The sequence below is a fragment of the Leiobunum rupestre genome, chromosome 4 (genome assembly GCF_980474605.1).
Source record: "Leiobunum rupestre chromosome 4, qqLeiRupe1.1.hap1, whole genome shotgun sequence".
Lineage (NCBI taxonomy): Eukaryota > Metazoa > Arthropoda > Arachnida > Opiliones > Sclerosomatidae > Leiobunum > Leiobunum rupestre.
The window spans coordinates 11619798-11763976 of NC_143387.1; the positions used below are offsets into that span (position 1 = coordinate 11619798).

At 39.5% G+C, this 144179-nt stretch overlaps 3 protein-coding genes and 1 long non-coding RNA gene across 5 annotated transcripts; all 4 read right to left on the bottom strand.

The window, feature by feature from the left end:
* Positions 1 to 16373: 16373 nt before the first annotated feature.
* Positions 16374 to 20322, bottom strand: LOC149946402 (uncharacterized). Its single transcript, XR_016480679.1, has 2 exons — positions 20207 to 20322; positions 16374 to 16622 (listed from the first exon to the last, which is right to left on the bottom strand). It is a non-coding gene; the product is annotated as an uncharacterized LOC149946402 (long non-coding RNA).
* A 7405-nt stretch (positions 20323 to 27727) lies between these two features.
* Positions 27728 to 54526, bottom strand: LOC149946403 (cell cycle control protein 50A-like). Its single transcript, XM_090172827.1, has 10 exons — positions 54493 to 54526; positions 40289 to 40364; positions 39446 to 39579; positions 38321 to 38464; positions 37401 to 37602; positions 32086 to 32208; positions 31218 to 31421; positions 29918 to 30086; positions 29224 to 29331; positions 27728 to 28307 (listed from the first exon to the last, which is right to left on the bottom strand). The coding sequence occupies exons 2-9, from the start codon at positions 40362 to 40364 to the stop codon at positions 29247 to 29249; spliced, it is 1137 nt and encodes a 378-aa protein (XP_090028953.1). The 5' UTR covers positions 54493 to 54526; the 3' UTR covers positions 27728 to 28307; positions 29224 to 29246.
* Positions 54527 to 57643: 3117 nt separating this feature from the next.
* On the bottom strand, positions 57644 to 61808 carry LOC149946404 (uncharacterized). 2 transcript variants are annotated; one of them, XM_090172566.1, is made up of 5 exons: positions 61734 to 61808; positions 61579 to 61655; positions 59566 to 61441; positions 58061 to 58092; positions 57644 to 57858 (listed from the first exon to the last, which is right to left on the bottom strand). In XM_090172566.1, exons 2-5 carry the CDS (start codon positions 61643 to 61645, stop codon positions 57659 to 57661), a joined length of 2175 nt encoding a protein of 724 aa, XP_090028692.1. In that variant the 5' UTR covers positions 61646 to 61655; positions 61734 to 61808; the 3' UTR covers positions 57644 to 57658. The 2 variants fall into 2 exon arrangements, with proteins under 2 accessions (XP_090028692.1, XP_090028691.1); XM_090172565.1 differs by lacking the exon at positions 57644 to 57858 and having other exon boundaries at positions 57992 to 61441.
* A 13784-nt stretch (positions 61809 to 75592) lies between these two features.
* LOC149946405 (uncharacterized) lies at positions 75593 to 76372 on the bottom strand. The gene has a single exon (XM_090170731.1). The coding sequence runs from the start codon at positions 76370 to 76372 to the stop codon at positions 75593 to 75595; it is 780 nt and encodes a 259-aa protein (XP_090026857.1).
* Positions 76373 to 144179: the final 67807 nt, after the last annotated feature.

A 144179-nucleotide genomic window follows, 5' to 3' on the forward strand; every position in this document is an offset into this window, starting at 1 on the left:
CAATAGTTTGATAGGGAGATGATTCTTCTCTATTAACCGATATTTTACTTTAGCGAGAACACACTTACGCCTCGCAGCCAGAGGAGCCGTAGTCGATCACAGCTTGTGGTACTCGATGATGAGTTTACCAGTAGTCTCCCCACTGGTTAAAGGAGTTTTCGCCTGAGTTCTTCGGTTTCCTCTCCCATAAAAACTTGTTGAGGTTAACGGTAATAGTTGGTGAAGGGAGCTGTTGGCTCGTTGGCATAAAGGGTGTGTCACCACCCTCCCACGCGGTATTACCCAGCGGCCTGAATTAATGGCATTAAAAGTCGCTAGATGACTTGGAAAATGACTTTGTGTGTCCGTTCCAGAAGTCAGGGCGTGTCTGCTTCATAGATATAGGAAACGTATATAAAGGTATAGATAAAATATTTCTAAGGGAGTGAATACGGAGGTGACAGCTAGCAGAAACGCGTAATTTCTGCAGGCTATCCTTATAAGGCGCTATCTATCGGTAAGAAAGCTCATGCTATCGTCGCGAGAGATATTGTCTCCTGCTTAAAAATTATACTAAAAGTAACCAACAGATGGTGTCTAAAGACTACGACCTGCGGAAAGGTCAAGCACTTAGTACTAAAATGCTAATTGAGCTCGCGCTCTTGGTCACGTGCCTTCCTCGGTGTCTGCTAGGTGTCAATTCCGTATTTTATGTTAGGCTTAGACGCCCCGAAATTGATCTCTAGACCTTTATATACATTTCTTAAATCTATGGGTCTGCTCAGTGACGATGCAGCCATGATCAACGCAGTCACACTTGCCATTGACGACGGCGTGCTGCTCTCTTAAACCAAAGCTACGACGCTCTTCACATTTATTCCTTTCAAGGTGGCGGTTTATAAGAACGAACTCTTTTTTTTTATCGTAACCGGGCGACACGCTAAAGTAATTTTTCTCGAAATAACTGTTACACACGCCCACTACCAATCGGGTGGATTTTTCAGCCTTCGACTAATATATAGTTCGTTAGATAAGGGGATCGCTGTTAAGAAATATTATTTAACTACCGGTTAATATTGATTCTGACATACACGTGGAAAAATTTATAAGTTTAATAAAACGTAATTTAATTGATAATTTTTTAATTTATACTTTAAAACTGTAAGAATCATAGCGAAGAAATTACTTCGAACCCGTGTCATTTATTAGGACTTCAGCTCGTACGCTAACAAGCACTCTGTTTCAAAGGAATATGTGAGCAAGAACGCATTTATTTACACTCCACGTAAAGAAAACCAAATAAACCCCGTAACTCATTGTTTGCCTAGGTATAAATCAATTCAGGCATGATGTAACCAAAAACTAAACATTTATGTAATATAACATGGAGAAAATTAGTTGTGAGATTATATGTAAATGAAAAGTCCGTTAATTGTGATATCATTTCTGCTGCTACAACCAGGGCCAAATCTAGGATCTGTAGACCCGTAGGCTGACCTGTGGTGCGGGCCCTTCTGGGGGAATCCTGAAATCGTATTTTAAAGAAATTTTTATGACTAAAAACCTCATAAGACTTTTTATGAAATTTTTATCATTTTCCTTTAGTGGTGCGGGCCCATTTGTGGTGCGGGCCCCTAGGCTGCAGCCTAGATAGCCTGTGCGTGAAAACGGCCCTGGCTACAACCACAGACGATTAACGCCATCTTTTCACTACTTAATGAAGCTCCGCGGATGTTTATTTATAAATGAAGACCACTTCTGTAGTCTCAGGAAAAACTTATTTCTAGTATAAGTTTGAAACATTTTAAATAAAATTGCTTTACTTAAGCCGTCTGCAATTGTTATTTATTTCCTGTAGGCCTAAGTCTGAAAAAGTGTCGATCCGCTAATAAGACTCACACGCAGATAGTTGAATTTGACCTATGAACTACCAAGGTTTACTTTCAGTTGTAAGTCTTAAAGGAAGTTCCAGAAGGGGGGAACCCAAATTAAAACCAGATGTCACGGACATTTACGTACACACAATCCACCCGATGTTATATATATATTTTAAATATTAAATTTTTACAAATTTTCAATCACCTTGTACATTAACCTAAAAGGAATTGTATTGATCATGCATTTTTCGAGTTCCCCGATTTAGAAAATAAGGTAGCGAAACACGAATGCGTTGAACGCGTTAATTTAAATTAATTTTCATTCAAGCCGATTGTTTTTGGCGCCTGTATCAATTGGTACGAAATTCAAATATCACAATAGTGCGTAATGTCGCCAAAAATCACTCAAATGGTCTTTACTAATATGGGCAAACAACCATCATGTTGGGCTCTGATTTAAAAATTATTGTTCTATAAATTTATGTCGATTGATGTATTTTGCGGCCAACGGTGTGAGAGTTATGGCCCGAACGGCGGCGGCAACAGCTGCAACGACTGATAATATTAATTGCAAAATAACCAAAATCATTAGAATACAAATAAGCGTTCTAAATGCATTTCAAAATTTTCAACTCCTAAAGCCCGCCGCACACTGGACGGTTGCTGGGCCATGCAACCGTTGCTGGCACCGCCAACGTTGCTCGTATCGCCGACAATACATCGCACATTACAATAGCCTAAACTCGCGCTGACGCTGGCGACCTGCTGTTCGGACGAACGTTCGTTTCGTACCGACTTCAACTTGCCTGAACATTTTGACGTTCCTCTCAGCTTCGGTCTCTGACGTCACTGCATTCCTACTCTTTTTATCCAATAAGCATACGGGAAAAGGGGAACACTAGATTTTTCCGCCAAAAAGAGAGATTGCACCACGCCACGAAACACGTGGATATGTTTTATTTTTGTTGAATTTAATTATAATCAGCCGGCTTATATTGTGGCAGATGATATAATGTCAATTATTTTAGAAAATAATAAGGGGCGGGAAAATGCAATGAACGATGAAAAATTGAAAATGGCTGTGATAGTTTAAATTGGGATGAAAAATTTGTTTATTTCCATTACAAAGGCCTAAAACATTTTCGTAAAATATATTTAACCCTTTCATAACCCGGATTTTTTTTTAATATTTATAATATACTCACATCTACTTTAAAATTCTAAAATATCACAAAATTATTATAATATTTAAAGATAATAATGATAAATGAAACTATACTTATTCCCGCGCGACAAACACGACGGATATCAAAACAAACGACTGCGCGCGCATCCGATGGTGTTCCTGTTTTCTATAGTAGCGCCATGGTAGCGACCTGCTAGTGGGCGATCCGCCGAAAATGAAGCCAACGTCAGCGCCAACGTTTTTTCGCGCTCACGACAAAAACGTGTTTTGAAAACAATATATATCCGGCGCCAGCGTCAACTTGAAGAAATTTTTTTCCAGTGTGCGGGGGCTTTAGAACACAAAAAACTCTCTTTCGAATAAGTTAGACAAGGGGTATTGAGTTGATAAACATTTTATTATTAGTTACATTAATTTACGTATAAATCCTAATATACTAGCAGCAAGCTAAAACCAAAGAAGGAATCATTAGGTATTTGTTCTTAATTACATTTAAAAGCAAGTGGATATAACTGGTGTGTGCTAAATCTAAATGGCCCACAGTACCCGTTTGGGTTAAAAACAATAATAATTTAAATCAAGTATCCTATATGTTAGAAGGATATGAGGCGAGGGTCGAAAAAATGGCAGCGCCGTCGGTGGGTCATGCGCGATAGAGAATTCGTCTTTAGATTCCGTCAAGGACAAAACATGGAGGAAGCAAAGCCCAAATTTGTCCTTGAGGGAATAGAAACAAGACGTCCCACGTATAGAGGCTCTCTTAATATCGACGGCGCTGTCGGCTTTTTGAAAACGCGGGCTGGCCGGAGGGCTACCTATCCTTCTAACATATAGGATCCTTGGTTCCACGGGCGAAAAAACACACAAGTGCCCTGTCACGTCGCCACCTAGCGGCGCAAGTCCGAAAAACCGGAAATTTATTTTTCTCTCCGCTCTATCCAGGGGAAAACAAACCCACGTGCTTTTAAATAAATAATGGTATCGAAAAAATAGGAGACGAATTCTAAAAATCATGGTATAAAAGAAAAACAAAAAATAACACCTAGCTAACGAGGACTTTGCCTTAGGAAGCTAGCCCGTGGAACATCCTTTTGTGTTTAATCCATGGTTTTCCGAACCAGTGAAGAAGTGTTTCCCGCTAATATTCTTTATGCGGACCCTTTCAAACCACCTTGCCCTCCAAAAAATGAACTGATAGCACTGTGAGAAAGGAAAAATAAATTCTCAACTATAGCAGCAGCTATATTATTAAAATCCTAGAAAAATACAATAAAAAAACGCGAATTCAAATGAGGCAGTGAAAATAAAATTTATTCAATTTTTGTATGCAATTGTTTTTTGTCCATAAATTCAATGACTCTCAGTTTGACCTTCGGGTTTTGTAGTCTGTGTAGACAGCCGTGGAATTTTTATATTTTTGGCTAGTCTTGTTTAAGAGGTAGGAAGTTACCACTTTCATATTTCCAAGTGGCGCAATATTTCAATAAATGAATTGTATGCCGTATTGCGAAAGCATCTATTGTAGTCAGGGCGGAAAACTACCACTGTCGTTTTTACCTCTCCGAGGGGCCAAAGTAATATTTATAATTAAAATAAAAAATGATCTACTGGTTGGGATAGCACCGGGATAAAAATTTTTTGGAGGACGCTTTTGATAGCGAAATATCATTGGGTACCGTGTCCAGTAGTTAATACACCCAAGGGCAAATTCTTCCGAGGAGACGTATATTTTGGCAAGCTTGCCAACTTATTTGATGTTAATTAGATTAGGGCAGTCGCTAGCCGCCGAAAAGCTCGCAAAAAATGGCTGATTATTTCCCCTTAGGTAAGGAAAGAGCTCATGTAATAAACTGAGAAGTAAACGCCTTTTAACTACTTTAAAAAGATAAATAATTTAACACGATAGGTCAAATTCTTTTCAATTTTTGAAATGTAAGTTTCTGGCTCATTATCCCTATCCAAATATGTTTTGGTGAAGCTCGTGTCAGAGCCAAGGCCCAATCACGAACATGATCACGATTTATGAAACAGTAAAATAAGCCTGCTGGCTGCTCTCTGCAAAATTACAGGTAAGAATAAATTGTAATAGGCGAAACTATAAAGTCCAAGGGGGCTGAAAAATTGTAGTTACGTGACTTTGTGAAGAATTGCAGCGCCATCTATCCTAAGAAATACGAACTATTATTTATTTTATTTTGCTAATGGTAGTTTAAATTTTTATGGATTCGTCTAAATTATCTATTTATTATTTTATTTAAAACATTTTGTAATAGAAAAGTGTAAGTTAATTAGCTCTCTGCAATATCTTTAATTAATTTTTTTTTCTTTAACGTCGCACGGCCAACTATTTACAGGTGCATGGACTAATTAACACAGGGATACTCCGTTCCCCAATATTTGCTTCGGGCGATTGTTAAATGTGCGCTCTGGCGGTATAGTTAATAACTACTGGAAAACTAGGGTTAAACGGGGATGAGAAAAGGGGGAAAGGAACATAAGTTCCCGGCTCAGTGGAAAATATCTACTGTAGTCCCTGTCTTTAAAAAGGGTTGTAGGGCCCTGATTGAGAGACCCAATAGACGAATATCTTTAATACCAATTTTTTCGAAAATTTTCGAAACAATTATGCATAATTATATTAGTTGGTGGTTTAAACTACTATTAGCGCTTAATCAGCATGATTTCTGTAAACAAAGGTTGACGCAAACTAATCTAATGACATTTATAAATGAGGTAGTACTGAAAGTGCTAAATAGGGGGCAGGTCGATAGAATATTTCTGGATTACAGTAAGGCATTCTATCGAATGGATCATAAAATTCTTCTTTTAAAATTAGAAAGCTATAGAGTAAATATTATCAAAATAAATGGTACCACAACTGAAATAACAGAAATTGCGGTCCATATTGTTTTACATCGATGATCGAACCAATGACAAACAGGTAAATTCTAACAGCGAATTTCGATACATATATTCAATTGTTTCTGGCATTTTTGATGGGGGATTGTGGCCAGTAAGCTAGACTTCCCTTTGATACCCTTAAATAACACAATTTTGGATATCATAAAATAATATTTTATTTCTCCGGAAAATTAACAACTCTATAATTAAATGTCTATTGAATACTAGTGGTATGAATTCATAAGGCAAAAATAAATAAAAATTAAACTTTCCAGCCATTTCAATTATTAATTTATAACTTTTGACCTTCTTTGTGAATGAGGTCAAGTTAGCAATTGGTTTTGCTTATTTTAATAGCTTATTTTTCCAAAATAGTAAATAGTTAAATATTGATTCTGTCTTTGATATTTTATTATTATCCTTTGATTTATTTAACAAAATTCCAAAAATTAAGAAATAAGTGCAAAATTAAAAATTACAATTCATTACGATTGCCAAATGATGCAAGATGGCATTTTCTTGTCATAACTAGGTTTAAATTAAATAAACTATGGACTTACAACTTAACATATTACAGTGATGCCCTTCATGTTTTGTTTAAAACAACAGTACCAATTCTCAAAAGGGTTAATTAGGCTCGTGTGAAAATTATTGAGAGCGTGGCCTTCTTGTTTTTATCTGAAACTTTTGGTAGAAATCGTTATGGGATGATTTGTAAATTTAATTTTTTTCCTTGGTGGGCCGAAACATAAGGTCCAGTGAACTGTGAAAGTCTGAAATACGTATCATTTATAATTCATAGTGGTCATCCAGTTTCCTCATGTATTTTAATAGTGAACCTTTACTGATATGTTGCGAAATATTCACCGACAATAAGCATACGCCCGAGATCGTTAAGATTAATATTTTAGTAGCACGCAACCAAATTTGAAGTAAATTTATTTATAAGCAGTTTTTAAAAATAATATCCGACCTCAAATAAAGACGCTGAGAAAGAAACACATGCGCTATGATTTTGTACAAATACGAACGGAAAAGCTTACCTTGAAACAGGTACTTCAACCTGTAAGCTTCGAATTAAATCAAGTAAGTTCTTTGTTTCCCGGACATCTATATCGATGACTTTTTATTGATTAATACAAAGCTTTATACATGTTCTGATTCCCAATTGACTGATCTCTCGTTTTCCATAAACGATTACTTACAGAGGGCTAAAAGCATTAGTTAGCGAGGGGACGCTAGTGGTTATCTTTTTCAGGGGTAGCTCTTAAATGAGGAATTTGGTAAATTAATCGCTCGTTGCAGCTGCTATCAACGTATGTCTCAGTATGGCTTTATTAAAAAATTCAAATTGTCGATTTTACAAAAAGATTATATTGTCTTTGTTTAGACTGGTTTATCGATACTGTCCAAGAAGAACGGCTTTGTATCTATGGAAAAAGAATGTTTCTTTTGTGAAATCAACAAGCTTCTATGTCGACACTTGGATTTAAGTAAAACTTCATCTTATGGTTGCATAAATAATCAAATTAATATTTTACGCGTCGTTAACAAAAAGTGATATATTTTCAAGACCATAAGCCTCTTCAGTTTACATAAAGCCACGAAGTGGCCAAAGCGATAAACTAATAAACTGCTGGATTTGCTTACGCTAAGCAGACACTGTTATATAAAAGCTTGGCAGACAAAAATCCAGTAGTACGTAAACTGCTAGCGTTGGAAGCTACACTATAGGAAATAGGGGTGTTTAAAAGGTGTTAAAAAATTGTTACACCTCGTTCACACCGTTTTAACACTTCCAAAAAGGAGCAACTTTTTAAAGGTGTAAAAAGAGTGTGACAACACTATACAAATGTTTAAATAAGATAAACATTACAAGAAATTGGGATTCATTTCACACCGTTCTAACACCATTTCCAATCAATTTGATAAGGTTGAAATCACACCTTTAAAAGTGTTAATACGCCCTTTTGTTAGAGTGAAATCACACCTTTAAAAGTGTTAATACGCCCTTTCGTTAGAGTGAAATCACACCTTTAAAAGTGTCAATACGCCCTTTTGTTAGAGTCAACCAATTTGGATCGTTACTCTCAAATGGTTCGTGGACAGGACTGATGGGAGCCGTGATGAAGTAAATTGAAAAAATATTTACAGATTCGCTAAAAGAACCACGTAATCGGTTGAATTTTTAAAATGGGGCTAAATATGAACGTGTTTGGGATGATTATATGGAGAAGAGTCACGTGACGGAGGGGGAGGAGCTCTCTGAAATTCGTCACGAATATTTCAGACGTTTCTGAGCACATTTAAACGCTTACTAATATTGAATTTCAACAACTTGTTAATCTGTCATTCTTATCATATTCAGAGTACAAATGAATTCACCAGTTTAAATAATGTAAAGGTATTTTAAAATACCACAAATACGACGTAAAAAATTCTGTAGAGATTTTATGAAATTGTTTAGAATTCTACAGGCTCCAAGTGGGACTATATAGAACTTTTATATTTTATAGAAAACGTTCGAGATATTTCTACTGAGTTTTTCAACAAAATTCACAAGTTTTTTTTATCTAAGTTATCTAAATTTACGACTATAAGTGATCACTTTTCATTCGAATATAATGATAAATGGAAAGTCGGCCCGACGCCCTTTGGAAGTCGGTAACGCTACTTTTAATAGTCGGTTTAGGGTCAGACTTCGAAGGTTGACCGACCAGTTTACCTTAGGACATTTCCACCCTAAATTACCTTATTGGCCGACCGTCGGCTAACCTTGCCATTAGACGGATATTATCGACGTCAGGCTCGTGCTACAGGGGTATGTTTGGCGAGTTATTCATGTGTTGTTTAACTAAAAAAATTCCATGCAATTTTGTCATAATTTCTACAGCAATCTCATATAATTTCTACAGCAATCCATTTGTATTTCTACAGAAACCTTCTTTTTACCCTATAAAAAATTTGTAGAAATTACACAGAAAATGTGAAAACATTTTAGAAATTGTGTGAAAATAAACCCAAATTTAAACAGAAAATATATGAAATTTCTATAACATTTCTATTTAAGAATCATTTTTATACATAATGAACGAATCAAACGTTTTGAAATAACATAAATTAAAATTAAAATTAAATTACAATAAATCGCTCGGAAATCTTTTCAAAAAATTAAGTTCTGTTCTTTTTTAGTTGTGGACTTTGGCCCCTCATCCTCGTTCCAGCGAGCGAATTAAGAAAAAAGCTGCAAAGTCTGTTGTATAAATAAGAATTATGTTGCTACCAGGAAAGACTCGATATATTGTAGAAATAAGGCTATACTTCGATTTTGGACCACTGCCACCAGCACTTTCAAGGAGTTTCAATAACCTCTATTCATTGAATTCTGAAGTATATTTTTCCCGTAAGGGCACCGGATATTACCAATACGAAGAGCTCTCTGATAGCACCCGTAGAGTTGATAGCATTTGGGAAGCAGCTAAACAAATTGTCGAGAAGGAAGCCATTTTCATACACAATATTCGGTTATTCATGCTCGACGTGCTAAATTGCGAAGAAGGCTCTGAATAATTTCCATATTGCCTCTAATGCCGGCCAAATCCATTAAGACGTATTATACTTTTCAAAATCGTTTCGATGGATAAACGAGTTTAACGAAATGTTAGTGTAACTTAAGCGTAAATTGGAATTATTTCTGCAAAGAAATGTTAAAATTTGTTCGCTATTGCTATAAGAAAAGTTTCATTGAAACTGTGCTATTCTAAATTGTGCTATGCTAAATTGTGCTATAGTGTTAGAAACCCACGTTATCCACCTTTAAAGCAGTGGCCCCAAGACTTAAGGTTTAATAGGGCCCTCTGACCTTGCTCCCTCAATCATCTTCTCGAGCGCCTTTTAGAGAAATTTCCTCTATGGCTAAGCCTTTAAAAGCCTTCTAGGAAAATTTGACATATTAAATCATTATATGCTAGAATTTAACTGGTACATAATTTACGATAATCAAATTGAGTCAAATTGCACTTGGTAGGGTCCTACTGACAGGGCTCTTCCCTCGTCTATGTCCCCCAATTTAAGGTAAAGCCGCTGGACTTAAGCTCACTAAGCCTATTGGTTAATCCGCCATTGGCAATTTATTGAACCAGGGTAATTTGATCTAATTTGATGTTGAATGCGAAAACTGGATTTCTTTGAATATAGTTAAATTTGACCATCTTCTTTGATATATGGGAATCTTGGAGAGGAGAGTGATTTTCCAAAGCACCATAACCTCCCCTTTTTATTGGGGTAAAAGCCAAATATAAAGAGAAAATGTACTATGTTTCGGCCCTTTCGGGTTACTTATGAGAATGAGAAACGTTTTGAAGATGGGAAAACCTGGCAATTTTGCATAAATTAATAGGTTAAAAACCCGTTCAAGCTTTTCCCGGCCACGGATCCCAACCAATGGCGTTGCTTTTTAAATTAAATATTTTTTTGAAATGCGCTTTCAGTTTAAGGTGACTATTCCACCACGGAATTACGCAGCATTGGAAGAAAGTTAATAAACAAACGCCATCGGATGATTAAACAAGCCGTAAACAAACTGGTTATTTGTCATTGATCGACATGGAATACATTTTTCTTGGTTATTTAACAATTCTCGTCTTGATTTTGATATTATTCTTAGCGTCTCTTATAAAAGTAAAAATTTTATCGCTTAGAAATTAAATATATCATCAGCTAGGCTAATACCCAAGGCACCACCTTAGGCCTAAGTCATCAAGCGACTTTTTGAAGCCTTTTAATCCAGGTGGCCGGGTTACAATGCGTAGGAGCCAACAGCTCCCTACACTAACTATTACCGTTAACCTCAACAACATTTTATGGAAGGGGAAACCAGTTTGGAGAGAACTTGCAAACTCAACGCAGAAGGAGTTGTTCCGAGTTTTCACCCAGTGCCACAAGCTGGGATCGACCCCGGCTCCTCTTGCTGCGAGGCGAAAGTGCTAACCGCTCCGCCACCCCAGTACCTACCACGCATTAATTCACTGTAATGTTAACTTAAATTTATCATTGTATATTTAAAATTTAATTCATTGAACCTAGTTTTTTAAATATATATGTAAGAGTGTTTATGTGACAAATAGTAGTATCAGTGCTTTTTCCCTTGAAGAAAAAAACAGCCAAAATAGTAGCCATAGCCCAAGTTACGGTACGTTTTTACTCTATAGAAAAAGTTCAACGTGTCACATCATTCGGAGTCTATATATAGTCATCCCAATTTGAGATATTTTCCAACCATTTTTAGGAGTGGTGCTAAACTCAATTGCTTATCGTGTCCTAATTATATCAATAGATTTTAAATCAGAGTACCCTCTGTCCATGCTCACGTAGTAATAAACTTTTGTATATTTATTATTTAATTAGAATTTATAGTTTAAATATGAGCTCCTCTTACAAGGGTTTAGAAAAAAAATTCAAATAAGGCATAACAAATAAAAAAGGTTATATAAAAATTCTTTATTAAAAGTAGCTGATTTGTTAATATAAAAACAAGGCGATGAGCTTTGGTCGCGAATGCAATCCACGGTCCCTGCCTGAATCCCAATTTCTGAACTTCTAAGGGCTTGAATTTTGTCACTGCAGTATTTCTTACGTTCATTAAGGAAACTGGTTGAGTAAGTCGTCTAATTTCCAGGAATCAGAAATAGTATAGCAGACAGCGATGAAGGTAGCAAATCCAAACAAGATTAATAATTATATTTAAAAATGTCAGCGATAAATATGCCGAGCCACCAATTTTGAATAATACAACCATTTTTGCGTGTATCACCACATTATGAATATTTATATTAAAGCAAATGTAGCATTGTATTGTAATGAGTTTGTACGTCACCTTCGATAGGGAATATTATAGAAATAAAATAATCTGTCATGCGCAAAACAATAACTACCTAAAATATATCGCTTTTCTGTTTCAATTCAACGCACTTTGGAAGGCTAGAAAGAAATTAGCTGACCCGAATTTTTTTTCCACTTTTAAAATTCCGAAAATTTTGAAGCACTTTTCGTCGCTAACATTCAGCATTAGGGAAGCTAACGACATTATTGTTACTTCTAACGATAATCAATTTAAACGATGACAGTGGGAAAATACCCACCTGGCTTGGTTCCTACGGTCAACCTCAATACGAATCATGCCAAAATTGCATTACTTAACTAGAGTAAGTGGACGGTACTAAAATGTTTGGCATAGCAAGCTATAGCCGCCCTGTTGCAAATGTCCCTATCAAATTTTTGTACGAGTACCGCGACTCCAGCCTTAACTCGTTTTAAATCTGTACACTAAAATAAACGTTTTTTTAATAAGACTTTTGGTTGAAATTCGATTATTTATACGAAATTAACTATATGAGTAAAATAAACAATTAGCCTAAATAAATTTCACGTAATAACTTTTATTAAATTTAAGCCACGGCTATTCCACTTACGATACATGATACCCGAAAGTCAAGTTGTGTAAGCCGTTCTATGGGGGTGAAATTTTCGTGTATAATATTCACCCAAGAATGTATTTATTTATACTCAGGGAGAATGAATATGTCGAGTTAAAAATTACGTTTTTCGACGCGATTAACGCTGCTGCGAGGACGCAAAAAATAAGACCGCCTCCTGCCCCCCCCCCTTAGTGTGACGGGGTTAGGGCCTTAACGTGTCCGTCGAGAGTCTCGACATATTCATTCTACCTGAGTATAAATAAATACATTCTAATAAAATGGTAATTTGATTGAATTTGAGCTTTGAATGGTTTTAACGCATACACTTTACACGGATAATCCATTTAATGAAATTTCTCACAAAAAATATTTTACCATGAGAAGCTAGCTGATATATTGATTTCAGTTGATATCTTCATTGTGTTTCGAAAATATGTGATTGTGTTCCGATAGTTAGTTACATAAGAAGTTACTGGTAATTTAATTGGTTATTTACTTGTTCACTGAAGACCAAAACAAGTTTCCTTTTTCAAGTCAGTAGAAAATATTCAAACTTGAGTGCCTCTCAATTGCGATATTAATGTTACTGTAATGTAATGTCCATTTTTACTGTACATAGAACAATAATATGGTTATAGAAATTCAAGCGTGAACGAAAAATAAAACATAGCATTAGTAGCCCTTTTAAGGTCTGATTTTAATTGGTATTTAAGTATAATTGATATTAATAATTAACTCGTGGTCATAAAATGTTTATCTGAGAGTTCATTGTTGCTTCAAAGATTTTTATATACGAGTTTTTTATACAATCTATTCAAATCTTTACCCATCTCACTTGAAAGAACACGTAGGTCTTTTAATCTAGGCACCGGTTTCAATGGTTAGAATTAAGAAAAATACTTGAAAATGTATACAGTTCCAAGGTCCAACTGATTAATATGCATATCAGTTTTCAAATGGAGAGAAAACCCAATGGCCATATTTTCGAACATTTATAAAATATATTTGTTGTTTGGAAATTATTACCAAAATTGCTATTAACTATATCTTAATATCTGTTCCTTACGAGAGTCCAACCTCTAAATACTACCTTTCACACTGATTAGTAAAGAATCATGTTTTATTAAATTATTTATGGGTTTACTAATCCTCGGCTAATATTTCGATTCGTGACTTGTGAAAATTTATGAAGTAAACTAATTTCACCTAGCCGTAACATGAACTTAACCTAAACTTTACGCAACTTAAATCAAACCTGAATTACGAAAAACTACGTCTACCCATTGATTCGCGAATTCATAGACCCAGGTAAAGAAATGACTGACATTTGGAACTGTTCCTACGTTTAGTCACTTCTGAAGAAAGGTAGTAGTTAAATATAAACTGACAAAGCTTATTTTGTTATTGTGTTTTTTTTGCTTTAAGAAATAAGCTATACGTGTTTAATAGTTAAAACCACGAATTGAAAATTTAAAATATAATTTAACTAAAATACATCACAAACCGCTAACCCTAACCAATTTAAACACTTTACAAGGACTATATTTTACATCGCATTCAAAAAAGCCCTAAGCCGTGCTTTTAACGTAACTAGCGCCAGTAACCTCTAGTTAATGTAACTAATGGTGGAAAAATTATAAGACGATCCACCATATGAATAATGTAACTTAATATACTCCTTTTAAAGGACGCGGTAATTTTTAGTTCATCAGAAAGAACCCGCCATCAACCACGAACGAAGCCCCCGTGATTAGGGATTGCAATCCAGCATGGTTTTCAATCCAGATGGATTTTTGCTGGACCGACATCAATACAGCTGGATCCGACGCGAATCCAGCAATTTATAAATATAACAAAAAAAAAACAATTTTATCAAAAATGCCCAACAAGTTGGAAAGCCAAAATATACCTCTCCTCGGAAGTTTTCCATGGAGAACTCACAGGAGTTTTTTTGAGAGGCGATGCTAGCGTGGTGCTGGATCCAGCAGACCGAAAAATGCACTGGATCCAGCTGGATTGCTGGATGGGGGATCCAGCAATTGCAATCCCTACCCGTGATGAAGGAGGCGTCGTCCGAACACAGAAAGGCAATTGGTTGGGCGATTTCTGCCGGAAGAGCCACTCTACTCAAGGCGTGTCTCGTCTTCATGTACTGACAGAACTTTAGCGCCGTTGTTTTGGTGAAATTGTTCAACGCCGCTTTCGAAGCTCCGTAGGCCGCCCCATTTCGGTTGGGACACGAACTGGTGACGCTCGAAACGTTGACTACGTTACCTTGACTTACTTTCAAGTAAGGCGTTGCCAGTGCTGCCATTCGGAAAACACGGATAAAATTAATATTCATTGTTTTTTCAACGTCTGCTGTCTCTTCGAACTCGCCAGCGGAGGATGGTAATGCGATTCCGGCGTTGTTTATTAAAACGTCCAATTTACCAAAATGGTCGATGACGCTTGTAGCCTAACGATATTTGCAGCTTCATCTTCCTTCGTGACGCCTAATGATGTCAATAACCGATTCATTTTCCCTACACCTGAGAATAGTCGACTGCGAGGCATCACGGTTGATGTCGTTTAGGGCCAGGCCATCCAAGAGTTGATAAATGAACAGCTATGGCGGCGCCAATACCAGAACCAGCCAAGGGCGTATCCAGGATTTTATTTCAGGGGGGGGGGTTGAGGGAAAATTTTAAGGGAGGGTGCTGACGGAAGTTTAACTGATTTTTATTAGGCACCTCCCCCCTTAAATACGCCCTTGGAACCCGCGCCCTTTATTGAAACTACTTTTCTGTTGAAAGCGATCCGCTATTAAAAAGAAATGTTTGTTCCATCAACCTGTTGAATGTCAATGACCCACTTTTTACTAAAATATTCATGATCATTGAGTATTCAAATATTAATAAAATATGTTTTGATAATTTACGATATGCTATTTTTTCAATAATTGTTTTTACACCGTTCATTGTTTGAAATGGTGTGTAAAAGCTTAAAGGATCACAGAATTGTTTGATTTTTAAGGGTGGGGCTAGAAAATGACGTGATTTGGGAAGCGGAAAGGTATGTCTGATTGAAAGAATGTAAGAACTGGAGGAACTACCTGAAATTCGGCCCGACCTTTGGAAACGATTCAAACATCTAACGCATTCTTTACGAAAGAGGCCAACAATTGAAGGGATTACATCCGCAATGAACGCCACAAGTAGCGCCAGAAACGTCAATAGTATAAAATTTCTGTGTTGAATCTTTCAATTGTAGTTTGTTGAAATTTTTTTTTGATTTATATGGAATAGTGTTCACACAATGCAAATTTTGGAATGCACTTAAAGGGGAAAGGTACTCAATCCTTGTTTAATTATTTAATTAAAAACGACCTAAGAGATAAAGTTCTCTTATGAAACTTTCGATAGCGGTTTTTTGCCTTTCTATATGGAACCCACAAGCCAGCCAATTTTAACGAAAATAGTTTCGAAGGTATAGTTCGTAAATTTTCTGGCAGTGTTAGTTAAAGCAGAAGAAAAACGTAATTGTTGGAAATATTTTTCATTCAAAATTCTGGACTTAAAACAATTTTGAAAAATGTTTACTTAAAAGAAATGAAAGATTAAAACAAATAATATCTACGCTTAATATTGGTTTATCATCTACAACGACCCTTATATCTTAAAAAGACTTAGAGATCTTAAACAGTTTTCAGTTTTAAAGGGTTGCCATCAATTGACTACTAGAATTGAAAGTGCAATTTTCACACATCGCTGTGAAAAGTAGTATTTAATTCTGGAAAATTGGGAACATTAAGTTTCAATTCAATGTCTCTTCAGCATTTAATATATCAATTTGGTATAAGACTTTTTCTTGAGCTTTAACTCGAAAAGTTTTTTCTATAGCTTCAGCTCTATTGGCCTAATAATTACACGGCAGATTCAATGAAATCGTACTTTTTATAATGAGCATAAATAATGACTATTTATAATTGAGGACTTTATTAGTGTTTTGCTATCATCCGTACAAATAAGAAACAAATGACAAGAAGCACGTGAGATTAGCACGGCTTACAAGCGCTGCCGCCGCAACATTTTTCACAACATTGCGTTCCAGCTGGGCAACCGGAATCTTTGCTTATGAGATCGCATTCGTAATTGGCGTTCGGGTTAATTAAGCAACCGCACGCTTGAAATTTGCATCGGCCACACTCTCCGGCCTGGACAACTGTTAACGGAATAAAAAAACGGCCAATACATAAACGACGTCGAACTTAATTGTATTCGATAAGGTAGGTTCTCAAAAGCACTGTCCGTCACTCTGCTCAGCACGTACGAACAAAGCAGTGGCGTAATGGGGAGAGGAACAGGACCACGTTCCTTCCCCCGAAATTTGCGAAACCAAAATCCCAGCGATGCCAATTATAGAACAACCACAAATACAATTATTTGTTCATGATATAGAAAAGAGATAATATTATATAGAATAGATCATTGTATTTATTATAGCCCTGTTAAAACTATTTTTAAAGGTAGTTTTTCAAAATTAACACTTGAATAAAAAATTATTTTAAAATTATATTACATTATAGCTAGTTGAGTAAATTGGGGTTTTAGAATAGTAAATAGGCATTTTTAAATTGCAAACGTTTAATAGTGCCAAATATCATATCTTGTAATATTAACATGTATTTGTTTTCTTTGATTAGTTTACGATGTAATTATGATAAAGCGTTTTTGTATATTTTAAGTTTCTCCATTTGAATTACACTCGGTTTTCACTGGGCGATTTTCTTTGCGTATATAATTTCGCCAAAAGAGCGGAAAACGTAAAATCCGTTTTCCAAAATTAGTTTTTCACTTGTGAGTTTTCAATAGGCGAAACGAATTTTTTTTAAAATTTCGAATACGGAACCGGAACAGAACTGACTCGTGTTAAAATAAAAATAAAAAGGATGTTGTCTGTAAACAAACATGGAGGACAACGTAGTTGTCGAAGTTATTAATACCCTTAAAGTTTACTTATTGTATCGAAGTTGGAAAAAAAACAATACACTAGACATTTTAACATTGTTGCGATAGATTTCATCCTATTGTCTTTCATGATTACATCTTTGTAGCTCGAGTTTTCTTATCCCAAAGATATGGGTATTTTCTAATCTCTTCTACAATAGCTTCAGAATTCATTTTTGTCATTTTAACTTATATACATTGCAGAGTGCAGACCGCTGATGATATACTATATCAGGTCGAAGAGCTAGGCCTATAGGTCTTATCTCGAAATTTCATAATAGCGACTTGAAAATGGTAAACACACGCGCTCCCTCGGTTTCCTAAATCACGTGACTAAAAGACTGGCTATGATTGGTCTACGTCTAAGGGGAAAAAACGCACCAAAATATATATCGCAAAATTAGAAATAGGACCCACGACGCAAAAACACGAATTTCGCAAAAATAACAGGAAATGTTTTTCCTTTTCCGAAAAAAAATACGAAAATCGCACAAAAATCGCCCAGTGAAAACCGGCAGTAAGCAGATTGGCGAGTAACGAACGCAGCCGAAATAACTCTGTGGCACTGGCCCGGGCAAAGGTGTCTGCGTGACACAGATAGAGATGGAGGGGGGGCTGAAAAGAGAACGAACGCAAGTGAAAAGGGTCGAATGTCGTGTCATGCAGCAGCTAAGTGCGGCAAACAGAGAGAGATAACTCCCGTGTCTCTTTCTTGTCAGCGCCTGAATGCCAGCGTCTCTTGACAGTGCGAGGTCAGGGGTTTCGGTCTTGCGGTCACCGGTTATTGGTCCCGTGGTCAAAAACTACTCTCTCAAGACGCCCCTAAAACCTGGCGGCAGGGGCCACATTGCCACAGGCCAAATTTCGTGCAAATCGGACAATTACCTTGGGCTTAGATGGTAACAAGTATATATACAAACACCAGTTTTTAGTTTTACACGAGCCTAGTATAGGCTAGAGTAAAACTCCCGTAGCCGCTACAGTCCCCGCCGCCGCCGCCGTTCGCAAACACGCCGTTTTCGAACGCCACGGTAGGATTCTCACCGTCCGCAATAAGGTCGTTCTCTTACGCCACGGTAGAATCCTCCTACGGTCGCGTTTTAAACCAGAGAGGGAAAGGCCGTAGAAAGCTAGTCATATTCTCCTATAGTTATACCAGATTTCAATCCCTAAAATTAACGCGAGTTCGACAACTAACAACCTAGCAAGCTGGGTAATCGGGATTCGGCGATCTTCTGCCGTTTCCGTCAATGGCGGCGTTTTGGCAAACATATTTCGAGCGGTTCCCATATTTTCCGCAAAAATATTTAGAGCGGTTTTTCTCGACCGTTTATTTTATCTGTCCATGTTTCCGTTACCGGTTCTACTACTATTCGTTGTGTTCGTAAAGCTTGGCTAGTGTGAAACTATTATTTGGGACTGCCGGGCCCACTTGTTATATATATATATAGATAATAATCGAGGGGCAGGTCACTTCCTTGATTAACGACGCACCCCTCGAAAAATTAAATCCGATTTAATCGTGATTATTTTGATTAAATTAAATTTAATCACGATTATGTTGATTAAATCATGTTTAATCAATTAATATAATGATTAAATATGATTTAAATGATTAAATCTGATTTAAATGATTAAATCTGATTTAAATGATTAAATCTGATTTAAATGATTAAATCTGATTTAAATGATTAAATCTGATTTAAATGATTAAATCTGATTTAAATGATTAAATCTGATTTAAATGATTAAATCTGATTTAAATGATTAAATCTGATTTAAATGATTAAATCTGATTTAAATGATTAAATCTGATTTAAATGATTGAGTCTGATTTAAATGATTGAGTCTGATTTAAATGATTAAATCTGATTTAAATGATTAAATCTGATTTAAATGATTAAATCTGATTTAAATGATTAAATCTGATTTAAATGATTAAATCTGATTTAAATGATTAAATCTGATTTAAATGATTAAATCTGATTTAAATGATTAAATCTGATTTAAATGATTAAATCTGATTTAAATGATTAAATCTGATTTAAATGATTAAATCTGATTTAAATGATTAAATCCTGATTGAAACGATTAAATCTGATTTAAATGATTAAATCCTGATTGAAACGATTAAATCTGATTTAAATGATTAAATCCTGATTGAAACGATTAAATCATGATTAGAATGATTAAATCGCTATTAGAAATTAGAACGAGAATCAGATGGATTATAATTGTGCGAGATTAGAACTAGCTGATTAGAATAATTTAATATGTGATTAAAATTATTATTTCGTATTTACCGCACTCGATTAAATTGATTAAATCGTGATTAAAATGATTAAATCTAATTAAAATGTTTGAATCTGATTAAAATGATTAAATCCTGCTCCTATGATTAAGACGCACCCAAAATGGAAGTGACCTGCCCCTCGATAATAATAAATAGAAACATTGGCGTCTTTCATTTACAGGGAATAATAACAAACATTAATTTGTAAAAATATGAACAGTTTTTATTAACTTGAATCACCTTGTTAAAATCCATAATATCCCAATTAATCACTACACTACACTCTTACATGTAAAAGCAACTTAAGTAAGGCCAAGTCTCCCCATTATCCACATCTGGTTTAACTAATATAACTTTTATGCTAATCCAAAATCCGTTCTCAGCTAATACAAAGTTGGTTATTAATTTATATACTTCTATAATATATTGGCTGAGCCGAATACATTTGTTATATCGAAATAGCTTCAACCGCTTATTAATCTCTTTAATTTCGAATTATAATTTACCTTTTATACTCGCCAAGATGAGACCCAAAGCGCAAATAATGACGAGAAACTTCATGGTGTACTCTTACTACAAAGATGGCTTTACGAAATGGTAAAACCAGACTTAGACAATAGTAGTTCCTAAAACGCGCAACGAAAATAAACAACTGGCTTAAAATACAGCTACTTATATTTCAATATGTTGTGTAATGTGATTAACCATATCACGTAGTCGGCAACATTGGAGGTCATTATTTACGAACTTTTACCTGAAGTTGTAAAGGTTTATTTCGTTTCGAAACGTCACGTAGAATTATATCGTTGACTACGAATATCAAAGTGATGTAAAGTGACTAATCAATTCAATTCAAAAACTGTTTGTTCTGCACTCCAACATTCGTTGTACAGCACTTTCTTCGGGTATACAGAAATTTTTCTTTGTATTATATTTCTAAAAAACACAAATAAATAATTTTTACCTAGTTCCCTAGGAAGGGTTTTACAATCAGCTTATCTGTTGAGGTGTGTTTGTTTCTGTGGATGTGTGTCTGTCTGTGAGTGTGTATGGAGGGGGGAGGGTGTATCTGGCTGTTGTTCGCTGCGGCACGCGTTCGCAGTTTTGGGATTTTGTAGAATGTTTTCTAAAAGGCATTTATTTCCAAAACCACGTATCTCATTTTTCTGTGGTTTCTGTTGCAAGATACGCGATTACGCGGTTCTTTCACTGCGTACGATACCCATTCGTGCGTATTGTGCTGTGTCGTGTGGTTTCTCGTATCATGTCGTGTTGAGTCGTGTGTTTGTTCGTATCATGTTACTGGGTAACTACTTTCCAACTTCTACAGGTTGTTCCACCAAATGTTCACGGTATACGTCTTATGGTCATTATGAGGTAGTATCGAGCGAGATTCGAACCTGAGCCCTCCTGCATGACAGCGTTCTACCACAGAACCAACGATATATATTACGCTTCACTGAAAATTAAAAACTCAGCTTAAGCGGAAGAGTATATTAATAGTTAATAATAATAACATTTTTTTCGGATGAAATTAGGCCTATAAAGGTACAATCTTGTTTTAGCGCGGTCTATCGGTATTTACTTTTCAAGTGAAGTGGTTCATTTACGAAAACAATTTCAAGTTGTTTACAAAGTGCTCTTATGCCTTTTTGTTTTCCTTACCTTACTCGTAAGTTATTTTACGTGTTTTCTTATCGGCTTTAAATGTGTGATACATTTTCATTAATGTGGTTACGTTGGTCCATTGCCCCCTGGATAGAGAAGGCCAGGATATCAAATTTCCAACATGGGTGGAAAATAAATTAAAATGAAGAGAGCCAGAATGTCCGATACGTAGCGCTTATTGGAGTAAAAGAAAAGGCGCTTGATTAGAAAATGAAATTTTAAAGAGATGATAAATTAAAGCAGATAAAATGGGTTATTTAAAATGAATAAATGTACCAATTTTATATGTACGTTTAAATATAATATTTGCAAACCAAAATGTTGAACTATTTTACAATTTTAAATAGTTCCTGGATAAAGGTTTCTGGTTAAAAAAATTACCATTTCTTTAACATCAGTAACATCATGTGCAAAATTCACAAGAAGTGGTTTTGTGAATTTTTCGAGCATAAGTTTAGCTGTATTTGCATAGCTATCACAAGAGCATGTTAATGCTTTTGTAAATGGAGGAAGTAACAAATTGTTGATGATAAGAAATGTTTTTTGTCGAGGAAGATAAGGGAGAACTTGTTTTACAAAATCAACCACTATACTTAGTAAGTTAAAAGGAACCACCTATGGACTGCATTGTAAAGGATGATAAAATTAATGAATAAGTAGATTAGTCCATTAAGAAAAGGGAAAATAAAGCTAAACCTTAAGCAAATTTGAAGAAATTTAAAAACTTACTACTAGCATGGATTAAACACTAAAGGATGTTCCACGATCGAAAAAACGCAAAAATACTCTGTAACCTTGCCACCTAGCGGTGTGAGCCCGCAAACCGGAAATTGTTTTCTCTCCAGGGGCAAACAAACGGGCGTGCAATTCCATGCTTGATTATCTTAATATTTACATTCATTTTAATATGTATTCGGCTTTATTTTAGGATTTGAAGCTTGGCAGATTCAGCCTTTTCACTATTTACTATTTGTAATTTTAAACGAAATTGAAGATTGATAAAAGAAGCGTGTTGTGATCCATGTGGTTATAATCTTCAACTAAAAGAGCAGACGAAAATCACGAAATTCCAAAAACCCGCGAAATTATTTAAAAAAATATGAGATGGCGCTACAAAATCATATCCGGTGCCCCTAGGGGAGTTAAGCGCGGGGGGAGGAAACACGTTACGACCGAGCCAACGCGAACTTGGCATTGAAATCTTAGCTCGTGGAACATCCTTTAGTGTTTAATCCATGCTAATAGCTCGTACCGATAGGTCTTCGAGCAAACAAGAAGGCGCGAAACTCGGACCAAATAGATCTTCGAGTGAAAAACTAAATTAAATTAAATTGAATAGCCAGAAATTCCAACGGTAGACCTGTTTCGTCCTATTTGGGACTCGTCACTACCGTGCGGGAAATCTGGCTTGCGACTATAACACCGAAAAGAGAAACTAAGCTTAAACATTAAAAATTTCAATACGAGTTACATAGCAACGGAAAGCCGAATAGGGAGAGAGTGGTGGAGATAAGTATATACGCAATGTTAAGTTAAAAGGAACCACCTATGGACTGCATTGTAAAGGATGATAAAATTAGCGAATAAGTAGATAAGTCCATTAAGAAAAGGGATAATAAAGCTAAACCTTAAACAAATTTGAAGAAATTTAAAAACTTACTAATAGCTCGCACCGATTGGTCTTCGAGTGAACAAAAGGCTAATCTTCTTATTCGCTAATTTTATCATCCTTTACTTATTCACTAATTTTACTTAGTAAGTTGACTAGATAGTGACTGGGATATTTTAGACCCCCATTGTCATGGAAGAAAATTAGTCTGAACAATGGAGCATTTGACTTGGGTTGGTAAAGCTTCTCGAGACAATTCTTACAATTCTTCCGCTATTTTAAAAATGTATCCACCTACTACGGCTACAGATACCGTGTGTTTAGAAACTCTACAAGGGTTATTAATTTGTAGTGAATTAATTTCTTCTATAATTTTCATAACATGCGAAGGAATTTTCTTTTTCAAGTCTTCTAAAAGTACATTTAGAGGAACCTCTTCCGCCCTTAATTCCACCAAATTCTCAACTATTTTTTTTGGATTTGTCTTTCTTTGCACAATTAAATATATCTGTTTCAGTTGTAGACCCACTTTTATTGTATTTTCAATTGCTGTCAAGCAGGCTCGAATATCCATGGTATCATTGTAGCCTCCAAGTTGTTGGGTATGACTAAACACATTTCCACACTATCGCTTGATAGTTTGTTCGTTAGGACATAATGAAATCCAGATTCTATTAAGTATTTGACTAGAAGAATTGTTGATTGTGTGGTTAGTGTCAAAGCATTGTATGTTTCATCACTAATCTTCTCCATCTTGAGAGTTGCGTTGTCTTGAATCATTTTGATCATACGAAGAAATTCTTCTAGAAGCCATTCAAATCTTTCATCTTCAATATCAGTAAAAGGCATTTTATTTGGATTTCGGTAGAAAATACCATATTTGTTGTGACTTATGTTATGGATTTCATACCACTTCCTTAATTGTTCCATTCGAAAAATTGTAGTTTCAACGTGTTTAATATTATCACGATGAAATTCTCCTAAACTGATCAGAGTTTTAAGACCTGCAGTTACGGGTTGTAAAAAATAATCCACAGCTCTTCGGACATTCATCTTTTCGATATTGTTTGGATATACATGTTTCCTTGTGAGGTACCTCACGGGTTAAATGACATTATTCTTCTGTAGCTGATACAGACGTCGAACATATTTTTAAGTTATTACAAGCGCAATAAAAACAAGATCCCTTTCAAGAACCTGGCTGCGTAAAATATTTTAAATATGACTTTGGTCAAAAGTCAGAAACAGCTTTCTAGTGGAATCATTTGGGTGTGGTACTTCTGGTTGTAGTTCTCCATTTCCAAGTTGTTTAAAAGCTGAAAAATTTGTTCTTGCCTTGTTTGAAACCATTCGTACCACCACAAACCCAGCTGCTTCAACCACCTTTATAACATTTAAAGAAAGTGTATATAAAGATTCACCATCCAATTTTGCAGTAAACAAATATGCTACTGGTAATCGATAATTGGTTGACAGACCTTGGAAGAGAAAACAGAGCAAATGTGTGGCTAGTTGGTCCGACACCCCAATTTTTTCGGCACTAATATCATTATTCCCAAGAAACATATCTAGCTGTTTATCATATATCAACTTAGCTCTAATTTTCATCTCATCAACTATGATTGATCCGAGTCTCTCTTGGCTGTTACGAGTTTTCAAAAAATCTGCTCTTAGTCTAGCTTTAACTAATGATGAAACTCCAGTTGCTCCTGTAACATGGCCTAGAAATTTCTTTTAAGTTTTCGTATGAGGCAATTGTAGCACTTTAAGTTCTCGGAAATATCGGTTTGCTCTTGGTGACTTTTGATGCCATATGGAACAGATTTTCAACGTAGATTCTAAATTTGAAATTTTCTTCTTGCCAAAAGCATATATTTGTTTTAATAGAAAATTAGCTTTTATAATTCCTGTGTCACTAGTTTCTTGGATTTTAAAAGCCTAAAGTGACATTTTATTTTTCATCAAAGCTTTTAATTTTTTTTTTTCAAATTGGAGAGTTATAACTTTTTCCCTGGCTTGATCTAATTGTTTCTTTAGTTTAGATATTTTTCGGATTTGCTTTCGAGTGGTTTCATACAATTTTAAATTTCGGTTACATATTTTCGCTTTAACCTTCTTCGTATTTTGGATTGACAATTTAGCCTCATCGAAGGATATACATTGTTCTTGAACGGAGATACTTGATTCTTCAATAGAGGTAGATTGATTTTGAATTGAGGTAGATTTCTCTTCATCAGTAGTCTTATTTGGTGCTTGGATAGTTCTTAGAATTGGAGAAAGGCTTAGTTCTAAAATTTGTTCAGAGTGAGATTCACGAATATTTTTCATATCATCAGTTGAGGTGCCTCTAAATAATTCTGGAGAATAAAAGTCCTTATTTACTTTGATTTTCTTCTGCGCGAATGGACTTAAATTAATGTCTTTGTTGTTAATGCTATTTTCAAGAAAAAGTCGTTTGCGGTGTAATATTTTCATGACATTTCCAACATTTGACGTAACAACTTGAAGTGTTGAGGCACTTAAAGCTTTTTTATAACATTGTTTTTCCAACGCCATTTAATTTGAGGATCTAAGACCAGGAAGTGATGCAACAAAATCATTCGAATTTTGAACTAGAGGCTCCGCCATTACAAAGTTGGTTGATAGGGGACTCCAAGGCTTTTTGACAGTTTCAGTTTTTGATCATTATCACAGATCAATTGTGATGTTTCAACTACAGAGCTCTCTTTTGATATTTTGATTGTAGACGAGTAAATGACAAAGAAACTTGAAAAGATCCAATTAAGAATTTTTAATTTAGTAGTATGATGATAGCTTTCCACCATTCTATTATTATAATACGCAACTTATAATGATGATGGTGTCCTAAAAGAAAGTTAAATATTATTGTAATGTCTGCGTTAATGTTATAATTGCCTGACAAGGCTAAAGCAAAGTTATATACGATAATTTTTTCTATAATTATAAACGTAAACATGATAAATTTAAAATCCTGACCATTTATAATTCTTGAATTTTCTTAGTTTTAAATAGAACGAATTTTACAAAAATATTTCAACTTCATTGCAAATAAATATAAAAAGTATCAAGCAGTCAAAACAAATTAAATCCTACTCTACCATGACCTCTGACCAGAAAAATTACTGGGACAAATAGCGCCTTCTAGCGGATAAAACCAGATTGAAATTCTCGAAAACTCCGGAAGATTTTAAGATGAAAAATAGTTCGATATCCTGGCCTTCTCTATCCAGGGGGCAATGGTTGGTCGTTTAGCCTTCACTACTCAGTTGAGGGTTTTTTTGTGTGCGTTATAAGCCGCGGATTGTTAATGGTAAGGTGTTTTTGGTTTTTTCTATTACAATTTTTATCCCATGGATATAGATTCTTTTACGTAGAATATTCGTGGGGGAATCCATAGCTTGACTAGCTGGGGAGTTGATCCGTTTGGGGAAAGAAATTTCAATAGTGGAGGCATATGTAGTACGGCCGTGGCGGCCGCCACATGGGAGATTTAAAGGGGCGGGGGATACAGTCGTAAAATAATATATTGACTTTATCTGGATTTCTAAGAATTTGAATTACTTTGTTGTTTGATAGGGTTATTAATATAGATCTTTTCCTTGCTTATTTCGGCTATTACAATTTTTATTACCTTTGGTATTTGGATTGCCTGTTTCTTGATTCCTAATTAACTTGTTGCTTAGTTGGGTTATTATTATCTATTTTTCTATTGGTTATTTTTCTGGTTTTATTTAGTTTATCGAAAGTGTTAATAATGTGAGGGATAATTTATGTCAATTTTTTGCATTGATTTTTACCGGCTTCGTTGGGTTGTCGTGGTGAGTCAACACAGTTTTTATCAGTGCTTTTGCTTAGTTTTTAGTTTCACTTTAACGTTGGTTTTCCGTATATATTTGATTGTTTAAGACCTATAATAAACACAGTTGAAGAGGTAAAAAAGACTACACAACGTTTGGGGAAACTAAAATATATTTATTTATTAAGTTAAAAGACCTATAATACATTGGGTTGGTTTTTGTCTTTAAAATAGTTTCTCGCACGTGTATATATTTAAGTTTCGTGAGCCATCTTATACATGTTAGTTTTGTATTTTATTTCTCATTTTTGTTGCTTTGTTAATTTAATAACGTTTTTGGTCTAAAGTTGGTTTTTTGTTCTATTGATATTTTAAATTTGTTTAAGGCAATAACATTTGTAATATTTGTTTTAATTATATAAAAACTATTCTACCGGTCGGGCTAGGACCGGGATTACGTTTTTAGGAGGAAGCTCTGAACATGGCGGTATAACGTTAAGTGCCGTTTTCATTAGTTAATACGCCCAATGGCAAACTCTTCCGAGGAGAGGTATATTTTGACTTGCCAACTTGTTAAATTTAATTTAAAATCTTTTTTACTTGTTCTTACAGTTTTTATATAAACAAAAAGTCTGTATTTTTAGGAAGTGTTTCTAGTTATATTTAATATTTTTATACAAATAAGATTTTACTATTGATAACATTTTTTAGTTATTTTTGGAAATTATATTTTGAAGTGTTAAAAATTTCTAGTTTGCTAACTATTTCATAATATTCAATTAGTGGCCTTTTAATGTACTTACATTGTTAGTTTTGACTTAGATTTTGTTTTTAAAATAAGGCTTATAAGCTCTTATTTCTTTTGTTTAGTGAATTGGTTTTAAAATTTATTTTGTTATGAATTAAGCTATACAAAAGTAACGATTGCTAGAATTATATTTTTACTGAGCATTTATTCGTAGTAATATTCTGCGGCGGTGGAAAGTTTTCTCTTTAAAATCATAATTTACAAAAATTAGATCGCCAAAATATTCGCAACCCATTTTCCATGAGTGCCCTACTGCTAGCGCCAGGGATGGATATGGGGAAGGAGTAAAGTACCATTCAAGTTTTGTAACGTTCAACTTTCCTCTTAATTTAAAGCTATTTTTGACCCGTCCTTATTAATCAGAATTAAACCTATTATAGCCTCTAATATTTATGTCGATTCCAAATAAATGATTATAATATTGGCCGCTCCCTTATGTGGCATTTGAAATTTTCTGCGCTGCTTATTGTTTTTTTGATGAGGTAATTCATAAAATTGTTGCAGTCGTCCGTTAATAAAAAATAATTTGTTAAAAAAGATTTTCTCGATCTTATGCATTTCTTATCAAAAAAATTCACAAAAATTTTAAAATACATTTATATTCCTTCAATTTTGAAAACCTGTGATTTTTTAGTTAAATTCATTTACATAAAATTAATAAAATATTAATCAGACGTTGGTTTGTTAATCGCTAAGAGTTCATTTCTGAAAAAAAAAGTTACTTTTAAAAATAGTATCATAAATATATCATAATACTGTCTAAATCTGAATCAAAGTCATTCAAATTGAGCTTTAATTCCAAAGAGGAAAATATATTCAATGTTGGTTCCAAATGAATTGTATGACGCAAAATATTAAGCCTAACTATTAGACCTAAAGGCTAACGAAGATTTTAGGCGTTGATCGCTCACCATCACTCATACTAGCCCTTAGCAGAGCATATTTTTAAACGGTTTTAGTAACTTGAGCCTAGTTTAATTCTTGATCAGAACGAAATTACGGCAAACACATTTTTTGGCTTGCGACTTCGTCGTAAATATCCAATTTAATGGTTTTCTTTATAAACTAAAAACGGATTTTCATCTTGGGGGCCCCATACAGGGCCCCTGGAGGTAAATCCGCATAATGTATTGCTTTGCCCAGAGGAATCTATTTCTCTAAAGACGGCCCTACCAAACAGCGCAAAATCCTTTTAAAGTCCTGACCAAAACGCTTTAAGATAGCAGTCGAAACGTATAACGTTAATATGGGTCAATGCTAACAATTATGGAGTCTGACTTATGATAGCAATACATTTTACTAAAATAAATTGACCTCTGAGAAATACTTTAAATTACCATTAATTTTTGTTCCACTTGACCTATTGTTAACTCTAGTTCGTCAGAAAAATACTACCATGTTAATTTAAATTTCTTTTTGGATCCAGTTTCAAGAGCTGTTGCAACTGAAAATCACGATTCCCAAAATAAATTCTAAGTGTATGACCTTCTTGTAAATGAAAGGTTGAACCGTGACCGGAGGTCAAGGTCAAACCCAACGGAACCCTCTTCTCCATTTTACACTGATACGATAGAGCGTTACTTGCCAATCTCTCTAAATAGATGACACTAAAAATACCCACAAATAGGAATAGCCATCATGTTCTCATTCTGTACCAGTGGTTCTCAACCTGGACCTTTCGTCGTTAGAGCTGATTGAAGTACTGGGACTGGATTGCCAGCCATAACTCCTTTAAATATAAATGAAAATGTCATTTTTGAAACGAATAATTGCACTTGTTGTTGTATTCCTTAACGTTATAACGTTATTACTTTTTGCAAAAAATATTCAAACAAATTAACAACACACACTCTAAAGTATAATGTATGTAAGCCGTCAATACTATGTTTGCAATTTAAAATTCTAAATTTTATAGTTGAAAGCGTTGAAAACGTTTAAACAGCTAAGCTTTTCAACCATGATCAATGCAACACTATTACAGTGCTAAAGCCTAAATGGTTTTCAGTCTTTTTATTTCCAAGCGATTATTGCATGACATGTTTGATTTGACTTTAAAATAAGTTGAGAACCACTGTACGTACTCAAACGTGTTATTTACATTTTGTCACAAACGTAAAGCGAATTAACATACTAACTTACTAAGTTTCAAACAATCATACCCCTACTTTACCAACCACCATGCTCTAAGGCGCTGTACGATTAAAGCTAATTGAAATGCAGAATCATAAAAAAACGAATTTCTGTAAACAGAAGACAACTACGATAATTTGTTTATTGCACCACACCTTATGCGAATATTCTACACGAAATCTTACTTTCTTCCGAACTTGTTGTGAACAACCAAAAGCACGATGGCCAACAGCAGGACAACGGAGCCAACGACGATATAAGCGATCCCCAAAAATGGGTTTCGCCCTCCTAACCACGATATGTTTCCGACTAAAATGGCACGCTTCTTTCCTTGAAACGTTGTCACGTGGTATCCTGATAATTTCATAAAGTTAGGGAACACAAACTTAATTTCAGTAGTAATTTTGGAAAGATATGTACGGTTTATTAAACCCTAAGAAGATTACTTAGTTCAAATTTGTTAAACACTCATAAATATAAATAGAATAAGAACACAATAACAATTTCCAAATCGAATATTTTTTTGTGTATTTCACGGAGTAACAAGTCCCTCTTCATCAACTATTGATTTAATTACCACAGGATTCGACCATTTTTTTAAATATTTTAGAAAACATTATATCATACGTTTGTAATTATCTTCACTATCCTCCGTAGTCCGTATGTTACTTTTTTACTGAGAGCAATTTATTGAATGACCACAAATGTTTGGTTTACTTATCAGACTAACAAGAAGAGTACCCGAGGTGTGTATTGCCGATTTTGTTCAAAGTCGGGCGTAATGTAGACCTATATGAGATATAAAATTTCCCAAACCGAAAATGTTTCTGACCACTTAAACAAAACTTTTTCCTTATTTTATCCAAAACGTCTTACAATTTTACCCCCAAAAATTTCCAATTTACCCAAACTTGATGAAATTTACCTAAATGTTGTCCAAATTACCAATTTCGTGATTTAAAATTTTCGTAGGTACCCTGTGAAACCAAGATTTTGGTCAAAAACATTTTCGGTTGCCATGACAAATCTAATATGTAGTGCAACGTTTCCTTTTGGGAAATTTCATGTATCATATACGTCTACATTACGCCCGACTTTGAACAAAATCGGCAATAAACACCTCGGGTACTCTCCTTGTAAGTCATTAGGCCTAATACGAGCTCTTTTGCCTCGTCGTCATAGTGAGCGCGTTCAGGAAGCCATGCCGAGGAGTAGAACCGGCGCCTGATAAAGAATTAATGGAAAAGGTAATGGAATGGAATGAAAAAGTTAGAAAAAAATATTTTGAGTGGGATGGGAATGGTAACGTTTCTGCTTCAAAAGCAGATCTCTACTCCAGAGTCCATACTACATATAACTTTGAAAGGGGTAGCTCTGAAGTTCCTACATTAAACGTATTTTTGTAGGATCTCAGAGTCTAACCATTTTTGAGATATCTTAATCAACATCTGATTAATAATATCTCCCTTTAAGACAAAAGGATACGATAGTCCACCATGAGTAAGTAGTTTCCTATCGGTAACGTATTTCGGAAGACGTCCTCTCTGTTGTCGGCGTGGTTCACTCTTCGGTAGAGTTTCCTGAAATTGGGGAAAGCGGCGCTTCGCATCCATACGATGAAGTCTTCGTCGGTAAAGTCTTGTTTCATATCATCACCCCAGGACGGTGGCTTGGCAGTACCATTGAAACCTACAATCAATTATTTATTTTAGCTCATGGTAAAGCTATACAATTTATTTAGCACGTAAAAACCCATCACAAGATTATCTCGATTTCGAATAGCAAAATTTACGTTTGTAAATGTCAGAGAAATACATAGATATAAGAAATGTATATAAAAGTCTAGATAAATTTCGGAGCGTCTAAGCCTAACATAAAATACGGAATTGACACCTAGCAGACACCGAGGAACTTAGGAAGGCACGTGACCAAGACCGCGAGCTCTCTTAGCATTTTAGTACTAAGTGCTTGACCTTTCCGCAGGCCGTAGTCTTTAGACACCATCTGTTGGTGACCTTTAGTATAATTTTTAAGCCGGAGACAATGACTCTCGCGACGATAGCACGAGCTTTCGTACCGATAGATAGCGCCTTATAACAACCTCACAATTGACGTATTGTTCGCCCAAGCTCCTGATGATAAAATACCATGTTAATTAACAGTGATAAATAAAGCGTTTTCCGTCCAGTTTTAAAGGTGATTGCAGCTGATTATCCTAAATTTGCCAATGAAAATTCTACATCATCCAACGTTAACGACGACTTATAGAAACTGACGAGAGATGTCGCATCACTCGACTTTATAAAACTCGCGTTTCTGAACGGATAATGTATCTATGTCATTTTTTACTTACTTAGTGGGTTTTGAAATTTCTTGTTATCCGTTTTCCACGTTATGCCTTTTTTTAACAAAGGCACGTCCACGAGTTCACTTTTCTTGTTACTCATTTCTTTGTAGTATTTCAAACTCAGTGTATCTATCAAAAGACATTTATTAAACAGAAAATCATGTAACAGTTGACCGTTTTCGACCATTTGCTGTTCATAAGTACTATATAAGATTTCTAGCTTTGTTCGGAATAGCGATATTTAATAAATTATAACTAAATTAATATCCTTTGATTTCCTCCATTCTCGCTCAGCTGGCCGTGATTTTAGGATATGATTTTATTATCATTTTATTTTGTACTATTGTTCAAATATGTTATTTCATTGAATAAATGTAATGTTATTTAGAAAAGAGATTTTGGAAAATCCCTCTCAAGTTCCTATCTTCATTTTACAGGCTAATGTTATGAGGGGAAAACCCTACAAATTGATCGGTTAACTTCTCTAAAACAAACCATTGAATGCAGTGAAATATATCAATGGTTTATTATTATTTCATTGATTATATTCAGATATTTTGAAAAATATTATATAAACTATGGTAACCATAACTATACAGGGTGTCTTAATTTGATCAGCCCAGGCGTTTTTCTCAAAAACTATAGTTGCTAGAAATGTAAAATTATCAGGAAATACTCTCTCGGGGAGGACCCTTTTCTTTTGGAATATTCAGAAAAATAGTGAAATTTTTCACCGTTTTCAAATTTTGTTTTTTTTTGTACGATAGGTGGTAGACAAAAATTTTCAATCAACAAGTTGTAGAGCTTACTCGAAAACCTCTAATGAAATTGGTTTGGTCAAAAACGGACAATTGTTCATTGAAATAATACGCCATGGAAAAAACAAGTTGGTGCTACCCAAAAAGGTTTACGTTTCATGAAAAAGAAAGTTAGAGAAACCTATCTAATTTGAAATGATCGTATGTTTGTAAAGATAAAAAGGGACTGTTATTTAAGCCAAATCATTTTAAATCATTTTTTAGAGAAAATACAGTTTACATAGTAGAATTCCAGAATTCAGGCGTCTTATTTGGGGCAAGAAGTCCACGAAACCGTCTAATTTATGCCAACTGAATTTCCCACGTGTTTTTTTATTTTGCACTACTCTGTTGCTTAAAGTGTGGCTCCATTTTAGTATTTAAAGAGACACAGCTTTGTTTTTAAATCATTCTCTGAACGTACTCCAGTAAAATAAAAAGATGCCTCGTTGTACCTGTGATCAGCGACTTCGGCTGGATTTCTGTAACTGGTTTTGTACTATGGCCGACGGAGACGAAGATTTCCTCCGTTTGATTCTTGTGTCCGACGAGTGCTTCTTGGGGAGAGACGGCCCGTTTAACAACCAAAATCCGCACTGGGGATTTCCTCGCCACATTCAGGTACAATTCCGTTTAAACGTCTGGGCTGGTCTTCTGGTAGATCGTGTTATTGGGCCATTTTTTCTTCCGCGTCGACTCAATGGGCAGAACTACCTGGCCTTTCTACAAAATGAAGTCGCAGACGAGTTGGAAGATGTGCCATTAGTCGACGTCACACGCCTTTGGTTCCAGCATGACGGTGCACCTGCCGACCAAGAAAGACACGTCGTGCAGTACCTTAACAACGAGTTCCGTGGGCGATGGATAGGCAAGAACGGTCCAGTACGAGGGCCTCCGAGGTCCCCAGATTTCGCAACGCCGGACTTTTTCCTGTAGGGATTCGTCAAGGAGGAAGTGTATAAAACGACTGTCACTAAAGAAGAAGATCTACGGCAGAGAATCATCGCAGCGTTCCAACTCGTAACTCCCGAGATGGTCCGTGTTTCAATTCGAAATATGCTTTATCGCGCACGGATTTGTATTGCAGCAGACGGTGGAATTATTGAACCTCATTTGAAATGTAAATTGTATTTTCTCTAAAAAATTATTTAAATGATTTGGCTTAAAAGATAGGTCTATCTTTCTTTTTCATGAGACGTAAACATTTTTGGGTAGTACCAACTTGTTTTTTTTTTCATGACGTATTATTTCAATGAGCAATTGTCCGTTTTTGACCAAACCAATTTCATAGAGGTTTTCGAGTACGTTCTACAACATTTTGGTAGAAAATTTTCGTCAAAAAATAATAATTTCAAAACGGTGTAAAATTTCACGATTTTTCTGAAAATTCCAAGAGAAAAGGGTCCTCCCCGAGAGAGTACTTCCTGATAATTTCATATTTCTAGCAACTATAGTTTTAGAGAAAACGCCTGGGCCGATCAAATTAAGACACCCTGTATACAAAAAATCGACCTTCTGGGGTAGGATTTAGAAAATACCAATTTCAATGATACTTTCTCTTATTGTATCATTTATACTAATAGATCGAGTAATTAAAAACCACTTTAATAACACAGTAAAAACTGTTTTTATTTAAAAGTTAAATAAAAATATTAAAAAGTACTAATTACAGTATGAGCACGACTAGTTGCAGAGGCTTCATCATGCAGGTCTGGTTAAAACGAGTGAATACAAAATTAATTTCGAGTTTGCGAATGACACGTGATAATCTATGGTTATCTACAAAAAGTTCACCAAAGTTCAGATAAAAAACTAGCAGGACCATTATCTCTTTTCGACTGATATTTGGTTTTTGTTTTTTAATAATTTGGAGAGACTCTCTTATATTTAATTTCAAAAAGTTATCTACACAAGCAAGATGTTTAGGTTTTTCAAATAAAATCGTATGTGTGGGGTTATTAATTATATGTTCAGCTAATGCTGAGTTATAAGTCTTTATTTTTGACATCATTTTTATGTTCATTAAATCTTTTATAGAAGTTTCGGACAGATCGACCCGTATAGGTCTTACCACACACCATATTTGTCTAATAACGGAATTTTATCTTTAAGTTATATTTTGTATTTTATTCATAGGTTTAAAATGATGTAGTGTTTTTTTAAATTTTGCTCAAAGTTGGTATTGTTTTTATTTTCTCTCGGTTTAAAATACGGTCAAAAGCTCTATTTCATTCGATAAATCAATCTCGTCTGAACAGATATTAATTCATCTGGTAAAAATGAATAATACGCTGTTAATGGTTGGCTACGTGGGTGATGTGAGTCATGGTGTGGGGGCCTAGAAACTGCAAATGGCTTACGGTAAACAAAGGTTGTAATTGAATTAGAATTTTTATTGATTAGAACGTCTAAAAAGGGGATGGAATTATTGTATTCTATTTCCAGGGTAAACTTAATATTAGGGTCAAAGTCGTTCAAAAATTAAAGAAAATATCAAGATTTTCTATACCATTGGACCATAGTTGCTCCGTTTGTTAATAATATTGGCCAACTTATTGGGAATGTATTTAGCCAGGGGCGTAGGAACCAGGGGGGGCAAGGGGGCAATGACCCTTTCTAGAATTTTGCTGGGAGGGGCAACTTAAGTTATTACCCCCTCCAACCTGTTGGTCAGTTGAAATCTTCAAAAGGCTCAAATTCTCATTTTAAAAGCATAAAAAGATTATAGAACCTCAACTGTGTTTAAATTTCAGTCTTTTCCCGCCAATGTACATAGTAGTAAAATGTACACATGCATTTTGAGAAGCTACACTCCATTAAAAATTCAAAACCATTCTCCAGACCCCTTTTGGTTTCTCTTTGCCCCCTCCAACTTCTAGAGCGTTCCTACGCCCCTGTATTTAGCAATAATAAAATTAAACCAGTTTTTAAACCTAAGAAAAAAATATCAATTATATGTGGCTCACTTAAAGATAAAATTCAGTCTCTCCAAATTATTAAAAAATGTAAAACAAATATCAGTAGAAAAGAGATAATGGTCCTGCTAGTTTTTTATCTGAACTTTGGTGAACGTTTTTGTAGATAACCATAGATTATCGCGTGTCATTCGCAAACTTGAAATTAATTTTGTAATAACTCACTTTAACGAGACCTGATGAAGCCTCTGAAGATAAGGCGAAACTAGTCGTGCTCGTACTGTAATTAGTACTTTTTAATATTTTTATTTAACTTGTAAATAAAAATAGTTTTTACAGTGTTATTAAAGTTATGTTTAATTACTCGATCTATTAAGTTATACACAGGATTCTTATTTATTGCTATATCCTTTATACTACCTACTGTCGTTGGTCATAATTTGTACAAAATTGCAGTGTCCACATTTTATTATTAAAAAGCCTTAATACCCAAAACATTATTCAGAATAATGCTTATAGATGTCACTCAAGATTCCTATAAGCGCGCTCAAACCATGCTCAAACGCACTATTAGGTTGGCGTATAGAGGCCCCACTTGATCCGGAGAGCCCGAGAGAATTCGGGGGGGGGGGAAGGGAGTGAGAGTATATCCCCCGTTTTGACGTCAGTGGTTATCGGACTTTCGGAAACTAGCCATGGCATATTCACCGCGATAACCATACATATACCCCTTTTAAAAGGGGTTTTTCATAGAATCCTGTCCTCTCTCTTTCTTCACAATGGGGCCCCACCCAAATTTGGGAAATTATAACAATATTCTCGATTTACAACTTAAAGTTTGTCCTTTTATTTATATATTTATTTGTATGTCATTTTCCAAAAAACTCGAGACGGTTAGCTCTAGAGCTTTGAAATACCTAACATGGTTATTAATCTAATTAATTTTATTTTTATTTCACTCGGGACATCGTAGAAGGGGAGGTTTAGTTGGGATTTTTAAGTAGTTCAGAACTTTTTGTAACGCGTGTTACACCTGTTGCGTTTTTGCTACGCCTGTTGAGTTTTTGCTAGAGCGTTTATCTTTCTTGCGTACATATCAGATCTAATTCATTAAAACTAAGACCCCGGGCGAAGCCGGGTATTAAAGCTAATCTAATTATTAAAAAATATATAGCACCTTTTTAAGATCATACTTTATATATTTATATATTTATTATATTTAAATTTTCTTTAGAGTATGTTTGTTCCTAAATTTTACTTATAAAATTATAAAAACGTCGCCATAAAGAACTGGGTGTAAGACGGACGTCGATAGCGCTAGTGTAAGACTACCCACTAAATCTCTCTCCGCCGGCTCCTGGGAAACCCGAAACCGACAACCACTGAAGTCAGAAACGTTCCGAGAATGAGCCGCCGTTGTATGTCACTAGCGTATTAATACATTGTATGGATCTGCCAAAATACTTGTTTCTCGCTGTAAGACGTTGCAATTTCACCAAAATAAATTGATAAATCGGAATAAGAACTTTTAATTGATTTTAAGATTGAATTTGGACTAGTGAAATTGGGGGTTGGCTCTGCGAGGAAACAACTTTTGGAGCTCACGCACCATTAAACATGCTGTTGGCAATGGCGCCACAAGGCGCAATCTTCCTAGTGACATTGTCTTTTCCTTGAAGTTGGTCAAATGGTACGCACTCTTTGACAGTGTAGTCGTCTTCCCCCAAGAGCTGCTGGTCGTTCCTCGACTTAACGTAGCGACGGTGATTCTGGTAGAAATTCGTCAATCCGTAATACAGGAAAACATCTTTCTGTTCAGATATTCCACTTTTTTATATTTATTAACTGAAAATTTCATTGTCATGGTTTGAGTGAATATAATTGTTTAGTTATTAAAAGACAGATACCACATGGCATGAAAATAGTAATATACTTTGTTATTTATCGGGAGCTTTCGAACAGTGTTTCTCCTCAATGCTATGCTGTATCTCTTTTAAAAACCCGTGCCGTAGCTAAGATCTCGTGAATCTCTTTCGGGGCACTTATAATAAGTGGCGTTTATAGAGATAAGAGTGGATTTATGACCACTAGATCGATTGCGGGGTCTGCGATCCCCCAATTAACGCCATTGTTAATAAATAAACAATTATAGAAAATTTTGTTCCAAAGCCTATCAAAAACGATTTATTCGGCACAGGATTTTCGCAAATATTTTCAAAATATAAAACTTCTAGTTTTAAACTATGTGTGCTGTTGCACAATATTTTTACGCTTAATGACGGTCAGTTCAAAAATGAACTAAATAATGAATGGGTAGCCACCTGAATTAAAAGCGATTAACGTCACTAAATGACTTGGGTATTAGTTCAGCTGATTATTGTTATAAATATATTAAATACTTAATTAATCAATTTTATTTCCGAAACTAAAAATGTATGGAAATGGTTTGGTACCCTCTAAAAGTTACAATATCACTCAAATCCAAAACCTTTTCTGTCCAAAATGGCGAAAAATTCAATTTTTATCTACTTTAAAATCAACTGAAAGTCTGAAGGGCACTTCACACTGGCACTTCTCTCTGGGGTTTCCTTTGATGATTTCGTCGCATGTCCTGTTGCCATGATTTTTATTCATACTATTGCAAAGAGTGTAGTCTATTTCCCTCTCTTCAACCTGGAAAACAAAATTATGGATTGTAACCGCTTAAAGGGTGATGGCAAGTCCTTTTTGCCAACGGTTCCGTTCACTAAACTATTAACGTTAACCTCAGGGGAAAACCTCTTTAGCTAGTGAAATTCTACGTAAAAGGATTTTTTCTACTAATGCCCCAAGCTGGGATCTAATTGCTGCGAGCCCAAAGTGCGAAGTACTTCACCTGCAAGCACACTCAACAGCTTAACGTAATTAGAACCAAATGCCCCTAGATTCAGTTGAACCTAGGGCCAAAAACGTCGAATTCGTTGAACGACCATAAATATGGAAAGCCCATAGTCCCTTTAAGATGAAACCCTACGAATGTTTAGTAAAAGCGTCTGATACTAGATGCCCCAATAAAATTACCCTCTGTATCGCGCTCTATCAGGCAGTTAAAGTTCATTACATCTTGATGAGAAAAACTACATTTCCGTTTCGAAATAAGTCTTTTATATCTTAGTTGATAAATAATTCAAATGAAATAAAAGTTTTTATGTTAGAAAAGTTAGAAATTTAACAGATCAATGAGATCATATATAAAATTCATTGATTAAACAATAATGATATTGAAAAAAATAAAAAAACCTGTTACGTAAAATTCTATTTCACAAAATAAAATAACCGTAACCATCCATATTACGGCATTCTCTTAATGATTGTCCAAAAGATTTTAGGTAGTCCATCATTAATATTAAACATTTGAAAGTTCAGATAATAAAAAAAGGTTCTTTAAAAGAAGAAGCACATGAATTATCAAATTAAAAAATACAGCTCATTTTATACCGTAAGCGATATACTTCGGGTACTTATACTTTCACGGCTTAGAAACAACATGAGGTCAAAAAATGTAAATGGGATCTCGAGCTTCAAATAATTTTTGGGTTTATTTAAATACACAAATGATTACTTTGAGCTAAAACGTTTTCGGTATGACTATAAAACGACCATAGTGCTATTTACCTCTAAGGACGAAACAAGAAGACCAATTCCAACTGGCACGAAAACGAAACCAATGACGAAGAAAATTGGAAGAGTTGATCCCGCTGTTAGGATTGGCTGCCAAGCAGGCAACCTCTGTTGACGAAATGCGCTATCTAGAATATCAGACCATCTTTTGAATGTGCATGGTAATAATAATTATCAGCTAGCGACTTTTAACAAGGTTAATATCATTTATTAACTATAGGAATTGGGAAATGAAACTTAAGTGTGGATTACATTTCATCAAAATTATTATTAAATATTATTTTTATAAAATAAGTTTAAGGAAAAGAAACCTTGTCATCGCCATAGACATAGTAAATTTTAACCAATTTGTAATTACTAACTACCAAATAACCGTGCCGTCAAATAGCCCAAATTTTAAATCCCCCCCCCCCTATGATATTAGATAGTCCAGGGTTATAATGCAAGAGTATGGAAACCTATGAAAACTTTTACCCGATAGATTTTACATTTTCAATGTTTAAAAAAATGTGGAGATATTCATTATTTAAAGATTCACGTAAAACACAGATTTCTTAAAGGGCCATTGATTCATTTCCAAAATTTGGCCGGATTTTTTAGGTAGCTTCTCCCATCCTAACACGTAACTCAGACATACCTTCCTCCATCCCAATATGATTATGTAGCCTCAACGCTTCCGTGGAACTTTAAATGATTCGACTGATATTAATAATTTTATATGACAAGTAACTGTTACTGGGATTACAGGCTACAAAAGTGCTACTAAGCAAGGCTTAATATAATTTCAACTCCTTTTCCCATGTGAAAAATCAAAATTTCTTTGGAAAATTAACTCACTAAATGGTTTCTTGGTTGCAACCTTCGCAGGCTCTTCAGGTACCAACGTCGAGGTCGACGCCGATACGGTTGCCATCTATTAGGGGAACAAATTAAATTAGTTTCTTTCGGTATCAGTAGTCCCTTTATTACATTTATATTTATTGTTATAACGCGGTGACTTTATAAATTACAGAAAGCATTCCGGTGACAGAGATTACGTGGACAGCTCCTTGTTCGCCTCGTGATTCCCGGAATTAAAACCACGCCCCCTCTGAATTTCGTCCTGTAATTTGTAATGAAGACACTCCGGTATTGATTGCGCGCTTTCTCTCTCTCCGTGTAGGCGGAGAATATCTTCCGGGAATCATGAAAACAGGGGCTATAGCTGCAGCTTCATATTATATGCGAACCTTCAAAAGCTTTCCTATAAAGTAACATTGGCCATTTTGTTTTGATGTTGAATAAAGTTATTTCCGTTTTATGGAATTATTAAGTACGCTTATTAATAAATAATTTTATTTTAAACTTGTAAAGACTAATTCTTTGAAATAAATTTCAAACACCCCCTGTAGCACATGAAGTCGTTTTAGGGTCGGGGTACGGTCGAAAAGTCGCTTTATAGTCGACGACCAAATGCCGACCTAAAAACGTCCGAACGTTTTTCGACCCTAAAACCGTAAATCATTTTTTGGGACTATTTATGGTCGGTATGCCGACCATTATCCGACTTAAAATAGACCTTACATTTAATTATTACCCTTTTGCACAAAGGGTCGATTTAAGGTCGCGCTTTACCAATTAATCGCTCAAAACTGTGAAACTTTGGCGATTTAATAAAACAAATTGAAATATTTTAAAATAACTTCCTTTCTGTATTATATTTTTTCAAAAAAGATTATATATTCAATCTGGGAATGTTTCCTTATTAAAAATATCTCATCTCAAGTAGGTTACATTCGTATAGCTAAATATGTTAGGCTAAGAAATTATTAATGAAGATTTATTCGTTACTTTTACTAAGCCCCGAGAAACTCTAGAACTCTGTACTCTAGATTCAAGAGCTTTCCGATTGACCGAAATCAACTCATTGTTTCACTCCCTTTCATGGGACTTGACCAAATACATTCATGTATATAGCTATTTATATAGCTATATTTACGGTTATATTTGGTCATTTTCAGTCACTTAAAATATCGAAAGGTAAGTCGTTTCGACGTAATTATACAATACATTCTAAGTCGGGATGATGTCGTTTCGGAGTCGGTTCTTAGGTCTATTAAAAGGCGGTAAAGAGTCGACGTTTTGTAGTCGGCCGACCCTTTTACCCCTAGGACAATTGGATCCTAAATCCAAAGGTCGGCCGACAGTTGGCCGACTTTAGTGTTTTGTACCTTTTGCCGACGTCGGCCCGACTCTAATTTGTTACAAGGGACGCTTTCCCATTGGTATAAATAACTTAACTTCCCTAATACCATAAGTTAATGAGGTATCATTAAGTTATGCTAATACTTACAGGAAACTATCAGAGGTATTTATCTCCGATTTGGTTCAAACTCGGACCGTTAGTAGACCTTCATTTAACTCGCTAAAGGGAAAAGATACAATGGGCTTTCGTTTTGCCATGGCAACCGATGTTTTTGACAACTAAGAATTATTATTTTTCCATTTAAAAAAAATGGAAATTTCACGGATTTTAAGGGTCCCTCCCCCCCCCCCCCTAAAATTTTGGAGAAAGATCTAAACTCCAAATTTATAAATATTTGAGTAAATTTGGGTAACATTAGATAAATTGAACCATTTAAGGAAAAATTCCGTAATATCTGATAAATGTTTATAAATAAAAATACAGTTTAATGAGGAATATTGATATATTTTGGATACAGGTAAAAGACATGAAATTGAGTGAACTGAATAAGATTCGGAAAACTAAGTAAAAATTTAGCGTGAGAATCCAAAAGAAGACCGGTTTCATCTTTTTGGGGGTCATAAGTACTGGGTAGGAAAAGTTTAATGAACAGATTTTAATGAACATATGTCCGGAAAAACTGTCCATATTTAAATGAACATATGTCCGGAAAAACTGTCCATATTTAAATGAACAGACCTCAGCAAAACTGTCCATATTCTAATGAATAGATCGCAGGAAAATCTGTCCATATTCTAATGAACAGATCTCAGGAAAATCTGTCCATATTTTAATGAACAGATCTCAGGAAAATATTTCCATATTTAAATGAACAGATATCAGGAAAATCTGTCCATATTTTAATGAACAGATCTCAGGAAAATCTGTCCATATTTTAATGAACAGATGTCAGGAAAAACTGTCCATATTTTAATGAACAGATCTCAGGAAAAAACTATCCATATTATCATGAACAGGTCTCAGGAAAAAACTGTCCATATTTAAATGAACAGATCTCAGCCAAAACTGTCCATATTTTAATCAACAGATCACAGCAAAAACTGTCCATATTCTAATGAACAGATCGCAGGAAAATCTGTCCATATTCTAATGAACAGATCGCAGGAAAATCTGTCCATATTCTAATGAACAGATCTCAGGAAAATCTGTCCATATTTTAATGAACAGATCTCAGGAAAAACGATCCATATTTTAATAAACAGATCTCAGGAAAAACGGTCCATATTTTAATGAACAGATCTCAGGAAAAACTGTCCATATTTTAATGAACAGATCTCAGGAAAAACTGTCCATATTTTAATGAACAGATCTCAGGAAAATCTGTCCACATTTTAATGAACAGATCTCAGGAAAAACTGTCCATATTTTAATGAACAGATCTCAGTAAAATCTGTCCATATTTTAATGAACAGATCTCAGGAAAATCTGTCCATATTTTAATGAATAGATCTCAGGAAAATCTGTCCATATTTTAATGAACAGATGTCAGGAAAAACTGTCCACATTTTAATGAACAGATCTCAGGAAAAACTGTCCATATTTTAATGAACAGATCTCAGGAAAAAACTGTCCATATTATTATGAACAGGTCTCAGGAAAAAACTCCATATTTTAATGAACAGATCTCAGGAAAATATTTCCATATTTTAATGAACATATGTCCGGAAAAACTATCCATATTTAGATGAACAGATCTCAGGAAATTATTTCCATATTTTAATGAATAGATCTCAGAAAAAAACTGTCCATATTTTAGTGAACAGATCTCAGAAAAAAACTGTCCATATTTTAATGAACAGATCTCAGGAAAACTGTCCATATTTTAATCAACAGATCTCAGCCAAAACTGTCCATTTTTTAATCAACAGATCACAGCAAAAACTGTCCATATTCTAATGAACAGGTCTCAGGAAAAAACTGTCCATATTTTAATGAACAGATCTCAGGAAAATATTTCCATATTTAAATGAACAGATATCAGGAAAATCTGTCCATATTTTAATGAACAGATCTCAGGAAAATCTGTCCATATTTTAATGAACAGATGTCAGGATAAACTGTCCATATTTTAATGAACAGATCTCAGGAAAAAACTATCCATATTATCATGAACAGGTCTCAGGAAAAAACTGTCCATATTTAAATGAACAGATCTCAGCCAAAACTGTCCATATTTTAATCAACAGATCACAGCAAAAACTGTCCATATTCTAATGAACAGATCGCAGGAAAATCTGTCCATATTCTAATGAACAGATCGCAGGAAAATCTGTCCATATTCTAATGAACAGATCTCAGGAAAATCTGTCCATATTTTAATGAACAGATCTCAGGAAAAACGATCCATATTTTAATAAACAGATCTCAGGAAAAACGGTCCATATTTTAATGAACAGATCTCAGGAAAAACTGTCCATATTTTAATGAACAGATCTCAGTAAAATCTGTCCATATTTTAATGAACAGATCTCAGGAAAATCTGTCCATATTTTAATGAATAGATCTCAGGAAAATCTGTCCATATTTTAATGAACAGATGTCAGGAAAAACTGTCCACATTTTAATGAACAGATCTCAGGAAAAACTGTCCATATTTTAATGAACAGATCTCAGAAAAAACTGTCCATATTTTAATGAACAGATCTCAGGAAAAAACTGTCCATATTATTATGAACAGGTCTCAGGAAAAAACTCCATATTTTAATGAACAGATCTCAGGAAAATATTTCCATATTTTAATGAACATATGTCCGGAAAAACTATCCATATTTAGATGAACAGATCTCAGGAAATTATTTCCATATTTTAATGAATAGATCTCAGAAAAAAACTGTCCATATTTTAGTGAACAGATCTCAGAAAAAAACTGTCCATATTTTAATGAACAGATCTCAGGAAAAAACTGTCCATATTTTTATGAACAGGTCTCAGGAAAAAACTGTCCATATTTTAATGAACAGATCTCAGGAAATTATTTCCATATTTTAATGAATAGATCTCAGGAAAACCTGTCCATATTTTAATGAACAGACCTCTGGAAAATATTTCCATATTTAAATGAACAGATATCAGGAAAATATGTCCATATTTTAATGAACAGATCTCAGGAAAATCTGTCCATATTTTAATGAACAGATGTCAGGAAAAACTGTCCATATTTTAATGAACAGATCTCAGGAAAAAACTATCCATATTATCATGAACAGGTCTCAGGAAAAAACTGTCCATATTTTAATGAACAGATCTCAGGAAAATATTTCCATGTTTTAATGAACAGATCTCTGGAAAAAACTATCCATATTATCATGAACAGGTCTCAGGAAAAAACTGTCCATATTTTAATGAACAGATCTCAGGAAAATCTGTCCATATTTTAATGAACAGATGTCAGGAAAAACTGTCCATATTTTAATGAACAGATCTCAGGAAAAAACTATCCATATTATCATGAACAGGTCTCAGGAAAATATTTCCATATTTAAATGAACAGATATCAGGAAAATATGTCCATATTTTAATGAACAGATCTCAGGAAAATCTGTCCATATTTTAATGAACAGATGTCAGGAAAAACTAACCATATTTTAATGAACAGATCTCAGGAAAAAACTATCCATATTATCATGAATAGGTCTCAGGAAAAAACTGTCCATATTTAAATGAACAGACCTCAGCAAAACTGTCCATATTTTAATCAACAGATCTCAGCCAAAACTGTCCATATTTTAATCAACAGATCACAGCAAAAACTGTCCATATTCTAATGAACAGATCGCAGGAAAATCTGTCCATATTCTAATGAACAGATCTCAGGAAAATCTGTCCATATTTTAATGAACAGATCTCAGGAAAAACGATCCATATTTTAATAAACAGAGCTCAGGAAAAACGGTCCATATTTTAATGAACAGATCTCAGGAAAAACTGTCCATATTTTAATGAACAGATCTCAGTAAAAACGGTCCATATTTTAATGAACAGATCTCAGGAAAATCTGTCCATATTTTAATGAACAGATCTCAGGAAAATCTGTCCATATTTTAATGAACAGATGTCAGGAAAATCTGTCCATATTTTAATGAACAGATCTCAGGAAAATCTGTCCATATTTTAATGAACAGATGTCAGGAAAAACTGTCCACATTTTAATGAACAGATCTCAGGAAAAACTGTCCATATTTTAATGAACAGATCTCAGAAAAAACTGTCCATATTTTAATGAACAGATCTCAGGAAAAAACTGTCCATATTATTATGAACAGGTCTCAGGAAAAAACTCCATATTTTAATGAACAGATCTCAGGAAAATATTTCCATATTTTAATGAACATATGTCCGGAAAAACTATCCATATTTAGATGAACAGATCTCAGGAAATTATTTCCATATTTTAATGAATAGATCTCAGAAAAAAACTGTCCATATTTTAGTGAACAGATCTCAGAAAAAAACTGTCCATATTTTAATGAACAGATCTCAGGAAAAAACTGTCCATATTTTTATGAACAGGTCTCAGGAAAAAACTGTCCATATTTTAATGAACAGATCTCAGGAAATTATTTCCATATTTTAATGAATAGATCTCAGGAAAACCTGTCCATATTTTAATGAACAGACCTCAGGAAAACCTGTCCATATTTTAATGAACAGACCTCAGGAAAATCTGTCCATATTTTAATGAACAGATGTCAGGAAAAACTGTCCATATTTTAATGAACAGATCTCAGGAAAAAACTATCCATATTATCATGAACAGGTCTCAGGAAAAAACTGTCCATATTTAAATGAACAGACCTCAGCAAAACTGTCCATATTTTAATCAACAGATCTCAGCCAAAACTGTCCATATTTTAATCAACAGATCACAGCAAAAACTGTCCATATTCTAATGAACAGATCTCAGGAAAATCTGTCCATATTTTAATGAACAGATCTCAGGAAAAACGATCCATATTTTAATAAACAGATCTCAGGAAAAACGGTCCATATTTTAATGAACAGATCCCAGGAAAAACTGTCCATATTTTAATGAACAGATCTCAGTAAAATCTGTCCATATTTTAATGAACAGATCTCAGGAAAATCTGTCTATATTTTAATGAACAGATCTCAGGAAAATCTGTCCATATTTTAATGAACAGATGTCAGGAAAAACTGTCCACATTTTAATGAACAGATCTCAGGAGAAACTGTCCATATTTTAATGAACAGATCTCAGAAAAAACTGTCCATATTTTAATGAACAGATCTCAGGAAAAAACTGTCCATATTATTATGAACAGGTCTCAGGAAAAAACTCCATATTTTAATGAACAGATCTCAGGAAAATATTTCCATATTTTAATGAACATATGTCCGGAAAAACTATCCATATTTAGATGAACAGATCTCAGGAAATCATTTCCATATTTTAATGAATAGATCTCAGAAAAAAACTGTCCATATTTTAGTGAACAGATCTCAGAAAAAAACTGTCCATATTTTTATGAACAGATCTCAGGAAAAAACTGTCCATATTTTTATGAACAGGTCTCAGGAAAAAACTGTCCATATTTTAATGAACAGATCTCAGGAAATTATTTCCATATTTTAATGAATAGATCTCAGGAAAACCTGTCCATATTTTAATGAACAGACCTCAGGAAAACCTGTCCATATTTTAATGAACAGACCTCAGGAAAATATTTCCATATTTAAATGAACAGATATCAGGAAAATATGTCCATATTTTAATGAACAGATCTCAGGAAAATCTGTCCATATTTTAATGAACAGATGTCAGGAAAAACTGTCCATATTTTAATGAACAGATCTCAGGAAAAAACTATCCATATTATCATGAACAGGTCTCAGGAAAAAACTGTCCATATTTTAATGAACAAATCTCAGGAAAATATTTCCATGTTTTAATGAACAGATCTCTGGAAAAAACTATCCATATTATCATGAACAGGTCTCAGGAAAAAACTGTCCATATTTTAATGAACAGATCTCAGGAAAATATTTCCATGTTTTAATGAACAGATCTCTGGAAAAAACTGTCCATATTTTAATGAACAGATCTCAGGAAATTATTTCCATATTTTAATGAATAGATCTCAGAAAAATAAATTCCATATTTTAGTGAACAGATCTCAGGAAAAACTGTCCATATTTTAATGAACAGATCTCAGGAAAAAACTATCCATATTATCATGAACAGGTCTCAGGAAAAAACTGTCCATATTTAAATGAACAGATCTCAGCCAAAACTGTCCATATTTTAATCAACAGATCACAGCAAAAACTGTCCATATTCTAATGAACAGATCGCAGGAAAATCTGTCCATATTCTAATGAACAGATCGCAGGAAAATCTGTCCATATTCTAATGAACAGATCTCAGGAAAATCTGTCCATATTTTAATGAACAGATCTCAGGAAAATCTGTCCATATTTTAATGAACAGATCTCAGGAAAAACGATCCATATTTTAATAAACAGATCTCAGGAAAAACTGTCCATATTTTAATGAACAGATCTCAGGAAAATCTGTCCACATTTTAATGAACAGATCTCAGGAAAAACTGTCCATATTTTAATGAACAGATCTCAGTAAAATCTGTCCATATTTTAATGAACAGATCTCAGGAAAATCTGTCCATATTTTAATGAATAGATCTCAGGAAAATCTGTCCATATTTTAATGAACAGATGTCAGGAAAAACTGTCCACATTTTAATGAACAGATCTCAGGAAAAACTGTCCATATTTTAATGAACAGATCTCAGGAAAAAACTGTCCATATTATTATGAACAGGTCTCAGGAAAAAACTCCATATTTTAATGAACAGATCTCAGGAAAATATTTCCATATTTTAATGAACATATGTCCGGAAAAACTATCCATATTTAGATGAACAGATCTCAGGAAATTATTTCCATATTTTAATGAATAGATCTCAGAAAAAAACTGTCCATATTTTAGTGAACAGATCTCAGAAAAAAACTGTCCATATTTTAATGAACAGATCTCAGGAAAACTGTCCATATTTTAATCAACAGATCTCAGCCAAAACTGTCCATTTTTTAATCAACAGATCACAGCAAAAACTGTCCATATTCTAATGAACAGGTCTCAGGAAAAAACTGTCCATATTTTAATGAACAGATCTCAGGAAAATATTTCCATATTTAAATGAACAGATATCAGGAAAATCTGTCCATATTTTAATGAACAGATCTCAGGAAAATCTGTCCATATTTTAATGAACAGATGTCAGGATAAACTGTCCATATTTTAATGAACAGATCTCAGGAAAAAACTATCCATATTATCATGAACAGGTCTCAGGAAAAAACTGTCCATATTTAAATGAACAGATCTCAGCCAAAACTGTCCATATTTTAATCAACAGATCACAGCAAAAACTGTCCATATTCTAATGAACAGATCGCAGGAAAATCTGTCCATATTCTAATGAACAGATCGCAGGAAAATCTGTCCATATTCTAATGAACAGATCTCAGGAAAATCTGTCCATATTTTAATGAACAGATCTCAGGAAAAACGATCCATATTTTAATAAACAGATCTCAGGAAAAACGGTCCATATTTTAATGAACAGATCTCAGGAAAAACTGTCCATATTTTAATGAACAGATCTCAGTAAAATCTGTCCATATTTTAATGAACAGATCTCAGGAAAATCTGTCCATATTTTAATGAATAGATCTCAGGAAAATCTGTCCATATTTTAATGAACAGATGTCAGGAAAAACTGTCCACATTTTAATGAACAGATCTCAGGAAAAACTGTCCATATTTTAATGAACAGATCTCAGAAAAAACTGTCCATATTTTAATGAACAGATCTCAGGAAAAAACTGTCCATATTATTATGAACAGGTCTCAGGAAAAAACTCCATATTTTAATGAACAGATCTCAGGAAAATATTTCCATATTTTAATGAACATATGTCCGGAAAAACTATCCATATTTAGATGAACAGATCTCAGGAAATTATTTCCATATTTTAATGAATAGATCTCAGAAAAAAACTGTCCATATTTTAGTGAACAGATCTCAGAAAAAAACTGTCCATATTTTAATGAACAGATCTCAGGAAAAAACTGTCCATATTTTTATGAACAGGTCTCAGGAAAAAACTGTCCATATTTTAATGAACAGATCTCAGGAAATTATTTCCATATTTTAATGAATAGATCTCAGGAAAACCTGTCCATATTTTAATGAACAGACCTCTGGAAAATATTTCCATATTTAAATGAACAGATATCAGGAAAATATGTCCATATTTTAATGAACAGATCTCAGGAAAATCTGTCCATATTTTAATGAACAGATGTCAGGAAAAACTGTCCATATTTTAATGAACAGATCTCAGGAAAAAACTATCCATATTATCATGAACAGGTCTCAGGAAAAAACTGTCCATATTTTAATGAACAGATCTCAGGAAAATATTTCCATGTTTTAATGAACAGATCTCTGGAAAAAACTATCCATATTATCATGAACAGGTCTCAGGAAAAAACTGTCCATATTTTAATGAACAGATCTCAGGAAAATCTGTCCATATTTTAATGAACAGATGTCAGGAAAAACTGTCCATATTTTAATGAACAGATCTCAGGAAAAAACTATCCATATTATCATGAACAGGTCTCAGGAAAATATTTCCATATTTAAATGAACAGATATCAGGAAAATATGTCCATATTTTAATGAACAGATCTCAGGAAAATCTGTCCATATTTTAATGAACAGATGTCAGGAAAAACTAACCATATTTTAATGAACAGATCTCAGGAAAAAACTATCCATATTATCATGAATAGGTCTCAGGAAAAAACTGTCCATATTTAAATGAACAGACCTCAGCAAAACTGTCCATATTTTAATCAACAGATCTCAGCCAAAACTGTCCATATTTTAATCAACAGATCACAGCAAAAACTGTCCATATTCTAATGAACAGATCGCAGGAAAATCTGTCCATATTCTAATGAACAGATCTCAGGAAAATCTGTCCATATTTTAATGAACAGATCTCAGGAAAAACGATCCATATTTTAATAAACAGAGCTCAGGAAAAACGGTCCATATTTTAATGAACAGATCTCAGGAAAAACTGTCCATATTTTAATGAACAGATCTCAGTAAAAACGGTCCATATTTTAATGAACAGATCTCAGGAAAATCTGTCCATATTTTAATGAACAGATCTCAGGAAAATCTGTCCATATTTTAATGAACAGATGTCAGGAAAATCTGTCCATATTTTAATGAACAGATCTCAGGAAAATCTGTCCATATTTTAATGAACAGATGTCAGGAAAAACTGTCCACATTTTAATGAACAGATCTCAGGAAAAACTGTCCATATTTTAATGAACAGATCTCAGAAAAAACTGTCCATATTTTAATGAACAGATCTCAGGAAAAAACTGTCCATATTATTATGAACAGGTCTCAGGAAAAAACTCCATATTTTAATGAACAGATCTCAGGAAAATATTTCCATATTTTAATGAACATATGTCCGGAAAAACTATCCATATTTAGATGAACAGATCTCAGGAAATTATTTCCATATTTTAATGAATAGATCTCAGAAAAAAACTGTCCATATTTTAGTGAACAGATCTCAGAAAAAAACTGTCCATATTTTAATGAACAGATCTCAGGAAAAAACTGTCCATATTTTTATGAACAGGTCTCAGGAAAAAACTGTCCATATTTTAATGAACAGATCTCAGGAAATTATTTCCATATTTTAATGAATAGATCTCAGGAAAACCTGTCCATATTTTAATGAACAGACCTCAGGAAAACCTGTCCATATTTTAATGAACAGACCTCAGGAAAATCTGTCCATATTTTAATGAACAGATGTCAGGAAAAACTGTCCATATTTTAATGAACAGATCTCAGGAAAAAACTATCCATATTATCATGAACAGGTCTCAGGAAAAAACTGTCCATATTTAAATGAACAGACCTCAGCAAAACTGTCCATATTTTAATCAACAGATCTCAGCCAAAACTGTCCATATTTTAATCAACAGATCACAGCAAAAACTGTCCATATTCTAATGAACAGATCTCAGGAAAATCTGTCCATATTTTAATGAACAGATCTCAGGAAAAACGATCCATATTTTAATAAACAGATCTCAGGAAAAACGGTCCATATTTTAATGAACAGATCCCAGGAAAAACTGTCCATATTTTAATGAACAGATCTCAGTAAAATCTGTCCATATTTTAATGAACAGATCTCAGGAAAATCTGTCTATATTTTAATGAACAGATCTCAGGAAAATCTGTCCATATTTTAATGAACAGATGTCAGGAAAAACTGTCCACATTTTAATGAACAGATCTCAGGAGAAACTGTCCATATTTTAATGAACAGATCTCAGAAAAAACTGTCCATATTTTAATGAACAGATCTCAGGAAAAAACTGTCCATATTATTATGAACAGGTCTCAGGAAAAAACTCCATATTTTAATGAACAGATCTCAGGAAAATATTTCCATATTTTAATGAACATATGTCCGGAAAAACTATCCATATTTAGATGAACAGATCTCAGGAAATCATTTCCATATTTTAATGAATAGATCTCAGAAAAAAACTGTCCATATTTTAGTGAACAGATCTCAGAAAAAAACTGTCCATATTTTTATGAACAGATCTCAGGAAAAAACTGTCCATATTTTTATGAACAGGTCTCAGGAAAAAACTGTCCATATTTTAATGAACAGATCTCAGGAAATTATTTCCATATTTTAATGAATAGATCTCAGGAAAACCTGTCCATATTTTAATGAACAGACCTCAGGAAAACCTGTCCATATTTTAATGAACAGACCTCAGGAAAATATTTCCATATTTAAATGAACAGATATCAGGAAAATATGTCCATATTTTAATGAACAGATCTCAGGAAAATCTGTCCATATTTTAATGAACAGATGTCAGGAAAAACTGTCCATATTTTAATGAACAGATCTCAGGAAAAAACTATCCATATTATCATGAACAGGTCTCAGGAAAAAACTGTCCATATTTTAATGAACAAATCTCAGGAAAATATTTCCATGTTTTAATGAACAGATCTCTGGAAAAAACTATCCATATTATCATGAACAGGTCTCAGGAAAAAACTGTCCATATTTTAATGAACAGATCTCAGGAAAATATTTCCATGTTTTAATGAACAGATCTCTGGAAAAAACTGTCCATATTTTAATGAACAGATCTCAGGAAATTATTTCCATATTTTAATGAATAGATCTCAGAAAAATAAATTCCATATTTTAGTGAACAGATCTCAGGAAAACCTGTCCATATTTTAATGAACAGACCTCAGGAAAACCTGTCCATATTTTAATGAACAGACCTCAGGAAAATATTTCCATATTTTAATGAGCAGATTTCAGAAAAAAAAACTTTTTGTAACTTAATAAACAGGTTTCGGGAAAAAACTGCCCACAAAATTTACATTCAGCCCTGAACATTTGGACATAGAGGTCGGGGATGGTTAACTTTTATTCAATAGATAAAGCTCTCAAAATTATTCGTAAAATGTTTTGATCAAGTAATTTATATTTCTGTATTATCCGATTAATTTTTTGATAAAATTTGTAAAATTAATCGGAAAAACGACGTTTTTTCGATAAAAAGCTCAAATTTTACGAATAATACATGTTTTTTAATCATTTTCCGAAATATTAACCGGTAAATTTCTTTGTTTACATTTTTTCCCCAAAAAAATCTATTTAATCATGGATAATGATTAACCGTTACCGACCTCTATTTGGACGCAACCACGCACACATTCGTAGGCGGAAGGTGATAAAGTACAGTACGCTCTCCCCCATATGTCACTAATCAGGGTCGAAATCTTTGTGAACAGATGTTTGATTTTTGAAAAACTGACAACCAAATAATCATGAGGCGATGTCAGATTTAGGTAAAGAAAATTAAATATTAAAATAAAATGTCCGACCAAACAATAGATACGAACAGATGTCAGATTTTTGGAAAATCTAGAATTTGTTCATAATTAAATACTTATGAACAAATGCTAGAGTTTTATAAGAACTGACCTCAAAATAATTACGAACAGATGTAAATCTTGAACAAAATCACTGTCCCAAAATTATGAACATATTTCAATAAGAACTGTACCAAAAATATGAATACATTTTGTAAATAACTGTCATAAAATTAAGGACATATTTCGTTAAGAACTGTCCCAAAAGTATGAACTAATTTCGGGAAATACTTCGCGAAATAGTTATATGTTTGGGAAAGCAAAACTGCTCAATAACGTCGTGACCAGCGAAATATGTATACAATGCTTTTATAAAACGTTCGTTTCAAGATGGATGTTATAATGTTTAAAAATAAGCGTTCCGTATTCACTTCCTCACACAGGTTCACTTGCCTGTATAAGGGCGTATGCGTCATTTAATTTCGGGTGGGTTTTAAGTTGTGTACCTCCCATTTATTAACAAAAAAGTCACTTACGTTTTACGCCTCCCTGTTAAATACGCCCTTGAGTGTCTGAGTTAATCATCCCCCAATTGCTTACTCTTCCCAAATTTTTTAGCCCAACACTATCCCCACAATGTATTAAAGTTTTCTGTATTTTTAAAGATTACTTTTAATAAAGTGCATTAAAATGAATTATCTTACCGTGAGTGTCTCAACTTAAGTTTCCTTGTTGTAAGAAATCAGTCGTGAAGAATGAAAGAAAAAATGTTTTTATACACTCACATAATTTCCACGTAAATTAAGTTGCTCTCTTTTCGGTAATAGATACTAAACTAAAACGGGAAAAAGCAATTTCCCATAAATAGTTTTTTTTCTCTACCTGTACTACGACTAGGATATCAGTGGGCAAACACCGATTCTCGTTTATCAGTTCTTATCACTTACTATTGCGTAAAGCAGGAACAATACGGGTAATTTTTTTTGCCATATGTATATAAAATATAATTTAGAGATAAATTTTCATGTTAGTAGTCTGCTAATGTTACTCGCTAAAAACGTGTTCTTTCGCAGACTTCTGATGATGTTTTCATTAACGTTTTGAATGAATTTGGTTCTTCCGTTTCATCAGGAAAATATGTTTAATTAGTAAATATTTCTAGGCAGTGATATTTGTACATTTTATATCTTGAAAGAGATTAATAAATGTGGACATTTTTGAACCATGATGCGGTGTGCTTGGACTTGGTGCCATTTTACTTACTCTCTCTCCCCAGTCACCCATTCTCCCATTCGAAATCGCTTTTGCAAAAGATACATCAAAAGCGACATAAGACGTCCTATCTTTGGGTCTTTTGACATATCTACTGAGACGCAGCGTTGCCAGGTCCCGAAAGTAAAATTTTCGTACTAGGACGATGAAATTATCGATTTGCCATTAAAATTATCGTAAATTCACAACGCAACGAGAGTTCGCGCTAAATTTTGATTTTATACTGATTATTAGCGCGTAGTTGGGTTGAGTACTTTTTTATACGAGATACCTTGATTTTTAATACCATAAAAGCTTAAAAGTAAATTTCGGCCTATTGAAATAAATAAGTTTGCATGAAACAAGAAATTAATAATGAAATATTTATTTATTTGTTATTTTTGAATAAGGAACTGTGAACCAAAAATCTTACTTGGTTTAAATATCACTTTTAAACTAGCTGACATAAAAATCTCACTGAATTAAATAACAAATGTCACCTCGAAGACGTCAGTGTCACCATTTTTGAAAATTATAGTACAATCATGGCGGAATTATCGAAAATGGAGTACTATATAGTGTGCAGTTAAAATTATAGTACGCTCATTGAGTTGGGAATATTAATCTAGAGGTCCAATCAAAACGTCGGATTTCAGTATTTCGCGAAACAAGTTTTTTAAAAATAAGAATACTGCCGTCTGCTCCTAAGTGACGAGAAAACTTTATCATTCTACCAGTGGCGCCGTCTATCTCTCAACGGTTCGTTCAAATAAGACACGTTTTCCGGCCAAAAGATTTTGTTTTTAAAGAATGGATGGCGCCACGGGGCATATGATAACGTTTTCTCGTCATTTTAGAGGATACGACACATTCGTTATTTTCAAAAACTTGTTTCGCGGGGAGCAGATTTGATTGGATCTCTAGATTAATATTCCCAACTCACCGAGTACGCCTCGAAAATTAGCAAATTTAGTCAACTTGGCAAGTTGACTAAACATACGAAACATCTGTGTTTTCTTTTTTATCTCTCGGCCAGGATTTTGTTTCGGGGGGGGGGGGGGGAGGCACACAATTAAAAAAAAGTAAAAAATAAAAATATTTGTACGTACGACCATACGTTTCGGGAGGGCAAGTGCCCCCTGTGCCCCCCCCCCCCTGGCTACGCCATTGCTCTCGGCATTTCTTCGGACGCACCCAATGTAACAAGGTTGTGCATATAATATTATTTTAGCCCCGCTTCCGTTAAAACGTTGGCAAGCGCCAGGGCCGGCGCTAGGAATTTCGGGCCCCAGGTATTTTTTACTGCAAAATTTGTTTTTTTTTGGTAATAGTCAGAAAACTTTAGTTAGGCACCCGTTCCGGCGGGCGCCTTTCGGAGGCCCGGGCCCGGGGTACTTTTGCCCCGCTAACCCCCCTCCCCTAACGTCGGCCCTGGCAAGCCCCTAGTTACCCTGGTAGAAACAAAAGTTTGTCAGTGCGGTATTTTTTTTTCTTGAGATACACAAACATCGGTGTCGACCCGAGGCCTTAGACACCAGCACACACACAATAACTGATTAATCAGGGTGAGATATGTGTAACGGCCACGCCAACGGGTGGATACGTGGGGACAGGGGTGGGGACACCCGTGGCGGAAGTATCCTGACCACCCGTTGGGGGATTGGTAGTCGTCCTCACACGGCCTTCCACAAACTCTGCCTCCCGGACGCCTGGGATTACAGGAGTGAGCCACTACTCCCGGCTGTCAGTGCGGTATAATGTTTAATGAGAGATTGTCGCGAAGAAAAAAGAGGGCGTGGGAGAAGGAGTTAAAAAGACGACATCAAAATTTGAAATTTTATCCACTCCAGCGCCGCCAATTGAGGCGTTTTAGAAGGTATGTCTATGGGCAAGTAAATCGAAGAGATAAAATCGCACCAGACCATAGACTAAATGTAAAGTTGCAACTACTATTCGAACTAGTAGGCTATGTAGTCTATGGTGAGACTAGCTCTCAATAAATATTTTAAAGGTTGCAAAGATAAAGTTGACACACTTTTGGGTCTTATGTCGGTTAGGTAGAAATTATAACCATGTGGCATATTTTTGGGTCTTACGTCGCTTTTGGTTAAATTTTTATTAGAAATGAAAATTCAAAATGAAAAGAGATTAAGCTGTTAAGAGGAATTGCCAGAAATCATGGTAATCGCTGCGCTTATAGAATTGCGAAAGTCTCTACATCCCTGGTAAATCTGTTTTTTTCCTTTCAAATATCGTCGATCTCGGCGCCATCTGTATGCAAGGAGGAATTGTGTTTGGCTCTTTATATTGGCGACGAATTCCACGCTATGGCTTGTTCGTATGCAATTTCTCTTAGCAGGTATGAGATTTCGGAAATTGTTCCTAACCTTGTGTAAACGATCCGAGTAAAGTTAATATTGGCGGATCAAAATAAACCCTAATACAAGCAAGTTAAACTTAATTTTTAATTAACATAAATAATCCATAGTGGTTAAATATCGAAAACACCACATTAAAAACAAATTGAAACGCATTTCGAATCGAGACGAGTTCCACGCGACGGCTTTTTGGTATGCGATTTGAAATAGTGCTCTAGCTTTGTGAAAACGATACGAATTAAAACTAACATTGACTGGAAATCAAAATTAACCCTAATACAAGTAAAGCAAACTTAATTTTAATTTTCAACAATTAAAATAATTAATGAGTAAATATTGAAAATACCACGTGAAAAACCAATTGAAACGCATTTCGAATCGAGACTATTTCCACGCGACTTGTTGGTATGCGATTAGCCAAGTTCGCTTCTATCTTGACTAACTGGTATGTTAGGTATGCGAAGTATGCTGGTATGATTTTTAGTAGCTCCCCCATAAATGATAGAGACTGATTTTTCACATCTAAAACATGGTAATTCAAAGAACAATTACATGTATTTAACAAGTTATTTTCACCTAGGTTGTAAATTTCTTAACTATTTATTATTACACGTCATACAGCATTATAAAAACTTAAATAAGAGACACATACACATCTTTTCAAAAGTGCTAATGCTAATTTAATTTTACAGTAAATTAAAATATGAATAACTACATTGCTTACTTCTAACCCAGTGTGATAAAATTGCAGTGTATCTAGAATGAACAAAAATTAATGAAACACTATCTGATTCACAAAGGTTAATCGTATTTCTAATAAAATAGTGGCCTTAAATGAAATACCATTTTAATTAAAAAAACAACATTCCGCTGGTCATGGTTCATTTACGATGAAATAGATTTAGAAAATCAATATGGAAGGGAGAGAAACTTGTTTAACCTTGTGTGTTTAGGATATTGCAAACAAAAATCTACTTGATTGCAGTTACTTGATCACTATGAATACTTATTATAATTGCAATTAATACATATTTGAACACCGAAAATACTCTTATAGAGTATGTAAGAAATGATTACGCATTTTCGTTTTGAACCTCAAAACTCGGGAGTAAAACATAATAATCTGTACAAATGGCAAACCCTTAAAATGGGTAAATTCTGCGTTGGAAACTAATTAACTCCCTAACCTTGAACTTATTCAGGATTACTGAAAACATTGCCAAATATATTTTGAACTTTCTCAATTGGATTTTAAGATACTCCAAAATAATAATAAAATTTAAAGCAAAATAATTATATTTAATGGGACTATTTCATTGTGACAATAAAACAGAACAAAGAATTTATCCGAAACTAGGTTTCAATGCAGAGTCTAGTAGCGCAACAATTCTGCAGCGATCAATGTGAGAGTGGCAGTCACTTTTATCTCGCACTATAGCGGCCAACCCATTCGTTGAAGTTTTTATGTTAAGCTATGAACAAAAGATATCTGTATGGTTTGAGAGTCCCTAGCAGCATGTTATTTTTAGAAAAGTTTTTGCATTGAAGTCAATATAAAAAACCATGAGTGCTGCGCCATGCTCGTTATAGCCTTGCTTACGGAATATCAGCGAATGGGTTGGCCGCTATAGCGAGAGATCACAGTTGGCCGTAGTCTCAGTAATCCTATATAAGTTCTTGACTGTACCTTAAGAAGAAAAAGTTTCAATAAATGTAAATCTTAACATCATATCCACTAAAGTTTATGGCGATCCACCCCGAAGAGAAATGACAGTGGGTCGTTTATCATTTGACGGTGTGCCAGTAGCTTCGGAGACTGGCTTTGGGGTGCTACCGGGGCCAGAAGAAAAATTTTCATGATAAATTTTTCTATACATATGTTGTTTCACTTTTAAATCTGCTGTATGGTTGCAGTCTTTAAACCATTCTTCATACTGTCTAAACATTTCAGTCACATTCACATTGTCTTCCTTCTTGGGACCACCCAATAATAACTCGACATGGTTACCTAAATAAAATTGTACGTGACATTTAACCAATTCAATGCTTTGGGGTTTGGTTTTATTAACAGGAACCCGATTTTTTCTATTATCAGACGTGTCACTTCTGACTGATCCCGAATACGCTTCGTGCACCATGCTGGCTGAAATACCTAGCGTGTTTATAAAAAAAGACTGGCAAACTTGTATTCTGTTACTGTTCTTGTCCAAATAGTAATAGTAAGAATACCTTCGCTCTCTCTGCAACAAGCTGTTGGTTGTAGTTTTCTTCTCATAACGGTGCACGTGAGAGACCAAATAAGTATGTCTCCTCGGAATGGAGCCAAGACCCCAGAAATAAGAGTTAATGGTATGCTGCTGTGTGGGTGATATTTTAGTGCTGCACTGATGACGACACTTATCAGGATAGGTACATATTCCACGAACAGCTCGCGCTCTTTTTGAATTTGGCGTACTTAATATTTGATTAGGTGGAGTTGTAATTGCTTCTGAAGAATTGGAATTGGACACCATGCTACCTTCGGCAGTTGGTAAGATAAATTCTTCTTCCCCGCAAGAATCATCACTGTATTGGATATTATTCTGAGCTTCTAACCTTCCTTCCTCAATCTGATAATCTGGAACCAAGGACTCAATTGGATTATTATTTGTTTCAGCAACAATATCGCTTGTAACCTCAGTCTCAGGCAATTTTGCAGAATTTTTAGGTGTTTGCACAATGCGTTTGGGAGTAGAACTTTTTCTGGATTTCGCTTTTTTCCTCCCAGTAGATCTTAGAGTCATTCGACTATTATCAGTTTTCTGTTGTTTAAGGAAACTTCTATTAAAACTGCTTTTCAAGCTTTTTGATGAGTTAGCCGATTTAACATTGCCTCTGGTTTTGCTTCTGGCAGATTCCCCATTTTGAAAAGCAGTTGGTGAAGAAAAATCATCATCACTTGAGGCATCCTCGTTTAAGTCTAGTTCGTACTCAGAGTCCATTAGATCCTCCTGATCGACTCTTTTACCCTTGTCATTTGACGTATTTTCTGTTGAGGCTTCGCCGTCACCTGCTGCTTCAGATTGTTGATCTTCATCAGGTTTTTCTAATCCTTTAGGTAACTTCCCATTTACATGAAAGCCCATTTTTATGCCCTGAAGAAAAATCTTGCGGTAAATTGGTTTTCCCACTTTCACGGCTTCTTCGTAATTACGATCTTTAAACCAATTCTTGTAGTGCCTGTACATTTCTGAAACGGTTAAATGCGGTTCCTTTTGTTTAATTTTGGGATTGCGACTAACGGTGCTTATTAAATATTTCTTAATGTGAAACTTGGCAACATTTCGTTGGTCATCTGTCATGATATCTTTAGGCTGTCTTTTAGGTTTACAGATTCCTGGTATTACCATGGATGTACTTCCATCATGTACCATTCTATCGGAAACGTCATATGTATTGAGAAAGAACGATTTACAAACATTAATTCTTTCTCCATTCAATGTGACATAATATTTGTAAGTGTATTGTCGATTTCTTTGCGAAATATGATACAAGACACGTGCTCTGTTTTTCTCAAATCTAAATACATGCGAGCTCAAATATTCTCTTCTTTTGCCAAAGGATCCCAATTGCCAAAATGAGGTGTTTAGCTCTTCTTGTTGTGCAGAAGAGATTTTTTGTGTACATTTAATTCGGCATTTAAGGGGGTCTGAACAAACACCCCGAACTTTCCGCGCTCGTATTTCTCCATTAAACTTTCTAATTTTTCCAGTATTATAGTCTTTGGACTTGACAACTCTTGTCCAGTTATCAGGGTTTCTTTGACGTTTCTTGGGTGGTCCATCCCCCGGCTTTCGTCTCCTATACCGCTTCGGTTTTGGTTGACTTGGTTCTTGAATCATTGGTTGAGGAAGATGTGGTGTTTGATGATGTAATGTGACTGTACCAGAATTTGGAACATTGACATTCGAACAATTATTATAATAATTGTGCCAGTCATTGTTACTAATTGCTTCTAAGGCAAAAGAAGCCAATTGCTCCTCAGAATGATAAGCATGTTGTCTTGCGTGCATCTGAGTACCAACAGAGGGAACACAGGCCGCTGAAACAGAATCCATGGGAATTCCTAAAGAAAATATATTGTAAACTGAAATTAAGCTATGGATTCTATTTAACTGCATGTTTTGAAATACAATGATACGAGTAATAAAAACAATAACATTTTAGGTTTCATTAAAAAGCAGTCATTAAACCTAGGCTTACCAGATATCACAGCTGAAGTGGGCGTAAATGATGAGCCATAATGGTTAATCAGCATTGATTCTCCCATTTTTAAGCAACTAGAAAGTCAGAAAAAAAATTAAGAAGCATTCAATGACAGAACAAATACTAGTTAAAATTTAAAATAGCGAAATTACCGTAATAATTACACTCTTTGACTCAAAAACAATAGCTGCTCAATTTATTACGCATTTGGCTTTTACGAGTAGAACCTGACTAACGACGAATATGAATTAACGAATGGACTATACTAAGAATGACCTGAATCACGCGCATATTTTCACGCTTAGAAAAATCGGACTAAAAATTTATCCTGTGCTACGCGCTTTTTCATTTACGAAACCTTTTATGAGACAATTCAGTCCTGATACCAATAATAATCGGTTACTTTAAAATATAGTTGATAACAAAAGCAATCAATTGTCACATTGTGCAAAGACTTATTTCCTACGTTCTTGCCCACTCTGTCTGTCTGTCTGTCAACCAAAAGCATTTTCATTTAAAACTTTAGCATACGGTAGGACTCCTGTTGAATAAATAATAATGACGAGGCTAAACTAAAGTTTTAGTCAGTCAAAGGTTTTTTATTCGCTCGTACAAAGTACACCCTTTTGTAACTTACCGCACGGCCAACTTCGATCGCACCCGCTATAGCGGCCATCCCAATCGCCTGCATTTATGGTGACTTTGAGACAGAAATTAATTTATTGTTACGTTTTATTCATTTTAGTTCTTTAGTTCGATTAAAGCCCGACAAAGGGTTAAAAACCCATCACGTCGAGACTAGGAGTAGCACTAATCTTAGCAAGGGCTGACCATGAAAAAAGAAAGTACATTTTTTTAAATTTTATTCAACGAAAGGGCAAATAATTTTTTTTATAATTATACATTATTAATTTTAAGCTTTAAAATTTTTGTATCGCCGGTAAATGTGGGGTGTTCCCCGTATTTGCGCAGTACTTGAAATCCTAACGGAAGTTACAACACACATTTTATGACTCTGACGACTTGGAAAGTAAGGTAAAGTATTTATATTATAGTATGATAATAAATTATAGTATGATATTATGTGTTGACAATTAATATAATTCATGAAATCATTTTACAATAGGATTAAAAACCGTGGAAATTAACAACAGTTCGCTTCAAACATATTTACAACAAGAGAAATACAAAGTTACATTTACAACAATGGTGAAGTTACTGAAGCACGGCCAACTTGGATCTCTCGCGCTACAGTGGCCATCTCATTCGTTGACGTTTCTGTGGAAACCTATGAGCAAAAGATGTGTATGACGTGAGCGCCCCTAGCGGATTATTATTTTTAGAATAGTTTTTACATTGAAGTCAATATAAAAACCCAGCGTGGCGCTGAACTCCTACACGTTATAGTACAGTTTATACGGGGAAAATCCTTGCTCGCGGAATTTCGATGAATGTGTTGGCCGCTATAGCGCGAACAGCGCGTGATCAAAGTTGGCCGTGACTGAAGTTAGTATCCTTTTCTAGGTACAGTTTTTATACCAGCTCTATCTTTTTAATATTTAGTAGAAATTATACGAGTTAGATTATCAATAACGGGAGGGATTAATTTGTTATAGATTATTTCTGCAAATAATTCAACATGATTTAGGGTATAACAAACAAATACGGGACAAACTCAAGTTTTGGCAAAATATGTACCACGATTTGATGAGTACGCGCCTTGCATGAAAGATACGATTGTTGAGACAAACAAAAGGTCACGGTTTGCTTAGTTACATATGAGATTATCTCTATCCTGTAGTTTTTTTAAATTAAATCTAGGAGTGGAAAGTTCTGAAAAGGCTATTGACCATGAGGAACATTTCCCTTCCATAAACTGCAACCTTGAACCTCTACGTGGTGGAAGGGAGTAACAGTTGGGGGGGGGGGGGGCGCAACCCTTCATGCTGGCCAACTAAGGCTCTGCTTCTTCCTTCAGCCCAGGTGTAAGGTATCGTGCTGAGGGATGAATAGTACTGGGGAAGCGAAAATACGGTATCATTAACGATCCCCTCGTGGACAGAGTATTAAGGGCGGTGACCTTTTACTTTCCTCTTTTCTCGTGGGACCGAAATGGAAACACACAAACAACAAACAAAACCAAACAAATTGGGCAATGGTTCGTCAGAATCCGGCTCCAAACAAGGGAAGGGTAAATTTTCGAATTCTACCAGCCCTGTTATTCAACCAGACCTAGGTCCAACCCATGATGAGACTTAGCGCAACCTTAAGGCGTCCACCTCTGGGGTAGGCTGGGGCGAAAAACTAACATTGTGCGTCCAGGAAACGCCTGGGTGCGGAAACGTGGCCCAGTCCAATCCGAAACTCAGCGCGCTTTGAAATTTTGAAATCGGATAATATCTTCAGTCTGTTCTTTGAGGGTGAAATCTCGAAATTTCACCAAAAAACACTAAAATTTAAGGTTTTGCAAAAATGGGCTTAAAATCGATACCGATACCTACCAAGGGTGACTTTACGATGTAAAGTCATCAGAGGGTACTTAGAGGTCCATACCGAGTCGCCAAAGTCACCCCATGCCAATCCTCATGGAGGGGGAAATGGCTCATAATTGCGTATTTTCGAGTAAAACGCTTAAATACTTGTGCGGTCCCTGGGTCACCTCTACACTGAAGCTGGACCCCCCCCCCCCGGTCGCTGGTCTCCGGTCTCCTTCTCCCCCCCCCCCTTCTCCTCCCTCTGGTCGAGCGTTGTCGAGACTTGTCAGAACCTGTCAATGGCTCGTACTGTCGGCTCACGCCTAATGTTCGTTCACTCGCAGGTGCTAGTCGACGTTGTCGTTATAGTTTCTTCTTCTCATTGTCTCGTCGTTGCGTCTTTTGGTGGTAGAGATTCTGGTTCTGCCTGCACGCACTCCCCTCTTTGGTTTCTATGCCACAGCAAAGAGAGACTTTGTGCAGTGCCCTATATTTGGTCCTCCAAAAGATTTTGGTCCGAACGTTTTGCCAACGAGGGCTGACGTTCTGCGATCTTGTCAGGAGGTTCGAAGGCAAAAGGGCTGTCTTTCAGAAAAAGACAAGGAGCCTTCGTTCGGATACATTGCCGACGAAGTCCATTCCAAACTAATAGTTATTTGGGAATCTGCTTCTATCCCAATGGTCTCAGAGCAGCGCATTAAGGAATGTCTCACAAATCTTCATAAAAAATACACTACGTTGAAAAATTTATTGAAGAGTAAAACAACTTCCCAAAGTAATAAGGATGAGAAAATCACCGCCTTCAAAGAGTACTGCTCTGAATTATTTAACATAGCCGCTTGTAAGTGCGTTTACTTGTCTAGGTGCTCCTGTCCCAAGGAAAAGTAGGTTCCAGCCATAGAGCATGCCTTCTATCTTGACCAAAGAGGTAAAAGACTCATGGGAATCGCCAGCGTAGATGTCTCTGAAACAAAAAAAAGTGCATAAGAGAGCAGAACGTAATGCAAAAAGAGGCAGACTTGAACGGGGAGAGGGTGGGGAAAGCGTTCCTACTGCAGCGGCCTCCACATCTTCCTCTACGATTGATATGGATAAAGATTTAGATTCCTTCTTTGAGGAAGGTGAAGGTGATAATCCTCCTCCTGAAATTAAGGTAAAGGTTGATACTTCTACCAATGATGACGATTTTCACGACATACCACGCAGACTTGTGCAGAGAAAATCATCGCAGGCCAGACTTGACTTATCTGAAGCAGCAGTAGTTGCTCAAAGATATGGTATAAGTCAACGGGCTGCGGCACATTTAAGCTCGTCTGTACTCCTCGCTGCCAATCGAGCAGGTATGATCTCCCCGGATATTTCTCAAAAAGTACCTGAGTGTCTAGTCATTGATAAAAGTAAGATAAGGCGCGAGAAAATTAAAACAGGCTCCAAGTTGAAGGAGGAATCACGCCATGAGGATTCTATTCGTGGCTTATATTTTGATAGTCGAAAAGACGAAATATTGACAGCCTCCGGATTTATTAAGGAGGAACACATATCTTTAGTGGCCGAAAAAGGTTCTAAATACGTAGGCCATGTCGTCACACCATCGAGCCATGCCCAAGATGAGTGTGATTCTATTTATAATTACGTAACAACAGAACTGAATGGAGGCTTCGATGCAGTGGTAGTCGTGGGCTGTGACGGTACAAATACGAATACGGGCTGGAAGGGAGGAATTATTCTTCTACTAGAGGAATGACTTGCAATGGGTTGTCTGTCTATTACATTTCAATGAGCTACCCTTCAGAAGTCTTTTCGTATTTATTGACGGACCTACCTCTGGTCCGAACAAATACTCAGGGCCAATAGGGGGACAACTTTCAACTGGTGATACCCTGGATGTTGTAAAGTTTAAACAAGTTGCAAGTGACTTACCTGAGATTGAGCCCACTGATCTCAGCTCAGATCAAAGGTATCTTTATGAGATATCAGATGCCATACGGTCCGGAGCGTGCTCTCCTGAGCTGGCCTCCCGGAAGATAGGCCCCATCAACATGGCTCGCTGGCTAACAACTGCAAATAGAATTCTGATATTATAAATATCAACAAAAAGACCCACAAAGAAACTGCAAGTATTAGTTGAATACTTACTCACAGTATACGTACCTCAGTGGTTCCACATCAGACGGGATAAGTCTATCGCTGATGTGAGTCGGCACCTCTTCCAAGCAATCAAATTGTCAAGGCTTCTTCCTCTGAAGTACCGAAATGTGTTAAACACTTCCATTCAGAGAAACGGCTTCTCTGCCATGCCAGAAAATATACTTCTTGGAATGGTAACCGACCCTAGGCTTACCGTTCGCCAAGACGCACTCACCAAAATCCTGGAAGCAAAACTTAAGCAACAGACAACTGTTAGATACAATATTGTACCAAAAATTAATTTTGGAGCTAATGATTACACAGAAATGATTGATTGGGAACAGACAGATGTTTCACTTACCGTACCTCCAGTTTTAATTCCTATAACAGAGGATGAATTTACCGCTAAGCTATCTATGGCCGATGGCTTGGTACCAGACTGGGACTTTACATCTTTCCCTTGTCACACAGTAGCGGTGGAAAGAACTGTTAGACTGGTAACAGAGGTGTCCAGACAAGGCATCGGTCCCGACGCTCGGGACCGACAGATACGCGCCTCACTTCTTTCTCGAAAGACGGTCAAATTATTTCACACTAAGAAAGACTTTGTGGGTGAAATTAATGAATCTGAGACTTAAATAAGCACGTTCTACATATGGTTGGTTGGTTGGGTAGGGCGTGGGTGGAGCCCGATGTGCAGCCACCTCCACGTGGTGGGCTCTGGGTCACTCGAAGTAGCAGAACTCAGTGAGCTAGGAGCTGCACAAGTATTTAAGCGTTTTACTCGAAAATACGCAATTTTGAGCCATTTCCCCCTCCATGAGGATTGGCATGGGGTGACTTTGGCGACTCGGTACGGACCTCTAAGTACCCTCTGATGACTTTTCATCGTAAAGTCACCCTTGGAAGGTATCGGTATCGATTTTAAGCCTATTTTTGCAAAACCTTAAATTTTAGTGTTTTTTAGTGAAATTTCGAGATTTCACCCTCAAAGAACAGACTGAAGATATTATCCGATTTCAAAATTTCGAAGTGCGCTGAGTTTCGGATTGGACTGGGCCACTTTTCCGCACCCAGGCGTTTCCTGGACGCACAATGTTGGTTTTTCGCCCCAGCCTACTCTGGGGTGACCCATGAGGTTGAGCAAGGGTCCGTTGGGGATTAGACCTTAGGTAAAATGCAAACTCGGAATCAACGCCGCAGAAAATAAAGAGGTCGGAGAATAACCCCAATGAGAGCAGTTCCTCCTCCTCCTTCTCAAATAAAAGATCTAGGGAGCATGACTCCCCAGATTCCCAGTCTAAGGCCCAGGACCAGACCTTTAGCGAGGTTCTACACTCTGTTAAGATGGCCATTGTCCAGTGAGTGCAATTTCTGTAGAAGAAATGGGCACTTTTCAGCGTGGTGTTCTGGAGCGTATAGATGGGATACCTTCGGGTGACCCTCTACCACGTTTCTTGAACTTTGAGCTGAATGGTGGTGCCGTTCTCTACCTACAGCGGACTAGTTGAGAAGTGCTTTCGACCAGAACGAACAGGTTCTTGGGGGCGCGCGGCTATCAGTAATGAAGGCCAGTGACTTACCAAGCCGTTTAAGGTTGCTTTTCGTACCAAGGACGTTTACACGATGGACTCGAAAATCCTTCTAAAAAGGTAACGTACCTTCAACAGTGCGCTTAAGACGCAATGTTGGAAAACTATAACGAAGGCTGAAGAACCATCAACTGCCATCCGTTGGATTTTCCAGATGGATATCGTGAGTCAGTCAAGGTCATCAAGGAAGCTGGGCATCGGGCCGAAACGGGCCTAGACCGGGGTATCTTTAAGATACTCCATGATCCTAGCCTGATGATGCCGAAAACCCAGGAAGACGGGGCTAGCCCCGTATCTGGTAATGTTCCAGGAACAAATGCCTCGGAGGACTCAGTAATGGAAGGGGAGACTCTGGGTTGCGGGGACTAAGAAGAGGACACTCTTACGGAGGACCTAAAATCTATTGTCTTATCAGACATTGATGAGACCAAAGAGGATACCTTTCTGGAGGATGGTACGAGGGGACCGGCTGAGGACGCTGACAGGGCCAGTGTGGTGTGATTTTCACACCTACCGTTGGGTACGGCTCGTTAGGGAGTACTTGGTTTCCAGCCGGAACTAACTAAGACGAGGATGAAGGTGTTGCATCACTGCAAGGCAGCTTCTCCATGTTTGCAAAGAAGTGCTTCGATGTTGCACTTATTCAGGAGTCTTGGGTTGTCAGTGGCAAGATACTTGGTCTCCAAAGCGCAGGTAATATATTTTTTGATTATAACTCTGCTATTCCCCCTGACACATGAAGTCGTTTTAGGGTCGGGGTACGGTCGAGAAGTCGCTTTATAGTCGACGACCAAATGCCGACCTAAAAACGTCCGAACGTTTTTCGACACTAAAACCGTAAATCCTTTTTTGGGACTATTTATGGTCGGTATGCCGACCATTATCCGACTTAAAATAGACCTTACTTTTAATTATTACCCCTGGTGCACAAAGAGTCGATTTAAGGTCACGCTTTGCCAATTAATCGCTCAAAACTGTGAAACTTTGGCGATTTAATAAAACAAATTGAAATATTTTAGCTAAATATGTTAGCTAATTAATGAAGATTTATTCGTTACTTTTCCTAAGCCCCAAGAAACTCTAGAACTCTGTACTCTAGATTCAAGAGCTTTCCGATTGACGGAAATAAACTCATTGTTTCACTCCCGTTCATGGGACTTGACCAACTACATACATGTATATATACGGTTTTATTTGGTCATTTTCAGTCACTTAAAATATCAAAAAGTAAGTCGTTTCGACGTAATTATACAGTACATTCTTAGTCGGGATGACGTCGTTTAGGTCTATTAAAAGGCGGTAAAGAGTCGACGTTTTGTAGGCGGCCGACCCTTCTACCCCTAGGACATTTCGACCCTAAATCCGACGGTCGGCTGACCTTAGTGTTTAGAACCTTTTGCCGACGTCGGCCCGACTTTATTTTGCTACAGGGGTCCCAGAGCCTGTGTGTTGATACGCAAGGGTAAACATGCCCTTCCGCTGTCACTACCTACCTCTAGGGATATTGCTACGTACGGTCAAACTAACCACCTCCTCTATAAATGGAGACGTGGAGCTGACTCTGGCATCAGCTTACTTCCCATATGACGATCTTCTTCCCCCACCCCCCGGGAGGTGGCCAGAATGGTCAACCACTGTGCGAGGGGACGGGAAAGAAACTGGTCATTGGCTGTGATGCTAATGCTTACCATGATATCTGGGGCAGCTGAGAGCAAAAGAGCTACTCTCGCTCTCTAAGACGAATATAAGGTTGGTAACTGGCCTACTTACAGGCCATTTCCAACTTAACAGACACCTAAATCTTATTGGTGTCAGTGATGACCCAATTTGTAGGGCTTGTCTAACCGAGGAGGAAACTGCCTCTCACATTCTTTGTAGCTCTGACTATTATGCGGCTCAAAGGTTTGAACATCTTGGTATGCATCGGTTGGAGACGCATGACTTCTTCAACATCCCGGCCAAACAGATTCTTAACTTAGTGTCGGAAATAGGACTTTTTTTACCACAATGGACCTAAGGTCGAAGTGCACGGCTTGCCACCCTTTCAATAAGAAGAATAATAATAATAATAATAATAATTATAATAATACTATATAACAGATAATCCAGAGGAAGAGCTGGCCATTGTCTCCCTCAATCAGGCTAAGGCGTTCGATAGAGTCGATCATGATTACCTACTCAATATTCTATCACACATCGGTATCTCCGGTCAAATCTTTACCTATATAAAACTAAGCTACATGAAATAAACAGTACTTTAACTTCAAAATTCTTCAAATCAGGTATTCGACAAGGCGACCCGCTTTCTAGTTTATTATTTATTTTATCCCTCGAACCGTTTTTATGTCGCTGCCGACGATCACTCTCTCAATGCAGTTTTCAACCACCAATGTTAACTTCACCCCTGGTCTGTCTGTGTTTTGACGACGACCTCAACTTATTATTGACTAAAAACGAAGGTTTCCCTATTCTTGAATATGAAATTTCGCGTTACTGTGCGGTCAGTAACGCGCGATTCAATATAGCTAAAAGCAACAGGCTATGGCTCGGTGCATGTTCTGATAGATTAGACACCCCCCTCAATTTATCTTGGTCAAATGCAAACCTAAAGATTCTCGGTATAACTTTCTCACCCTACGAAAATTGGCAAAAACAAATCATAGACAACTTTATCAACTCCTTCGAGACTACCTTATCGTCAAAATTTAAAATCATCGAAAATTTGTCGTATAAAAGCAGGGCCCTACTGTGCAACAACGAGCTGAGCAAACTTTGGTACTATTTACCTTGCATTAATTTAACTTAGTGTTGTAAGTCGGAAAATTTCCCGCTCGGAAAATTTTCCGGAAAATTACCGAGGCCTTTTTTCCGGAAAATTTTCCGTATTTTTCCGAAAAATATTAAAAACGTTTTCATTCCATGAATTGTCTAATATATTGTTTGCAAAATTAAATAAAGCGGCATTTTCACCTCATTTTTTCTAATCTAAAAGTAAAACTAAACCTATAGACTAGTTTAAACTGGTTGAAATGTAACACTATTAATGTTTTGTAGTATGTTTACTGATATTAGTCATTTTAAATCGATAAAAAGTTTAAAACATTAAAATCCCTTAAAAAGTCATTTATGTTTAAATTTTTTATTTTTCCGATTTGCGGAAAATTTTCCGCAATTCGGAAAATTTTCCGGAAAATTTTCTGGAAAGTTTTCCGCATTTTATTTTTCCGGAAAATTAACAACCCTAATTTAACTGAATCAGATATAAATAAAATTAAAAAGATTTCTGGAAATTTCATTTGGAATAACAAAAAACATTGGATACCTATGAGTGTGTTAAGCCGACCAAGCACAGAGGGCGGAATTGGTCTTTCCGACCTCAATGCTCAAAAAACAAATTTTCAAATTAAAACAGTTAACCGTATCCTATCGGCTCGGAACGTGGCTGAAGCCGAGCTATTTTTGTACAACGTTCAACGCGCTAACCCCTTCTCCTACAACATTTATGCCTTAGCTTATAAAATGGATTTTAACGCAACCAACACCCAACAGTACTACTGCTCAATTCTAAAAACCTGGAATGCGTTAGCCCCCGACTTAAATCCCCCCACTACCCTCAACCAAATTCTCAATGAACCCCTTTTTGGTAACCCGTATATCTTGACCAAACTCGAACCATACTGGCTCAATAAAAACATTCGATTCGTTCACAACCTCTTAAATCTTTCTGACAACCGCTTCAAAACAATCAACGAATTATTCCCCCATAACCCTCCTAGAATCAGACATGCCAACCTCCAACTTCAAAACATTATTTCCGACTTAACTCAACTGCGTCCCTCAATTAAACGTAAATTACGACTAAATCTATACAACCTAAATATTGAAAATATCCTAAGTCGTGCCATCTTAAATCAACAAAACGAAAAAATAATTACCCTAAATTCGCTACCTAAAACTCATATTTCGCAATTATGCTCCAATCGACCCCCCATAATAGACAAAATTCCTACCTTAGTTAATTGTACAACAACCGACCATGTTAATTGGAAAATTAGCAGGTTAAGTACCTTTAACGCTCAGGAGAACAATTTAATTTATAGACTATTCTTTGGCAAAGTCGTCACCCCTAATTCAGCCGCCCATTTTTTCGAAAACTTTACAAAAATTTGTTGTCTATGTAATTACGCTATAGCCACTTTCGACCACATATATTTTGATTTATTGGAGTTTTAAATCCAATGTTAATCAGCAGAGCTACCCTACACTAACTAACTAATGAAACTAGTAAGAAATCATAACGTAGTAATTTAAAAGACCAACGTTTATTAAGAATGAATACTTTACAAGATGAACGACATATTAGGAGTGACGATAATAATAAACGCTGTAAGCGAATATATATATACGCATAAGGTTAAAAAATAGTAAGATAAGATTAGTGATTAAAAATATATCTTATTTACACTAAACATTTTTTAACCTATTAAAAAAAACTAAAACGAGAAAAGCCGATAACGCTTTTTATCTTCAACACTCGCCCTCGTTGACGACTTTCTCGTACTGTCGTAAACTGAGATTCTGACGGTGGCGGGTGAAGACTTCTTTAGGTAGTGGCTTAGTGAAAATGTCGGCCAGCTGTTCTTCACTCGGGACATACATAACGTCGATGACGCCCTCTTCGACCAGTTCACGAACGTAGTACTGACGAATACTGATATGTTTCGTTCGGCGATGAAACTCAGGATTTCTGATGAGTTTAATGGCCCCTGCATTGTCGACTCGGAGTACGGGTACATCATCGTCTACGTTGAGACCCAGGAAAGACTTGATTCGTTCAATCCAGACGACATCTTTCGCCGCTTCAGTGGCAGCTACTAGTTCAGCCTCCGTGTTTTACAAAGCAACAGATTGTTGCTTTCTGCTCGCCCAAGTAACTGGAGTTGAGGCAATTAGGCATACGATCCCAGACGTCGAACGTCTTGTTTTCTCACAACCACCGTAATCAGCGTCGCTGTAGGGGATGGTTGTCATGGAATTCTCGGACTTGAATAAGAGACCCAGTGACTTGGTCCCTCGGAGATAACGAAAAATTCGTTTAACTCCATTCCAGTCCGCGACCTTTGGATTCGCCATTGCTTGGGACGCTCGATTGACTGCGTATTCGATGTCAGGTCGTGTTCCTGTCGCTGCGTATCTGAGACTTCCAATGGCCGAGGCATATATGGTCGTTGACTCGAAACTCTCCTGACTTTGGTTGGTCGTGTCTGGACTGCCGATAGGAGTGCTCACTGATTTACAGTCTTGTATGTTGAACCTTTCAAGAACCTTCTCGGTGTAGGCGCTTTGGTGTAAGAATACGGAGCCGTCGCTTAACTGATCGATTTTCAGTCCAAAATACGTTGACGCTTTTCCGGTTATGATTTCGAATTCATCGCGGAGATCGTGAAGAAAGTCATCAACTGCTTTGGTGGTACTGCCGGCAACCAATCCATCATCGACGTAGAGGATCAAGACCAAGAAAACGTCATTGGTTGAGTAAATATATAGACAGTGATCTCCATCAGCACTCTTGAAGCCATGGTTCTGAAGCGATTTGTCAATTCGTTCATTCCAACATCGTGGAGACTGTTTAAGACCGTAGAGACTTTTACTTCCAGACTTGTTCACTACTATTGTCGAAACCTTCAGGTTGACGCAGATAAATTTCTTCGGACAGCTTCCCATGAAGGAATGCGGTCTTTACGTCGAATTGCCTGAGAGAAAGATTTTTCTTGGCGACCAGACTAAGAAAACTTCGTAACGTCTCGAAGCGAGCAACTGGTGCGAAAGTCTCATCGTAGTCGATACCTTCCCGTTGCGTGTAGCCTTTTTGCTACGAGCCGGGCTTTATATTTACGAAAAATCCAACGATTTCCGGACCAGGCGGAGGATCGACCATCTCGTAGACATCGTGTTTCTTCATTGCTGAGAGCTCATCTGACATTGCCTTCTGCCATTCAATGGATTCGCTGCATGAACGTGCCTCTCTTGCAGTCTGCGGTAAAGTATCACAGATCAGGAAAGCTTTATTTCCTGAATGACAGGTATGGCATAGCTGAACTCTCTCGAGCGTTGAACGATCTCTGAGTACCGGACCACTCTTCTCAGAGCGGTTGTCTGACATTTCGTCAGAGACTGTTGCCTCATTGCGTCCGGTAGCCACGTCTTCCGACGCTTCGACGGATTTGGTTGTCTCGTCGTTTGAGTAGTCGGCAGCTCTGGTTGGCATGCCAGATGGTTCATTAGCGGCTCTGGCTGGTCCGGCTTTTGATGGGTTGGTGGCTTTGGTAGGCCGGTTTTCGCAAACTAAATCATCGGTCAATTGCTCGCCCTGGCTGGAGGACTCCCCAGAGACAGGAATCCAGGAATCAGGATCGCTAGTCTCGGGATTGAATTTGACATCTCGAGATCTTAATACATCGTCCAGCTCTGGAACATAAACTCGATATCCGTCTGCATTGTCTTCATAGCCAACCAGTAAACCTTTATACGCCTTCCGAGACAGCTTCTTTCGCTTCTCTTTTGGTATGTGGACAAAGCACTCAGTGCCAAAGACACGCAGATGCTGGATCGATAGGTTTTTCTTCCCGGTCCACAATTCAAACGGCGTCTTCCCAGCAATGCATGTAGGTTCTGTTCGGTTCAGGACATAGACGGCCGTGTTCACCGCTTCAGCCCAGAGTTTCGGTGGTAAGTCCGATATGGAATGCAACATGGCCCTTACAGACTCCATAATCGTACGATTTTCTCGTTCAGCGACCCCGTTCTGTTCGGGCGTGTATGGCATGGACTTGCGGTGATGTAACCCTTCTTGAGAAGTCCATTCACGGAATTCTTCGTTGACATATTCAGTTCCATTGTCCGTGACCAGCTCTTATACTGTGTGATTTCGGGTTCGGCTAAAGGCAAGGAATTCTTTGAAACAGTTGACGACTTCAGATTTCTTCGTTAAGAAAAATACGGCTCGAACGCTGGAATACTCGTCTTTGAATAGGAGGTAGTATTTCTATCCTTTCATGGACGGTGTCGGTGATGGTCCCCAGAGATCTGAATGGATCCTTTCACCTGGTTTCGTAGCCTTCTCCAAACGAGTGCCGAAACTGTGCCTAGTCATCTTGCCGTAGATGCACCCTTCACAGAGCTTGTCAGCCGTCTGGTTTAAAACTTCGTATCCGAGTCTCCGTAACGTCGCTGCTACATGCCGTTTATCCTGATGACCCATGCGTTCATGGCAGACTTGGAGATCTGCTTTCCGGTCATTTCTCGGATCTGCTGCGATGTGAGCGGAGCATGATGGCTGCTCGACTTTGATATCCAGACGATACAGACTCTCGACCTTGCCAGGTACACAAAGGTTCCTTTTGCCTCCGACAACTTCATAGAGACCGCAAGAATTTGCTGTGACCTTGAACTCCAGATTCTTGTTTCTCTTCATTGCGCTTTTTAGCGAGAAAAATTGCAGGCAAAGTCATGGATGTGCCAGACATTGTGGACTACCTCTTGATAGAGTTTCTTTCCGATCCGGAACTGAATCCTTATGTCTCCTTCACCATCCGCTATCATCTGCGTCTTGTTTCCAATCTGAAGAGTCGCTGGAGTAGCGAACTTGCGGAAGTTTAGAAACTTTGTGGCGTCGTTCGTGATATGCTGTGTAGCACCCGAGTCAAAGTACCATGCTGCTTCAGACGATGAGCAAGCAACGAGACCGTTTGCTGCGATCAGACCCCCAATGCTGGTGTGATTACTTTCGTCAACGCTCGTCCTTCTAGGAGTTTTCCTTTATCCTCGACAGTCTTCTGCTATGTGACCAAACTTTCGGCAATTGGTGCATTTTGGCTTACGTCTCATGCCTTTCGTCTCGTTTGATGAGTGACCGCGATGACCTCCGGCATTGCGTTTCGCCATCAGACCAGATGAATCTCTAAAAGAGTCACCTTCTCGAGTTGCACGGCCAATCAATAAACGTTTCAACTCTGCGACCGTCTGTTTTTCGGTTGGCAGCGTGTCCCAGAGCATACTGAATTCTCGATACTCATCCTGAGGTAGAGACTCGAAGATGCAGGCAATCAGGATGCAGTCGTCGAATGTTACGTTCTTCTCTGTCTGTGCCGTTGACAGGATGTCTGTCCAGAGAGAACACATCTGGGCAATGTGGGTGGCCATATCGACGTCTGGGGACTTCGTAGTTCGCATAAGTTGCGCCAGAAGCTTACGCAGACGGTTGGACGACTTCTGCTCGAAAATTACAAGGAGCTTGTCCCACATCTCCTTTGGTGTCTCGCAATTGGTAATCATGTTTTGGACCTTCTTGGACAATGCTGACCAGATGATACCCCGGACTGTACTGAATGCCACTCGGTATTTTTTCTTGTTTAAGGTGTATTCCGACTTCTCTTCTGCTGTTGCTGATAATAACGGCCCCGCGGGTTCAACCCATTCACCAGTCAATATCTCGTAAACGTCTCGTACGGTGAGGATGTCGACTATTTGTCGTTTCCAACTCCTCCAGTTCTCCGGACCAGACAGCTCTTCAACGTCTTGGCGAAGTAGGCTATCCATGGTGGCTTTCGGGAACTGTTGACCAGGATTACTGTGATGGTAACTGGGACCAGGATATCGGATTCAGCAAGCAGTAGACTTGTTCATCAGTGTTGCTGTTGCGCAGTGGAAGCGTGCTGGCCCATAACCTATTGGAGTTTTAAATTCAATGTTAATCAGCAGAGCTACCCTACCCTACACTAACTAACTAATTAATTAATTAATTAATTAACTAACTAACTAATGAAACTAGTAAGAAATCATAACGTAGTAATTTAAAAGACAAACGTTTATTAAGAATGAATACTTTACAAGATGAACGACATATTAGGAGTGACGATAATAATTAACGCTGAAAGCGAATATATATACACATAAGGTTAAAAAATAGTAAGATAAGATTAGTGATTAAAAATATATCTTATTTACAATAAACATTTTTTAACCTATTAAAAAAAACTAAACGAGAAAAGCCGATAACGATTTTTTTCGAAAACTTTACAAAAATTTGTTGTCTATGTAATTACGCTATAGCCACTTTCGACCACATATATTTTGATTGTACACTAACGATAAAATTTTTAAACTACATAGAAAAAGTAATTAAAACTTTTGATATACACTTTTCACTTAATATAAAAAATTATTGGTTACTCAATCAATCTCCAAATGAACATTCACTAATCAAATGTATAATTCTCTCCGTTGCCAAACTTTCAGTTTATTCCCTCTCTCTTTGTAACGAACCTTTAGTAAAACCATTGAAAACTTTAAAACACAGATTCAAAATTAAATTGGACCAATGTATCAAAACCGAATTTCACAAGAACAACCTTAACTTGAAAAATTGCTTTACTGTACTCGCAAAAATGGACTTTTGTGAAATTGACCCCGGATAGTTACTCATGCTGTTTAAGGGCTTAGTTTCACCCCCTTGTTTGCCAAATATTAAAAAAAAAAGTATTAATATTATTGACTCGAAACTGTTTATACATATTCTCTCATTAACCCAATATTCAGCGTTTAACCTATTTGTATTTCCCATGCGGTTTCAGAAAACCAATTTGCTTTTGGTATTTAATTCGTTGTTTAAAAAAAAGAAATATATTTTGCCTCTAATGTTAGGAATTCACTCAACTTGAAATAAAAGACGTCTTAAACTGAAAAAAAAAATAATAATAATACTAATAATAATAATGAGGGACATTAAGATTTATAATTATTAACCAAATCTAATAAGAATAAGGCTTCTTGGCCATCATACTCAGCGGAATCTTTAATTATTTGACCTAATTTCCGGTTAGGTTTTTGTTGAAAATCCAATAATGACTTTCTTAATAAGTCTACAAATTAATGTTGTTTCAGTAATTTTGGGTTTGGATGCCAAATTTTTGATTATGGATAGTTAATTTGAGTCTTTTAATTTTCTGAATTTCTTGTGGGATTTCATCTCTATGTACTTGATGCACGGTCATTTGTTCTGTGATGTCATCCACAGCTTTCCGAAAAACATTTTCAACGAGCTCTATATTTGGTGGCACGAACTAAAACTATCCATTTCTTTGGAGGCTAAGGATGGGCAAAACTCTGAGGGGATTTCGAGAGAGTAAATAATCGGCCCCTCTTCCACTCTCCCTCTCGCGAATAACGCTACCTCAAAAGAGGGATTTTCTGCCTCTTTCGACGCTCGTGGCGATCCCCCTCCCGTGAAAGAGGGAGATTCTGTTAGGTGTTCCCTCTCTCTCTCGCGAATAACGCTCCCTCAAAAGAGCGATTTTCCCCCTCTTTCGACGCTCGTGGCGATCTCCCTCCCGTGAAAGAGGGAGATTCTGTTCGGCGTTCCCTCTCTCTCTCGCAAATAACGCTCCCTCAAAAGAGCGATTATCCCCCTCTTTTGACGCTCGTGGCGATCTCCCTCCAGTGAAAGAGGGAGATTCTGTTCGGCGTTCCCTCTCTCTCTCGCGAATAACGCTCCCTCAAAAGAGCGATTTCCCCCAACTTTCGACGCTCGTGGCGATCTCCCTCCCGTGAAAGAGAGAGTTTCTGCTCGGCTTTCCCTTTCTCTCTCGCGAATAACGCTCCCTCAAAAAAGTGATTTTCCCCCTCTTTCGACGCTCGTGGCGATCTCCCTCCCGTGAAAGAGGGAGTTTCTGTTCGGCGTTCCCTCTCTCTCTCGCGAATAACGCTCCCTCAAAATAGTGATTTTCCCCCTCTTTTGACGCTCGTGGGGATCTCCCTCCAGTGAAAGAGGGAGATTCTGTTCGGCGTTCCCTCTCTCTCTCTGGCGAATAACGCTCCCTCAAAAGAGCGATTATCCCCCTCTTTTGACGCTCGTGGCGATCTCCCTCCCGTGAAAGAGGGAGATTCTGTTCGGCGTTCTCTCTCTCTCTCGCGGATAACGCTCCCTCAAAAGAGCGATTTTCCCCCTCTTTCGACGCTCGTGGCGATCTCCCTCCCGTGAAAGAGGGAGATTCTGTTCGGCGTTCCCACTCTCTCTCGCGGATAACGCTCCCTCAAAAGAGCGATTTTCCCCCTCTTTCGACGCTCGTGGCGATCCCCCTCCCGTGAAAGAGGGAGATTCTGTTCGGCGTTCCCTCTCTCTCTCGCGAATAACGCTCCCTCAAAAAAGTAATTTTCCCCCTCTTTCGACGCTCGTGGCGATCTCCCTCCCGTGAAAGAGGGAGATTCTGTTCGGCGTTCCCACTCTCTCTCGCGGATAACGCTCCCTCAAAAGAGCGATTTTCCCCCTCTTTCGACGCTCGTGGCGATCCCCCTCCCGTGAAAGAGGGAGATTCTGTTCGGCGTTCCCTCTCTCTCTCGCGAATAACGCTCCCTCAAAAAAGTAATTTTCCCCCTCTTTTGACGCTCGTGGCGATCTCCCTCCAGTGAAAGAGGGAGATTCTGTTCGGCGTTCCCTCTCTCTCTCTCGCGAATAACGCTACCTCAAAAGAGTGATTTTTCCCCTCTTTCGACGCTCGTGGCGATCCCCCTCCCGTGAAAGAGGGAGATTCTGTTAGGTGTTCCCTCTCTCTCTCGCGAATAACGCTCCCTCAAAAGAGCGATTTTCCCCCTCTTTCGACGCTCGTGGCGATCTCCCTCCCGTGAAAGAGGGAGATTCTGTTCGGCGTTCCCTCTCTCTCTCGCAAATAACGCTCCCTCAAAAGAGCGATTATCCCCCTCTTTTGACGCTCGTGGCGATCTCCCTCCAGTGAAAGAGGGAGATTCTGTTCGGCGTTCCCTCTCTCTCTCTCGAATAACGCTCCCTCAAAAGAGCGATTTCCCCCAACTTTCGACGCTCGTGGCGATCTCCCTCCCGTGAAAGAGAGAGTTTCTGTTCGGCTTTCCCTTTCTCTCTCGCGAATAACGCTCCCTCAAAAAAGTGATTTTCCCCCTCTTTCGACGCTCGTGGCGATCTCCCTCCCGTGAAAGAGGGAGTTTCTGTTCGGCGTTCCCTCTCTCTCTCGCGAATAACGCTCCCTCAAAATAGTGATTTTCCCCCTCTTTTGACGCTCGTGGCGATCTCCCTCCAGTGAAAGAGGGAGATTCTGTTCGGCGTTCCCTTTCTCTCTCTCGCGAATAACGCACCCTCAAAAGAGCGATTATCCCCCTCTTTTGACGCTCGTGGCGATCTCCCTCCAGTGAAAGAGGGAGATTCTGTTCGGCGTTCCCTCTCTCTCGCGAATAACGCTCCCTCAAAAGAGCGATTTCCCCCAACTTTCGACGCTCGTGGCGATCTCCCTCCCGTGAAAGAGGGAGTTTCTGTTCGGCTTTCCCTTTCTCTCTCGCGAATAACGCTCCCTCAAAAAAGTTATTTTCCCCCACTTTCGACGCTCGGGGCGATCTCCCTCCCGTGAAAGAGGGAGATTCTGTTCGGCGTTCCCACTCTCTCTCGCGGATAACGCTCCCTCAAAAGAGCGATTTTCCCCCTCTTTCGACGCTCGTGGCGATCCCCCTCCCGTGAAAGAGGGAGATTCTGTTCGGCGTTCCCTCTCTCTCTCGCGAATAACGCTCCCTCAAAAAAGTAATTTTTCCCCTCTTTCGACGCTCGTGGCGATCTCCCTCCCGTGAAAGAGGGAGATTCTGTTCGGCGTTCCCTCTCTCTCTCGCGAATAACGCTCCCTCAAAAAAGTAATTTTCCCCCTCTTTCGACGCTCGTGGCGATCTCCCTCCAGTGAAAGAGGGAGATTCTGTTCGGCGTTCCCTCTCTCTCTCTCGCGAATAACGCTACATCAAAAGAGTGATTTTTCCCCTCTTTCGACGCTCGTGGCGATCCCCCTCCCGTGAAAGAGGGAGATTCTGTTAGGTGTTCCCTCTCTCTCTCGCGAATAACGCTCCCTCAAAAGAGCGATTTTCCCCCTCTTTCGACGCTCGTGGCGATCTCCCTCCCGTGAAAGAGGGAGATTCTGTTCGGCGTTCCCTCTCTCTCTCGCAAATAACGCTCCCTCAAAAGAGCGATTATCCCCCTCTTTTGACGCTCGTGGCGATCTCCCTCCAGTGAAAGAGGGAGATTCTGTTTGGCGTTCCCTCTCTCTCTCGCGAATAACGCTCCCTCAAAAGAGCGATTTCCCCCAACTTTCGACGCTCGTGGCGATCTCCCTCCCGTGAAAGAGAGAGTTTCTGTTCGGCTTTCCCTTTCTCTCTCGCGAATAACGCTCCCTCATAAAAGTGATTTTCCCCCTCTTTCGACGCTCGTGGCGATCTCCCTCCCGTGAAAGAGGGAGTTTCTGTTCGGCGTTCCCTCTCTCTCTCGCGAATAACGCTCCCTCAAAATAGTGATTTTCCCCCTCTTTTGACGCTCGTGGCGATCTCCCTCCAGTGAAAGAGGGAGATTCTGTTCGGCGTTCCCTCTCTCTCTCTCGCGAATAACGCTCCCTCAAAAGAGCGATTATCCCCCTCTTTTGACGCTCGTGGCGATCTCCCTCCAGTGAAAGAGGGAGATTCTGTTCGGCGTTCCCTCTCTCTCTCGTGAATAACGCTCCCTCAAAAGAGCGATTTCCCCCAACTTTCGACGCTCGTGGCGATCTCCCTCCCGTGAAAGAAGGAGTTTCTGTTCGGCTTTCCCTTTCTCTCTCGCGAATAACGCTCCCTCAAAAAAGTTATTTTCCCCCACTTTCGACGCTCGGGGCGATCTCCCTCCCGTGAAAGAGGGAGATTCTGTTCGGCGTTCTCTCTCTCTCTCTCGCGGATAACGCTCCCTCAAAAGAGCGATTTTCCCCCTCTTTCGACGCTCGTGGCGATCTCCCTCCCGTGAAAGAGGGAGATTCTGTTCGGCGTTCCCACTCTCTCTCGCGGATAACGCTCCCTCAAAAGAGCGATTTTCCCCCTCTTTCGACGCTCGTGGCGATCCCCCTCCCGTGAAAGAGGGAGATTCTGTTCGGCGTTCCCTCTCTCTCTCGCGAATAACGCTCCCTCAAAAAAGTAATTTTCCCCCTCTTTCGACGCTCGTGGCGATCTCCCTCCCGTGAAAGAGGGAGATTCTGTTCGGCGTTCCCACTCTCTCTCGCGGATAACGCTCCCTCAAAAGAGCGATTTTCCCCCTCTTTCGACGCTCGTGGCGATCCCCCTCCCGTGAAAGAGGGAGATTCTGTTCGGCGTTCCCTCACTCTCTCGCGAATAACGCTCCCTCAAAAAAGTAATTTTCCCCCTCTTTTGACGCTCGTGGCGATCTCCCTCCAGTGAAAGAGGGAGATTCTGTTCGGCGTTCCCTCTCTCTCTCTCGCGAATAACGCTACCTCAAAAGAGTGATTTTTCCCCTCTTTCGAGGCTCGTGGCGATCCCCCTCCCGTGAAAGAGGGAGATTCTGTTCGGCGTTCCCTCTCTCTCTCTCTCGCGAATAACGCTACCTCAAAATAGTGATTTTCCCCCTCTTTTGACGCTCGTGGCGATCTCCCTCCCGTGAAAGAGGGAGATTCTGTTCGGCGTTCCCTCTCTCTCTCGCAAATAACGCTCCCTCAAAAGAGCGATTATCCCCCTCTTTTGACGCTCGTGGCGATCTCCCTCCAGTGAAAGAGGGAGATTCTGTTCGGCGTTCCCTCTCTCTCTCGCGAATAACGCTCCCTCAAAAGAGCGATTTCCCCCAACTTTCGACGCTCGTGGCGATCTCCCTCCCGTGAAAGAGAGAGTTTCTGTTCGGCTTTCCCTTTCTCTCTCGCGAATAACGCTCCCTCAAAAAAGTGATTTTCCCCCTCTTTCGACGCTCGTGGCGATCTCCCTCCCGTGAAAGAGGGAGTTTCTGTTCGGCGTTCCCTCTCTCTCTCGCGAATAACGCTCCCTCAAAATAGTGATTTTCCCCCTCTTTTGACGCTCGTGGCGATCTCCCTCCAGTGAAAGAGGGAGATTCTGTTCGGCGTTCCCTTTCTCTCTCTCGCGAATAACGCACCCTCAAAAGAGCGATTATCCCCCTCTTTTGACGCTCGTGGCGATCTCCCTCCAGTGAAAGAGGGAGATTCTGTTCGGCGTTCCCTCTCTCTCGCGAATAACGCTCCCTCAAAAGAGCGATTTCCCCCAACTTTCGACGCTCGTGGCGATCTCCCTCCCGTGAAAGAGGGAGTTTCTGTTCGGCTTTCCCTTTCTCTCTCGCGAATAACGCTCCCTCAAAAAAGTTATTTTCCCCCACTTTCGACGCTCGGGGCGATCTCCCTCCCGTGAAAGAGGGAGATTCTGTTCGGCGTTCCCACTCTCTCTCGCGGATAACGCTCCCTCAAAAGAGCGATTTTCCCCCTCTTTCGACGCTCGTGGCGATCCCCCTCCCGTGAAAGAGGGAGATTCTGTTCGGCGTTCCCTCTCTCTCTCGCGAATAACGCTCCCTCAAAAAAGTAATTTTTCCCCTCTTTCGACGCTCGTGGCGATCTCCCTCCCGTGAAAGAGGGAGATTCTGTTCGGCGTTCCCTCTCTCTCTCGCGAATAACGCTCCCTCAAAAAAGTAATTTTCCCCCTCTTTTGACGCTCGTGGCGATCTCCCTCCAGTGAAAGAGGGAGATTCTGTTCGGCGTTCCCTCTCTCTCTCTCGCGAATAACGCTACCTCAAAAGAGTGATTTTTCCCCTCTTTCGACGCTCGTGGCGATCCCCCTCCCGTGAAAGAGGGAGATTCTGTTAGGTGTTCCCTCTCTCTCTCGCGAATAACGCTCCCTCAAAAGAGCGATTTTCCCCCTCTTTCGACGCTCGTGGCGATCTCCCTCCCGTGAAAGAGGGAGATTCTGTTCGGCGTTCCCTCTCTCTCTCGCAAATAACGCTCCCTCAAAAGAGCGATTATCCCCCTCTTTTGACGCTCGTGGCGATCTCCCTCCAGTGAAAGAGGGAGATTCTGTTTGGCGTTCCCTCTCTCTCTCGCGAATAACGCTCCCTCAAAAGAGCGATTTCCCCCAACTTTCGACGCTCGTGGCGATCTCCCTCCCGTGAAAGAGAGAGTTTCTGTTCGGCTTTCCCTTTCTCTCTCGCGAATAACGCTCCCTCATAAAAGTGATTTTCCCCCTCTTTCGACGCTCGTGGCGATCTCCCTCCCGTGAAAGAGGGAGTTTCTGTTCGGCGTTCCCTCTCTCTCTCGCGAATAACGCTCCCTCAAAATAGTGATTTTCCCCCTCTTTTGTCGCTCGTGGCGATCTCCCTCCAGTGAAAGAGGGAGATTCTGTTCGGCGTTCCCTCTCTCTCTCTCGCGAATAACGCTCCCTCAAAAGAGCGATTATCCCCCTCTTTTGACGCTCGTGGCGATCTCCCTCCAGTGAAAGAGGGAGATTCTGTTCGGCGTTCCCTCTCTCTCTCGCGAATAACGCTCCCTCAAAAGAGCGATTTCCCCCAACTTTCGACGCTCGTGGCGATCTCCCTCCCGTGAAAGAGGGAGTTTCTGTTCGGCTTTCCCTTTCTCTCTCGCGAATAACGCTCCCTCAAAAAAGTTATTTTCCCCCACTTTCGACGCTCGGGGCGATCTCCCTCCCGTGAAAGAGGGAGATTCTGTTCGGCGTTCTCTCTCTCTCTCTCGCGGATAACGCTCCCTCAAAAGAGCGATTTTCCCCCTCTTTCGACGCTCGTGGCGATCTCCCTCCCGTGAAAGAGGGAGGTTCTGTTCGGCGTTCCCACTCTCTCTCGCGGATAACGCTCCCTCAAAAGAGCGATTTTCCCCCTCTTTCGACGCTCGTGGCGATCCCCCTCCCGTGAAAGAGGGAGATTCTGTTCGGCGTTCCCTCTCTCTCTCGCGAATAACGCTCCCTCAAAAAAGTAATTTTCCCCCTCTTTCGACGCTCGTGGCGATCTCCCTCCCGTGAAAGAGGGAGATTCTGTTCGGCGTTCCCACTCTCTCTCGCGGATAACGCTCCCTCAAAAGAGCGATTTTCCCCCTCTTTCGACGCTCGTGGCGATCCCCCTCCCGTGAAAGAGGGAGATTCTGTTCGGCGTTCCCTCACTCTCTCGCGAATAACGCTCCCTCAAAAAAGTAATTTTCCCCCTCTTTTGACGCTCGTGGCGATCTCCCTCCAGTGAAAGAGGGAGATTCTGTTCGGCGTTCCCTCTCTCTCTCTCGCGAATAACGCTACCTCCAAAGAGTGATTTTTTCCCTCTTTCGAGGCTCGTGGCGATCCCCCTCCCGTGAAAGAGGGAGATTCTGTTCGGCGTTCCCTCTCTCTCTCTCTCGCGAATAACGCTACCTCAAAATAGTGATTTTCCCCCTCTTTTGACGCTCGTGGCGATCTCCCTCCCGTGAAAAAGGGAGTTTCTGTTCGGCGTTCCCTCTTTCTCTCGCGAATAACGCTCCCTCAAAATAATGATTTTCCCCCTCTTTTGACGCTCGTGGCGATCTCCCTCCAGTGAAAGAGGGAGATTCTGTTCGGCGTTCCCTCTCTCTCTCTCGCGAATAACGCTACCTCAAAAGAGTGATTTTCCCCCTCTTTCGACGCTCGTAGCGATCTCCCTCCCGTGAAAGAGGGAGATTCTGTTCGGCGTTCCCTGTCTCTCTCGCAAATAACGCTCCCTCAAAAGAGCGATTTTCCCCCTCTTTCGACGCTCGTGGCGATCTCCCTCCCGTGAAAGAGGGAGATTCTGTTCGGCGTTCCCTCTCTCTCTCGCGGATAACGCTCCCTCAAAAGAGCGATTTTCCCCCATCTTTCGACGCTCGTGGCGATCTCCCTCCCGTGAAAGAGGGAGATTCTGTTCGGCATTCCCTCTCTCTCTCGCGAATAACGCTCCCTCAAAAAAGTAATTTTCCCCCTCTTTCGACGATCGTGGCCATCCCCCTCCCGTGAAAGAGGGAGATTCTGTTCCTCGTTCCCTCTCTCTCTCGCAAATAAAGCTCCCTCAAAAGAGCGATTTTCCCCCTCTTTCGACGCTCGTGGCGATCCGCCTCCCGTGAAAGAGGGAGATTCTGTTCGGCGTTCCCTTTCTCTCTCGCGAATAACGCTACCTCAGAAGAGTGATTTTCCCCCTCTTTCGACGCTCGTGGCGATCCCCCTCCCGTGAAAGAGGGATATTCTGTTCGGCGTTCCCTCTCTCTCTCTCTCGCAAATAACGCTCCCTCAAAACAGCGATTTTCCCCCTCTTTCGACGCTCGTGGCGATCTCCCTCCCGTGAAAGAGGGAGTTTCTGTTCGGCGTTCCCTCTCTCTCTCGCGAATAACGCTCCCCCAAAAGAGCGATTTTCCCCCTCTTTCGACGCTCGTGGCGATCTCCCTCCCGTGAAAGAGGGCGATTCTGTTCGGCGTTCCCTCTCTCTCTCTCGCGAATAACACTCCCTCAAAAGAGTGATTTTCCCCCTCTTTCGAGTCTCGTGGCGATCTCCCTCCCGTGAAAGAGGGAGTTTCTTTTCGGCGTTCCCTCTCCCTCTCGCGAATAACGCTCCCTCAAAAGAGCGATTTTCCCCTTTTTCGACGCTCATGGCGATCTCCCTCCCGTGAAAGAGGGAGATTCTGTTCGGCGTTCCCTCTCTCTCTCTCGCGAATAACGCTCCTACAAAAAAGTAATTTTCCCCCTCTTTCGACGCTCGTGGCGATCTCCCTCCCGTGAAAGAGGGAGTTTCTGTTCGGCGTTCCCACTCTCTCTCGCGGATAACGCTCCCTCAAAAGAGCGATTTTCCCCCTCTTTCGACGCTCGTGGCGATCCCCCTCCCGTGAAAGAGGGAGATTCTGTTCGGCGTTCCCTCTCTCTCTCGCGAATAACGCTCCCTCAAAAAAGTAATTTTCCCCCTCTTTCGACGCTCGTGGCGATCTCCCTCCCGTGAAAGAGGGAGATTCTGTTCGGCGTTCCCACTCTCTCTCGCGGATAACGCTCCCTCAAAAGAGCGATTTTCCCCCTCTTTCGACGCTCGTGGCGATCCCCCTCCCGTGAAAGAGGGAGATTCTGTTCGGCGTTCCCTCACTCTCTCGCGAATAACGCTCCCTCAAAAAAGTAATTTTCCCCCTCTTTTGACGCTCGTGGCGATCTCCCTCCAGTGAAAGAGGGAGATTCTGTTCGGCGTTCCCTCTCTCTCTCTCGCGAATAACGCTACCTCAAAAGAGTGATTTTTCCCCTCTTTCGAGGCTCGTGGCGATCCCCCTCCCGTGAAAGAGGGAGATTCTGTTCGGCGTTCCCTCTCTCTCTCTCTCTCGCGAATAACGCTACCTCAAAATAGTGATTTTCCCCCTCTTTTGACGCTCGTGGCGATCTCCCTCCCGTGAAAAAGGGAGTTTCTGTTCGGCGTTCCCTCTTTCTCTCGCGAATAACGCTCCCTCAAAATAATGATTTTCCCCCTCTTTTGACGCTCGTGGCGATCTCCCTCCAGTGAAAGAGGGAGATTCTGTTCGGCGTTCCCTCTCTCTCTCTCGCGAATAACGCTACCTCAAAAGAGTGATTTTCCCCCTCTTTCGACGCTCGTAGCGATCTCCCTCCCGTGAAAGAGGGAGATTCTGTTCGGCGTTCCCACTCTCTCTCGCGGATAACGCTCCCTCAAAAGAGCGATTTTCCCCCTCTTTCGACGCTCGTGGCGATCTCCCTCCCGTGAAAGAGGGAGTTTCTGTTCGGCGTTCCCTCTTTCTCTCGCGAATAACGCTCCCTCAAAATAATGATTTTCCCCCTCTTTTGACGCTCGTGGCGATCTCCCTCCAGTGAAAGAGGGAGATTCTGTTCGGCGTTCCCTCTCTCTCTCGCGAATAACGCTCCCTCAAAAAAGTAATTTTCCCCCTCTTTCGACGCTCGTGGCGATCTCCCTCCCGTGAAAGAGGGAGATTCTGTTCGGCGTTCCCACTCTCTCTCGCGGATAACGCTCCCTCAAAAGAGCGATTTTCCCCCTCTTTCGACGCTCGTGGCGATCCCCCTCCCGTGAAAGAGGGAGATTCTGTTCGGCGTTCCCTCACTCTCTCGCGAATAACGCTCCCTCAAAAAAGTAATTTTCCCCCTCTTTTGACGCTCGTGGCGATCTCCCTCCAGTGAAAGAGGGAGATTCTGTTCGGCGTTCCCTCTCTCTCTCTCGCGAATAACGCTACCTCAAAAGAGTGATTTTTCCCCTCTTTCGAGGCTCGTGGCGATCCCCCTCCCGTGAAAGAGGGAGATTCTGTTCGGCGTTCCCTCTCTCTCTCTCTCTCGCGAATAACGCTACCTCAAAATAGTGATTTTCCCCCTCTTTTGACGCTCGTGGCGATCTCCCTCCCGTGAAAGAGGGAGATTCTGTTCGGCGTTCCCTCTCTCTCTCGCAAATAACGCTCCCTCAAAAGAGCGATTATCCCCCTCTTTTGACGCTCGTGGCGATCTCCCTCCAGTGAAAGAGGGAGATTCTGTTCGGCGTTCCCTCTCTCTCTCTCGCGAATAACGCTCCCTCAAAAGAGCGATTATCCCCCTCTTTTGACGCTCGTGGCGATCTCCCTCCAGTGAAAGAGGGAGATTCTGTTCGGCGTTCCCTCTCTCTCTCGCGAATAACGCTCCCTCAAAAGAGCGATTTCCCCCAACTTTCGACGCTCGTGGCGATCTCCCTCCCGTGAAAGAGGGAGTTTCTGTTCGGCTTTCCCTTTCTCTCTCGCGAATAACGCTCCCTCAAAAAAGTTATTTTCCCCCACTTTCGACGCTCGGGGCGATCTCCCTCCCGTGAAAGAGGGAGATTCTGTTCGGCGTTCTCTCTCTCTCTCTCGCGGATAACGCTCCCTCAAAAGAGCGATTTTCCCCCTCTTTCGACGCTCGTGGCGATCTCCCTCCCGTGAAAGAGGGAGATTCTGTTCGGCGTTTCCACTCTCTCTCGCGGATAACGCTCCCTCAAAAGAGCGATTTTCCCCCTCTTTCGACGCTCGTGGCGATCCCCCTCCCGTGAAAGAGGGAGATTCTGTTCGGCGTTCCCTCTCTCTCTCGCGAATAACGCTCCCTCAAAAAAGTAATTTTCCCCCTCTTTCGACGCTCGTGGCGATCTCCCTCCCGTGAAAGAGGGAGATTCTGTTCGGCGTTCCCACTCTCTCTCGCGGATAACGCTCCCTCAAAAGAGCGATTTTCCCCCTCTTTCGACGCTCGTGGCGATCCCCCTCCCGTGAAAGAGGGAGATTCTGTTCGGCGTTCCCTCACTCTCTCGCGAATAACGCTCCCTCAAAAAAGTAATTTTCCCCCTCTTTTGACGCTCGTGGCGATCTCCCTCCAGTGAAAGAGGGAGATTCTGTTCGGCGTTCCCTCTCTCTCTCTCGCGAATAACGCTACCTCAAAAGAGTGATTTTCCCCCTCTTTCGACGCTCGTAGCGATCTCCCTCCCGTGAAAGAGGGAGATTCTGTTCGGCGTTCCCTGTCTCTCTCGCAAATAACGCTCCCTCAAAAGAGCGATTTTCCCCCTCTTTCGACGCTCGTGGCGATCTCCCTCCCGTGAAAGAGGGAGATTCTGTTCGGCGTTCCCTCTCTCTCTCGCGGATAACGCTCCCTCAAAAGAGCGATTTTCCCCCATCTTTCGACGCTCGTGGCGATCTCCCTCCCGTGAAAGAGGGAGATTCTGTTCGGCATTCCCTCTCTCTCTCGCGAATAACGCTCCCTCAAAAAAGTAATTTTCCCCCTCTTTCGACGATCGTGGCCATCCCCCTCCCGTGAAAGAGGGAGATTCTGTTCCTCGTTCCCTCTCTCTCTCGCAAATAAAGCTCCCTCAAAAGAGCGATTTTCCCCCTCTTTCGACGCTCGTGGCGATCCGCCTCCCGTGAAAGAGGGAGATTCTGTTCGGCGTTCCCTTTCTCTCTCGCGAATAACGCTACCTCAGAAGAGTGATTTTCCCCCTCTTTCGACGCTCGTGGCGATCCCCCTCCCGTGAAAGAGGGATATTCTGTTCGGCGTTCCCTCTCTCTCTCTCTCGCAAATAACGCTCCCTCAAAACAGCGATTTTCCCCCTCTTTCGACGCTCGTGGCGATCTCCCTCCCGTGAAAGAGGGAGTTTCTGTTCGGCGTTCCCTCTCTCTCTCGCGAATAACGCTCCCCCAAAAGAGCGATTTTCCCCCTCTTTCGACGCTCGTGGCGATCTCCCTCCCGTGAAAGAGGGCGATTCTGTTCGGCGTTCCCTCTCTCTCTCTCGCGAATAACACTCCCTCAAAAGAGTGATTTTCCCCCTCTTTCGAGTCTCGTGGCGATCTCCCTCCCGTGAAAGAGGGAGTTTCTTTTCGGCGTTCCCTCTCCCTCTCGCGAATAACGCTCCCTCAAAAGAGCGATTTTCCCCTTTTTCGACGCTCATGGCGATCTCCCTCCCGTGAAAGAGGGAGATTCTGTTCGGCGTTCCCTCTCTCTCTCTCGCGAATAACGCTCCTACAAAAAAGTAATTTTCCCCCTCTTTCGACGCTCGTGGCGATCTCCCTCCCGTGAAAGAGGGAGTTTCTGTTCGGCGTTCCCACTCTCTCTCGCGGATAACGCTCCCTCAAAAGAGCGATTTTCCCCCTCTTTCGACGCTCGTGGCGATCCCCCTCCCGTGAAAGAGGGAGATTCTGTTCGGCGTTCCCTCTCTCTCTCGCGAATAACGCTCCCTCAAAAAAGTAATTTTCCCCCTCTTTCGACGCTCGTGGCGATCTCCCTCCCGTGAAAGAGGGAGATTCTGTTCGGCGTTCCCACTCTCTCTCGCGGATAACGCTCCCTCAAAAGAGCGATTTTCCCCCTCTTTCGACGCTCGTGGCGATCCCCCTCCCGTGAAAGAGGGAGATTCTGTTCGGCGTTCCCTCACTCTCTCGCGAATAACGCTCCCTCAAAAAAGTAATTTTCCCCCTCTTTTGACGCTCGTGGCGATCTCCCTCCAGTGAAAGAGGGAGATTCTGTTCGGCGTTCCCTCTCTCTCTCTCGCGAATAACGCTACCTCAAAAGAGTGATTTTTCCCCTCTTTCGAGGCTCGTGGCGATCCCCCTCCCGTGAAAGAGGGAGATTCTGTTCGGCGTTCCCTCTCTCTCTCTCTCGCGAATAACGCTACCTCAAAATAGTGATTTTCCCCCTCTTTTGACGCTCGTGGCGATCTCCCTCCCGTGAAAGAGGGAGATTCTGTTCGGCGTTCCCTCTCTCTCTCGCAAATAACGCTCCCTCAAAAGAGCGATTATCCCCCTCTTTTGACGCTCGTGGCGATCTCCCTCCAGTGAAAGAGGGAGATTCTGTTCGGCGTTCCCTCTCTCTCTCTCGCGAATAACGCTCCCTCAAAAGAGCGATTATCCCCCTCTTTTGACGCTCGTGGCGATCTCCCTCCAGTGAAAGAGGGAGATTCTGTTCGGCGTTCCCTCTCTCTCTCGCGAATAACGCTCCCTCAAAAGAGCGATTTCCCCCAACTTTCGACGCTCGTGGCGATCTCCCTCCCGTGAAAGAGGGAGTTTCTGTTCGGCTTTCCCTTTCTCTCTCGCGAATAACGCTCCCTCAAAAAAGTTATTTTCCCCCACTTTCGACGCTCGGGGCGATCTCCCTCCCGTGAAAGAGGGAGATTCTGTTCGGCGTTCTCTCTCTCTCTCTCGCGGATAACGCTCCCTCAAAAGAGCGATTTTCCCCCTCTTTCGACGCTCGTGGCGATCTCCCTCCCGTGAAAGAGGGAGATTCTGTTCGGCGTTTCCACTCTCTCTCGCGGATAACGCTCCCTCAAAAGAGCGATTTTCCCCCTCTTTCGACGCTCGTGGCGATCCCCCTCCCGTGAAAGAGGGAGATTCTGTTCGGCGTTCCCTCTCTCTCTCGCGAATAACGCTCCCTCAAAAAAGTAATTTTCCCCCTCTTTCGACGCTCGTGGCGATCTCCCTCCCGTGAAAGAGGGAGATTCTGTTCGGCGTTCCCACTCTCTCTCGCGGATAACGCTCCCTCAAAAGAGCGATTTTCCCCCTCTTTCGACGCTCGTGGCGATCCCCTTCCGTGAAAGAGGGAGATTCTGTTCGGCGTTCCCTCACTCTCTCGCGAATAACGCTCCCTCAAAAAAGTAATTTTCCCCCTCTTTTGACGCTCGTGGCGATCTCCCTCCAGTGAAAGAGGGAGATTCTGTTCGGCGTTCCCTCTCTCTCTCTCGCGAATAACGCTACCTCAAAAGAGTGATTTTTCCCCTCTTTCGAGGCTCGTGGCGATCCCCCTCCCGTGAAAGAGGGAGATTCTGTTCGGCGTTCCCTCTCTCTCTCTCTCGCGAATAACGCTACCTCAAAATAGTGATTTTCCCCCTCTTTTGACGCTCGTGGCGATCTCCCTCCCGTGAAAGAGGGAGTTTCTGTTCGGCGTTCCCTCTTTCTCTCGCGAATAACGCTCCCTCAAAATAATGATTTTCCCCCTCTTTTGACGCTCGTGGCGATCTCCCTCCAGTGAAAGAGGGAGATTCTGTTCGGCGTTCCCTCTCTCTCTCTCGCGAATAACGCTACCTCAAAAGAGTGATTTTTCCCCTCTTTCGAGGCTCGTGGCGATCCCCCTCCCGTGAAAGAGGGAGATTCTGTTCGGCGTTCCCTCTCTCTCTCTCGCGAATAACGCTACCTCAAAAGAGTGATTTTTCCCCTCTTTCGACGCTCGTGGCGATCTCCCTCCCGTGAAAGAGGGAGATTCTGTTCGGTGTTCCCTCTCTCTCTCGTGAATAACGCTCCCTCAAAAGAGCGATTTTCCCCCTCTTTCGACGCTCGTAGCGATCTCCCTCCCGTGAAAGAGGGAGATTCTGTTCGGCGTTCCCTCTCTCTCTCGCAAATAACGCTCCCTCAAAAGAGCGATTTTCCCCCTCTTTCGACGCTCGTGGCGATCTCCCTCCCGTGAAAGAGGGAGATTCTGTTCGGCGTTCCCTCTCTCTCTCGCGGATAACGCTCCCTCAAAAGAGCGATTTTCCCCCATCTTTCGACGCTCGTGGCGATCTCCCTCCCGTGAAAGAGGGAGATTCTGTTCGGCATTCCCTCTCTCTCTCGCGAATAACGCTCCCTCAAAAAAGTAATTTTCCCCCTCTTTCGACGATCGTGGCCATCCCCCTCCCGTGAAAGAGGGAGATTCTGTTCCTCGTTCCCTCTCTCTCTCGCAAATAAAGCTCCCTCAAAAGAGCGATTTTCCCCCTCTTTCGACGCTCGTGGCGATCCGCCTCCCGTGAAAGAGGGAGATTCTGTTCGGCGTTCCCTTTCTCTCTCGCGAATAACGCTGCCTCAGAAGAGTGATTTTCCCCCTCTTTCGACGCTCGTGGCGATCCCCCTCCCGTGAAAGAGGGATATTCTGTTCGGCGTTCCCTCTCTCTCTCTCTCGCAAATAACGCTCCCTCAAAACAGCGATTTTCCCCCTCTTTCGACGCTCGTGGCGATCTCCCTCCCGTGAAAGAGGGAGTTTCTGTTCGGCGTTCCCTCTCTCTCTCGCGAATAACGCTCCCCCAAAAGAGCGATTTTCCCCCTCTTTCGACGCTCGTGGCGATCTCCCTCCCGTGAAAGAGGGCGATTCTGTTCGGCGTTCCCTCTCTCTCTCTCGCGAATAACACTCCCTCAAAAGAGTGATTTTCCCCCTCTTTCGAGGCTCGTGGCGATCTCCCTCCCGTGAAAGAGGGAGTTTCTTTTCGGCGTTCCCTCTCCCTCTCGCGAATAACGCTCCCTCAAAAGAGCGATTTTCCCCTTTTTCGACGCTCATGGCGATCTCCCTCCCGTGAAAGAGGGAGATTCTGTTCGGCGTTCCCTCTCTCTCTCTCGCGAATAACGCTCCTACAAAAAAGTAATTTTCCCCCTCTTTCGACGCTCGTGGCGATCTCCCTCCCGTGAAAGAGGGAGTTTCTGTTCGGCGTTCCCACTCTCTCTCGCGGATAACGCTCCCTCAAAAGAGCGATTTTCCCCCTCTTTCGACGCTCGTGGCGATCCCCCTCCCGTGAAAGAGGGAGATTCTGTTCGGCGTTCCCTCTCTCTCTCGCGAATAACGCTCCCTCAAAAAAGTAATTTTCCCCCTCTTTCGACGCTCGTGGCGATCTCCCTCCCGTGAAAGAGGGAGATTCTGTTCGGCGTTCCCTCACTCTCTCGCGAATAACGCTCCCTCAAAAAAGTAATTTTCCCCCTCTTTTGACGCTCGTGGCGATCTCCCTCCAGTGAAAGAGGGAGATTCTGTTCGGCGTTCCCTCTCTCTCTCTCGCGAATAACGCTACCTCAAAAGAGTGATTTTTCCCCTCTTTCGAGGCTCGTGGCGATCCCCCTCCCGTGAAAGAGGGAGATTCTGTTCGGCGTTCCCTCTCTCTCTCTCTCGCGAATAACGCTACCTCAAAATAGTGATTTTCCCCCTCTTTTGACGCTCGTGGCGATCTCCCTCCCGTGAAAGAGGGAGATTCTGTTCGGCGTTCCCTCTCTCTCTCGCAAATAACGCTCCCTCAAAAGAGCGATTATCCCCCTCTTTTGACGCTCGTGGCGATCTCCCTACAGTGAAAGAGGGAGATTCTGTTCGGCGTTCCCTCTCTCTCTCGCGAATAACGCTCCCTCAAAAGAGCGATTTCCCCCAACTTTCGACGCTCGTGGCGATCTCCCTCCCGTGAAAGAGAGAGTTTCTGTTCGGCTTTCCCTTTCTCTCTCGCGAATAACGCTCCCTCAAAAAAGTGATTTTCCCCCTCTTTCGACGCTCGTGGCGATCTCCCTCCCGTGAAAGAGGGAGTTTCTGTTCGGCGTTCCCTCTCTCTCTCGCGAATAACGCTCCCTCAAAATAGTGATTTTCCCCCTCTTTTGACGCTCGTGGCGATCTCCCTCCAGTGAAAGAGGGAGATTCTGTTCGGCGTTCCCTTTCTCTCTCTCGCGAATAACGCACCCTCAAAAGAGCGATTATCCCCCTCTTTTGACGCTCGTGGCGATCTCCCTCCAGTGAAAGAGGGAGATTCTGTTCGGCGTTCCCTCTCTCTCGCGAATAACGCTCCCTCAAAAGAGCGATTTCCCCCAACTTTCGACGCTCGTGGCGATCTCCCTCCCGTGAAAGAGGGAGTTTCTGTTCGGCTTTCCCTTTCTCTCTCGCGAATAACGCTCCCTCAAAAAAGTTATTTTCCCCCACTTTCGACGCTCGGGGCGATCTCCCTCCCGTGAAAGAGGGAGATTCTGTTCGGCGTTCCCACTCTCTCTCGCGGATAACGCTCCCTCAAAAGAGCGATTTTCCCCCTCTTTCGACGCTCGTGGCGATCCCCCTCCCGTGAAAGAGGGAGATTCTGTTCGGCGTTCCCTCTCTCTCTCGCGAATAACGCTCCCTCAAAAAAGTAATTTTTCCCCTCTTTCGACGCTCGTGGCGATCTCCCTCCCGTGAAAGAGGGAGATTCTGTTCGGCGTTCCCTCTCTCTCTCGCGAATAACGCTCCCTCAAAAAAGTAATTTTCCCCCTCTTTTGACGCTCGTGGCGATCTCCCTCCAGTGAAAGAGGGAGATTCTGTTCGGCGTTCCCTCTCTCTCTCTCGCGAATAACGCTACCTCAAAAGAGTGATTTTTCCCCTCTTTCGACGCTCGTGGCGATCCCCCTCCCGTGAAAGAGGGAGATTCTGTTAGGTGTTCCCTCTCTCTCTCGCGAATAACGCTCCCTCAAAAGAGCGATTTTCCCCCTCTTTCGACGCTCGTGGCGATCTCCCTCCCGTGAAAGAGGGAGATTCTGTTCGGAGTTCCCTCTCTCTCTCGCAAATAACGCTCCCTCAAAAGAGCGATTATCCCCCTCTTTTGACGCTCGTGGCGATCTCCCTCCAGTGAAAGAGGGAGATTCTGTTTGGCGTTCCCTCTCTCTCTCGCGAATAACGCTCCCTCAAAAGAGCGATTTCCCCCAACTTTCGACGCTCGTGGCGATCTCCCTCCCGTGAAAGAGAGAGTTTCTGTTCGGCTTTCCCTTTCTCTCTCGCGAATAACGCTCCCTCATAAAAGTGATTTTCCCCCTCTTTCGACGCTCGTGGCGATCTCCCTCCCGTGAAAGAGGGAGTTTCTGTTCGGCGTTCCCTCTCTCTCTCGCGAATAACACTCCCTCAAAATAGTGATTTTCCCCCTCTTTTGACGCTCGTGGCGATCTCCCTCCAGTGAAAGAGGGAGATTCTGTTCGGCGTTCCCTCTCTCTCTCTCGCGAATAACGCTCCCTCAAAAGAGCGATTATCCCCCTCTTTTGACGCTCGTGGCGATCTCCCTCCAGTGAAAGAGGGAGATTCTGTTCGGCGTTCCCTCTCTCTCTCGCGAATAACGCTCCCTCAAAAGAGCGATTTCCCCCAACTTTCGACGCTCGTGGCGATCTCCCTCCCGTGAAAGAGGGAGTTTCTGTTCGGCTTTCCCTTTCTCTCTCGCGAATAACGCTCCCTCAAAAAAGTTATTTTCCCCCACTTTCGACGCTCGGGGCGATCTCCCTCCCGTGAAAGAGGGAGATTCTGTTCGGCGTTCTCTCTCTCTCTCTCGCGGATAACGCTCCCTCAAAAGAGCGATTTTCCCCCTCTTTCGACGCTCGTGGCGATCTCCCTCCCGTGAAAGAGGGAGATTCTGTTCGGCGTTCCCACTCTCTCTCGCGGATAACGCTCCCTCAAAAGAGCGATTTTCCCCCTCTTTCGACGCTCGTGGCGATCCCCCTCCCGTGAAAGAGAGAGTTTCTGTTGTTCGGCTTTCCCTTTCTCTCTCGCGAATAACGCTCCCTCATAAAAGTGATTTTCCCCCTCTTTCGACGCTCGTGGCGATCTCCCTCCCGTGAAAGAGGGAGTTTCTGTTCGGCGTTCCCTCTCTCTCTCGCGAATAACGCTCCCTCAAAATAGTGATTTTCCCCCTCTTTTGACGCTCGTGGCGATCTCCCTCCAGTGAAAGAGGGAGATTCTGTTCGGCGTTCCCTTTCTCTCTCTCGCGAATAACGCACCCTCAAAAGAGCGATTATCCCCCTCTTTTGACGCTCGTGGCGATCTCCCTCCAGTGAAAGAGGGAGATTCTGTTCGGCGTTCCCTCTCTCTCGCGAATAACGCTCCCTCAAAAGAGCGATTTCCCCCAACTTTCGACGCTCGTGGCGATCTCCCTCCCGTGAAAGAGGGAGTTTCTGTTCGGCTTTCCCTTTCTCTCTCGCGAATAACGCTCCCTCAAAAAAGTTATTTTCCCCCACTTTCGACGCTCGGGGCGATCTCCCTCCCGTGAAAGAGGGAGATTCTGTTCGGCGTTCCCACTCTCTCTCGCGGATAACGCTCCCTCAAAAGAGCGATTTTCCCCCTCTTTCGACGCTCGTGGCGATCCCCCTCCCGTGAAAGAGGGAGATTCTGTTCGGCGTTCCCTCTCTCTCTCGCGAATAACGCTCCCTCAAAAAAGTAATTTTCCCCCTCTTTTGACGCTCGTGGCGATCTCCCTCCAGTGAAAGAGGGAGATTCTGTTCGGCGTTCCCTCTCTCTCTCTCGCGAATAACGCTACCTCAAAAGAGTGATTTTTCCCCTCTTTCGACGCTCGTGGCGATCCCCCTCCCGTGAAAGAGGGAGATTCTGTTAGGTGTTCCCTCTCTCTCTCGCGAATAACGCTCCCTCAAAAGAGCGATTTTCCCCCTCTTTCGACGCTCGTGGCGATCTCCCTCCCGTGAAAGAGGGAGATTCTGTTCGGCGTTCCCTCTCTCTCTCGCAAATAACGCTCCCTCAAAAGAGCGATTATCCCCCTCTTTTGACGCTCGTGGCGATCTCCCTCCAGTGAAAGAGGGAGATTCTGTTTGGCGTTCCCTCTCTCTCTCGCGAATAACGCTCCCTCAAAAGAGCGATTTCCCCCAACTTTCGACGCTCGTGGCGATCTCCCTCCCGTGAAAGAGAGAGTTTCTGTTCGGCTTTCCCTTTCTCTCTCGCGAATAACGCTCCCTCATAAAAGTGATTTTCCCCCTCTTTCGACGCTCGTGGCGATCTCCCTCCCGTGAAAGAGGGAGATTCTGTTCGGCGTTCCCTCTCTCTCTCGCGGATAACGCTCCCTCAAAAGAGCGATTTTCCCCCTCTTTCGACGCTCGTGGCGATCCCCCTCCCGTGAAAGAGGGAGATTCTGTTCGGCGTTCCCTCTCTCTCTCGCGAATAACGCTCCCTCAAAAAAGTAATTTTCCCCCTCTTTCGACGCTCGTGGCGATCTCCCTCCCGTGAAAGAGGGAGATTCTGTTCGGCGTTCCCACTCTCTCTCGCGGATAACGCTCCCTCAAAAGAGCGATTTTCCCCCTCTTTCGACGCTCGTGGCGATCCCCCTCCCGTGAAAGAGGGAGATTCTGTTCGGCGTTCCCTCACTCTCTCGCGAATAACGCTCCCTCAAAAAAGTAATTTTCCCCCTCTTTTGACGCTCGTGGCGATCTCCCTCCAGTGAAAGAGGGAGATTCTGTTCGGCGTTCCCTCTCTCTCTCTCGCGAATAACGCTACCTCAAAAGAGTGATTTTTCCCCTCTTTCGAGGCTCGTGGCGATCCCCCTCCCGTGAAAGAGGGAGATTCTGTTCGGCGTTCCCACTCTCTCTCGCGGATAACGCTCCCTCAAAAGAGCGATTTTCCCCCTTTTTCGACGCTCGTGGCGATCCCCCTCCCGTGAAAGAGGGAGATTCTGTTCGGCGTTCCCTCTCTCTCTCGCGAATAACGCTCCCTCAAAAAAGTAATTTTCCCCCTCTTTCGACGCTCGTGGCGATCTCCCTCCCGTGAAAGAGGGAGATTCTGTTCGGCGTTCCCACTCTCTCTCGCGGATAACGCTCCCTCAAAAGAGCGATTTTCCCCCTCTTTCGACGCTCGTGGCGATCCCCCTCCCGTGAAAGAGGGAGATTCTGTTCGGCGTTCCCTCACTCTCTCGCGAATAACGCTCCCTCAAAAAAGTAATTTTCCCCCTCTTTTGACGCTCGTGGCGATCTCCCTCCAGTGAAAGAGGGAGATTCTGTTCGGCGTTCCCTCTCTCTCTCTCGCGAATAACGCTACCTCAAAAGAGTGATTTTTCCCCTCTTTCGAGGCTCGTGGCGATCCCCCTCCCGTGAAAGAGGGAGATTCTGTTCGGCGTTCCCTCTCTCTCTCTCTCGCGAATAACGCTACCTCAAAATAGTGATTTTCCCCCTCTTTTGACGCTCGTGGCGATCTCCCTCCCGTGAAAGAGGGAGATTCTGTTCGGCGTTCCCTCTCTCTCTCGCAAATAACGCTCCCTCAAAAGAGCGATTATCCCCCTCTTTTGACGCTCGTGGCGATCTCCCTCCAGTGAAAGAGGGAGATTCTGTTCGGCGTTCCCTCTCTCTCTCGCGAATAACGCTCCCTCAAAAGAGCGATTTCCCCCAACTTTCGACGCTCGTGGCGATCTCCCTCCCGTGAAAGAGAGAGTTTCTGTTCGGCTTTCCCTTTCTCTCTCGCGAATAACGCTCCCTCATAAAAGTGATTTTCCCCCTCTTTCGACGCTCGTGGCGATCTCCCTCCAGTGAAAGAGGGAGATTCTGTTCGGCGTTCCCTCTCTCTCTCTCGCGAATAACGCTACCTCAAAAGAGTGATTTTTCCCCTCTTTCGACGCTCGTGGCGATCCCCCTCCCGTGAAAGAGGGAGATTCTGTTAGGTGTTCCCTCTCTCTCTCGCGAATAACGCTCCCTCAAAAGAGCGATTTTCCCCCTCTTTCGACGCTCGTGGCGATCTCCCTCCCGTGAAAGAGGGAGATTCTGTTCGGCGTTCCCTCTCTCTCTCGCAAATAACGCTCCCTCAAAAGAGCGATTATCCCCCTCTTTTGACGCTCGTGGCGATCTCCCTCCAGTGAAAGAGGGAGATTCTGTTTGGCGTTCCCTCTCTCTCTCGCGAATAACGCTCCCTCAAAAGAGCGATTTCCCCCAACTTTCGACGCTCGTGGCGATCTCCCTCCCGTGAAAGAGAGAGTTTCTGTTCGGCTTTCCCTTTCTCTCTCGCGAATAACGCTCCCTCATAAAAGTGATTTTCCCCCTCTTTCGACGCTCGTGGCGATCTCCCTCCCGTGAAAGAGGGAGTTTCTGTTCGGCGTTCCCTCTCTCTCTCGCGAATAACGCTCCCTCAAAATAGTGATTTTCCCCCTCTTTTGACGCTCGTGGCGATCTCCCTCCAGTGAAAGAGGGAGATTCTGTTCGGCGTTCCCTCTCTCTCTCTCGCGAATAACGCTCCCTCAAAAGAGCGATTATCCCCCTCTTTTGACGCTCGTGGCGATCTCCCTCCAGTGAAAGAGGGAGATTCTGTTCGGCGTTCCCTCTCTCTCTCGCGAATAACGCTCCCTCAAAAGAGCGATTTCCCCCAACTTTCGACGCTCGTGGCGATCTCCCTCCCGTGAAAGAGGGAGTTTCTGTTCGGCTTTCCCTTTCTCTCTCGCGAATAACGCTCCCTCAAAAAAGTTATTTTCCCCCACTTTCGACGCTCGGGGCGATCTCCCTCCCGTGAAAGAGGGAGATTCTGTTCGGCGTTCTCTCTCTCTCTCTCGCGGATAACGCTCCCTCAAAAGAGCGATTTTCCCCCTCTTTCGACGCTCGTGGCGATCTCCCTCCCGTGAAAGAGGGAGATTCTGTTCGGCGTTCCCACTCTCTCTCGCGGATAACGCTCCCTCAAAAGAGCGATTTTCCCCCTCTTTCGACGCTCGTGGCGATCCCCCTCCCGTGAAAGAGGGAGATTCTGTTCGGCGTTCCCTCTCTCTCTCGCGAATAACGCTCCCTCAAAAAAGTAATTTTCCCCCTCTTTCGACGCTCGTGGCGATCTCCCTCCCGTGAAAGAGGGAGATTCTGTTCGGCGTTCCCACTCTCTCTCGCGGATAACGCTCCCTCAAAAGAGCGATTTTCCCCCTCTTTCGACGCTCGTGGCGATCCCCCTCCCGTGAAAGAGGGAGATTCTGTTCGGCGTTCCCTCACTCTCTCGCGAATAACGCTCCCTCAAAAAAGTAATTTTCCCCCTCTTTTGACGCTCGTGGCGATCTCCCTCCAGTGAAAGAGGGAGATTCTGTTCGGCGTTCCCTCTCTCTCTCTCGCGAATAACGCTACCTCAAAAGAGTGATTTTTCCCCTCTTTCGAGGCTCGTGGCGATCCCCCTCCCGTGAAAGAGGGAGATTCTGTTCGGCGTTCCCTCTCTCTCTCTCTCGCGAATAACGCTACCTCAAAATAGTGATTTTCCCCCTCTTTTGACGCTCGTGGCGATCTCCCTCCCGTGAAAGAGGGAGTTTCTGTTCGGCGTTCCCTCTTTCTCTCGCGAATAACGCTCCCTCAAAATAATGATTTTCCCCCTCTTTTGACGCTCGTGGCGATCTCCCTCCAGTGAAAGAGGGAGATTCTGTTCGGCGTTCCCTCTCTCTCTCTCGCGAATAACGCTACCTCAAAAGAGTGATTTTTCCCCTCTTTCGAGGCTCGTGGCGATCCCCCTCCCGTGAAAGAGGGAGATTCTGTTCGGCGTTCCCTCTCTCTCTCTCGCGAATAACGCTACCTCAAAAGAGTGATTTTTCCCCTCTTTCGACGCTCGTGGCGATCTCCCTCCCGTGAAAGAGGGAGATTCTGTTCGGTGTTCCCTCTCTCTCTCGTGAATAACGCTCCCTCAAAAGAGCGATTTTCCCCCTCTTTCGACGCTCGTAGCGATCTCCCTCCCGTGAAAGAGGGAGATTCTGTTCGGCGTTCCCTCTCTCTCTCGCAAATAACGCTCCCTCAAAAGAGCGATTTTCCCCCTCTTTCGACGCTCGTGGCGATCTCCCTCCCGTGAAAGAGGGAGATTCTGTTCGGCGTTCCCTCTCTCTCTCGCGGATAACGCTCCCTCAAAAGAGCGATTTTCCCCCATCTTTCGACGCTCGTGGCGATCTCCCTCCCGTGAAAGAGGGAGATTCTGTTCGGCATTCTTTCTCTCTCTCGCGAATAACGCTCCCTCAAAAAAGTAATTTTCCCCCTCTTTCGACGATCGTGGCCATCCCCCTCCCGTGAAAGAGGGAGATTCTGTTCCTCGTTCCCTCTCTCTCTCGCAAATAAAGCTCCCTCAAAAGAGCGATTTTCCCCCTCTTTCGACGCTCGTGGCGATCCGCCTCCCGTGAAAGAGGGAGATTCTGTTCGGCGTTCCCTTTCTCTCTCGCGAATAACGCTACCTCAGAAGAGTGATTTTCCCCCTCTTTCGACGCTCGTGGCGATCCCCCTCCCGTGAAAGAGGGATATTCTGTTCGGCGTTCCCTCTCTCTCTCTCTCGCAAATAACGCTCCCTCAAAACAGCGATTTTCCCCCTCTTTCGACGCTCGTGGCGATCTCCCTCCCGTGAAAGAGGGAGTTTCTGTTCGGCGTTCCCTCTCTCTCTCGCGAATAACGCTCCCCCAAAAGAGCGATTTTCCCCCTCTTTCGACGCTCGTGGCGATCTCCCTCCCGTTAAAGAGGGCGATTCTGTTCGGCGTTCCCTCTCTCTCTCTCGCGAATAACACTCCCTCAAAAGAGTGATTTTCCCCCTCTTTCGAGGCTCGTGGCGATCTCCCTCCCGTGAAAGAGGGAGTTTCTTTTCGGCGTTCCCTCTCCCTCTCGCGAATAACGCTCCCTCAAAAGAGCGATTTTCCCCTTTTTCGACGCTCATGGCGATCTCCCTCCCGTGAAAGAGGGAGATTCTGTTCGGCGTTCCCTCTCTCTCTCTCGCGAATAACGCTCTTACAAAAAAGTAATTTTCCCCCTCTTTCGACGCTCGTGGCGATCTCCCTCCCGTGAAAGAGGGAGTTTCTGTTCGGCGTTCCCTCTCTCTCTCGCGAATAACGCTCCCTCAAAAGAGCGATTTTCCCCCTCTTTCGACGCTCGTGGCGATCTCCCTCTCGTGAAATAGCCCTTACGAAAATGGTGGATCAAAATTTGAACCAAATTTCATCAAAAATTGGACAGATCAAACGGGGATCCAATTACAGACCTGTGTGTATTAAATTTTGGATCCAACTGTTATTTTGTTGGGATCCAAGGGTCTTGATCCAATGATAATTGGATCCGTTCTTGATATGAGATTCGGATCCATTCGGGATCTAAAGAGATTTCGATTCGTTCGGGATGCAATGACAATTGGATCCAGTCGGCATCCAATGTGATTTTGATCTAGACTGAATCTAATGATATTTGGATCCCGTCGGGATCCAGATCAGCTCTTGATCCAATGAGATTTGGATCCAGTCGGGATCCAATGAAATTTATATCCAATTTTTATTTAAAGAGATTTGGGATCCAATCAAATATGGATATAGTTGGGATTCAAAGAGATTTAGATCAGCTCTTGATCCAATGAGATTTGGATCCAGTTGAGATCCAAAGGGATTTGGATACCGACTGGGACCAGCATTAAAAGTACGGAATCTGGGCGGTAAGCAATACTTTGAAAAAAAGGTAATTTTAGCGACATGAATTATATTTAATAACATTAACAGCAGATACTACACCTTCCACATAGCCGTGAGAGTAACTCGCGTGGCAATTAATTATAGCCAAGAGACCGAAAACGACTCCTAACTTCTTACATACATAACAAATCATGCCAAGAAACGATAAGGTACTATAATGAAAAGCTAATATTTAGGCCAAAAACCTAGGAAACCTACGATATCTGCCAAAAGTTGTCTACTTTGGCCAAAAATAAAAAAGTGTTCAAAACGCGGAATACGAAATTAATTGAGGTAAATATAACATACAAATTCACAAAAACCATGAAATTTATCCACACCCAAATTCCCTGTTTTTACCCTTTATTCCTCCTACTTGGTAGATTAAATAAAACAAACAAATGTAATTGACCAGAACCGAGTGACGTCACTGTAACTTTGGGAAGGCTAACTATTAGAGAACCGACTAAAGTGTAGAAGGGCGGGAACAGACTTAAAATAAGAAGACGCGTAAACCGAAACCACCCAAACGTGTCTACCTTTTATAGCATTTTTTACTAACCTTGGGCGTTACTGACTAATCCTCCATTTTCAAATTGGCGCGTGGTCAATTGAAAAAAATCGTTCTAGTTACATTAAAATTTCATGCTGTAGAGTTTCGATAAATTTAACCATTGAAATAAAAATATATTTACCGAGATCGATATTGTTCTGGCGGTCTTGCCAGATATAAAAAGTATTCATCTAATCTCCTATCGCCTTCTATAATTATGTTTATAGAATTGAGTTAGGAATATATACTCCAAATTCTTGAACACTCAATTGATATCCGCTATGGTGTCACGGTTGGGAGCACTTTCTAGAAACACTAACGGCGGCTGTCATTTATCATTATACGGTTACGTCATCTATTTTAGAAATAATATATTTAAATAACCGACTTAAGTTATTCTCAGTGTTTCTAGCCCCTGGTGGTAGATGACGAGACCGTACAAGATTCCAAGAAAGTGTCCGGCGAAATATCAATTGGATTCAAAACAATTTAGATGAAACTTGGATCCAATTCTTAGTTAAAAGATTTTTTTGGATCTAAAATTGATACAATTTTATTTGATCAAATTAATATGGATCCAAATTTTATCCAATGCTATTTGATCAAATTAATTTGGATCCAAATTGTATCCAATGCTATTTGATCAAATTAATTTGGATCCAAATTTTATCCAATGCTATTTGATCAAAACAATTTAGATCAAACTGGGATTAAATTCTTAGTTAAAAGATTTTTTTGGGTCTAAATTTGATAAAAATTATTTGATCAAGAAATAGTTGATTCTTATTTGATCCCTTCAGGATATAGCTTGATACAAATTGGATCCAATATCCAAAATTGGATCAAGTCATTTTCGTAAGGGAGGGAGTTTCTGTTCCGCTTTCCCTCTCCCTCTCGCCGTTGAAAGCCCACGCCTGAGAGGCTGAGAGCGGAGATTCCCCTCTTTCGACGATCTTAAAGAAGTCCCTCGCGCGAAAGAGGGACGCTCTGGAAATTCTCGATTTCCCCTCTTATTGTTATGTCGGCACGCTTAGAAAGGCGATAATTTCGAATTTCAATTTATTTTCTACCTTTAAGCGGGACGGAAAACAAAGCGTTTCGTGTATTATTATGACGCGTATATGTTAAATTTTGCTACATAAGATATTTGAGGTTAACCGATATGTTCTTGTTTCGTTTTTCGAAGTTTCTTATATCTATATTTCTAAATATTTATAACCGACGGAGGAAAAATATTGAAGACAGTAACTTTGAGCTTGCTCAACACGTCGTACCTTTCCATCCCCGAAACCAAATCCTGGCTACGTCACTGTGTGGGAGACCGGGAAAAAAATTCATTTGATACTTTATGCTTATGGTCTAGGCACTATGTCGATTTTTCTATTCAACGTAAGCTTAATGTAAGTGTGTTGTCCTAACGACATTCATCGGCGAAGTCTTTTGACGCCACTATTGCTAGGATATCAAAATACTAAAAAAACAGGAGAAATAAGTTCGTTTCACACTATGGTTTCTATCCATGTCGACATAGGTAATCAACTTAAACTTAATGTAAGTATGTTGTCTTAACGGCATGATTGGTTCATGGGCGAAGTCTTTTGACGCCAAAATTTTTTTTTCCCGTATAGGAAATCAAAATGCTACCAAACAGGTGAAACAACGTTTCACACTATGGTTTCACACCACGTTTGCTTACATTATAGCCAAGGCAGCTTTACCTGGACAAGCCTGCCAGCTTTCTGAAAAAGTATAAAATTAGTTTTCATTTGAATTATTTTTATTTATCGTGTCAAGTTAACATATTATTTACCTGTCTTTTCGTTTAAAGTGGTACTTAGATTTTCCAGAGGAGAAGAGAAGGGAGCGGTTGAATAAAATGTCCAAACACCGGGCCCGTCACTCCAACAACTCCTCCGCGGTATTGGGACCTCAACACCTTGGGTGATCGCAGCCCCCCCGCCGTAACAGTTAAATTGGAGTCGAAAAGGAGACGGCACCTAAAATGCGAAAGCTGGACCGCAGCCCAAGTTCTTCGACAATGAAGCGCTTAAAGCTGGAAAATTAATCAAGTAAAAAAAACGGCCCTTTTCAGGACCACCCTCATTTTGAAACAAAGGTTTCACTAATAATGTATTGGGCAGTAAAGGAGTATGTTTACTCAAATAGTAGAAAAACGCTTACATTTACGTTGAAGAGGTACACCAGTATTATTCTTGATGACGCGTCGGTAATAAGGTAACAAAATCTTTAATGGCGTGAGAAAACGTTAACAATAAAACAATCCACTTTCATATTCTGATTAAGCTTACACATAGGTTGATATGGAAAGTATGAGCTGATCAAACTTAATAAGTGTGTTTATAAAAATATAAGTGGTAAAAGTGTATACACCATGTATACGCTAAAACCATTTAGCAATTTAAAGGAAAGCGAGATACCGATGTTTAAAGGCCCAGGTTTTCTTCTGCCGGTCACCCTTTAAATATTCTTTCCTTCAATAACTGTGAAAATCAGTTTCGTTGTAATTCTCGTTCATTGTCATACTTATTGTTATTATGTTACTTATGTTGATAGGAAAATACGCGTGACGTCACTACCTTCTACTATTAAATAGGTAGCCATGAGACCTAAGATATTCCAAGTGTATATAATATAACATTTTCTGGTAGTATTTATATCTGACCGCCGGAAATGGTTTGTCATTATGTCTACTTAATATTTGACGATTTGTTTTACTACGATTCGTGGTCGCGTAGAATAAATAATAATAAAATATATAGGTTATGTGGTATTTTGACTAGTAATATGTGACATAATGGCAAATGGTTTCAAAGGTATGACATGTTGAGCAAGCTAAAAGTTACCGTCTTCTTTAAGAGTATTTTTACTCCAGTCGCTAATGTAAGCAAACGTGGTGTGAAACCATAGTGTGAAACGTTGTTTCATCTGTTTGGTAGCATTTTTATTTCCTGTACGGGAAAAATAAATTTTGGCGTCAAAAGACTGTTTTTTTAGTATTTTGATATCCAAGCAATAGTGGCGTCAAAAGACTTCGCCGATGAATGTCGTTAGGACAACACACTTACATTAAGCTTACGTTGAATAGAAAAATCGACATAGTGCCTAGACCATAAGCATATAGTAATAAATGAATTGTTCCGCCGGTCTCCAACACAGTGGCGTAGCCAGGATTTGGTTTCGGGGAGGAAAAGGTATGACGTGTTGAGCAAGCTCAAAGTTACTGTCTTCAATATTTTTCCTCTGTCGGTTATAAATATTTAGAAATATAGATATAAGAAACTTCGAAAAACGAAAAAAGAACATATCGGTTAACCTCAAATATCTTATGTAGCAAAATTTAACATATACGCGTCATAATAATACAAGAAACGCTTTGTTTTCCGTCCCGCTTAAAGGTAGAAAATAAATTGAAATTCGAAATTCCCGCCTTTCTAAGCGTGCCGAAATAACAATAAGAGGGAAAATCGAGAATTTCCAGAGCGTCCCTCTTTCGCGCGAGGGCTTTCAACGGCGAGAGGGAGAGGGAACGCGGAACAGAAACTCCCGAGTTTCAGCAAGACCCTCTTTCACGGGAGGGAGATCGCCACGAGCGTCGGAAGAGGGGGAAAATCGCTCTTTTGAGGGAGCGTTATTCGTGAGAGGGAGAGGGAACGCGGAACAGAAACTCCCGAGTGTTAGCAAGTACCTCTTTCACGGGAGGGAAATCGCCACGAGCGTCGGAAGAGGGGGAAAATCGCTCTTTTGAGGGAGCTATATTCGCGAGTTTTAAAGCCATTAATTCAGGTGGCCAGGTTACAATGCGATCGAGCCAACAGCTCCCTACACTAACTATTTTATGGAAGGGGAAACCCCCTTAAATCAGTGGGGAGAGAACTTGCAAACTCAACGCAGGAGTTGTTCTGAGTTTCCACCCAGTGCCACAAGCTGGGATCGAACCCGGCTCCTCTTGCTGCGAGGGAAGTGGAGAGTTACCAGGAACAGTAGTAGCCAATGGGCGTGCGATGGTGATTAATGGTGGTCGTCGAAGGACATCAATGGGCCGTGGTTGCGGGCGATGATGAATGGTAAATGGTTTTGTAGCAGTTGTGGTTGTCGTAGAGGTCGATGATGGTAAGGTGACGGTACAGGGGTTAGATGACGGTGGAGACGAGAGAACTGGGCAGTCACCGTAGTGGGTATAAAAGAGGCACGTTGTAGAATGTCTTAGAGACGTGGTGGGGCGCTGGTGATGAAGAGTAGGAACATTTGGTTTTGCAGGGTCAGAGCGTATTACAGTGCAGTAGGTAGTCGGCGAAAAGGTCGGACATGATGTAGGTATCGGGGGTGTAGCAATTGCACTAGGCTTCATGCGGTAGAGAACGCGTGTGAATATGGGGTGACTCGATAAGAGTGGCCGTGCTGGTCTTGTACGATGTAAGATTCGGGTTCTGGTCCAATTTGGGTAATAATTGTAGAGACCCAAGAACAATTGTCTAACTGTAATAATATCCGTTGTTCATAGATAAGCGAGAAAGAGATTTCGCATGTGCAAATTTATCATGATAAAAACTTCATGAGTTCCTGCTTGTGATATATCTGTTGACGAGTGGCATCAGTGGGGTAATGAAGTTGTAGTGTTTCTGTGGGGGTTGACAATGGGTACGAAGGCGACGGCCCATAAGGGACTAGACGAATTGCTTAATGGAGTGATATTTCAAAAGTGCATAGCTAAGGGATCTGCCAGAGGCTTACGCTTTAATGAAGGAGTTCTTGATTGTTTGTACAGAGCGTTCGGTTAGTCCATTAGACTTTGGATAATAGGGACTGGCCATAATGTGACCCCCCCCCCCCCAATTTTTGAGAAGAGTTTGGAATTGTTCGGAGGTGACCCATGGCGAGCAAAATGAGGAGTCATAAACGCGATGACCTCTTTAGCGGTGGTGTGGTTTAGCTCTTGGGCCTCAATAAACTTAGAGAAGTAATCGACAAGTAAAAGGTGGTTCTTGGAGTCGACATGAAAAAGATCAGTGCCGATTACTTCCCACGGTAGACTTGGTACGGGATGTGGTTGTAGTGGTTGTATTGAATTAGAAGTAGAGCGGGATTGTTATATTTGACATGAGCGAATCATTTGTGTGATATCCATGAGCATGTTGGGCTAGAACACGTGTAGCTTGGCCTTTGCAATGCAGGAAGAAATACCCTGCTGAGTAATATAAAGCTGTGATAGTACATATTCACGTAATGAGGGAGGAACTAAGAGTGTAGAACCACGATAAAGTAAGTCTTCCGAGACATGAAGCTCATTTTGATATTGCCAATAGGAGTGTAAAGGTTTGGGAAGTGATTTCCGAGTAGATAGCCAACTTTTTTCAATGAATTGGCGCAAGGCAACCATGGTTAGATCATGGAGAAATTCAGATTTGAATGCCTTATATTTCTCATCAGGTATAGTGGAAATGGTATGGAGAGCGGTGGTAGGACCATGATAACATCAAGGTCATCAGTGTTAAATGGAGAGGCAGATTGATGAGCCCATGATAGGGTATCAGCAATGTGAAGAGTAGAACCTGGAACATTCACAAGGTTAATGTCATATCGTGACAGCCTTAGTACCAGGCGTTGAAGCCGAGGAGATATTAAATGTAGAGGCTTATGGATTATGGAGAGAAGTGGTTTGTGGTAATATTAACAGCAGTGATGTAATAGCTAAAATGCTCACAGGCATAGACGATGGCCAAAAGTTCTTTTTCGATGTGTGCATATCGAGATTGAGTAGTGTTCCACGATATTGAAGTATATTCCACAAGGTGGTCATTTTGAATCAGGACAGATCCGGCACCAGTCGGGCTAGCATCAACAGACAGTATGATCGGCACATTAGGTTGAAAAAAGGTTAACACCGGAGAGGTGTTTGAGTGTGTTAAAATGTGCGTGATAAGTGTCATTCCATAAGAAAATGGAGTCTTTTTTAATAAGTTGACGTAGAATTGAGGAGTGTTGTGCAGCATCAGGAATGAACCTTACAAGATAATTAATCATTCCAAGGAATCGCTGAAGTGCTTTTTTATCGACTGGTGGTGGCATGGAGGTGATTGCTGTAATATATTTATTGTCAATTTGGATACGAGCAGGTGAAATTTCATGACCTAAATATGTGATGTCCGTGACAGCAAGTTGCATTTTGCTTGTAGAAAAGGTTAGGTTTTGGTCTTAAGCAGTGTTAAGTACATCCAGAAGATCATGTTTATGGTCTGCAAGGGTGGAGGCTGGAGTGAGTAGAAATATGGAGATTGGGGAATAAAGTAGGAGGAAAAAGATCTTTCTTGCTGCGTTGAAAAATCTCCGATGCGGTGGTGATTCCATAAGGTAGACGGAGGAATTTGTATAATTCAAAAGGAGTGGCAAAGTGTTAAAGTTTAATACGAAGAGGACTCTTGACCCGTAATATATCTACCCTGCAAGATTATCGGGATCATCTTTTTTTAAACACATTAAAAGAAATTTGTTAATCTGGTATTTAATGCAATATATACCACAGAAAAATCAAGGAGATAATGGCGAAGAAGGTATTACACGATTTAATTTCGTAGGATGAAAAACGCGAATTTTTTGAAAAAACAAAGATAAATTTTATTTATCTACTTACAAACAAAATTTATAAGTACGTTTCGAAAATACCACCTTCGGCTGCGATGCAGACTTTTGCGCGAACAATCATATTGTCGAAGGTGGCTTGAATCATATCCGGGGTTACTTCCCAGCAAGCGCTTACAATTCGTTGACGCAGCTCTTCGAGGGTCTCAACCGGAGTGGCGTACACCTTGTCCTTGACGAAGCCCCAAAGAAAGAAATCCAACGGAGTCAGATCGGTCGACCTTGCTGGCCAGTGTACGGGACCGTTTCTCCCTATCTATCGTTATGGAAATTCGTTGTTTAGGTAATCTCTCACGGCTCTGTGGTAATGAGGCGGGGCGCCGTCTTGCTGAAACCACAGTCTTGCTCGTTGCGCTAACGGCAGTTCGTCAAGTTGTTGTTCTAGCTCATTTCTCAAGAAATCTAAATAACTATGGCCATTTAGATTTTGCGGTAAGAATACTGGACCAATTAACCGGTTTCCAACAAGACCAATAAAAACATTCAAGCGCCCAAATTGAAATTGGTGACGGTGTTCATATCCCCAGTGTGGATTTGTGTCTTCCCAAACATGATTATTTTGGTGATTGTAAGGGCCGTCACTTGCAAACGAGGATTCATCCGAGAATAGCATGTTGCGGAGTAATTGTGGGTCGTCGTGCACGAAATTTAGCAGCCAGTTGCAAAAATGCAGCCGTTGTTGAGCGTCTCTATCTCGTAAACGTGGTGAAGCGTTCCTCTGTAAGGATGGTACTTATGCCTATGTAAAATTTTCCAAATGCGAGTTTTGCCGCAAGCCAAATCCTTACTCGCCGCGGCGCAACTACTAAGTGGTTATGCGGCAAAATAGGCTAAAATAGTGTATTTAAAATCCAAATCCCGCTGACCAGGCCCACGAAATCGAGGTTGTACGTTGCCATACTGGTGAAAGTCATTTATAGCTCGCCTTACAGTAGATATGGATGGTCTTCTATCTGGATGTCGTTGCTCAAAGATCTCACTCACTCGTCGTAGATTTCTTCCACCTTCCGCGTAGTAAATGGCCGCTAGTTCCACACGATCAGCTCTGGAATATCGAGGCATGATTGTTAAGATTGATTACGACAACAATTTTACACAGTTTGTATTACAGTTATTTAAATACTAAATAAATTGAAGGTTTTTACTGACCTTTAAACCTGTGGTCTATTTATCTTCTCGCCTATCAAAGTTAAAAAAGGTTTCGAATATGACTAGATAAAAACACAGGCCTATTAGATTAAATAACTAATAGGAAAAGTCAATAGCTAAATGAGCCAGATTGTGGTAGAAAGTGTCCCCCGGCAAGTATAATGTACAGTACAAATTTCAACTTTCTAGAAACATAGTTTTTGAAAAAATCACTTTATCGAGCAAAACAAAACACCCTGTATAATCGCCTGTAACTGTTGTTGGTTCAGTTTCATTTTCTCGTTCTCTTTTTTTGGGAATTTTGCTGGGCGCGTTCATGTTGAGTTTACCCCCCTTAATCCCCATTCTCCATATCATGAGACCAAAGAACCGAGCCTAGACCCCCCACCGGTGGTTCCAGGTAATGGCCGACTAGCGGGCGGCCAAAAAGAGGGGTCGAAAAGACCGCGAAAAAGAGTGTATACATATGTAAATAAACCAGTTTCGTATTGTTATATGCGTCTTCATCATTTGGAAACTTTGCTATCTCCGTTGAACAATTTCTTTAACAGGTTATGGGCCCAACACGCTCCTACTGCGCCACGAAGACGAGGATACGATTCTGATGCTGTACTACATGGTTCTGTCGCTGATAATTGTATTACTTCAAGTACTCAGTTTCCTGCCTGCAAGATGGATGGTCTTCTTCGTCACGAGGTCGTAAAGTAAACTGGTCCTGAGAACTGGAGAAGCTGGAAGCGTCAGATGGTGGATGTTATTTCTATCCGTCAAGTCTACGGTGTCATTACTGGTCGAATTGTTGAGCCACAAGTACTTGGGTCAACAGCAACGCCCGCAGAGACGACCAAATATGACGAAGACCTTACAACGTAACAAAGGACGAGATCGCATTCAGTACAGTCCGCTCAGTAATCTGGTCGTCGTTGACAAGCAAGGTTCAGGATATGATCATGGATTGCGATATGCCAAAAGACATGTGGAATAAGCTTTTGGAGATTTTTGAGCAAAAGTCGTCGAATCGCCTGACTTTTAAAGCCTTCAATGTAAATTATTAATACGGTACAACATAACTGATACTTTTTTTAGACTTTATACCTCTACATTTTCATTTGCTACGAGATTGGGCAAGTATGCTTTTGCAACACTCCACTTTTGTAAGGATTAAACACACCCTAAATAATCTGATTGATCGCTCTCAAATGTTTCAGCACGACTCCTTATCTTTTCTCCTTGTAAGGGAGAGCTGTTTGGCTGTGATTAGTATAAAACACCAGGTGATCTCTTCACAACCATTGAGAATGTGGAATTTAGGAAAATAAATGTTTTGGGTAAAGTAAGATACGGGACGGTTCAAAACGTTCAGACGGAACTCAACTATTAATTTTAGTGTATAAAAAGCAGATATTTTAAAAACAATTTATAAACACTACAAAAATCATTGATTTATATTGATAACATGGTATAAAATATTTTATTTGAAAATAATTACAGAAGCCGCATAATATCATGATTATAATTAACTATTATTGAATGCAGGTTTTCATTGAGCTGTTGACCGATGGCAAAACAATCGAATTTCTGATTTAGGAAGCTATAGTTATTTTTATTTTTCTAATATGCAGTGGCGGATACATGCGGGGGGCGCGCCTCCCTTGACACTTTAGCTTTGCATGTGACTTGATGATTGGTTATTACACCAAAAACTCAAGATGTCTTTTAGTTTTTTCTGTATTCGCCACTGCGAATATGTTATTTTTTTCTCGAAAAGGTACTGTACTAGGACTGTAGTTCCAATACAACGTATTTGATTACACATATACATTCAAAATTAATTATTGAAGCTTAGATCGAAACATGTTTAGAGCGCACAAAAGTGTTTGGGTGAGTTTCACCTAAGACCATTTACACCTGGACTGGAGAGGTAACGCTATTCCGCTTTTCTGATTTTTTTTTCAAATGAGCTAATACCCAAGGCACCACCTTCGACCACATAAGCAATGTCCCCGCCAAAACACAACCAAGCGGAGAAAATCCGCGAATTTCAGTAACAAACTCGTAGTCCCCTTTTATTTTTCATCCCCCTTTCCGAGGCGCTGAACTCTTCGTGCTCCGTAGTCCGGTTCGAAGGCAGCGGAATACGCGAACGGCGGAAAATTTTACGGAGAGAGAGAACGAAGTCAATGTGTTTTCTCAGGTCCCTTTTTTGTGGGTGAAAGTTTCATAAGAGGGCCAGTGGTGGCGCTTCGGTAACGGGGGACTCTAGTAAAACGGGAATGCCTATCTTGACTCCAGTCCAGGTGTAAATGGTCTTAGGTTTCACATGTATAATATCACGAGTCAAAGCTGACTTATGCGAATCCAACATCTTTAGATTCAGGGGATCCCTTTGAAACGTTACATTTATGAACTATTATTTTAAAGAAAACAAATTTAGTATAAGTTAGACTAAAACATTTTAGTGTAAAAGAAAAAATTAAATCATTTCATTCTAATATTATTATTAAATACTGAATAATAATACTATTTTATATGATAGGATATTAATTATTAATATAAAATAAAGATTTGTTCCGTATAAAACACGCAATTAAAACCCGCCATGAAAGACAGAAATGGAATGTAAAGTGAAGTTTTCGTCTATCCATTTTGAAGTAGAACCACAGTGTACGTCACCAGAACTCCAAGAAGCTGAAAACAGTGAAATACATTTTAATTACTTATAGTAAGGTAATAACAGTTAAGCTTATAGAATCATTATGCAGGGTGGTTCATCTTTATTTTGCTTTAAAAATATTTTTATTAGTTATTCAATTTTTTAAACAATGTGAGGTGTACGTCTTTTCGACCAAACCAACCGCATTTTACGTTTTAAAGTATGCTGTAATTGTCATTGAAACCTTTATGTCTACCAATTACGGGTAAAAATAATTATAAATCATTATAATTTATTAGTTTTTTCTAAAATTTGAAAGTGACAGAGTGCCACATTGAATACATAATATTGAGAATTCTATATAAAATGCCATCAACGATGATTCTTTCATTAATCATTTGTGTCCGCTGCAACAGTAAGCCAGAATTACAGTTTTTAGCTGTTCTGCCACTTAAGAATAAAAAAAAATAATTGAAGGTTATTTAAAAACTAATGTTATTTTATATCTATTAATCTAAATTCTCGTACGCCAGCTTAACGTCCCTAACCACCAATCAAAACATACTCACCGTTGGAAATAAGGATTTTCGGATCTCGCAAAATCCGGACGCCGAAAATCTGAAGGATATAACTTGTTTCAACGATAAGAACATCGATACCTGGAAATAAGGTTAAAATATTGATGCATTTTTGCCAGAGATAAAGTTCTTTAAACTGAAATTTTAACAAGAAGAAGCCACCAACGGCCATTGAATTATGAATAATGTAAAACCATGGTAATAGGAGCAGAATATGCCTTTGAGGCGGTTACAAAATTAAGACTTATAATTTAGTGCCAATTGGAACGAAGCATTAGAATACAAAATGAAAAGCCAAAAAGGAAATAATAATAAACAAGAAAGTGCTTTAAAGGTCATGGATACAGAATCAAACTTGGTCTAAACAAATTAAATATTTTCAAAATTAAGATGGAGAACTATTATATAAAAACGTTTTTAGCGAAATGAAAGTTTTTCATTTATTTCCAAAGGGTATTCAGTCCCGAACGATCACCATTGAGTGATTTAAGGACGCGGATGGAGATAGCGTTGATAGTGTGAACATTTTTAAAATGGCGAGTAACGTGATTCTGGTCGCTGTCGGTTCGTACATTTATATCTCGCAAATGCTCACGAAATCTGTCGGCTATTTTCCCCTTGTAGACTATTTCAAAGACTTGTGAAGTGGTACACGTGCTGCACGTGACGTGCAGGACCTTTGATAGTGTAACAATCAAGTCTGAGCTTACATAGGCACGTATTTCAGCGTGGACGACCACATTTAGTGTTGCAAGTGTGAGCTGCGGAACAAACATTACCAAGCTACGTGCTAGATACGCATGGTGCAAAAAGATTTGCCACGTTGCAAGAGGTTGCCTCTTGAAAGACTCTGACAAAAGACCTCCTGGCCGGACAAACCACAAATATACCAACTAATACGATTGCCCATTGTACCAGGCTTTTAACTGGTCACGGTGTTCAGTGACTGGTGGCTTTACCGGGGAGTCGGAGTCCGGCTCTGGTAACCCATAAGGGCGGTGGCGCACTGGGAGATGTTAGCTTCGATCAAATGGTCCTATCTCCACCTCCGATTTCGGTCAGATAGGGGCTGGAAACTGAGTTTTGGCTCAGGCTAACGGAGAGGGTCCGTGCATACTGGGAAGCCTGCTGTGGGGTGGCAGGTGGCACAGTGGTGCTGTTTCCCGGCCTTTTCGGGTTACACCGGGATCTCTATCCGCAGCTGTGCTCGAAGTGGAAGCTGGTCGACCCATGGCTGCGCCTTTGGTCGGGATGAGGGTGCGACCGTTAGCAGTAGGGTTCTACTACCAGTCTACCCATGACGGTTTTGTCACCTGTCCGGGCTTGTGGACGCTGGAGTAGGGCAGAGTGATGAAACCACCAGTGTAGTAGGTGTAAAAGCTATATGCTGAGCTTGGTGCCCCGGTGTATAAAGATTTGACCACCTACAAAAGGTCGCGACGAAGATTCAATTATTTTTTGTCTTTAGGATGAAAGTCGAGCTTCGTGTAAATTGATTCGTACCGTGGCATTGAAGACGAAATCCGTTAGGAATCACTCTGGTCTAAAGACACTTCCGTCAGAAATAAGTGCTGCTTGACGTCTTGGCAGATGTAGAAGTGCTGCGTTTTGTCTTATTAAAATTAACGGTCCTATTCAATTTATTCATATTTAAAAACTGAAGTTCACCGTGTCCGACTGATTCCCTAATATAAATATTTTTTTATCGTCCAGTAGATACAAATAACAGTGACGGCGAAAAGATAAGTTACGTAGACAAATATAGCTAACATTTTGTAATTAAAAATAGGCTAGGCTATTACCCGAGGCACGACCTTAGACCGAAGTAATCAAGTGACTTTTAATGCTTTTAAATCAGGTGGACAGGTTGAATTGCAGGGTGGATAGTCTTTCATGCCACACGAGCCAACAGCTCCCTACACGTACTATTACCGTTAACCTTTATAATTTTATATAGAGAAGCGAAACCGAAGCACTCAGCGAAATAACGTGCAAACTCTACGCGGAAGGCGCTGTTCCGAATTTTCACCCATTTCCACAAGATGCTGCGAGGCGAAAGTGCCAACCACTTCGCTACATGGGGGTCCCATAAAATCGATTTTAGGGGCCCCCAAAATCGCCTTTAAATGGCAATTTGTAAGGCCACAAGGAAGGTCATTTGCCTTTTGCAAATTTTTGGAAAGCGTAAAAGAGTTAATACTGTTTAGCCAAATAGACGACCTTTGCTAAATGGCGATCTCTACCTTGAAATTGTGAAGTCGACTTTAAAAATTTGTATTTATGAAATATACTAATATCTGTAATGATTTATTCACACTTAGGGATAATTATTTTAAGCGTGGTTCCCAACACCATCATGCTCAAAAGTAAGCTCCTTCCCCCTTTAAAGGGAATAGAACCTCCAACGCGTTCTTTATGGAAGACCCCATCAAATTTCCTTCATTCCTTTCACAATCAGCGATTATCAGCGCCACAGGTGTGAAAAGCCATGGGAGGCAGCGGACAATATTGGAACCCTCGGAGGGCGACAGAAATACCGGAGGTTATATTCCCTTTAAAAATGAAATCAGCCCGGTCTCTCATTGGCTTCCTAAAACGTACGTCTTCCAACACAATTGAAGCGCACACCGGTGACGTTTTTTCCCCCCCCCACTTGTGAGAGGGGAAACTTCTACCATGATGCCCGCGGATCCTCTCAAAATTGTCATTCTCCCAAATCAATACATTCTTGGCTTAACAAACTTGTCAAAAATCTTAAAGTAAAAAATAATCTTAAAATAAAAAATAACTACTATAAACTGGGCGATATCAACCTTGAAATGGAATGAAATTGAAAATTTGGGAAACCTTGCCCTAGTCTTAATAGAAAGATATGTTGATGAGAGTAATGATGAACGTGCGATATATGCCTGAGAAAACTCAGAAGACCAAATTATGTGTAGAGATATCCCTTAGAAAGCTCAGAAGATATTGTGTATGAAATATCCTTTAGAAAGCTCAGAAGATCAAATAATGTGTTTTATTTTCTAGAAGATTAATTAGTTGATTTTATCTAGGATTGAAGATATGAAAATAAATCAGCTTTAAAAATGCCAATGAGAATGGTGCTTTCGCAAGAAATAGGAAGCCTAAGGGGACGTCAGAGGTCACCGAGGTTAAAGTATCAACCTAACTGGGCATACATTAAACAATATTTAAACTTATTTGATAATTTATTGCTATGTGAAAAATATAAATATTTTCAAGACCATTTTAATTAGGGCCAATGTATTATGGTGTTTATGGTTTTTTAATATATTCTTCGTATTTGAAATCAGTTTTGTCGACGAATAGTTTTACATAACTTAAAGGAACGAAGAAATTATCACCTATATAATTTCATTTCTAAAAAAAATGTCATAAATTGTTTATTAATAAGATCTCTGCAGCTTTTATATATCCATGACAATACCAAGAATTAAATGATATATCGCATAAGAAAAGATTATGACCCTATAAGTTAGACACCGCCATACACCTTTATTTCAAGGTGGATAAAAATATCGACCCACCCTGGGAAATCTGAATTAATATGCAGACGAATTTCCTGTCTTGCGTAATTTTGTTGTTTTCGGTTTAAAATCGTCTGCATTTACGAAATATCAGTTGTTTATCGGTCTTACATATAAATTATAATTTTGTTGGGTCGGCATTTTTACCCACCTTTTAATACGGGCGTACAGACGTAATATAAGTAACTTCTTCTCCCGCCAGAGTTCATAGCCGTTTGTGGTACAAAGTACTAAATTATTATAGTTTACTAAAATATTTTAAAATGTTTTAAATAAATCTTTAAAGATCTATAAGGAAATGACATGACATTTAATATTAATTTGATGTAAGTTAATTGTGTGTATTTTATTTATATAACAGATGTCTTTACAGGTTACATTTCGATGACCCTTAAATATTAACCTTTGGGTTGCCTGTGGCGATTGTTTCCAAATACAGCGGACACGATATGTTTGTAGATTTGATTTGCTTTTAACCAAAAGAAATGATATTTTTCTAATGTTTTAACTAATTATTGAAACTAAGTATTCAACTAAATGCGACCATTTTTATTTCAATTCTACTGAGCACGATCAGGGCGCTGCAGTCGGATGAAATCGCCGTTTACATTACGTCTAGTGAAGTAGTGATGTGAGTTTACCGGTAAAAATAAAAATGGTAAATTTACCATTAATTTTTTTGATTTAATCAAAATAATGGTTTGATGTCACAAAAATTATTTAAATAGTATTTTAACTTTAACATAGCCTTAGGTTACATTAAACTTAGAGAAACCTCCTAGATAATCCCTTAGAAATACATTTAAATGTATGCAACGTAAAATTACAGTGCCGGAAATTCGGAGTCTTTAAAAGGAAAATGATTTGGTTTTCTAGTCGAATGTGAAATGTAATTCTTTCTTCTTTCATTTGAAGTTTCACAAAATATTTTTGGGTGGTTTTTGCTTTCTATAAAAATTGGTAGATTTACCGGTAAAACCACTCGGTAAATTTACCGTCATTTTACCATTACCGGTAAATTTACCGGCTCACATCTCTACGTTTATGGCGGTGTCTTTCTTACTGGGTAATATTATTTTTTGTTATGTTTATACTCGGGGATAATGTTATGTTCAGATGATTCGTGGGCATCGACATCAAATTTAATCCCGGCAAGAGATGGGGGGGGGGGGCTCTAAGAACGTCACCGGCGTATGCTACAACCGCTTAAGCTGACGTAGCTTTTAAACCAATGCGATACCGAGCGTGAGATACCACGCTAGTTTTCTTTGTTTAGCCACCATTCCTTAAAACCAGTAAATTTTTTAACTCCCATTTAGGCACACAAAATTGAGATAAACTGTTTTCAAGTCGAAGTGAGGCCGTGGTTTACGAGTAATGTTTACTTCGTTGCATGTTCTCCTCATGTCCGTCCACCCGCTTTTCACATCAGCCGATCGAACTGCCTGCGCAGGAGATAATCATTCATTATTCACAATATATTTCATTTGTTTCAGCTCTCAGTTTGAGATCAAAATAGTGCACGAATCTAAGGTTGGTATAAAAGATTTCGTTTCGGTAAAAATTAGAACATATCAAATCCCTTGAAACCTAAATTCAACTAAAGTACCCCAAGAACCCTTCTCTAAATACGTCGTTCGTTGGAATGACTATAAAGGCGTCTTCTTTTTCCAAACAAACATTTATACCATAGGTCTATAATATTATAACATAAGTATGATCGTACATATACTCAGCAATTATTCAATAACAGGTTTCGTTGTAGTGCTCGTCCGCTTGCTAGGGGCAATTTTCTATCTCTGCTGACTTCACTCTAATATAAAAAGCTGCCGGGATGATATATGCTTACCTGAATAGAATAGTGGCAATTTTGTACGTCTTTCAAATATATTACAATGAAATTTGCATAATCATATGATTTTTCAAAATTTATAGAAACAGTATTTTATACATTATCATTAACGGAAACTTGAGCTACAAATTATTTTTATGATTTGGTTTGTTTTTTGTGCAGAATTAGAATATTTTATATTATTATTACGAGTAATTTTTCATAATTTTCAAGATTTTTAAAACATTTTTTTCTGTAGAAAGTACGGATTTTAGGATTTCCACAAACTTTACGTGGAACATTATTTTGACCTCTCGCTTATGGTATCATAAATTTTTATAAATTTGAGACTTAACAATTACCTCATCGATGTCGTATATTTTGTCACTGGATGGCAGCATGTACTCGAAATTAGCTAGTGCTTCGAAGGTAGCTGTACTCTGAAAAATAGTAATATAAAATTCAAGATTTAGTAATCGAAAGTTATTTGAAACGGCTAAATAATTTGAGGTGACATGCTAGTAGGGTTTCGAACCCTAGATTAATTATTAAATTATAACTAAAGGATAATCGTTCAGTTAAAGGCCAAAAAAGTAGCGGCGGAGGGGTGAAACTAAGTGACAGAATCTGCTCAAACTGCACCAATTAAGGTCTGGCGAAAGTGGGAAAGTGTGCCATGATCTACTTCCAAGAAAGACCGCCTGTAGAGCTGCTGTATAACGTCGTTTTAGTGTAACGGGGCAGCTTGAGAAGGTTATGCCACGTAGTGATTCCCACTCTACTCTTGTTGCCTTTTAATAACCTTCCTTTAATACATTTTCTAATATTTTTCAAACAAATTAATTTTATTAAAGAGGTGGAAAATTGTGTTATAAATAACGGCAAATTAAGTTAGGGTATGGAAAAAGCTTTAATTATATTTGAGATAATGGTTATAAAGAAAGGGGTTGTTCACAAACTACGTTTATATTCGCGGTTCATATGAAAATGTCCGGAATGTTTACGAAACCATGGTTGCTGACAGCAAGAGATGAGATTTAGAGCCGACAATTAGTTTGAGCCTGAAAGTGGGGCCCCTAGAAAGCGTTGTACTTAAAAAATACTAATAAATTTTCAAGTTATTAATACATAATGTGACGAAGAAGAACTTTCTATTTGGAATGTTTGCTCTACACTGAATGGTTCTCGAGATAATTTTATTATGACCTTGAAGACATGGTTCAAGGTCATACAATTTCTGAATTTTAAAATCTCCCGCCATGATGAGATTACCTAGCAAATGCGACAGGGAACACTTTTCTAATTGGAACCAAGTTTCTAGCACTTACGGTTCTCGAGATAGTTTTTGAATGACCTTAAAGACATGTATCAAGGTCATCGAAATTTTCAAAGTAGGTTTCCCCCTAAACACTCTATGCGACCTAAAAATTTCAAATTCATACCTAAAACTGTTTTGGAAATATCCGTCCTTGTCCATATTTAAGTGGACACCCTGTAGATGTCCATAGACCAAGTTTATAATGGTCTATAACTTAAATCCAAAGTTATGTTTTTCATTTTTTACGCCCAATTAACTTTACAGCTATAGGCGCCATCTTTATATTTTCGAAATTTAACACTATTTTAATAACAAATCTCTTGGCCTTTTTAGTTTGTAAATCTGCCGTATTTATGTAGTTCTTAAAGCTAGAACTGCCTACTTAAAACTGGGCTTTATTATAGGCTTCGTGCGTGGTTCAAACTTTGGTCATAAGTATCGCCGCCTACCGACTGAGTTTTAAATCGAATGTGTGAAATACGGCACTCTGTTCATTCAAAATTATCTCGATATAAAAGCTAAACGTTTCAGCTTATGAACATTTATATTCAACAAATAGTTAACCGGTAATAAAGTAGATGGCGCTATCTTTTTTAAGACGGAAGCCTGGAATTATAGAAATCTATAAGAGCACGGTCATTTTGGGTAGTTTTAATTTTAGTTTGTCCATTTACGATTGTTCTAAAAACTATTTAATATATGATCTGCTACAGCTGACGTGTGCAAGGCTCTCTAAAATACAAAAAGTTCGTTCCCTACTCCTAAAATGCATTTAGAACAAGACTGAACGTTTCTAAATCGAGCTTGAACAGCACTGCCACTTTAACATTGTAACCTGGCAACACTGCTCGTATAAAAAGCCTGATAAATATTTTCATTTCCCATTTCCGGAACTAAGCCTATTTGCACACCACGTTGGAGAATCGGAGTACTTTACTGTGCCGTCTTCGCAGTGTGGATATTGAAAATTTAGGTAATAAGTGTAATCTTTATTTTAAAAAACATTTGTCTTACTAATTTAACTTTAATTTAGGACGGCTTTAGTTCTCATCAATGTGAACTTTTGAACAGGAGTAGAACATAGACAAATAAAAGATTATCCAGGACAGCTATTCTCTAAAAAAACGCGTCTTCTCAACGTAGCCCTCGACTACTAGCGCCCCCTTTTAAAAAAATGTTGCAAACGTGGAACTACATCACAAATTTAGGTATATGTTACGTCATACACTTTCTAAAGTTTTTTTTTTCAAATTCGCGCGCCATATTTAAAGGCTGAAAAAAGTTTAACAATTAAAATATTCGTTAAAAGGTACTATATAGAGGTTTTGTAACTGTCGTGAGGTCTTGCAAAGAAAATATGTTAAATCTGCCCTCAAAAGAACTCCAATAATAAAAATATACCTTATTGTGCGCAGTGTTCATTAATAGACGGCTCTCGAGCTGTTCATATTGAAACTAAAGGATTTAGCATTAGCAATGGGATAACTAAGACATTTGTTTTATCCGTTTATACTTTCGGCGTAAATTTAAATTACAAATCCAAGATTACCACTTACTTATACGGTTTAATTGTAAATTGAATGCATAATGAATGTGAAATCTACAGTTTGATTGGAAATTTAATGCATAATGAATGTGAAATCTACAGTTTGATTGGAAATTTAATGCATTATGAAAGTGAAATCTACGGTTTGATTGAAAATGTTATGCTATACAAATAGGAAATTACATGTTTCTTTACATTTCATTTTACAGGTTGACTGCAAAATGTTGGCTTCAGAAATGAAAAATTTAAGATTTGAGTACATAACATTTTACCGGTGAATGTAAAATTGGGTATACCACAAATGTAATATTAAACATGTCTGAACCGTTATTCTTACTGCAAATTCCATGTTAAATGAACTGTCATGACACCGTTAAATAAACTCTTAAACTACTGTTTGTTTCACACTCTTTACACAATAATTTAAATCTCATTGTTACCGTACGTAATATACTATACTATAATATAGCATTGAATTTTAATTATAAATTTGACGTTTTTTTAACGGTTAAATTACTTTCAGCTAGCCAATTTGACCGTGAAATTTACGGTCATTTCTTAGAGTATAGCGCAAAAGCTTCCTAAAACCTGCGGTGACGTAAGAGACGATGCTAGCCGGATTAGGATACATTTCTTGAAGCGGTGACAAGGTCAGAATACAGGGGAAATAGATTAACCACCTCAAACTTTGGAAAGATTTGAAAATTACGTCTAACTACATCGATAAAAAATACAGTCCTACTTATATCCGAGGTATCCCTCGTCTTTAATGTACTACACATTTGCTTTATGGAAATGCTGGTGAGGCGGCAGTGAAACAGAAACTGAGCGAACAGCATCAATTAGATGTAGTGGATTTTTGTTAATCGGGAATTTGGGTTTATCTCAGCGTTGCCAGACTTGAAAAACGAAATTATTGTATTCTTGCTTAAAAATTATTGATTCTTGGGAGAAATTATTGCAATTCTCACACGGCCAATTTTAGCGTTAGCCGCGGGAAATTCAAAAATAAAATAGTGTAAATATTGAAATTTGAACTATCTACGTTATACTTATTTTACACTATAACACTGAAGTATAAGTATTGCAAAATTTATTGCACATATTTAAAAAATTACAAAATTAATTTAGAATAAAATATCTCTACATCTTAGGTAAGTTCTAGAAGGTACATTTTGTTATCACTTAAATATTATTCAAAAATAGGACAAGTTTTTCTAAAAACACTTCTACTATCACAGTTATTTGAAAAATATGTATAACTGAATTTTTTTTAAATCAGTTATGAACCCAAAATCGTCGAACCCAACATCACTTTCTGCAGATAACTTATTATTATACATTTCGTGATTGAAGCGCTGAAACATGTCCTTGGTTGGCTCAAAATTATAACAGGATCCTCCTTTTTCTCTAATGCACTGACTGGTTAACAAAGTTCCATCAATTGTTTTAGTTAACAATTTATTTCTTGGCTTGGTTTTAATCAAATTAACTTCGCAGAATACCCTTTCACAATCAGCATTTGCATGTGGCAAAGATAATACTCCCAATGCAAAATTAGAAATATCTTCAAATGGTTTGAAACCATTTGAGTCTTCTAAATCCGAAATTTTGTCCCAAAAATGGTCAACTATATTTTCACATTTGATGTTATTTTCAAAGTTAAAAATTGAAAGATATCTGTATTGGTCGTCAAGTTTTTGCAGGGTATGTTCTTTGGCGATTCGTGGAAGTTATTTTGCCAGTGATATAATTGAGGGAAATGTTCCATTTAATACTGATTTTGGTGATATCATTGGTAAACGTGACAAAATAGGGTCATTAAAATCGTACCTATCTTTTATCTGTTGACACCCCTCTCTAATGAAATCTCGGCACCTGGTAAAAAAATCAGTCTCTATCAACTTGCAATCTGGTCGAGTTCTAAAATTAGGATTGTTTAAATCATTTAAAACATTTACACCTAAATAAATCGGATTTAGTTGTATATAATTTGAACTGTTCTTTAGATCTAGTGCATTTAAATCGGTTGAATGAATAAATTTATGGTCAATGAAATACATTAATAATTCTATATATGTTACCAAGACTTTTTCATGAAGTTCAGTAATTACCACTTTAGATGACTGGAAAAATTCGTTTAGTCCAGTAAATTTTGGCAAAACCCATTGCAGAAACAAAAAATAAAGTTTGATGCTAGGATCAAATAGACTTTTGTAAATTTCTTCGGCAGCCACTAATTTCTCTCTATTCCACATATTAGAGAAGAAAAATTTTAGGGCCTCCCACTGCTCCAGGATTCGGTTTACCACTGCTGTAAGAGAGAGCCATCTTGTCTGTGACGGGTGCAATATCTTGTGCACTGGTATATCTAGCAACTCTTGAAACTGTTGAAGTTCAGCTAATCGCTTAGAGCTGTTTTTAAAGAAGTTATATAAATTACTTGCACGCTTCACTAGCACACAAAGCGAGAGAATGACAAATACATGTCATTACAAAAATTCCAGGGCAAATAGTTTTGAAACGACTAGCAACTGAATTATGGGATCCCATCATTGTATTACACCCATCTGATCCGAATCCTATAATATTATCTAAACTGATCTTTTCATCTTGAAAAGTCATAATTACAGCGTTAAATATCATTTCAGCAGTTGCTTTGCCTGGCTCTTGTTCATTTACAACTTGAACTAATTTCCAGTATTTACTCTCAATTTCCCCTTTGGTAGTATTATTGAGTCTAACAACTATGCAAGTTGATTTTGTTGCTGATATGTCAGTGGTGTCATCAATTAACACACTTAATTTGGTCATTTTTAATATTTTAATTAGATCACTCTTATGAGAAAAACCAATTACGTTAGTTGTCAGGCATGTCGCTTTCGTTCTTTTCAGTTTAATTTCCTGAGCAATTTTAGAGTCTGGGAAACTAGATTTTATTACTTCTGTCAGGTGTTCAGTTGATAAAAAGGCAACATTATGCTCAACCAAGTAAGAGCATATTTTCATTTCTGCTCTCTTGACTGCATGAGTTAGATTTGTCTCCATTGGAGGTTTTAATAATGTAGCCACGCTTTGGTTTGAAGGTCTTGCATCTTTTGCTTTATCTTTATGTTTTTTCCAGCCATGTAGTTTTTTATTACATGGAAATGGGCCAAGAAAGTCACATTGCATAATGAGCACTTAGCTTTAGTGCAATCCGAGAAGTCCGGTGTTAGCCAAGAAGAAAACTCTGGAGATAAAGCCCACTCTTTTTTATACTTTTTCACTCTTCGTTTCTTGTTTTTCTTAAGACTTGGGGGACCATCCTTTGTGGGTGTTGTGTATCCATCAGAATCAGATTCTTCAGACAATAATTCAACTACAAATATTAATTTATGTTTTAAGAAAGAGTTACAATACCAATTCCAAAATGAAAACTTACCGTTATTAAAAGTCGCCATTCCTTTTAGAAAAAAAAATTGGTATAATGTTATCCATGTATCCGTAAACCGCTTTCAACGTGATTCTCAACCACTAACCTAAGATTACTAGACTTGTACGAACATGGAGGAAGAAACTACTATGATTTACTATCCTGGAGAAGAAAAGCAGGCGCGCGAACAGCGGCACAATACACCTTTGTGCCTACTAGAGTGTTGCCACCTATGGATGAATGGAACAACTATAACATGTTACTATAGTCTATGGGCGAGGCCCGGGCCGGGGCTTACCGCTGAAGACGAAGTTCTCCAAACTGCCATAACCAAATAAAAAACTGACGAGACTGGAAAAAACATCTTTAACTAAAATTATTGAAATTATGGTACACAACTTTAAAATTATTGTAAATAAGCGTACAATATTGTACAAGCCTAAAATTATGGTACGACCAAAATTTTGGGCTAAAATTATTGTTTTGTACAATAATTATGGTACGTCTGGCAAAAGCTCTCCTGACACCCCATTGAGACATCTGCCCATTTAGGAGATATAAATAAGGAGCTCAATAACCAGGAAACCTTTATCTGCATCTACGACGATGCATCGAATAGTTGATTATTATCGGCAAATCCATGGTCAACTCCAAAGAACGGGAAGAAAACTATGCTACTTTGTTATAAACACCGAAAAAATATTAAATGTTATCGACTAAAAATATGGATTTGAGGGAACCCCAATATGTTAATTTTTTTTTAAATAGATCTAATACCCAAGGCACCACCTTCGACCACATAAAAGCAATGTTGCTTGTGCGTGATCAAGTAACAGGTGGCCGGGTTACAATGCGTAGGAGGGTGGTGGCAAGCCCTTCATGCCACGCGAGCCAACAGCTCCCTACACTAACTATTACCGTTAACCTCAGCAAGTTTTTATGGGAAGGGGAAACCGAAGATCTCGGTGGAAAACCCCTTTAACCAGTGGGGAGAGAACTTACAAACTCTACGCAGAAGGAGTGGTTCCGGATTTTTGAACAAGTGAAAAAGAAAGCCTGCCTTCAAAAACCAAAGCCTCCTCAGACAGCCTCTGCAGCTTCAACAAAAACAACAGGTACCAAGAAAAAAAGAAGCAAATAATAAAAAATATTTAAAGCGCTACAATGCATCGTAGATTATATCCCCAAGAAACATTGAATAATCGGTTAGACGACAAGGAACAACCTAACTCTTCGTCACACCGAAATACTCTATGAGTCCGAGATAATGTAGACTTATCCATCTTAAAATGAAACCGCATATCTTAAGTACTAGTAGAAGGCAACGACCTATTTTAGCCACCACCGCACCAAACATATTAAAGTTATCTTTTAAAAACGTCCTCGTAGAAGGACACGTAGCACCATTGCCAAGAAGACAAGGAAATATTATAGAAACCATCCCACTGGTTCCGTATATAAGAAAGTATAATTTTTATTGGATACTACCAATACAACGCATTGTAGAATTAATTTCAGGGACACGTAGGATCATCGACATGAATACCAAGAACCATTACATCCACAACCTGGTAAATTACCCAATGGTTTCGCGAGAAAGATGAACCAATTCATCTCAAGGACACGAAGAATCATCGACTATCAGACAATTAAGAAACAATTATACATCTTCTTTTCATCATATTATCTTTTAAAGTGAGCCTTAGTGTGGTCGCCATGTTGGTTTATTTTTATTTTTCGTGTAATTGAAAGTTAATCACAATTAGCCCCCAAAATTTTACCAAATGCACAGCAATGTAGTACTTAAACCACGAGCCCAAAAAAAATGGGACACATGTTAAACTTCTGGACCTTCGACAGAATTAATTCTAATGTCGAGGGCTTGCAATTCGATATCAATTAACTATACTTCTAGCCCTAATGGCTCGTATATTATCTCAAGTAAAGAAGCCCGAGTCGACACAGTTTGTGAAAGTAATTCACGCAAATCCGCAATTAGCGAGTTAGAATACTATCCGAGCGTGCGCAGTTACGCAAAAAGCCGAAGAGTGTGATGGTTCCATTTCTTGTTACAAGTACCACCTTCATAGTTTTTTTAAAGGTGCTAGATGGTGGTGCTGATATGAAACTTGCTAATTTCAATTGAACGTAAAACGTAAGCTTTATGAAACCCCTCAAATGTGCTGAAAATAATGTCAGAACGGCATTTGAAAAATCAAGGGTCGATTTATTTAGTTATATTTCCGGGACTCGCGCGGGAAAGTAGGCTATGGCAACACAGCAAAGTACTATTTAGAAATGGTACTACATGTAAAGATAAAATCGATCAAGAACTACTGAAAACATAAGTTTATATCTAATCCCCTTATTTTAAACCAGGTATCTAGATTTACAAGGAAAGAATGGAGCTAAAATCAATAAATCATTAGAAATGGCAAATAACGAGTTTATGAGCAAACTTAAATAAAAATCGCGAAAAAGGGTTCCATAGTTTGATCGAATAATTATCTTTAACCCCTTAAAGCTGCAGCATTTGGGACCCTACTAACTAAAATTTTTATTTAACTTTACTAGAATACCAAAACTTAAAATCCCTGATTTCGTATAATTAATTAATCTTATTTAGTATAATAAAAATTTCTAATATGATTTAAAAAAAATGAGTAGGTATTTCTTTTAGGTGCCAACCGTCGCTTTTGATGTTCGTCAAAGCTAAATTCGCTTTAACTCAAGATATAATTTTATAATACATATATAACCGTCTATTAAATAATTAAGCTTACGTTTAAATGATTGTTTTATATGGCATGATAATTGAGAATCTACAAACATATTTGCTATTTATAATGAATTAGAAAATAAGTAATAAAGTTTAGGTTGAGGTAAAGTTCCACGACCTTAATTTAAAGTTAAGTTTCCGTCACTAATGATACGCATTTTATATAAAAATTAAAAGGTTTAGCGAGAGATCATAGATGACGTGATACAATTTGAAGAAAGTAGAGGTTCCGTTTTAGAAAGTCTAAAGTAGTATATCATGCAACCGGGCCTCGATGGTAGCCTTCCACAGTAACCTAAATAGCTTCTTGTTCAGTTTTGACAAAGTAAATTTGGGCTAAAATCGATTAACATTACTTTAGTAAAAGTTATGATAAAGTAAAGTCACGCTAACACGACCGCTAAAACCCATTAACCAATTTCGGTAATCTTGGGACCAAACCTGGTTCTTTCGCGTTAGTTCGTGAAGCTTATCTTGACTTTATAAAGTAAAGATGGTTTATTGTTAGTCTCCTTTAATTATGTAACTGACATTTAAACTTACCTCGTCATTACACTTATCCGAATAGAAGCAGATTACGGCTAACCGACCCAAACGAGTGACTAATTTCCTGTAAATTGCTACGAAGCGCCACTGAAGCAGGTCAGCGCCGGACGAAGATTGAACGTCCAGTATAATGACGCCACCTATGATACTGATGATGTGAATTATTAGGCAAGTAGTTAACAGCAATGACAGCTCGCGGTTGATGCGTGTAAAATCCGTGTAGAGTCGCACGAAAGCTAGTCTCTTGTTTTGAAGACGTCTGGCGCATTGCGAGTCCATCCTCTGGTCACCGCTGATGTCTTCCAAAATTACCATCAAGGAACTGTTGAAAGACTTTAAGCAGTTGGTGACGTACAAGGTGTAAAACATGAATAGCCCTTCTACGGCGAAACCCGAAACAATGTTATGCAGATACAGGACAAATTTGAGGAGAAATACTGCGGTGACCTTCCAAAAACCATTGAAATTGTACCGATCCGAGAAAGTTTCCCAATAAATCAGCAGGTCTAGCGCGAACCATAAAACGAGACACAGATGCATGGTGACTCCATGCCTGACGAAGCTCGTTTCTAAGCGATTGTTATCGATGAAGCGTTCCTTCAACTCGGCCGTGACGCTAAAGATAGATATTCGTTTAAGATACAGTAGGATAAATACGACGATTTCGTACAGGATGCTGGTCAAGAAGTACGACCCAATCGTCAGGGAGTACGTAACAACCGGCTTATGTGTCTCGTCTGCAGTTCCATTGACGCTTCGCTGCGCCGAAATCGGCAGATGGTGCAGGTACTTGTCGCCAATGACGCAAAGAATGAGGATAATTATCGGTAACCAGTAAATAGGTGAAAACCGAGACAATTTCTCCACTTTATTGTTGATGCAGACGCCGATTATCCTCAAATGAGCCGTGAACAGATTAAATTCAACCAGATTCGAAGAATTAGCGTCGCTGGTCAGTGACTGTTTCAACTTCATCAATATATTAGTTCGGCAACTCTTCATTACCACAAGTTAATTAAAGAACCTTGTAAGATTTTGATACCACCTTGATTGAGCGTCAACGTTTTTATTTATCCCAAATGCAATTGTTGCTTCACTTCTTTATTACCTTAAGGAAAAACCTTTTCAAAAGAAAACGCGAAAAAAAATCATCTCCGAGGAAAGCCACGAAGATAATATTTCTGTTCTATCCACTAACCAGAGAAGAAGCAAACTGAAACTACTTTATGATAAATTTAAGTAGTCATAAGGGCACTATTGTTCCTTCGTACACTTTCAAAGTATTCGTTGTAGTTTTAGCTTCCTATACCATTTGTCTGCAATTTATTTCTAGAGTAAGCGCTATAGATCATTGGTCAAAGAACTACAACCACAAATTGTGTATTTCCCACGCCCAGAGCAGGAAAGACAACTTTGAAAAATGATAAAATATAACAGTACAAGCGTGACTTCCTTTTACTAAGATAATGTCTTTAACAATCGATGAACGCTTGTTCGTGCCGAAACAATTCATTATTTATTTGGATAGGTGGTCTCTTCTAACTTAACCCATTATTTATTTGGCCTCTTTTGAGAGCGTATAATAACTTATCCTAGTTTCTTCTAATTGTAATAGTCTAATTATTAGAGAGCTATTTAATGGAAGAAGAAATCATTATTTATATCCTGTCTCCAGAGGTTTGGGATCCTAAGTTAGGGTAAACGAAACAATAGGTAATGAAATGAAAATAAAGAACAGTACATCTAAGTACGTGTTAAAATATTTAGTTAAAGACCTAACGTGGAATTTTTTCCTGACACAAAAATGGTACGCTGTTAATTACTTACAAAAAACCATTAACAACGACTTAATAAACACTAGGTCTATCTTGCCTCCCAATAAGCGATCGATGAACAGTGGTAGCACGCATAGCTGTGTAGAATGAAGTATAAGTACACCCAATTCCTGTAAATCTTAAAAACAAATCGCCTTTTTGGGAAACGGATTTCGTTAGGTTTTTTGAAATCGAAATATATTGTTACGCATGAATAACGAAGTAAAATATTCTATTACAATTTTTTAATAGTTCCTCTAGTTTGAACCGTATCACTGGTCAAACGTTTGACGAAACCTAGTACAGTCTATTTGTCGCCGGTCTGTTTGAATCTTGGAGACGCCGATTTATTTAAATGATACATTTTATTTTTTAACCATGTTGTATATATTGAGTGAATAAATATTAAAGAACGCTATAACAATAGTAATATAAAAAGTATCCGCAACTTAGTTTTTATTATCCACTTAATTCTGTCGGAACCCCAACTCACTTTTTTTTACTTATCTTAAAAGACTCTTGACAAAAACAAAGATGGCTGCGCTGCGAATTCTCGGAACCTCTTTGACCCTTAGAAAACCGTTGCGCTAAGCCATAGAATTGGTCGAAGCTTCGTTAAACAATAGACTATTCGCGACCGAAACGAGTCTAGCTTCTTCGAGGTAGCGCCTATGATCTAGCATCTACTACAGACAAATTTAAAAGTCATAAAAACGTTTTTTCTTAAATAAACATATCAAAATACATGTATAAGCACACGGCCCAAAAATTATTTTAAAATGCAAGTACTGAAGTATTCATAAAGAAAAAATTACGAATATTGACGAGGAAAAACTAATAGCGTCTGCTTTAGCCGCTACCTATCTAGGTTTCAATGGCGAACTAAAGGCGAGTACTAAGTTTTGTGCAAAGTTTGGTCACTAGCTGATATTGATGAAACTATTGAACCTATTGAAAAATGGTATTAGACAATTTTGCTTCTTTGATTGTGCTTATCAAAATATTCTGGTAAAAGCCTTTTTTTTTTAGAAAAAAATATGAAAGTGGCCAGTGGCGTAGCTGAGAACTCAGAGGCCCCTTTTTTTAATTTCTTTACGGTTAGCGCCCCCCCCCCTCCCGAAGCTCGAGGCCCCCCCACACCGCGGGCCCTGCGGACCATCAGCTACGCCACTGAAAGTGGCGTGATGGCGTTAACCCTATCTCGAGTCTTATTATTATAGAAATCTCAGAAACAGCCCAAAATTAAAGTCGCTATAACTTTCTAAATAATTCTTAAAATTTTGAAGGATCGATGGATTTTTATCAGTTTATAATTTTTTACTAAAACTGAAACATGTTTTGAATGCACTTAGTGGGGTTTTTATTTCTTCAAAAATTGGATTGCTGTTATTGAGGTTTTGGGGGTAGGTACATTTGTTCGAATTTCAATCGTCCGAACGGTGGAACAAATGTTCGAATTTCATTCGTCCGAACCGCCGAAATAACAAATGTTTCAATTGTTCGAATTAGACAACTTGTTTGTTTCATTCGTCCGAATAGGTAGCATCACTTGTCCGAATTCTGTCGCTAAATTAGTATTTCTTATTGCTGTTTTTGTGGGAATTGCGTTGAATGTTGTGGATATTTTAGGTTAGGTTAGAAAAAACGGACAAACGATTATTCGAACAAATGAAATTCGCCAGTAAAGTTAACATAAATTGAACGACTAAATCACCAACAAAAGTTGTAATAAATTTTTTGGGCAAATGAAATACGTTTTCGGACATACGATCCTGTTTTCCGGCATTTGGACAAATGATCATTCGGACATTTGTACCACCGTTCGGACGAATGAAATTCGAACAAATGTACCCAAATCAACATAACTATGAAATTTAATTTAAGGATTTATTGAAATTTTAAGTAAAGAAAAAATGAGCAAAATCATTGAAATTCAAACAGTTTGAAAAAGAAACACATTCAAAATCAGTTTGAAACTTGGTAAATATTGCTAAACTGATGAAAACTTCGTAACTACATTTGCGTAGACAAATAATTTTCATCGCCACGTCATCGACTCATCGGCTCTCTGAAAGTCGCGCAGGGTTATGTTCATTGTGTTTTGTATAAATGGAGAAGTTACACCTAATGGCAAACGAACTCAACCAAAAGGTTTAGGTCCGGCTAAGCTAGGGTATGTGCCGGAATAATTTGAAGAAGTTAAAGATGAAATTGAGAGAGCTTTTGAGTACCGACTGAAAAAATACCAAATGTTTAAACTGGTGTGGGACTACGGTGATGTTTAATATCGCGAAATTATTGGAAACGGATTTGAAAACAAAACCACTTTTAATTAAACTGAAAGATTATGGAAATAGAATATAGTACAGTCGCGGCAGTGGCGGATCTTGATTTTGTGGGGCCCCAGGCGCACCCTGATTCGGAGAATGGAATAGTCCTTTTCCAAAATATTGCTTTTTAAATTTAGTTCTTGCCACAAAAAATGGCACTTTTTCAAATATATTTGAAATACATTTTGAAAGTCTCAAACAAATTTTAAAGTTAATTATGTGTAGTTTTGTCCAAACAATTAAACAATTTTAAATACCGTCGCGAGTCCATTAACATTTAATATCATATATTTGGGAAAAATGACTGAAAGGTAGTCGCCTCCCCGCACATAGACATAATAAAGAAATAGACCCAAGATTGTACGGGTGGTTAATACGGAGGCGACGACTAGCAGACAACCGGTAGCTGTTCCGTATTCCTGTGGTACTACTTTTAAAAGACGCCTGGACATGTGTCAGATTTATAGCCCGGTGTACCCGGTAAGATTTAAACCACACCACCGGAGGTCTGTCATCATTATGCCCTACGCCAGCGTCCACAGACCCGGACAGGCGGCAAAACCAGCATGAGTAGCAGCACCCCACTACTGATGGTCGCGCCCTCGACGCAAGCCACTCAACCCAGCAGAAGGTGCAGCAATGGGTCGACCAGCCCCCACTTCGCACACAGCAGCGGGAATAAGAGCGGATGCTCTGGCAACGCCAGCCGACACCCTACCTAGAAAGGTAGAGAGCCAAGCCCTTTGGAAGGAGCGCCTAAAGCGGAACGGTGGGCACACAGCAGCCCGCATAACCCGGCACATCTGGCACCGGATATCCCGGTGGAACTCGAAAAGGCCGGGAGATGGGTCCGCCGTGCGCTCATACGGAGGCCCGCAGCCTCACAGCAGGCAACTCAATCCGCCGAGACGGCCAGTTTGCCCGGCCCCTCTCCGTTAGCCTGGGCCGAAGCCCAGTTACCAGCCCACACCGGACCGAAGTCGGAGGTGGAGATAGGACCATTTGGACGGAGCTAACATCTCCCAGTGCGCCACCGCCCGTGCTGGGTTACAAGAGCCGGACTCCGACTCCCCGGTAAAGCCACCAGTAATTGCACACTCCGACCCCTCGTGGGCCTGTCGATTAGGTGAGAAAATAAAAAAATCATCACGTGATCGTGTTTGTAATCTTTTAGGTACTCTGACGTGATTTGTGAATATTTCGGCTGTGATAATTTAAAATAAGGTTAATTTTAATTATAATTTGTAAATAAGTGAATTAAGTCTTTCGAAACCCCAATAAAAAGCAGCAGATGATCTTTTAATAAAAAATAATAAAATTCTAATTGACGAAATGATATTTTGTCAAAGGCTTAAGTAACTCGTGTACTATACAGGTGTTGTGGTTATGGCTTGTTATGGGAATATTCTGAGATTCTACATTGTAAACAAAAGTAAATGCAATTTTGATAATTCTACTAAAGTATGTAGCTATTACCCTTGAAATAAAATGAGCTGTGACAATTTAGGTCTGATCTAGGAGGATTCAAGTAAACCGAGTTTTCATATTCCTTGATCTGATGGCTTGACCCTTCATTTCTAGATTTTTGTACTTCCCTAATTTGTGGAGTCTGAGCTAGCAATATAAATTAATAACTTTCTTAATCAAACTGATGCGATGATGTTCGATTCCGACTTCAGCATCAAACATATGTTCGTGGAGATCTAAATAATATTACAACTTAATCCTACTTATGGAAAGAAACATTTTCCGGTATTGTTTTACTTGTTGAAAAGTAATTGCAATGCGTAAAAGCACAAATATTAATCATTTATACCAAATAAAAACAGATTTTCAGTAGAAAATACTTTTACTACTACTTTTTTAATAAACAAACCACAAAAACTTTGGTATTTAATTATAAAACATGTTAGCTAACATGAACGTAGTACCCGTGTTTCAAATTCACTGCTAAAGTTTTTGCGTCTGATTTCAAACCCGATAAATATTCTTAAGAGTTACGTTCTACGTGGCCTAGGCCAAGCGCTCACTGCTCTTCGTAACGTCTCCGTCCTACCTTCCACAAGCCTTTGCTTCGTAACGGAGACAATGCCTTGTGGAAGGCAGAACGGATACGAAACGGAGAGCCAGTGGGCGCCTAGCCTAAAGCGCCACCAAACTTAAGTGGCGCTTTACACGTAGTACCCCAGGAATACGGAACAACTGCCGGCTGTCTGCTAGTTATAGCTCCCGTATTTTTTTGTCAAATCAAACTCCGCGTAAAGTGTATATTTCTTTATAATGTCTATGTTTTAAATAGTAATTTTTACATTTATCGATGTGACATGTCACTGTCAGAGGTGATTGCGTTTATTATATTTATATTTTTTTGGAAATAACCAAATAACTGATTAAATGGCTTAAAGTCGCTAAGTAGCCGCATTTGTTAAAATATCCATTCGCAAAATTAGTAGGTGTAATATGTATAAGAAAATATAGAAATTCGATTCGTAAGCTAAATGCCATTTTATAATCAAATATGGGGGATGCGGGGACATAGACATAATAAAGAAATAGACACCTTACGCGGAGTTAGATTTGACAAAAAAATACGGGAGCTATAACTAGCAGACAACCGGCAGTTGTTCCGTATTCCTGAGGTACTACGTGTAAAGCGCCACTAAAGTTTGGTGGCGCTTTTGGCTAGGCGCCCACTGGCTCTCCGTTTCGTATCGGTCCTGCCTTCCACAAGGCATTGTCTCCGTTACGAAGCAAAGGCTAGTGGAAGCTAGTACGTAGACGTTACGAAGAGCAGGGAGCGCTTGGCCTAGGCCACGTAGAACCTACCGCTTAAGAATATTTATCGGGTTTAAAATCAGACGCAAAAGCTTTAGCGGTGAATTTGAAACACGGGTAGCACGTTTATGTTAGCTAAAAATCTAGAAATGAAGGGTCAAGCCATCAGACTTAAATTTCAAAGCTCATTTTATTTCATACCTTTAGTAGAATCATCAATTTCATTTACTTTTGTTTACAATTTAGAATCTCAGAATATTCCCATAACAAGCCATAACCACAACACCTGTATAGTACACGAGTTACTTAAGCCTTTGACAAAATATCATTTCGTCAATTATAATTTTTTTTTATTAGGGTTTCGAAAGAATTAATTGATTTATTTATAAATTATAAATAAAATTAACCTTATTTTAAATTATCGCAGCCGAAATATTCGCGAATCACGTCAGAGTACCTAAAAGATTACAAACACGATCACGTGATGATATTTTATTTTCTCACCTAATCGATAGGCGTCGCGTCGCTTAAAAGTAGAACCACATGAATACGGAACAACTAACGGTTGTCTGCTAGTCATCGCCTTCGTATTAACCACCCGTACAATCTTGGGTCTATTTCTTTATTATGTCTTTGATTTAAAACGTTAAAAAGCAAACGATTCTGCAGCTGGAATCCAGCTGCAGAATCGTTTGCTTTTTTTATAAAGATTCCAGAATCCAGCAACTGGATTCTGGAATCTTAATAAAAATGGACAAGAAATAAACAAATTTAAATCTGAAACAAATACAAAATACACAAGCACAATCAGCTTTTTTCCATAGAAATATGAAACAGGAATAGAGGATAGACCCAAGATTCAACGGAGGGGTAGTACGGAGCTGATATCTAGCAGAAAGTCTGCTGCAGACTACAGTATATCTGACAGTATTTTGCTATTTTGCCCTGGTGTGCCCTCGTGCCGATCAAGGCGCCATCATTGGTCATTCCAGAAACTAAAGGATTCTATTGAGCTAATAGACTAATAAATAATAACATTTGAACCCACCAACTGCAAAATATTCAAACAGAATCACTATAAAAAAATTAAAACACCTCGACTTAATTAAGGGGTCCAGTGGACCACTAGCCCGCCTCCGCTTTAATTAATCAACAGGTCCGGGAAATTTTTAAACTGGTCATTTCCCACTGCTACCGCCTTATTTTTCACGCTGCTCTTACCTCTCCGCGTTGCCAATGGGGATGCGCGTAAGAGCCAATCGCCCCCGTCTAAAATCTAAATATGTATCCCCTTCTCTATGCAGCTGTTATAGTAACGAATCTAAAGGCAGTCTTGCCCCGAGACTCTTGGTGCCCTCTGTCTTTCTCTTCGCCGCCCCATCTTTGTTTTTTTGACTGACTAAGGCTAAGCTAAAAACTCGAACAAACGAGGATGAACTTCATCAAAAGCGGGGGCCTCAAAATCGTTTGGTGCACCCAACGATTTTGAGGCCCCCGCTTTTGCTGAGGCCCCATGCCCGCGCCTTGTGCGCCTGTGCGGCAAAAGACAAGGCGACCAAGTATCACAGCCGTCTTTTCCTCGAAAGGGTCGTAAAAGGGCGAAATTCCAAAACGAACCGCGAAGAGAAAGGATACAGTTTAAAAAAGGACAGTTCATAAATTATTATATTTTTTTTAGTTTGGGGCTTCGTTGATTGTGATAATAATAGTTACGTCAGAAAAGTTATACAGGAAAATGAGAAATTATTGAATTATTTAACTGGGTAAGTTAAATTAAGTTTATGTTCGACATTTTAAAGACTTAAAAGTGGAAATTATCTGAAAACTAAAAATAATACCGTAGTACTTTTTATTGATTTGGTGCAATTTAAAAAAAATATTACAAATATGGTTTTTGAAAAGTCAAAGGTCTTAAACCTATATATTTTATACAAAATCAAGATATGACGAAATAACAAAATGGGAGGGCGTTAGATCCGAGGGGATTGTCAAAATTGGAAAAACCCCTATACTGCACCTTAACAGGGCCGTTTTAAGACTTTTCGGAACCCTAGGCAGTGTGTCGAATTCCATCGAAGCTTTATGCTAAAATGTCTGTTATTTGAAAAAGTATGATCAATTGAATAATAATAGTTTAAACAAAACTGAATAAAACTATTTCTTATAAAAAGTTAACAAACTCGAATAATTTTTACAGTAAGAAAATTCTTTTCCCCTCCGATTAGGCCAAGAGACTTAACCATCCCGGTTCCTCAAACATGTCGGGGATCTTGAAAAATAACCCTGTTAACCACCCATGCCTTAAAACGGCCCTGCATCGTATCGGAAATTCTATTTCTTCCTTAAAACTTGCTAGATAAAAATGAAGTAAAATATTCTGTGGTTCAAAGGACACCCGCTCGATTAAATTTCTGTGCTTTGTGAGAATGTTTAAAAAAATTTGGAACCGTTGCTAAGTTTAGTCGGTGGCCTTTACTGTTTACTGTATTTACCTGGTCATGACATCGGTCGGAATAAAAGCAGAAGAGGGCCACGGACGACAGATGAGCCGTTGCGTCTGCGTAGATTTCCAGACACTGCCAATTGAAGAAATCGTCGTTTCCACATTCGCTTTGCAAATTTATTTCCACGATATTCCCCATGAAGCTCATAATTCGCATCGACAGACTGACAGCTATCAGAGGCGCTAGTTCCTGACGAATTCTATTAAAACTTTTATTAAAACTCGCGAAACCGTACCTATGACCTCGCAGGAGATTCGCGTGGTTCGAATCATTCTGGTAACCTTTTCCCACATTCTTCAACGTCTTCATCAGAGACTCGTTGAAAGACCGCAAACAGGCTTCGTAATACAAAGAGTAGAAGACGAACAAGCATTCCACCGACCAGCCAGAAACGACATAGTGTACGTATAATACGATCCTGATCGTTATTTTCCCAATGGTCCACCAAAGTTTCGAAAGTTCAAAATCAGACTGAGCTGGCATGGTAAACTGCACCGTACACAATACGAAATACATCAAGAGACAAGTGTGTAGGGCAATTCCGTGCGTCATCAATACTATCGCGGCCGTCGATAACGTTTTTCCAAGTGCGAGCGAAAGTTCTTTCAGTTCCTTCGTGTAACGGTAGATGGCGTAACGTTTTCGATATAAACTGAAAAATATTACTATCTCGTAACCGACATCGGTCATGTAGACATGTAGAAGCATGACAAATTCCTGTATGTTGGGATTGTGCTGAGCGCTTTTCGCAAGCGACGGACTCGTTGCATTTGGTGTCTCCAATATCGTTCTTCCTTGATTCAAAGTCACGTACGAGATGAGACAGCCAATCCAAATTACAAACGGTAGCCAATATATTGGCGAGTACCAAGACACACGTTCAACTTTGTGGTTCAGGCAAACGCCGACGATTCGCAAATGATAAGTGAACAAGTTAAAGGCAACTTCATTTTCCGAATTAAATTTCCCAACTACCCTTTTCTTCAAGGTTCTTCCGACGATTTTAAGACATTGCAACATTTTAGGTTGCGAGGTGGAGTTTCTGAGCTCTGGGATAGCCTTTCATACATACAGAATTGTACGAAGGTAGTTGGCTGTGGAATTCGTCATGCTATTTTACCAGTGTCATTATATTTCGTAAAGCCATTCAAGTACTGAAGCGGAAAACGGACATTAATCATTAAATTCAATGTGTTGAAATGAAAAAAAAAACATATTGTTCGCTGACGTGGCTTGGAGGTAGTGTCCATAAATCGATTTTAACGTTTTACCAAAAATAACTGTTTATTTACGTAGAATGACCAAAGCGTCATTAGGCATATTTTAGAATACTTATACACGCCTTTCGTCGGTTCAGTAATTTTTATTTTGTAACTTGCGTGCCGTTGAATTTCAAGCTCTATATTTACGTGGATCAATGATTTTCATATTTGTCCTACCAGGTTTAGCAGATGCTACGAGTGTTTGGTACTTGTTCGTTAAAAGACAAACGTAGTGCTTAGACGATTTTTCTATTAATTTTCGGCTTCGTTTATCGTTTTGTACGTTAACAGTATTGCAAACTGTGGATAGTTAGTAAAATAGTGTCTGCTTTTGTGGTCCTCCCCATCTTAATCGTTCACGCGGAACCCGGTGAACCAAAAAGTAATTTTTCTATATTTTGTCGACTGAAATCAAAGTGACAATTGTCTAGATTTGTCAACATTAACAAGAAAATGGTTTTAGTTTCATTTTAAGCCCGGGATAACCTTTGAATAGGGAACACACCGCAGTGGACACTCAAAGGCGGGGAATAGGTATAATCCCTGTTGAAACATGTTTTCTGTGTTTTAGCACTTTTATATTATTAGCAAACTTATATTTTGTTCATCTTATTCCTACTATTAGCATCGTAACAAGACGCATTATAAACGCGGATTAAAACACATCTGTGGTTCGTAAATACTCTAATTGACGAAGCGCGCGATTCAAAAACATGAATTATAGGCTACGTTCAGTAACTCTAAAAAAGCACAGCGATGAGCTCAACGGTCAGAGGTTTTTTACTGAACAGATTTTTTTACTTCCGGTTTTGACGTCACGTTGCCCGTCCGTTGTGCAACGAAGTCAACGGCTGTAAGAGCACGTTTTTTCGTTACTCAACGGTCACGTGACGTTGCAGCAAGGAGCAGTCTTGGAAATAGCACAGGTCCACTGGTCCAAAACTAGTTTTTTCATTGCTTAGACCAGTTTTAAATTAAAAAATGGGGTCATTGGTCCATAGGAACCAGTTTAATAACTGACTTTTTTTATGGGAATTGAGTCGGGACCAGTTTAAAAATTCAAGTTTTCTACTCCGACTTTTTTCTTTCTTACACAATAAACGTCACTCTAGAGAGTCTAGACTAAGATGAAGGGCTTACGAAGTTACCAGCAGCCTTTACTAGTGGTATCAAGTATAAAATGAATAATGACGTAAATCACCACGCGGTGCGATTCACGATTCGCGCCTTCTCGAAAGCGGGCGCCGGAGCACGGCGTGACTTACTTGGCGGTGGTGAATCGGAGACGGGGACTCGGCCCTCGGGGACGTTGACGACTCGACGGGGAGCAAAACGGGCAAAACATTAAACAAAGCAAACGACGCCAAGTCACCTCGTGGCTCGTGCAGCTTCGAAGTCCGATGTTAGTTGGAAGTTGAAATTTGTAAGTATAATAACCTTTGAACTTATAATAAAAAGGACCAGTTTCTTTTTGTAGACCATAGGGGTCACTAATCCTAAGGACTAGTTTTAAAAATTCCTTATTTCCAAGACTGGCACGGAGTAAGGCTAGCTGCAGACGCCGCCACAGACGATGTTTACAAAAAATTTCGACCAGCGAAAAAAGTGTCCCAGAAGCTTATACGTCACGTTAGCAACGGTCTCAACGAAAATAATTTTTCAGATACTTCGGTGAGAGTAACTGAACGCAGCGTTTGATTCGCTTTGAAGATTTAAAACACGCGTCGGTAAAGAAAAGACCGTCAGAGTTTGAAATAAAATTCAGTTTTATATTCGATTATATAATTAGCCGTTGTCGCTTTATTTTGGGGAGTAAATTTAGGATTCATTTGGCATTATACGAAACCCGCATAGTTTAGTTAAAGACCTTCAGATATTTCAGTAAGTAAGCTAAGACCATTTACGCCTCGGAAAGGGGGATGAAAAATAAAGGGTGACTACGAGTTTGTTGCCGAAATTCGCGGATTTTCTCCACTTGGTGGTGTTTTGGCAGGGACAATTCAGAAAAAGCGGAATAGCGTTACCTCTCCAGTCCAGGTGTAAATGGTCTTAGGTTAAACCAATGGTGGAAGAATAGTGGGTGATACCTTAGGGCGCTTCGAAGAGAGCGAAATAGAAGGACGAAACTGTCGACAGAGTATCCTAAGCGATAATTTAAACTGGCGGAGAAGGAACATTTAATTGCCAAATAAGACCTTAGAGCGCTTCGAAAAAGTACGAAAATCCAATCTTTTGAGTTTTTAATTATTAAACTTTCTATAACTATTAAATAAATCAAAGAAGTAAAATATTTAGGTGTTGGATAAAAGATAATCTTGGACCGTCTTTATAATTAAAAACCTTATTCCTTTATACTTATACAATTAAGAAAACCACGTTTAGTTGATTACAAACATTTGTTATCAAATGTTTTATCGTCTAACTTTTTGTGTAATGATATGGGGTAGTACTTGATCAACAAATTTAAGTATAATTTAGAATAATGGAAAATAAACCATACGTTACCCTAAGAAAATTTTTATTTTGTTCAAATAACCTCTTTTATATATTTCGGATTAACAATTTATTCTTCTTGATCTTTATAACCATAACGTCTTTAAAAGGCATATGCCGAAAAAACCTAAAACATACAAAACTAGGAAAACATATTTGCTGTTATTCGAAAAATTTTGAATTGAAAAAATAGCAAAATCATTTTATAATGACATTTAATTATATAACGAATTGGCTCGTAAGGAAATTAAGAAACTCACGCTTTTTTTAAAATGAAGCAAAATTATTTATTATATATCGTGCCTCTTTAACTTTGTAGTCTCTTTTCTGATTTTTGTTAGTAGTGTTGTTTTTTATAATAAATTAAATCTAAATATATTTTATATCGTTGTATATATGTTTAATTCTTGGGGAAAAAGTCCCACAAATAATTTATATCGAACCATGTAATATAAATCCATTTGACACGCGAAATAATACGGTTTGATTTTATTTGAGTTTTTGTCAAAATATGGATATCCGTAAATCACCTTATTCAGCAACATCCACGATGGTAGGGTTCAATTCTTCGAAGAGTCACGATATTATGGATTGTGCAAACTGCGTTTACGGCGAGGTTCCGAGCCGTGCACGTGTAGAATAATTTTAAAATTAACATTATTTGCAAATACTTGCGCGTATTAGTTAGTTGACAAATTTTCTGACAACTAAAATTGATATAATTACCAAAAAGATAACGAGGGCAAAGAAAACGTATTAGGCTGTCATTAAAAATGTAAGACTTTAGAGACCGTATGCTGGTATACTTAAATTAATATTATTATAAAGTTATGATACCGTGAAGAAGATTTGTAAAAGTCGCCCGATGACTTAGGCCTAAGGTGGTGCCCAGGGTATTAGCCTAGCTGATTATTAATATAATTATAATTAAGAATGCACCGATATGGGTAAAGCTGATATATCGACCAATATTAACAACGTTATCTATCTTAAACAGTAATGTATATATGTTAAAATCATTATAAAAGATAGTTCAGTGCACTGCCATACCATTTTTTTCTAATTTTTTATTAAAAAGAGTTTGCTATAGCATATCCAAATATGTTTCTTTTAATTTTACGTGATACATATTATCTATAACAAATGAAATAGTTAATCGAGAATTTTCTTATTTGTAAGTTGTTCCTGTAAATATTTTTCTTATACCGGTATTGGCCAATATCGGCTTGGCCGCTACCGATATTAGAAAAATAGACCGATATATCGGTGCATTCTCATAATTATAATAATTATATATTTTAAGCAATTAATGGACTAGAGCACCAGCAGCTGCTTTTGGATTTAAACTAGAAAAACAACTTCATCTTTTACTTTGAATATTTCTAGAGATTTAGAGTAAATGTTTACATACTTGGTCGTGATATATCTCGGAATAGAAGCAGAGGACCGCGATTTTAACGAAATGATTAACGGCATTCATGTACATATAGATG

What these genes read in the sequence shown, in the direction of transcription:
- LOC149946405 (XM_090170731.1), bottom strand. Translation starts at nt 76,372, where the DNA reads ATGGATAGCCTACTTCGCCAAGACGTTGAAGAGCTGTCTGGTCCGGAG.
- LOC149946403 (XM_090172827.1), bottom strand. Translation starts at nt 40,364, where the DNA reads ATGGCAACCGTATCGGCGTCGACCTCGACGTTGGTACCTGAAGAGCCT. An exon ending in TGCCAACAGCATGTTTAATG is followed by an intron (nt 32,209 to 37,400) that starts GTGCGTGAGCTC and finishes GTCTTTTGATAG; the next exon opens with ATACACTGAGTTTGAAATAC. An exon ending in CACAACAAGTTCGGAAGAAA is followed by an intron (nt 29,332 to 29,917) that starts GTAAGATTTCGT and finishes TTATATTTAAAG; the next exon opens with GAGTTATGGCTGGCAATCCA.
- LOC149946404 (XM_090172565.1), bottom strand. Translation starts at nt 61,645, where the DNA reads ATGGGAGAATCAATGCTGATTAACCATTATGGCTCATCATTTACGCCC. An exon ending in CACTTCAGCTGTGATATCTG is followed by an intron (nt 61,442 to 61,578) that starts GTAAGCCTAGGT and finishes TATTTTCTTTAG; the next exon opens with GAATTCCCATGGATTCTGTT.